At 42.4% G+C, this 144,179-nt stretch overlaps 3 protein-coding genes across 4 annotated transcripts; all 3 read right to left on the bottom strand.

Moving 5' to 3' along the window:
* Nucleotides 1–31,903: 31,903 nt before the first annotated feature.
* On the bottom strand, nt 31,904–42,676 carry STMN1 (stathmin 1). Of its 2 annotated transcripts, XM_072137101.1 has the most exons (5): nt 42,565–42,676; nt 41,891–41,933; nt 34,047–34,219; nt 32,361–32,552; nt 31,904–32,282 (listed from the first exon to the last, which is right to left on the bottom strand). In XM_072137101.1, the coding sequence occupies exons 2-5, from the start codon at nt 41,901–41,903 to the stop codon at nt 32,223–32,225; spliced, it is 438 nt and encodes a 145-aa protein (XP_071993202.1). In that variant the 5' UTR covers nt 41,904–41,933; nt 42,565–42,676; the 3' UTR covers nt 31,904–32,222. The 2 variants fall into 2 exon arrangements, with proteins under 2 accessions (XP_071993202.1, XP_071993201.1); XM_072137100.1 differs by lacking the exons at nt 41,891–41,933; nt 42,565–42,676 and having other exon boundaries at nt 34,047–34,253.
* Nucleotides 42,677–63,909: 21,233 nt separating this feature from the next.
* On the bottom strand, nt 63,910–117,772 carry LOC140118781 (platelet-activating factor acetylhydrolase 2, cytoplasmic-like). The gene is made up of 10 exons (XM_072137099.1): nt 117,591–117,772; nt 117,358–117,511; nt 111,893–111,989; nt 109,589–109,657; nt 106,272–106,398; nt 104,810–104,923; nt 77,904–77,995; nt 75,081–75,251; nt 67,305–67,453; nt 63,910–64,129 (listed from the first exon to the last, which is right to left on the bottom strand). The coding sequence occupies exons 1-10, from the start codon at nt 117,678–117,680 to the stop codon at nt 64,032–64,034; spliced, it is 1,161 nt and encodes a 386-aa protein (XP_071993200.1). The 5' UTR covers nt 117,681–117,772; the 3' UTR covers nt 63,910–64,031.
* Nucleotides 117,773–130,632: 12,860 nt separating this feature from the next.
* On the bottom strand, nt 130,633–142,397 carry LOC140118780 (uromodulin-like). The gene is made up of 9 exons (XM_072137098.1): nt 142,299–142,397; nt 140,784–140,879; nt 140,465–140,679; nt 140,054–140,211; nt 139,366–139,614; nt 136,364–136,523; nt 136,185–136,251; nt 133,933–133,965; nt 130,633–132,810 (listed from the first exon to the last, which is right to left on the bottom strand). Exons 1-9 carry the CDS (start codon nt 142,348–142,350, stop codon nt 132,740–132,742), a joined length of 1,101 nt encoding a protein of 366 aa, XP_071993199.1. The 5' UTR covers nt 142,351–142,397; the 3' UTR covers nt 130,633–132,739.
* Nucleotides 142,398–144,179: the final 1,782 nt, after the last annotated feature.

Raw genomic sequence — 144,179 nt, 5'->3', positions numbered from 1 at the left:
TGGTTACGCAGAAAACAAGCTGTCACAGAGCTCTTTACATGTAAAACTAAAAAAGTTATAGATTTTTGAAGGCACAGAGTGAAAAATGCAAATGAAAAAACAAAAAAGGAGCAGGTCGTTATGGGGTTAAAAGTTCTCAATATAACACCACCCCTCCCCATTTAAATGTTACACGACTCCCAGAGTTTAATGAAATTCCATATGTTACCCACTTTAGTTATATACAATACACCATATAAAGCCCCTTCCATTTTCTTATCCAACCTCCATATACAGCTCCTCCCCTCTATTCTATTAAAGGAAACCTACCGATGGAGGTTATAAGCTGCAAATGCCGTGCACCAGCTCAGGGTGAGCTGGTGCCGGCGCTTATCTTCAGTATGTTTTAACAGATATAAAGCATTTAAACGCTTTAGTAAACTTTATATACAAGTCCCTTCACTGCACGGTGCGCCGAGCGTGAATCACGGTGCGGTGAAGCTACTTGTATATAAAGATTACTAAAGCGTTTAAATGCTTTACATCTGTTGAAAAAACAGATTTGAGAGGTACATTAGGTAGTTTCTATATCCACCCACATATAAATATTAAATACCGCCCCCCCAGTTATAGTCTACCTATATCAACCCATGTATACATGTAATATACAGCCCCCCAGGTAAAGTCTACCTATATCCACCCACATATGCATATTATATGCAGCCCCCAGTTATAGTCTACCTATATCCATCCACATATATATATATATTAAAAACAACGCCCCCAGTTGTAGTCTACCTATATCCACCCACATATACATATTTTATACAGCCCCTAGTTATAGTCTACCTATATCCACCCACATATACATATTAAATACAGCCCCCCCAGTGATAGTCTACCTATATCCACCCATGAATACATATAATATGCAGCCCCCCCAGGTAAAGTCTACCTATATCCACCCACATATACATATTATATGCAGCCCCCAGGTAAAGTCTACCTATATCCACCCACATGTACATATTATATACAGCCCCCGTTATAGTTTACCTATATCCGACCACATATACATATTATATACAGCCCCCAGTTATAGTCTACCCATATCCGACCACTTATACATAATAAATACACCCCCCCCCAGTTATAGTCTACCTATATTCACCCATGTATACATATAATATAAAGCCCCCCAGGTAAAATCTACCTATATCCACCCACATATACATATTATACACAGCCCCCAGTTATAGTCTACCTATAGCCACCCACATATACATATTATATACAGCCCCCAGTTATAGTCTACCTATAGCCACCCACATATGCATATTATATGCAGCCCCCAGTTATAGTCTACCTATATCCACCCACATATACATATTTTATACAGCCCCTAGTTATAGTCTACCTATATCCACCCACATATACATATTAAATACAGCCCCCCCAGTTATAGTCTACCTATATCCACCCATGTATACATATAATATGCAGCCCCCCCAGGTAAAGTCTACCTATATCCACCCACATATACATATTATATGCAGCTCCCAGTTTCATTCTACCTATATCCACCCACATATACATATTATATACAGCCCCCGTTATAGACTACCTATATCCACCCACATTTACATATTATACGCAGCCCCCAGGTAAAGTCTACCTATATCCACCCATATGTACATATTATATACAGCCCCCATTATAGTCTACCTATAACCACCCACATATACATATTATATGCTGACCCCAGTTATAGTCTACCTATATCCACCCACATATACATATTATATGCAGCCCCCAGGTAAAGTCTACATATATCCACCCACATGTACATATTATAGACAGCCCCCGTTATAGTCTACCTATATCCACCAACATATACATATTATATGTAGCCCCCAGTTATAGTCTACCTATATCCATCCACATATACATATTAAATACACCCCCCAGTTGTAGTCTACCTATATCCACCCATGTATACATATAATATGCAGCCCCCCCAGGTAAAGTCTACCTATATCCACCCACATATACATATTATATACAGCCCCCGTTATAGACTACCTATATCCACCCACATATACATATTATACGCAGCCCCCAGGTAAAGTCTACCTGTATCCACCCATGTATATATATAATATACAGCCCCCAGGTAAAGTCTACTTACATCCACCCACATATACATATTATATACAGCCCCCGTTATAGACTACCTATATCCACCCACATATATATATTATACACAGCCCCCAGGTAAAGTCTACCTATATCCACCCATATGTACATATTATATACAGCCCCCAGTTATAGTCTACCTATAACCACCCACATATACATATTATATGCAGCCCCCAGGTAAAGTCTACATATATCCACCCACATGTACATATTATAGACAGTCCCCGTTATAGTCTACCTATATCCACCAACATATACATATTATATGCAGCCCCCAGTTATAGTCTACCTATATCCATCCACATATACATATTAAATACACCCCCCCCCAGTTGTAGTCTACCTATATCCACCCATGTATACATATAATATACAGCCCCCCAGGTAAAGTCTACCTACATCCACCCACATATACATATTATATACAGCCCCCGTTATAGTCTACCTATATCCACCCACATATACATATATGCAGCCCCCAGGTAAAGTCTACCTATATCCACCCACATATAGATATTATATACAGCCCCCGTTATAGTTTACCTATATCCTACCACATATACATATTTTATACAGCCCCCAGTTATAGTCTACCTATATCCACCCACATATGCATATTATATGCAGCCCCCAGTTATAGTCTACCTATATCCATCCACATATACATATTAAATACACCCCCCAGTTGTAGTCTACCTATATCCACCCACATATATATATTAAATACAGCCCTCCCAGTTATATTCTACCTATATCCACCCATGTATATATATAATATACAGCCCCCAGGTAAAGTCTACCTACATCCACCCACATATACATATTATATACAGCCCCCAGGTAAAGTCTACCTATATTCACCCACATATAGATATTATATACAGCCCCCGTTATAGTTTACCTATATCCTACCACATATAGATATTTTATACAGCCCCCAGTTATAGTCTACCTATATCCACTCACATATGCATATTATATGCAGCCCCCAGTTATAGTCTACCTATATCCACCCACATATACATATTAAATACAGCCCCCCAGTTATTGTCTACCTATATCCACCCATGTATACATATTATATGCAGCCCCCAGTTAAAGTCTACCTATATCCACCCACATGTACATATTATATACAGCCCCCGTTATAGTCTACCTATATCTGACCACATATACATATTAGATACAGCCCCCAGTTATAGTCTACCTATATCCATCCACTTATACATAATAAATACACTCCCCCAGTTATAGTCTACCTATATCCACCCACATGTACATATTATATACAGCCCCCGTTATAGTCTACCTATATCCACCCACATATACATATTGTATACAGCCCCCAGTTATAGTCTACCTATATCCACCCACATATACATATTGTATGCAGCCCCCAGTTATAGTCTACCTATATCCATCCACTTATACATAATAGATACACCCCCCAGTTATAGTCTACCTATTTCCACCCACATATGCATATTATATACAGGCCCAGGTTATAGTCTACCTATATCCATCCACATATACGTATTATATACAGCCCCCATTATAGTCTACCTATATCCACCCACATATACATATTATATGCAGCCCCCAGGTAAAGTCTACATATATCCACCCACATGTACATATTATAGACAGCCCCCGTTATAGTCTACCTATATCCACCAACATATACATATTATATGCAGCCCCCAGTTATAGTCTACCTATATACATCCACATATACATATTAAATACACCCCCCCAGTTGTAGTCTACCTATATCCACCCATGTATACATATAATATACAGCCCCCCAGGTAAAGTCTACCTACATCCACCCACATATACATATTATATACAGCCCCCGTTATAGTCTATCTATATCCACCCACATATACATATTATATGCAGCCCCCAGGTAAAGTCTACCTATATCCACCCACATATAGATATTATATACAGCCCCCGTTATAGTTTACCTATATCCTACCACATATACATATTTTATACAGCCCCCAGTTATAGTCTACCTATATGCAGCCACATATGCATATTATATGCAGACCCCAGTTATAGTCTACCTATAGCCACCCACATATGCATATTATATGCAGCCCCCAGTTATAGTCTACCTATATCCACCCACATATACATATTAAATACAGCCCCCCAGTTATTGTCTACCTATATCCACCCATGTATACATATAATATACAGCCCCCCAGGTAAAATCTACCTATAGCCACCCACATATACATATTATATACAGCCCCCGTTATAGTCTACCTATATCCACCCACATATACATATTATATACAGCCCCCAGTTATAGTCTACCTATATCCACCCACTTATACATATTAAATACACCCCCCAGTTATAGTCTACCTATATCCACCCACTTATACATATTAAATACCGCCCCCCAGTTATAGTCTACCTATATCCACCTATGTATACATATTATATGCAGCCCCCAGTTAAAGTCTACCTATATCCACCCACATGTACATATTATATACTGCCCCCGTTATAGTCTACCTATATCCGACCACATATACATATTAGATACAGCCCCCAGTTATAGTCTACCTATATCCATCCACTTATACATAATAAATACAACCCCCCAGTTATAGTCTACCTATATCCACCCACATATACATATTATATACAGCCCCCGTTATAATCTACCTATATCCACCCACATATACATATTGTATACAGCCCCCAGTTATAGTCGACCTATATCCACCCACATATACATATTGTATGCAGCCCCCAGTTATAGTCTACCCATATCCATCCACTTATACATAATAGATACACCCCCCAGTTATAGTCTACCTATTTCCACCCACATATACATATTAAATACACCCCCCCAGTTATAGTCTACCTATATTTACCCACATATACATATTATATGCAGCCCCCAAGTAAAGTCTACCTATATCCACCCATATATATACATATTATATGCAGTCCCCAGTTATAGTCTACTTATATCCACCCACATATACATATTAAATACAGCCCCCTGTTATAGTCTACCTATATCCACCCACATATACATATTATATAAAGCCCCCAGTTATAGTCTACCTATATCCATCCACTTATACATATTAAATACACCCCCAAGTTATAGTCTACCTATATCCATCCACATATAAATATTAAATACACCCACCCAGTTATAGTCTACCTATATCCACCCACATATACATATTAAATACAGCCCCCCTAGTTATAGTCTACCTATATCCACCCATGTATACATATAATATGCAGCCCCCCAAGTAAAGTCTACCTATATCCACCCACATATGCATATTATATGCAGCCCCCAGTTATAGGCTACCTATATCCACCCACATATACATATTATATACAGCCCCCAGTTATAATCTACCTATAACCACCCACATATACATAATAAATACACCCCCCAGTTATAGTCTACCTATTTCCACCCACATATGCATATTATATACAGTCCCAGGTTATAGTCTACCTATATCCATCTACATATACATATTAAATACATCCCCCAGTTATAGTCTACCTATATCCACCCACATATACATATTATATAAAGCCCCCAGTTATAGTCTACCTATATCCACCCACATATACATAATAAATACACCCCCCAGTTAGTCTACCTATATCCACCCACATATGCATATTATATACACCCACCCAGTTATAGTCTACCTATATCCACCCACAAATGCATATTATATAAAGCCCCCAGTTATAGTCTACCTATATCCACCCACATATACATAATAAATACATCCCCCCCAGTTATAGTCTACCTATATCCACCCACATATACATATTATATACAACCCCCGTTATAGTCTACCTATGTCCACCCACATATACATATTGTATACAGACCCCAGTTATAGTCTACCTATATCCATCCACTTATACATATTAAATACACCCCCAAGTTATAGTCTACCTATATCCATCCACATATAAATAATATAAATATTAAATACACCCACCCAGTTATAGTCTACCTATATCCACCCACATATACATATTAAATACAGCCCCCCCCAGTTATAGTCTACCTATATCCACCCATGTATACATATAATATGCAGCCCCCCAAGTAAAGTCTACCTATATCCACCCACATATACATATTAAATACACCCCCCAGTTAGTCTACCTATATCCACCCACATATGCATATTATATACACCCACCCAGTTATAGTCTACCTATATCCACCCACAAATGCATATTATATAAAGCCCCCAGTTATAGTCTACCTATATCCACCCACATATACATAATAAATACATCCCCCCCAGTTATAGTCTACCTATATCCGCCCACATATACATATTATATACAACCCCCGTTATAGTCTACCTATGTCCACCCACATATACGTATTGTATACAGCCCCCAGTTATAGTCTACCTTTATCCATCCACTTATACATATTAAATACACCCCCAAGTTATAGTCTACCTATATCCATCCACATATAAATAATATAAATATTAAATACACCCACCCAGTTATAGTCTACCTATATTCACCCACATATACATATTAAATACAGCCCCCCCAGTTATAGTCTACCTATATCCACCCATGTATACATATAATATGCAGCCCCCCAAGTAAAGTCTACCTATATCCACCCACATATACATATTATATACAGCCCCCAGTTATAGGCTACCTATATCCACCCACATATACATATTATATACAGCCCTCGTTATAGTCTACCTACAGTATGGTAATATTACCAACTCATCGTGCTGGGTAATATATGTGCAATATCGGTGGGACAACACACTGGCTGAGTCTATTTTCACCATTCGCAAACACTATCTACATTCTAGTGATTGACAATTCATGTGCATCTACATCCTGGTCTGGTACGCCCTGTTATTGATATCCTATTGATATCTTACTTATAAGGTTTTATTGTGCATGCACAGATTTTTATATGGTGTTTTTTATTATTGTTACCTTTGTATGTTTATGAAACTCTAGTTGCAATGCTACACATCAGGGCAATATTTATATAGATTGTTTTCATATGTAGTGCACCAATACATTTTATATATTTTAAGTAATAAATATATGTTGAGTAAAAAGAATTAAAGGGGTATTCTCATCTGGGCACTCACAATCAGTTTGATAAATCTGCCATATGTAAACATTTCTTCAATAAGATGTTATTAAAAAAAATGTTCCTGTGTGAAGATAATTTCTAATAAATGTAGCCATGTTGCCCCTTAGAAACGAGGTTGCTTCCTCGGATACGGCCACCTCAGATGGATTGAGTGCACAAAGAAACAAAAGGTTATTGTATATAAAATGTCCTGGAGTTACTACATGTCGCACAGCCACCCTGTGGTAATGATTGCTGAATCCTGGTGGTCTGGCAGGACTCTATAGCGCAAGTCTGGCCACCGCTGCCAGAGTGTGACGTGGTCGTATCCGAGGAAGCTATCTGGTTTCTAAGGGACAATATCACTACATTTATGAGAAATTATCTTCACACAGGAACATTTTTTTAATTAACATCCAATTAAAGAAATGTTTACATAAGGCAAATGAATTTAATTAAATGTAAATGCCCAAATGGTAATACCCCTTTAAGTAGAGCATGGGATTCTTTTTGATTAGTGGCATTTTCTATACACCAGGTGACACACGTTATAACCATAGCACACTTCCCTTTCAGGGGATTATCCAACAGGTTTAGTGCGGTCTAGAGTATATATTTGCAAAATGTGACTATTGGCGAAAAGGCTTCAATATGATGCATGGCTACCAGGGGCAAATGTGGCTATTAGCATCTGGCACTCAATGGGGCACATTTACTTTCCCGGTCCTGTCGTGATCCCCACTGTGCGTTATCCAACGATAATGCTTTCTGTCGCAATTCACAAAGATCGCGCGCAGGATATCCTGCACATGTCGCTTCCCCGCTCAGGTCAGCCGGAGTTCACCATCTTCCTCCCGGTGTATGTGAGACATAGGGGCAGATTTACTTACCCGGTCCATTCGCGATCCAGCGGCGCGGGATTCACTAAGGTAGTTCCTCCAATGTCCACCAGGTGGCGCTGCTGCGCTGAAGTTCCTCGAGGCCCGCCGAAATGCACTCAAGTTCACCGGCCTATACCTGGTGAAGGTAAGCGCGAGTCTCGCGACACTTTTTTTTTAAATGCGGAGGTTTTTCCGAATCCGTCTGGTTTTCGTTCTGCCACGCCCCCGATTTCCGTCGCATGCATGCCAGCGCCAATGCGCCACAATCAGAACGCGCGCAGTTCAGGGGAAATCGACGCAAATCGGAAATATTCGGGTAACACGTCGGAAAACCGCGAATCGGGCCCTTAGTAAATGACCCCCATAATGTACTTGTGACACAATTTTTAAGTTAAATCCTGCAGTTTGTCTGAATCCGTCAGATCGTCCAACACCACCTACCCCCACCCCCCGATTTGTGTTGCATGAGAGCCGACACGATTGCACCAAAATCCAATCGCGTGCGACACAATCGCCTGCTAAATATCTGTCCCAGCAGCGCGATCACAGGAAAATGTAACTACTGGGAACTGGCCCTCAATATGTTGCATGGCTACTAGGGGAAAATGTGACTATACTAGAATTTGGAACTCAATGGGGCACATTTACTTACCCGGCCCATTCGCGATCCAGCGGCGCGTTCTCTGCACAGGATTCGGGTCCGGCTGGGATTTAAGATGGTAGTTCCTCCGCCGTCCACCAGGTGGCGCTGCAGCGCCGAAAATAATCTTAACGCCCCGGAATGCACCATCCCATAGAAGGTGAAGGTGAGCGCTCCCCAAGCGACACATTTCCGGTTTTTAAATGCGGCGGTTTTTCCGAATACGTCGGGTTTTCGTTCGGCCACGCCCCCCCGATTTCTGTCGCGCGCATGCCGACCCGGTTCGCCACAATCCGATCGCGTGCGCCAAAAACCCGGGGCAATTCATGTACAAGCGGCGCAAATCGGAAATATTCGGGTAACACGTCGGGAAAACGCGAATTGGGCCCTTAGTAAATGACCCCCAATATGTTGAATTGCTACAGGGGGCAATGAGACTATTGGCGACTGGCACTTAATATGTTGCATGGCTACTAGGGGAAAATGTGACTATTGTGGACTCTGGAACTAAATGGGGCAGATTTACTTACCCGGTCCATTCGCGATCCAGCGACGCGTTCTCTGTGGTGGATTCGGGTCCGGACGGGATTCACTAAGGTAGTTCCTCCGGGCAACTAGCTCTATGTGCTGCTTAGCAATAGCCACTTGTTCAAAAACACCCTCCCCCTAATCATCAAGTATCATGCCTCCCTTGGCAATGAGGTATTTAGCCTCTGTGGCAACAAGCATTATAGCATCCACAGAGAAACTTTATTCTGCCCTAGTAAACTAGTTATTTCAACCCAATTGCACAAGGGGTCTCCCCCATCCCTTTAGGCAACAAGCATGCCTCTCCTTACTGCTCTTATGTTTTTCCAGCAATAAAAGTTATAAAAACATTTAAAAAATGTGGGTAACTTAAACAGTTAACATTTAATAGAGATGCTAGGAGTTTTAATTTAGCATAATACGGCCAGATAACCCCTTTAAATATTACTATGCCTCCAGGTTAGTGCCATTAGTAGTTTTACATAGGAAGAATGCCTTACCTCAATGGGCCCTAATTGAACAAAATGCCTGTCCACAAGTGCCTCTTGATGCTCTACCTTGGCTTGCGCTCCAAAGATAGACCAGTGATTTTGTGCCCACTCCTCTCTTCTCTGCTCTCTTTATGGGATAGAAGTAAAAATAACTACAACTTACAATCTCTGCATACCCCTGTGGCTCAACTTTTTAATAACCCCAAATTTTTCCCTGGACTTTAGCCTTGGGAATTTTGTTGGTGGATAGACAAAGGCTTTGGAGACTTCTGCGATCGGTTGGGTCTTAGATCATGTAAATTCTTCAAATCCACTTATGAATTGCCAGACAGTGAAGTGTTTAGGTTCCACCAGATACATCACTATATCAAGAGCCTTAAAACCTCTTATCAGGATATTACACTACATAAGCTCTTTGAGGGCTTTTGCTTATACTCAGTTGACACTACTCATGTTTTAGCTGCTATATTCTTCCATTAAGGATAACTCAGGAAAACTAGGCTACATGTTAGCTTGGGAGAGAGATCTGGAAACTTCTTTCTCAGTGAGAGAATGGCAAGACACAGCAAAAGTATCTATCAACATGGCTTTGGTGGAAGCCAATTATAATGTTCTATTACGGTGGTACATGGTTCCTGTACGGATAGCACAAGCTGTTCCTAGGTATTCCCAACTATGCTTTAGAGCAGTGGTGGCGAACCTATGGCACGGGTGCCAGAGGTGGCACTTGGAGCCATTTCTGTGGGCACTCAGACCATCACCCCAGGACAGAGTGCACCAAATAGGACCAAATTCACCCAGTCCCAGGCAACTTAAGAGATGCTTATTTTAAAGTAACACTTCATTGGCTGATGGAACTGTGGGAAAAGTGAGGAGGTGTTGACAAAACTGCAATATCATTGGAGGTCATCGTGCTGGACCAACCATTTTTACTCTACAGAGAGACCCTGGAGAGAAGCTACAACGAGAGTCTGAATTTGCCCTCCTTCTTTCAACTATATTGGTTGCCTCTGGGGGGCGATACAATTGAAAGATGTGGAAGAACAGGTAGCAATAAGTTACTGCTTAAAATGCCATGTTGGCACTTCACGGGAAAATAAGTGGATTTTGGTTTTAGTTTGGGCACTCTGTCTCCAAAAGGTTTGCCATCACTGCTTTAGAGGCTGTGGGGGTAGGGGCACCCGTCTTCATATTTGGTGGAATTGCTCCAAGAAATTGACAAGTTTATCATATACTTTTTTCAATCACCATGATAAATCTGCCCCTTTCAAAGCCAAGCTTTGTTGAATGTAAAGATCTCTTCTCCTCTGAGGAAATTTGTGTCCTTTTTCTTTCTTGCAGCCTAGATAGCCATTGCTACATCTTGGAAGAAATCCACTGTGCCATTAGACCTTATAAGCTCCAAGTATTGTTAGTGACAAGATGGCCCTGTTTAATGATACGTGGTAACCCTGGCGCATGTACCAATCTAGAGTCTAAAGTCCCTGGCTAGATTTCTCCCTTCCACTTTAGTGTCTTCTTCCTTCCACACTTTTCCTTGTTCCTACCCTCATTCTTCTCATTATTGTGCGTTATAATATCTAAGTTAAAACTACCGTAGTATGGATGGGTCATTCTCACTAATGACCCAAGTATTGGAGAAAAGGAAATGACATTGACTTGTGGATTGTTTTGATATGCTTTTGATCGATTTGTTACTTTTTTTCCCTGTAAAACTAACAAAATGTAATAAAAACATTGTGAAACAAGGAGAGCATCCTAGAGGAGATTCTACCGTCACCATAGACAGGGATTCTTCACTGTAATAGCAGTTAGATTATTGAACTCTCTGTCATAAGAAGTTACTTTGTACTTTTGTTCAAGAGAGGCCTGGATGCCTTTCTGGAGAATAAATATATCACAGGTTATGGGAAAAAAAATCTTCCCCATCCAGGGAAACGGATGCAATCAGTAACCAGACCCCAGTGTCTTGTATTGTTTAAATGCAAGATACCAGGGCCTGGATAACAATCGCATGTGTTTTCCAGAGAACACACATGCAATTTGGCTGAGGCCCTCTCCCCCCCCCCCCCTGTGCCTTAGCATTGTCTTATGACGCAGCACCAGCGGAACATGTGACAGTAACACAATGTAATTAAGCAAATCTCCACCCCTCAACTGATGTATTGCGTCTATGGGGTAAATTTGCAGCCGGATATAAACGTCCCTCATACGGTCATGTGTACGGGGTCTTAGACAGAGGAAACTTAGACTACACGTGGACTCCAAATATATCACTGTGGATTATGATATATCTGATACACTATGACATTGTACAGTGTAACTTTGCATCTCCTATTAGTTGGCTTAGTTCATACCAAAAATTGCTTTCTATGTGTAGTGTGTTTTCGCCATACCGTATTGCAATCTAGCTTATTTAGTCTTCACCTTAAGTCACACCCCTTTATAGGTACGCCACATCCCTTTACCTTACAAGTTTCCGAAACCCAGAGCACACAAACACAGACGGTCCTTGATCGTGGATCACATGGTTAAAAGGATTGTACCAAGATTGGTTGGTATTTCCTTTGTTATCACTGCTGGGAGTCTCTCCTATCAATCACGAGGCGTCTCGTTCATTGATTGTTGGATCATCATGTATCCTAATGCTCCATACAATATTAAGGGAGTATTGGAAATTGTGGAGCACAGCTTTTCTGGCTAACCCACTCACTGTCTATGATAGAACAGGAGCCAAGAGTTGTACTTTGCAATTATGATGCTCACATAATATTGAATGGAGTGACAGGATGCATGCTCCATCTGCTGCTCCTTAATTTAATGAACTCAAGACCACTATTCTTCTGATCAATGGGGGTCCGTTCTTATAATTGGTTGGAGTCCCAGGAGACAGACCCCCAACAAGCATATTGTTAAATTTCTTTTATCTATCAGCCTGGAGGGTAAGTTGTTTTGCAATGTCTTTTTAAAGTATTAGCCTGCATCTGCACTGAAATGTTTGCTTATTTTTTGCTTTTACATGACACAGAAGACCTAAATGTCAGTTCATGAATAGAGGAAATGGCCTGATCTCAAATCGGTGTTAACTATGAATGCGTAATTGAAATGTTGTGCTTGAAGTCCACCACTAGAGGGCAGTGAGGTTGTATTTGTTACTGCTTGCTTTTTCACAGCGTAAGCCCTCGCACACACAACAGTTTTTTATCATGTGCTCACTGCTGGTTTTCACAGCCCCCGACTAACAATTATACAGCAGGTCCTATTCCGACCCATGCTGCGGTATGGCTAATAATAATAACGGTAATAATAAATCTAGATATAGTTCCATCTTATTCTGCAGTGCTTAACAAATCATTGGGTACACATAAAAACAAAATAATATATTAGTGAATAATAACAATAGGAGATAAGGCCCTTCTAACAAGAGCGAACAATTTATGAGGTACAGGGGTGACGCCAGAAGTATAAAAAAAAAATATATAGCACCATCATATCCACAGCGCCTTACAGCGTAATCCATATTCCAGTATTGGGCTTGCTGTGGTATATTGTGCCTAGAGAAGTGTATCATATTTTTCAGACTATAAGATTGCAAAAACAAATATTGACGAAAATTAGCACCAAGTATGACCTACAAGAAGCTTAATAACACTTCCCTACGCTGTACTGAGGAGACCTGACCAGGTCTAAACAGTGCTGTCTACAGTTGGGAGTCTGTTCCTTCTGTAATAGATATACTGGTTTGCCTTTATCCGACATCATGTTATTAGACTTCTTGTAGGTCCTGCTTCGTGGTAAGGGGGCTACCTTTCAAGGTAGAAAAAGGAGGCATTGTTTTCCATTTAACAATATGGAAAACATATTTGTATACTTCACAGAATTCTCTATGGCTTTATGTCTCCACACACCTTTAAGGTGCCCTTAATTGGCAAACTCTCCATAAGGAGAAATCTACCCTTCTGACCCTCATAATTACAGCACAGCTTCATTTCTCCCTGTGGAGAGAGGAGGGGTGAGCAGCTTAAACACCTTGACTTGGCCAACCAAGTCTTCTCGGCCTTTTGGCTAAGATTAAGTGCAGTATCTTCATTGGTGCTGCCTTGGTCTTGGCTGAGAGGTGCCTCGGGCACTCCTTCACCTCGGCCTGAGGGGATCGGCTTTGGCTTCGGTCAGGTCTTAACCCCCTCTGCTGCTATTGGGGTTGAGGAAATAGTTCCCGGGCAACGAGAGGCAATCCACATACCTGCCAACAGAAGTTGGTGAGGGTTTCTGAGCCAATGATGGCGAACCTATGGCACGGGTGCCAGAGGCGGCACTCTGAGCCTTCTCTGTGGGAACCCAGGCTGTCACCCCAGAATAGAGCTCACCCTACAGGGCTCAAAGAATGCAGGCCCAACGATTCTTTCTGTACACAGGGACCCTGTAGGGAAGCTGCAGTAGTCAGAATTTGTTCTACTCCTTTCAACTGCGTTGGTGTCCTCAGCAATAATTTACTGCCTTAATTGCTGTGCTGGCACTTTGCCATAAAAAAGTGGCTTCTGGTTGAAGTTTGGGCACTCATGATCTAAAAGGTTTGCCATCACTGCCCTAGGCTCCTTGCATCACCCTCCATCTTCCTCCACTGGGTCTGAGTGTAATCCCCATCTCATGCGTATCATAACACATAAAACCGCCAAGCACCGCGCCCGACCTAGGTTTTACCTCTTCAGGCATGGTGCCTGACGCCATCTCCGGTGTTTAAATACAAGCATTAGCATTAAACACTGGAGATGGCGTCAGGCACCATGCCCCGGAAGAAGCCTGAAGAGGTGAAATCTAGGTCGGGCGTGATGTTTGGCTTTTCTATGTTTTATGATACGCTTGTTTTTAACCTTGCCTTTGTGAGTATATACAATAAAAGTACTTTTCCTTTACTCTGCCCATCTGCACTATCTATTCGTGACTTCCTGACACAGGGCTAGCAGTGTTTTACAGACACAGAGGTGACACAGGGATTACACTCGGACCCAGTGGAGGAAGACGGAGGGTGATGCAAGGAACCTAGGGGATCTTCTATTTCCAACCTGCGAGAAGGTGGTGAGATTGTACAACTTTTGATACCGCCACAGGGAGTAGAGCGCTGGCATATGTTTGACTTATGTATCTGACTTTGTTTGTTTACACCACATGAATGAAATGGCTGAAATAGTCCTGTATAACTTTTTAGCAATGAAGAGTTCCAAAAAACCTCAAAACAACTGAATCCATCCAGAGAAGTTTCAGGGTGTGCAGCCACACATTGAAAATACGTGGGTGCTGTCGTATTAGGGCATCCATCCCTAATTTTAATTTAGACCAAGTTGTAAGCCAAGCATTCTTTTGAAATGCAGACAATATTTTATTGTGCTAAATACGGCAAAATTATTTGTGACGTTTAATAAAATAATATAATATATAGTGGGTACTGCTTTTGCTGATTTATGTACACTCTGCACCCCATCTTGACAGAAGATGGGGTGCAGACTGTCCCAGTCTGTGATCCAGCTGGGACAGTCAAGAATGGTCATAGGGCTGTTATGAAGCCATTGCATTGTTATTTTAGCAGAGTGCTTAGGGTCATTGTCTTGTTGGAAGGTGAACCTTTGGCCCAGAACATTCTGGAAGAGGTTTTCATGCACACATTTATATTTTCTTCAATTGCAACCAGTCATCCTGTCCCTGCAGTAAAAAAAAAAAAAAGAAAAAAAAAAAAAACCATAGCATGATGCTGCCACCACCATGTTTCACTGTTGGGATTGTATTTGGCAGGTGATGAGCAAAGCCTGGTTTTCTTCACACATACCGCTTTGAATTATGATAGTATTATAGTTAACATAACCATCAATGTTATTTTTTTTTTAACTGCTTTATTGAATAGAATCATGAAATAAATGTACAGCTGCATTATACACAATTATTGGTACACAAAAAGAAAAGGATTGTGACAGTAATTGGAACACTTTCTTCCAGTAGTTGCTCAATCATTCTACCACCCGCCTACCCTACAGCATGTGTGTCTCCATAGCTGTGGTTTATTGTGTTACAGTAGTATCATATGTATACGCCATGTCATAATACAATGCAACCATATGAACATTGCAAAGCAAACAAAACATTACTTGCGGGTGATTCTGGTAACTCTGGATCTGTAGGTGCCGTTAAAGTACCCTTATCTTATGGCCGTTTAGTTAATAAGGTTTGAGCCCCTTGAGTGAGCTCTAGCCTGAGTGCCCCTGATCTATTCCCCAGGGTCCGGGGTGTAGCGGGCCCTCACCTTTCGCTTCATGCCCAAGTCAGCGATGGATAGACATTGTCAACCTGCAGATTGTTCTTCTGCAAGTATTGCCCTGAGTCTATGAGGAGAATAGTGTGTCTCACCCGAGTCACACCAAGTACCCCAGATTTGGGCGAATTTATCTGGACAATTCCTGTGTTTGTATAAAACTGCCTCATAGGGAAGCATTTGATTGATTTGTGCTTTCCACATTCGTGTTGTCGGCGTGTTGGGGTCATACCACCGGAGCGCTATGCATTTTCTTGCTATGAATAATGTTTCCCGTAGGAAAATGCGGTGATAATGTGTCCAGTCTTCTTCTGATAAGACCCCTAAGAGGCACACCTCAGGTACACATGGGACCGTCAGGGTAATAAGTCTAGTGAGAAAATCTGTAACATGTTTCCAAAATCTTGCTATTGGGGTACATTCCCATATCATATGCATGAAGTCGGCTTCCAAGGAGCCACATCTAGGACAGGCAGTGGAATGTACCCGGCCCATTTTCTGCATGCGGACCGGAGTGAGGTATGCCTGATGGAAAATATATAATTGTGTCATACGGTTATTTATGGACGGGGACACTTTGGTGTGAGAAGATAATAATTCGGAGTCAATCTCCTCCGAGGATGATTGCATGAGTTGTTTCCATCTGTGCAAAGTGCGTGGTGGGCAATGCTCCGCCTTTTGCGTAATCAGATGGGTGTATAGAGCCGACACCAAACCCCGTGGACCCTGAGTTCTATATATACCTATGAGTGGATATTTAGATATCTGTGGTGGACCGTGTGGAAATTGTGATTCTAGGGCGTGCCGGAGTTGAAGGTACCTGTAGAACCTTCTCTGGTCCAGTTCAAATTTTGTTTTCAAGTCTGAGAAAGAAGCCAGCACCCCATCAGTGTATAAGTCTGCTAAAGTTTGTATTCCTGCTTGTTTCCACCCCTCTGTGTCTTCCAGAGATGTTAAATGTGATAGCGCAGAGTTCCCCCATAAAACCATTTCGGCTATGGTGTCATTAAAGTGTGTAAGTTGCCTTGCCCTTTTCCAGACTTGTGTGGCTAGCCTGTGGATGGGTAGTAGGGAAGTTTGTAATCTGGGAGTACCCTCCAATATAGACCAGAAGGAAGTGAGCCCTAAATAATGACTTAAGTGGTGTTCTGAATTGGGCAACGAGCCTGGGATTACCCAATGATATAGATATTGCAGTTGACCTGCTAAATAATAAAGATAAAAGTCAGGGAGCGCCATACCGGCCATCTCTTTAGGCCTTTGCAGTGTTTGTAAACTGAGTTTTGATCTGGAGTTCCCCCATATGAATTTGGCGGTGTTGGAGTGTAGTTCAGAGAAAAACCTCTTTGGAACTGGCACCGCAGCGTGCTGTAGGATATACAAACATTTTGGTAATATGATCATTTTCACTAAGTTTATGCGGCCAGCTACTGAGAGGGGTAAGGACTTCCACGCATTGTACTTCATTCTAATGAATGCCAGTAAGGGGTCAGTAATATGCCGGAGGGTGTGTTGGTGAATTTTAGTAACTATTATTCCTAGATATTTAAACTGGTTAACTACTTTGAGTCCTGATAGGGTTTCAGGTCCTCTCCAGGGGGAGGCACCCAGGGGCATGTACACTGATTTGGACCAGTTTATCTGTAGGCCGGAGTAGGAGCCAAAGGTGTTAATGATGTCCATTGCTCTAGGGAGCGAGGCTGTTGGGTTAGAAAGGAAGAGAACCATATCATCAGCGTAAAGGCCGACTCTATCTTCCCTGCTGCCTATTGTAATCCCTGTGTATTCCGGGTCTCTTCTTACATTGATAGCTAAAGCCTCCATCGCAAGAGCGAAGAGTAGAGGGGATAATGGACAACCTTGGCGAGTCCCCCTATGCAGATAGAATTCTGGGGTGAGGGAGCCGTTCAGTAGTAGTTTACTCTTTGGCGTTTTATATAGGATGGAAATCCATTTGCGAAAATTTGGGCCAAAATTAAATCGATTTAGACACTCCATTAGGAATGGCCATTCTACAGAATCGAACGCTTTAGCTGTGTCTAATGATGCTAGTGCCCAGTCCTCTCCACATCTTTGCCCAATCTGAGCAATTACCTGCACCCTCCTTATATTGTCTGTAGTGGACCGTCCGGGCATGAAGCCAGACTGATCATGATGGATAAGTGATGATATGACCTTATTCAATCTGGTCGCCAGGACCCGGGTGAGAATCTTGTAATCTGTGTTGAGTAATGCTATTGGTCTATACGACCCGCATTCTAAAGGGTCTTTGTCTGGTTTCAGTAATACTACCACAGTGGCCTCCGAAAGGGAGTCTGGTAGTTTCCCTGCCCTAAAGGATTCAGTATACATTTCTAGCAGTTTAGGATACAACAGCTCTTTGTACTTGCTGTACACTTCTTTTGGTAGGCCATCGGGACCTGGGGATTTATTGTTGTTTAGGCCGTCTACTGCCTCCTCCAATTCCTCTAGTGTAATGGGGCCCTCGAGACTTTGAGCCTGTTCGCTGGTTAGTTTAGGGAAGAGGGTACCTTCCAGGTAACTTTCTATTTCTCCCGGGGTCCTGTTCAGGGAAGATGCATATAGGTCAGAATAGAATTGGGTAAATCTGGATGCTATGTCAGTCTGGTTCTGCAATACTATTCCTGCCTCTGACCTGATTTGTAGAATGGGAGGGGAAGACGAGTTCTGCTTAGCTACATGGGCCAGGAGTTTGGCTGACTGGTTCCCATATTCAAATGCAGTCTGCTTATAATAGAATAATTTGGTGTTGGCTCTACTTGTTAATGCATTTATGTACAGACGCCCAGTATGTAACCACAGATCCCTGTTCTCATCTGAGGGGTGTGCAATGTAATTCTGCTCCAGTGATAGGCATTCTGCAGCTAGATCTGATACTTTGCGGACAGCCTCCCTTTTTATGTATTTAATAGAGGATTGCAGGCATCCCCATAGAAACACCTTCAGAGCTTCCCATTGCATTTCCCCAGACCCAGCCCCCTGGTGAGCTTCCAGGAAAGACTGCAGCTGTGCCGGTGTATTGTCATGTGGCCCAATTAGCCCTAACCAGAAGGCATGTATCCGGAGTTTATGGGCCGCTGAATGGTTTGTGCCATGGATGACACATAGCATAGGGGAGTGATCTGATGTCCCCCTGGGCAAGTATCTAATATCCTTTATACGAGTGGACAGTGCTGCCGTCCCTACAATGTAGTCTATGCGTGATAGGGAGTTGTAGGTTGCGCTGTGACACGAATATACTAGGTCTGTTGGGTGTAAGTGTCTCCAAAGGTCAACCCATCCCATTTCTTTAAGGAAGGGGTCTAAGATATTTGATGCAGGTGGTGGTGGTTGATTCTGCTGTGTGCGGTGCTTGTCTTGAGAGGGATGTAGTAACATATTAAAGTCCCCCATGCAAATAGATGTTGCGTGGGGGTATGATGCAGCGAATAAGGCCGCTTTTTGTAGAATGCCTCTAGAGGCCGGAGGTGGGTTATATATGCACAGGACATTATAAGGTGCGCCTTCAATGCGCGCATGAACAAATATATATCGGCCCTCGTCGTCTGCCTGAGAGGATAGAGTTTCCCATCGGAGGGATCTGTGTATTAGAAGGGATACCCCTCTGGAAGCAGTCGTATAGCAGGAATGCTGTGCCCATTGTACCCATGGTTTATTTAGTATGTGAGTCCTATTCTTCTCCAGGTGGGTCTCCTGGAGACCTATTATGTGGGGGTTTTGGATCCTAATCTGGTCAAACACCATCAGTCTCTTTCTAGGCGTGCCTAAGCCCCGGACATTCCAAGAGCAAATTCTGAGTTCACTCATATTCCTATGTAATTTAGTGGTGGAACAGGATTGCCCAATAGATATGTATGTGAGGCACCCTGAGGTGATAAGTGAGCGGTCTGTTTAGAAGTCATCGTGTTGCGGCCCTGCAGATCCAATGAATACACCCTACCATTAAATTGAAACATTTAACCTACAACAGACAGTAACTTGTGGAAATAAAGAACAACTGTCTTAGCGCCGGCGGCTATAAAGCCGTGGTGCTGTGTGGTCTAACCAAGTGGCTAGTGCCTTGGGGATACCCTCACCAATGAGTGGAACTAGTTGGTGATGGGTATATGCCCCTCCGTCCCTCTACCTTGTAGTCCATAGTATTATGGGAGTCATCCCACCTCTGCATGTTAATTTTGAAACCGCTCTCTACAGCCTGTGAAACATTTACGAAACATATAACTGGAAGTGCACAAAGTGATGTGTAATAGTGCAGGCCTAAGACCAAACTATAGTTAGACCTGTCCTGTAGTCTGTAATTTCTTCACTTTGCCATTTAACGGGGTGGTGATCCTCTCTTCTGCCGAAGCCACTGCTCTGCCTCTCCCGGGGATGTGAAGAACACAGCTCGGTCTCCGTCCGCCACTCGCAGTCTTGCGGGGTAGATCATGGAGTAGGGAATATGTTTGTCTCGTAGTTTGCGCTTCACCTCCGCGAAGGTAGCTCTCCGCTTTTGTAATTCCATGGAGAAGTCTGGGAAGATGGAGACTTTGGTGTTGTCCACTCTAATTTCTTGAAGGCGCCGGGCTAACTGCAGGATCCTATCCCGGTCTCTGCTATTCAGGAATCGTGCCAGGAAGGGGCGAGGTGGAGATCCGGGTTTCGGGGGGCCCGCAGGCACCCGGTGTGCTCTTTCTACAGAGAATGTAGAGGAAAACTCTGCATCGGGGAACAAATTTTTCATCCATCTCTCCACGAACATCTCTGGAGAGCGACCCTCTGCTCTCTCCGGGAGCCCAATTACTCTTATGTTGTTACGCCTCAGTCTATTTTCTAGGTCGTCTGCCTTTTGTTTCATCAGGTCCGAGGCTGTAGTGAGACCTGTAATGGCGTTGGAGAAAGGTGCTGTGCGATCCTCCACCTGGGAGATCCGCTCTTCTGCATGCTGTACTCTCTCTCGTAGGCTTTGCATATCTTGCCTGAGCAGGCTGACATCCATCCGCACTTCGTCTAACTTTCCCGTAAGGGAACTCTTGCAGGCATCGATAGCAGAAAGGACCTGGTCAGTCACTTGTTTCAAAGTAATCTCCTCGGTCAATTCCTCTGTGTCAGAGGAGGCATTAGAATTTTTAGTTGTTCTCTTCAGGCCACCACGTGGGGGCAGGGGCGACTTTGGGGGTTCTGTCATTTCAGTCCTGGCAAATTCTTTCAGTCTCTCCGCTGCACTGGTTTTGGGAGGACTCATGATGGGTGTTGCCTGTCTTGGCCCCCGGAGCTTGCAATGGCCCCTATGTTTAATTGAAAAATAAAGCAAGGATCGGATTGCCCTTTATTGTGAAGAGCTTTGATATGACTTCAGAGGAAAGTGGTTAATTGGGGATCCAAAGGTTAAAACTTATTCTATGACAGAAGGCTGTTCTTGCAGGATATAGCAGAACACATCATTCAGGAGCCTTTAGAGTGTGAAAGGGTGCAATTCTGCAATGTGACCACTAGATGGCGGTGTAGGATAAGAAATAATCGTGCTCTGTAGCTCCCGGAGCTCCGCAAGAATGCCGACTCACACAGGAGGCTGCGAGGTGTGTGAGGATTATGGCACCGCTTCACCAACCGTTCCAGCACTTTAGGGGTTATGTTCTTCTGTCCCTGGGGTGCTGCCCTGCTCCCCTTCACTGTCCCCCGGCCCCCTGTTATATATTTCTCTGGATGGAGGTGCCGGCTTGCATGCGGGAGGTGCGGTTATCTATTCTCCCTGACTCCCACCTGTGAAGCACATGTAGCGGTGCAGGTGCTGTTAATCGCTCTGCTAACGGTTGTCCTCCTCACTCCTCTGCTGGACCCTGCAGGTGGATGTCGGGAGGCTTCGGTTGCGCTCCGTGCAGCTGCTATATTATGTGCAGTGTCTGCACCTGCTGCTCCTCACCTCGTGGCGCGGTACCCGGGTGTAAGTCTGATCCAGACTTTTTGGCTCCAAAAGGTGTCCCTGGTGCACAGGGGACCACCTCTCCCACCAGTTGTGGCTGGAAAGGTAGGATGACCAGGATGGGTTCAGGATGGTGAGGGATCGGTGTGGAGCTCACTTAGATGCGTCTGGCCATGTTGGCTGCTAGCCACGCCCCCCCACCATCAATGTTATTTAGGTGTAAAAATGCATCTAGACCCTTCTTGAAGCTCTCTGCTGTCCCTGCTGTGACCAGCGCCTGAGGCAGGCTATTCCACAGATTGACAGTTCTCATAGTAAAAAAGCCCTGTCGCCTCCGGTGATTAAACCTTGATTTCTCCAGACAGAGACAGTGCCCCCTCGTCTTTTGATTTAATCTGAAACAACTTACCACCATATTTTTTTTGTATGGAACATTCATATATTTATATACATTAATCATGTTCCCTCATAGTCGTCTCTTTTCCAGACTAAATAAGTCTAGTTGTTTTAATCTTTCCTCAAAATCTTCCCTCCATACCCCTTATCATTTTTGTGGCTCTACGTTTAACCCACTCCAGGGCATCCTTTTTATGGACCGGTGCCTAGAACTGGACAGCATATTCCAAGTGAGCCCGAACCAATGCCTTGTACATTGGTAATATTACATCCTTATCCCGAGAGTCCATAACACTTCTGAAACATGACAAGATCCTACTGGCTTTAGAGGCAGCTGATTGACATTGCATGCTGTTATTTAATTTATGATCTACTAGTACCCCCAGGTCCTTCTCAACAAGGGACTCTCCCAGATTTACTCCCCTAAGGATATATGTTGTGGATTATTAGCCCCCAGGTGTATAACCTTACATTTATCCACATTGAACTTCATTTGCCAAGTGGATGACCAAACACTCAGTTTAACACCAAAAAGTTCAATCTTCATCTCATCAGACTAATGAATCATATTTCTCATAGTCTGGGAGTCCTACATGTGTTTTCTTGTAAAATGTATACAGGCTTTTATACGTCTTGCTCTGTGGAGAGGCTTTAGTTGGCACACTCTGCCATAAGGAGACTTATAAGCCCCTTCTCCCATCTCCATACTGCATCTCTGGAGCTTAGCTACAATGATCTTGGGGTTCTCCTTTACCGCTCTCACCAAGACTCTATTCCCACGATTGCAAAGTTCGGCTGGACAGCAATGTCGAGGAACAGTTGTAGTCGTCCCAAACTTCTTTTACTTAAGGATTATGGAGGCCACTGTGCTCTTAAGAACCTTGAGTGCACGCCTTTGTTATAACGTTTGAACTGAGTTAATGGGCCAAATGCTCACGATGTCTTTTCACTTTCTCTCCTCGTGAGATGTAAGGGAAAAAAGAACCTTGAGTGCTGCAGAAATTTTGTAACCTGGGCTACATCTATGCCTTGCCACAATTCTGTTTTTGAGCTCCCTGGGCAGTTCTTTAGACCTCATGATTCTTATGTGCTCTGACATGCATGCAAAAAAAGCAGATGTGATAAGTGTTCAGTCCATATTGTATCTATACGCCATCCGTTATTTTCAAATATACAAAAAAAGCTGATGGATTTCTAATCTATTTCTTGCCCTGCCCCGTTGCTTGCCTAGCATCATTTGGAGAAAAAAAAACTGCATATGGATGTCATGCATGTGCCACATGCAAGACAAAATAACGCATGCTTCAATGTCTCTCACCATCTTAAAAAAAAAAAAATGGACATGTGAACAGACCCATAGGAAACAGTGGGTCCATTTGCCATCCGCAAAAAAGGATAGCACACAGACATCAAAAACAGCTGTTCACATAAGCCCTAATATTTAATATTAACATTACCAGGTACATCTTTACAGCACATCTACTGTCATATAGCAGTAAAGCTTCTCCTGGCAAATTACTGGCTGACTGTTACTGATCGCATTTGCATTGAAACACATGTGATCAGACTGAGCCCCTCCCCCAGACATTTGCTTTACATTTCTAAATGCAATGTAAATATACCCTAAACATTCAGATACTTTCAAGAAAAAAAAAAGGATCTGTATAGAGTAATATAGCAATACTTTTCTGGGTGTTGTACTCAAAATTCTGGTATTGGTGCAATTTAACAATGTGAGACACCAGGTACTGGTTAATGATGGCGTGCATTTCAATGGAACCACATGTAACTGGCAAATACCTACACCTGGGCATTTGTATTGCATTTAGAAAAGCAACAATAACACCAAGGGTGCATCCACACGTTGCAGTTAAAACTGCATCGCAATCAGTTTTGAGGTGGCTTTGTCAATTTCACAGGTGAAAGACATGAAGTGAAAGGGTGAATTAGATTTTGAAGGAGAAAGCTGTTCAACAAATTTCATTCACCTGTTGATTTGAGGTCTTTACAAAAAAAAAAAAAAAAACGGCTCCGTCTTTATAAAGTCCTAGTGTGTACACTGGTCTAGTATCATGGGCTCTCACTTCCAATCAAATCAAAGAGTCTTTAACCCCTTAAAGAGAACCCGTCATGCAAAATAACCCTCCTAAACGAAATATATTTTCATAAACTGCCATTAGAGAGCATTGCCTCTATCCCTTCATTGTTCCTCTACATGCCTGTAAACCTAAGCAATGAGGTCCTAAAGCTGTATGCAAATGACCTGTGAAATGTCCAATGAAGCATTAGCATATTCAAGCTGTCCACTCTATTCATGAGTGGGAGGCACAGCCACACCCCCAATGCATGACTGACAGCCTGTATAATAATGTGCTTCCTGGTGCTGGTGGCCACACCCCCTGCAGCCTGTGTGTGCATGTGTGTGTGTTTAGGAGAGATACAACAGCTCCAGGCAGCCATGTTACAGCAGAACATGTCAGATTCATGTGTAGCTGATGTCTGTGTCTCTCACCTGTATATTAGGAAGATGCAGCATGTCAGCAGATGCACACACACACTATCCATGCTTTACTATACATTACACACAGACATGAGCAGGGGGAGGAGAGGGGAGGGGTAACAGGAGTGACATCACTGCCTCTGACCATGTGACCAGCCTCATTTACATGATAAAAAAATAGATGATTTTACAATAAATAACGTATGAAATAACTAGATAAAGGCGGGGATGGGATCCTTGTGAGCTGCTCCAACAGGTAGTAGTGACAGGACTAGTGACACAGACCTGATGACAGGTGTACTTTAAGGATGCAGCCATTTTACAGCTTTTTTGTATTCTGACCTGCGTCTCTTTATATGGTTATAACTTTTGAACACTGTTACTTATCAAAGCGATTCTGAGATTGTTTTTTCCCCACATGTTGTACTTCATTTTAGTGGTAAATTTTGGCTGATAAGTTTTGCGTTTATTTACCAAAAAAAAAAAAAAAAAGGTGAATTTTTAGAAAAATTTGCCATTTTCGAAATTCAAAATCACTGCGTTTTCAGGCAGATCGATTTACCACCTAAATAACTTGCCGAATAACATTTCCCATTTGTCTACTTTACATTTTCATAATTTTTGAAATGTTTGCATAATTTATTTTGACGTCACGCGGCCTACAAATCAAATAGCGATTTTCCGTATTTTCAGAATTTACTATTTTGGGGATAAATACGGTTTGAAATTAAATTTTACATGTTTAGCATCAAAAACCCCCTATATAACCAACCCATTTTCAAATCTGCATCCCTCAAACTATCAGAAACAGCTTTTACAAAGATTGTTAACCCCTTGAGATCTTCATAGTAATTGAATCAAAATGGCGGTGAAATTTAGAATGGTCAAATTTTGTCGGTTATACGTTCATTTAGCCCTAAAATTTACACATTTCCAAAAGATAAAAAGAGAAAACTCACCATAAAATTTGTTCTACAATTTCTTCTGAGCGCAGAGACCCCCCACATGTGGACATTACTTGTGTTATGGGGGCACAGCGAGGCGCAGAAGGGAAGGAGCACCCTGCAGCTGCTGGGTTTTTAGTTTTCGTGAAGGCTATAAAATTTTCGCTTTTCCGTTATTTGGGCCATGTGACGGGATTTTTTTTGCGCGATGAGATGCTTTTTCCAGTGTTACCATTTTGGGGTTGGTATCACCTATTGTTGAAATTTTAGAAACTTTTTTTGAGGTCATGAGCATCAATTCTGTACTGGATTTTTTACTTTTTTTCCGTGTTCACCGTATAGCCTAATAATCATGTTATCTTTATTCTATGGGTCGATACGATTACGGGGATACCAGACATGAATATTTTTTCTTATGTTTTACTAAATTTGCCAAATAAAACCCTAATGTGGTGAAAAATCTATCATTTTTGCATCACCGTCTTCCAAGTGGCATAACATTGTTACGTTTTTGGCTACAGAGCTGGTTGATGGCTTGTTTTTTGCGGGACATGTTGTTCTTTGTAACAGTATCATTCTAGAGTACATATGTTTTGTTGATCACTTTTTATTGCATTTTTAGTGGGATATAATAGGTAAAAATCATAATTTTTGGCGGGTTTTTAAAGTTTTTTTTTTTACGGCGTTCATCATATGGGTTCAATAGTTATTTAGTCTTATTCTATGGATTGTTACAGACGTGGTGATACTATATATGTGGGGTTTGTGTTATGATTTAGACTTTTTTGAGCGTTATATGTCTCTTTATATGTTTTGGGGCTTATGGGCATTTTTAGTGATTTATTAAAGTTATTTTTTATTGAAAAACTTTTTTTTTTTTACTTTATCCACCATGGGATATGAACAAGCAATCATCTGATTGCTTGTTCATGATAATACTCTGCAATACTGATGTATTGCAGGGTATTAGCAGTGCCAGCCTATGCAGATGCATAGGCTGACACCTTGCCTTTAAGATGACGTCACAGACGCCATCTTAAAGGCACTGCCTTCAGGCTTCTCTGGGGTCCCGATCAGCCCCCCCCCCCCCCCCCAAAAAAAAACGGCGCGGGGGGGGCCAATCATGGGGTAAAGAGTGCCGGAAGGCAGGTTAAATGCCGCGGTCGCGTTGAACGCGGCATTTAACGGGTTAAACTCCCGCGATCGGAGCCCACTGCGACCACGGGTGTTAGCCGGGGATGTCAGCGGTAGATTACCGCTGAAATCCTGTGGCTCCCGATGCCGGTGTGGCTGCTGTGCAGCGCTGAACCGGCATAGTCTCTGCGCAGTAGCTGTACTGCGCTGAGCGCTATTCGCGGGACTCAGCGCAGTACAGCTATGGCGCAGAGCACTAAGGGGTTAAACAAATATCCAGACCATGAATATAATAAAACGTTTCGAAGTATCAAACATCCAATGACATGAACATATATACATCACCAAACTTCGGCGAGATATGCCAATTGTCCATAGTGAAAATGCACGCTAGGTAGTAATGGCTGTTCACTAACATTCCAGGTGTTAGCGTCTCAGTGAATAGCCATTACTACCTAGCGTGCATTTTCTCTATGGACAATTGGCATATCGCGCCGAAGTTTGGTGATGTATATATGTTTTCGTGTCATTGGATGTTTGATACATAAAAACGCTTGATTACCGTATTTTTAAGGCGCACAAAAAATCCTTTGATTTCTCAGAAATCAAAGGTGCGCCTTATGGGTACGGTCACACGTTGCAGTTAAAGGAAACCTACCATTTCAGACCGTCTGTGTAAGCTGTAAACACCGAGCACCAGCTCAGTGTGAGCTGGTGCCGGTGCTTAGTTTCGTTAGTGTTATAAACCGCGGTATCGCAGTTTTAACACTTTTTAAACTTTATAGCAGAAGCCGCAGCAGCGCACGCAGCGCCGAAGCAGTTTCTGCTATAAAGTTTAAAAAGTGTTAAAACCGCGATTTTAATACTAACGAAATTAGGCACCAGCTCACCCTGAGCTGGTGCTCGGTGTTTACAGCTTACACAGACGGTCTGAAATGGTAGGTTTCCTTTAAAACTGCATCGCAATCAGTTTTGAGGTGGTTTTAGGTGCAGTTTTGTCAATTTCACAGGTGAACTGAAAGGGTGAGTTTGATTTTGAGGGTGCGGTCAAACGCATTGGAATAGCTGAAGAGTGATTTGCCTAATTAAACACCTCTTAACACTTGTCGCGGTTAACGCATGTGTTTTGTAAACACGTTAACAATGAGTTAACAACTGCATGTGTTAATGGTTGCGTTTTGTAAACAGGTGCTAGCAGCTGTTTAATTAGGCAAATCACTCTCCAGCTATTGCAATGCGTTTTTAAACGCATGCGTTAGACGCGACATGTGACCGCACCCTGAAGGAGAAAGCTGTTCCACAAATGGCATTCACCTGTTGATTTGATGTCTTTCACTTGATACAATAAGTAATTCCACCTAAAACCAACCCAAAACTAATTGCGAAGCAGTTTTAACTGCAACGTGTGAAAGCACCCTATATAGCAGTGATGGCAAACCTTTTAGAGACCAAGTGCCCAAACTTCAACAAAGACCCACTTATTTATCGCAAAGTGCCAACACAGAAATGTAATTTGTGATTTATATTCCCTTCTTTGTCACAGTTTTCATTGATACCAGCACCCTGAGGCACCAATATAGCAGAAAATAGTCCCAGGTAGAGCTGTCACTTTAAAATAGCTATGTGCACAGCAAGTCCTCGGCTGTCTGGGACTGCAGGAAGATACCTGGAGTCATCTCTGGTGATGGCCTGAGTGCCCACAGAAAGGGCTCTGAGTGCCACCTCTGGCACCAGTGCCATAGGTTAGCCATCACTGCTATATAGGTACTGACTTAGACAACAGCTGCCTTGAACTGTGCACAGGTCTGCCACCTGCTGGTCGTTCATCCTTATAATCCGGTGCGCTTTGTATATGAACCTTAACGTTTTAGCAGGCATTTATTGATGGTGCAACTTATACTCCGAAAAAATACTGTATATTCATGGTCTGGATATTTGTTTAAAGAAGAATTGATGTCTTTCACTTGATAAAATAAGTAATCCCACCTAAAACCACCCCAAAACTAATTGCGATTCAGTTTTAACTGAAACGTGTGACTGCTCCCACACATGTGCTTCTGGTGCAGGTTTCAAAGCCAAAAGCAGGTGTGGATAATGGTCGAGTACATACCACTGAGAGGTGCTACTCACTCAACTTCTGGTTTCGACATCAAAAACTGCATCTGAAAAAATTGAACATTTTGAATGCACCCAAGGTTGGCCGCACCTGTAACCAGTTTGAATCCCAGTGGCCATGTGAGACATTTAATGGAGGCAGAAAGTTGACATCAATCATTCTGTGACTACCAAGACCCTTAATGGCATGTGATTACTGCAGCAAGTTAACACTTCCCACACAGAAAGAGCAGGGTAGCTTTTGTTCATGCTTTAACCCTTAACACGCTGCACCATAGCTCTACTGCTGCACGCAGAGGGCGTAATAAGAGGGCTCACCTCTTCATACAAAAGGTGGAGGTTGTTGCATATTGCAGCAAACCCCCACCGCTATTAAACGTGGTTGGTGCTTGCACTGATCGCCGCTTTTAACTCAGCCAATGCCACCATGTTGGATCTGATTGTCGCTCCCCTGAACGTCATCGGAGGATGGTGATCGGTTGCCATGAAAGCCTCGGGTCTTCGTCAGGCCCGAGGCTTTCGTGTAAAAAAGGACAAAAAAAAAAAAAAAAAAAAAAGTTAAATGAAAATGTTAAAGACCTAAAAGTTCAAATCACCCCCTTTCCCTAAAGCTGACAAAACTTAAATGTCAGGTAAATCGCCGCTTTCCAAAATGCCCGATCAAAATATAAATATATTGCCAGTGGTGACCCCCATAACAGAAAATGGTGCCCAAATGTCCAAAATGTGACTTACACCATTTTACTTTTCATTAAAGTGGAAAAAAAGTGACCAAAATGTCGCACAGTCCTCAAAATGGTAGCAATTAAAACCGCCTCATTTCGCTAAAAATTACAACACAGCTCCGTACACCATAGTATGAAAGTCGCATCAGAAGATGGCGAAAGTTCTTTTGTACACATTCATTTAATTTTTGGAAATGTATTTAACCCTTTCAGGAGTTGGCCCTTTGTTTTTTCACTCCCCATGATCAAAAATCCATAACTTTTTTTTATTTTTCCAGTGCTATGTGACAACTTGTTTTCTGCGTAACAAATTACACTTCATAGAGATGGTATTTATTCCATGCCGTGTACTGGGAAGCAGGAAAATAAAATTCCAAATGCAGTAAAATTGGTTAAAAAAAAAAAAAACACGCATTTGTGCCGTTTTCCTGTGGGCTTGGATCTTATGGATTTCACTGTGCGCCCCAAATGACATGTCTACTTTATTCTTTGGGTCGGTGCGATTACAGGGATAACAAATTTATATAGGTTTTATAATGTTTTCGTACATTTAAAAAATTAAAACCTGTACAAAATTTTTTTGGGGATTTTGCCATCTACTGGCGCCAACAACTTTTTATACTTTGGTGTACAGAGCTGTGGGTGGTGTCAAATTCCGCAAAAACGACGTTTACAGTATTATCAGTTTTAGGATTGTTCGACCTTGTGATCACTTTTTATAGTATTTTTTTTAATCATATTTTGATAGATCGGGCATTTTCGGACGCAGCGATACCTAATGTGTTTGATTTTTACTGTTTATTTATATCAGTTCTAGGGAAAGGGGGAGTGATTTGAGTTTAGGGTTTTTATTATAATTTTTTTTTACCATTTTTCAGACTCCCTAGGGTACTAACCATGTTGTCTGTAAAATCCCATCATATACTGCCATACTACAGTATGGCAGTATATGTGTATTTTACTACTCATACATTACAATGTGCTGATAGCACATTGTAATGCATGGGTTAACCCGAAGTAGCCTCGAGTCTTCGAGAGACCCGAGGCTACCATGGTGACGGATCAGCGCTCCCCGATGACGTCACAGGGAGCGGCGATCCTCGAAAAGATGGCGGCGCCCATGCGCCGCAATCCTTTTGAAGCCGCCGGCAGCGATCAGCGGGAAAACACTGCAATATGCAGCAAAGACTTACCAGCTATGGAGAGGGCTCCGCGCGTGAGCCCTCTCCATGCACCCGCGGCCGACCCGTGACGTTATGTGAAGAGTTAAACAAAACAATCTGTAGAAATTTGGCATCATGGCGATTGCACCGAACCAAACAAAGTAAAGATGTTATTTTTAGTGCAGGGTGAAATTTTTCCACATTTGGATTTTTTTTCCAGCTTCCCAATACACGGCATGGAATAAATAGTGATAAGTAAAATTTGTTATGCACAAATTAAGCCCTCACACAACTCTGTACATGTGAAAATGAAAAAGGAGAGCAAGAAATGAGCTAAAAATACCCTGCATGCTTAAGGGGTTAACCAGCCACAGATTTTCTAGTGTAATACAAACTAGAACCATTTCTGCACACATGTGAATGTGTAAACTGCTCAGATTCCTGGGCATTCACTTCCTATGGACATACTGGGTGAGCGGTGAACATCCGCCGATGTCAGACAGGCTACAAGCACAAAATGCACACATCCCAATTACACGCGCCCACTAGGTGTTGATATACAGACAACTACATCTGAGGCTCCATTCATATGTCCATATGGTGGCTGTGATCTGCAAAAGAAATGCCAGCTAGCTCACTGCCGACCCAGACATGCATTGTGCATGTCTGATGTGGGCAGCCTCTCAACCCTCCCCTCAGCTGGCAGCTCACAAGGATGTAGTGATGCATGCGAATTGGGAGTTGTAAACCAGCCTATGATGTGAAGATAGTGTCCTAAGTAATTATGCACACTGAAAGTTGATTAACCTGGAAGTTGAATTAGATTTTTCTAATATCATTTTTCCAACAAGTTATTTTATTAAGACAAACTATTACAAGTCATAGATACAGAGAACCATTGATATTTAAGTGCATTTATGTAACAGTCTGAACACTGGAACAATACTAGAAAACCCCACACCATTACTTTCCAGTACGATACAACAGGAACCAGTACAGCAAGACTGGATAAGGGAAAGGCTTCCTCAATGAAACAAATATGATGCATTATTTGTACATCATCACAGATTGCTAAACATATACAGGAGGGGGGAGGGACTTTGAAACACTGATGGGATAAGCTTTGAAATTGAGGCAGCCTTCACAGACAGAGCTCAGTTTTCAGCCTCTTCTTTGAGGTCTTTTCCCTTTCTGAGCTCTTCTCCTTTCTTCTCCTGGAAACAAAGACATTTTTGTTAACTAGTTGTGAGGTAATTGAGAGTCTGCAATTACAATAAGCCCAAATCACTTACCAATTTTTGCAATCGCTCCAGTTTTGCAGCCATCTGGGCCTCCCTATTCTCTTTAATGGCTTCCATTTTGGTTGTTAACTTTTCTTCTGCCATCTTGCTGAAATTATTGTTTTCTTCCTTTGCTTTCTGCAGAACTTCTTTCTCATGCTCCCTCTTCTCGGCAAGCTGTTTTAGGATTTCAGCCTCATGTAGCTTGGAGGGGAGGAGGGAAAAAAAAAAAAAAAAAGTTTATACAACATACTGATGAAGACTTAAGCTTTAAGTTGAGCACTCTTTAATATGAGTGCTCAAAAAAAAAAAAAAAAAAAAAAAGACACAAAACAGAGACCCCCCCTTCCTCCAAGAGTCGTGCAGCTCAAATGAACAATTACATTGTAAAATTATATAGTGGATGATATACATAAATAGAGACGGCATTTGTATGCAAGGATATACAGAGTACATGTGCCAATACATTTACCGATGACTCGTATGCATCATAATCACTAGGCATTTACAGTAAATATGATACAACATCACCTAGTACCCTCCGTGTAGGAAATCTATTCCTTCATATACATGCAGACATAAGGCCCGGCTAGTCCAGCCAGGGCCCCCTGATTCTCAAACCGTCTCCCTTTTTAGATATATCCCCTTTTCCAACCTTAATATCTTTTGTTAAAATACTGCTGTCTACTAGGAGGGCAGCCTGGATCCAGTGATAAGTCAGTTTTCTTGCCTGCTACAGCATCCGGGTTATTCCCAGATTCACTCCTCTCAACTGCCACATCCTCTACCAGGCAAAAAAAAAAACCATACAATAGTAGTAGCAGGGATTAGCACAGCATACACAGTCTTAACAAGTTGCAGCACCTTCCTTACACAAGGTTCCCAGACACTCCCACATGTGCAGCAGGTGCGCACCCTTGCAGTCACATCAAGGGCAACAGTCATCACTCCTTATGTCAACCCTATACAAACAGGCTGGGGTCCTAGAAGTTTGGTGTCAAAAAAATTGTGAAAGACTGCTTCTCACTAGAGACAACTCAGGTGTCCAAGGCCAGTACAGACGTCCACTGTTCGTCTGTCAACGGTCCCAGATTTGCTATTAGTGGGAACCTTTTATAGACAATTGCTTAGAGAATACCATAAATCAGCAATATAACCCCACTGCAGTCCCCCAGGGAGATAAGGGTATTAAGCACTTAACCATTTTGCAGTTTCCTAACAAGGTCCTTTTTGGGAAATTGACATGGGTCAAAATAAGTGGATACATATGTCTGAAAAAGACTTCATGCGTGAGGGCGTGTTCACACGTTGCGTTTCGGTCGCGTTTTCATTGAGTTTGAAAATGCATATACAACAGCTGATGAGAGGTGATTTGCCTAATTACAAGAGGCCTCATACGGGTAGTAAAAGGAGGGGGGGGGGTGGAATCCTCTGAAATAGTGATATTGCCCATTTATTACAGCAGTAAGTCATCACAAATGCTTCAGTATAAAAGCAATTCACAAACAGAATTGTGCTGGATTACAAATGGCTTTTGCAGAAGCGTCCTATAAAGAAAATCTGTATACCCAACCTTCCGCCATGGAGTTGTTACTGTTGCAGACAAACTCCATCAAGTTCAGATCAATAATCTTGAATAGTATAGCAGTGTAAAAATATTATTGAAAAATTTTCTGCAACAGGCACAAAGTGACTCACCTTGCGCCGCTCTTCTGCCGCTTCCAATTTCTTTTGAATTTCTTCCAATGAACATTCCTTTTTCTTTGGTGAAGCAACTGAAAGGTCTGGAGCTGCATCAGTGGATGGAGGGCTCAAGATCAGCTCAAATGCCTGGCCAGAGGCACGCTTCTCCAGCTCCTTAACCTTAATGTCTGTAGAAAAACATGCCATTTGTAAGACTACTTCATGCCACTAGCTGTACCTTTTTACACAAGCACATCTTGGGTGCTCAGAGAATTAGCTTAACTTTATAGAAGCTCTGCCTTTATGCATCGGAACATGAGACCTGATGTACATGGTACAGCAGGTGCGCCTGTGTAGGATAAGCGTAACCTATAGTGTCTACAGTATAGCTGCATCTTCTGCAACTGAAAATACTAGTTTGTTATTACATACAGCACACATACACTTCATGTAACCATTTCCCTTCTGGTTTCTACCAATTACATGCTCATCCATGCATCAATACAGATCTTGTATGTGCATAATGCAGTGCTCAGCAGATTTAGTTGCTTACCAATTGCTTCAGGTAAGCCATGGTTCATCCACAATGCCAACAGAAAGTGACCTAATAAACCTTAACACCTTCCTGGTCATGTTCCTTTCATGGTGCAGTGTGGTGGAATAAAAAAGAAAAGTGAACCATATGTAAATTGGTAGCAGAAAATTTGAGAGACTAGCACTGGTGCTATCATCCATCAGACTTCCTTGGAAAGGTTTGGAGCAAATATTGTGCTTAACAGTCCAACACCATGAAGAAAAACTATGTCATGTGTACAGGTACTTGCCGCACCATGACAAGCATTAATGTAGTGGTGATCACACATGCTCAGCAGCTGAGCCCATGTGATCACTTTGGACTCCTGCAGAAACAGCTGGGATCATGATCTCAGCTGGTTAACCCATTAGGCACTGCAACTGCTACTTTGCATGGCAATCCTTTGGTTCAATGAAGGACCCCAGGACTGCCTTCAGTAAGTGCCTGTTATATCATGCTTTCAGTATGATCCAACAGTGTGTTGCAGTCTATGCATCTGCAGGATTTTTTTTAACAGCCCTTTGTAACTTTAACCCCCATATAAAACCAAGAATGGAGGAAAAACCTCATTTTAACACTTGTTAAAGGCTTTTATATAATGTATTGCAAGTTTTTACTTTTTAAAATGTACTCAAAATGGTGCCGGCGTGAGTGAAAAAATATAAATATATATATTTTTTCACTCACGCCGGCAGCACCAGGAAGCACATCATTATACAGCCTCACACCATTATACAGGCTGTCAGTCAAGCACTGGAGGTGTGGCTGTGCCTCCCACTCATGAATAAGCTGGACAGCTGAATATGCTAATGAACTTCAAGAGTTAAAACCCCAGACCAAAGAAAGAGGTCAGCCTTTATAATGATGTAATGTCTCATCCATGTGCTTGCTGGTGGTCACACCCCCTGCAGCGTGTGCGTGTATAGGAGAGATGCAACAGCTCCAGGCAGCCATGTTATAGCAGAACATGTCAGGTATTAGGAGGATGCAGCATTACTATACATTACACTCAGACATGAGCAGGGGGAGGAGAGGGGTAACAGTGGTGACATCACTGCCTCTGACCAGCCCCATTTAAATAAGAAAAGATTTTGCAATGATTAACTGGTTCGCGACCGCCCACCGTGTATTCACGGCGGCGGTTGGGTCCCGCTGCATGGAGAGGGCTCACGGGCTAAGCCCTCACCATGGCCGGCAAGTCTTTGCTGCATAATGCAGCAGAGACTTACCGCTAACACCCGCCGATCGTGGGTGTTATAACAGCGATTGCTGCCAGCAGCCTCAAAAAGATAGCGGCGCCCATCTTGCCTAGGATCGTTGCTCCCAGTGACGTCAATCGGGGAGCGGCGATCCGTCTCCACGGTAGCCTCGGGTCATGAAGACCCGAAGCCATTTCGTTTTAACCCCTTCATTTCAATGTGCTGATAGTATGGCAGTATATCATAGGATTGATCAGACAACCTAGGGTTCAAGTACCCTAGGGAGTCTGAAAAATAGTATAAAGAAAAATGTAAAAAAAAAAAAAAAATTATAATAAAAAACCTAAAAATTCAAATCACCCCCCCCTTTCCCTAGACATAAATATAAATAAACAGTAAAAATCATAAACACATAAGGTATTGATGCGTTCGAAATGGCCCCAATAATGGAAAAGTGAAAATTTTATAGCCTACAGAAGGGCAGCTGCAGGGTGCTCCTTCCCTTCTGCGCCTCGCTGTGCGCCCATAAAACAAAAGTCACGGCCACATGTAGTGGGTCTCTGTACTCAAGAGAAATTATAGAACAAATTTTATGGTGGGTTCTTTTTATCTTTTGGAAATGTGTACATTTTAGGGCTAAACGAACGTATAAGGGCACTATTTGACCATTCTAAATTTCACCTCCATTTTGATTTAATTACTATGAAGATCAAGGGGTTAACAATCTTCGTAAAAAGCTGTTTCTGATAGCTTGAGGGGTGCAGATTTGAAAATGGGTAGATTATATAGGGGGTTTTGATGCCAAATATGTAAAATTTCATTCAAAACTGTATATATACCCAAAATAGTCAATTATGAAAATACGGAAAAGCAATATTCTATTTGTAAGCCGCGTGATGTCAAAATAAATTATCCAGACATTTCAGAAATTATGAAAAATGTAAAGTAGACAAATGGGAAAGGTTATTCAGCAACTTATTTAGGTGGTAAATCTACCTGAAAACACATTGATTTTGAATATGGAAAATTTTTCAAAATCATATTTTCTTTTGTAAATAAATGCAAAACTTAGCCAAAATTTACCACTAAAATGAAGTACACCATGTGGGGAAAAAGAATCTCAGAATCGTTTAAGTGTTCAAAAGTTATAACCATATAAAGCGACGCATGTCATAATCCAAAAAAATCTAACTGAGCCTTAAGCTGCAAAATGGCTGCGTCCTTAAGGGGGTTAATATTGGACAGCATGCAGAGCCTTCCATCCTGTAGCTCTGTCCAGACTGCAGCAGGCTTGCACTTGGATGAAGTGAAGCATGCTTGTGACATCACTCAAAGTCCTGGAGATTTCCTGCACCACTAGTTCTTAGTGATCTGGAGCATTAGGCTCCGCTCATCAACATGAGCCGGCTCTCCTGACTTTTGAATGGCTGCACAACATGTAGTAGGAACTTTTAACCCATTTTTATTGGGTTATGGGGGGGGGGGGGGGGGGGGAGCCGCTTGTGGGCAGGGCAGATGATCCATCGGCTCACTGAAGGAAGCAGACTCCCATTGTTCACATGAAAACGCCGGCTCCATCGCAAAAAGAACCGTGGCTAAGCACGAGTATAAACTACATCTTCTAAAAATCTCAAAAAAACCTAATGAATAACTAGACCAAAACTAACCATTAGATTAACTAGCCAATAAAAGAAAGCTACCAAAATCTAGCATGTTAAGTAAGGGTCCTAATCATAGGATCCAGGCACTGACTGTGGTAATCTTCTATTTGCCATCCATGGACTCCTCATAAATCCAACTTCTACAATTATGTTAATGATTTTAGGCCCTCTGATCTGGCTTTACATACTGTTATAATTGTGCAGTGAGCAGAAGTAATGAAGCAGAGGGGAGGGCGAGAGCTATACATTAGGATCACTGCTCCTCTACTTAAATGAGATTTTCCACCAGTAATTTTAAAGCCTTTTTCTCTTTAACAAGGGCATAGGAAACCAAGTTATTCCTGCCCTAGGGGGCACACACCACTATGTCAGTGCGCTTGGTTTACAATCCTTGATCCTGTTAGATGTCCTTTAAAGCACCAGAACTTAAAGGGTAGAACTTACCGGACCCCTCCACGGCTTACTGGCCATTACACACCCCCTAAAGTGCTTCTCCTCTGCTTTTGCTGCTGTAAATCTCATGGTGGCAGCAAGTATTCGCTTAGTGCTGCCACAATAATCCTGGATAGACAGCCAGAGGGTGTAGTACCAGTGAAGCCCGAGAGAATGTCTTTTGGGGGCAAAGCATTAGGCTTCATTGAAAGAATTAGCGTTAATGGATGCAAACAGGAAATTATACTAGCAGCTTTCCTTTAAATTTGAGGTTGCAGAGGGATGGCCAAATACATATAGGGGGACCTAATTGTTCGGAATAAGTGGAGAGAGCAGGGCAGTGTGCTCTCCAAGTTCCCCGGCTAGCAGCAGGAGTTGGCTTGCAAGGGGGAGTGAATATATTAAAGTCTGTGGAAGCCGAGAGGTGCTTGATTGCCCTCAACCTGAGCGCCTCAGGCACTTTTACAAACGTTATTATTTAAGCAATAAAGAAGCAAAATAACAAGTAAAACACGACACCACCCCCCCTCCCCCCGACGCAACAAGCAGCCTATTTAGGATACATTCACCAGTAATCAGGTGGTAGATGTCCTTTAATGTATTGCTCCTGCAGTAGTCGGACTACAGCTGAACCCTTTGTCACTAACCCTTATACAATTAATCTTTTGAATGGAGGTCAAACAACAATGTTGTTGGCCTGTCATCTCAGCAGGAAGACCTTACATTTTAAAAAAAAAAAAAAAGGAACCTGTCAGGGCAATTTGGGACAATAAACCATCCACAGGTCTTCATGGATACAAAGTGCATTATTCACATTTCATGGTTTTAGGAAGTTGTCTCCAAGTAGGCAGTAAATAAAACGAGGGCTCATAAAAACTCAACTGACCACAAGTTCATCTTCACTTTCCCAGAAGGAGGCAACTTCATGTTTGAGCTACATCTCCTTGCTCAAGGTGTACCCAAAGCTCTGTGGACATTTTTATTTGAGAAATGAAAGGTGCACGTGAACAGAAAACTTTACAGTAAACTTAAATATACGAGAGGGGGAAATAGTGAATTTTCTGTTTTTCTTTAACATAGAGTTGGATTCCCACCAGATAAAGGACAAGAGAATGAAGATGAACCTTTTTCATACCTAGCGCATTTATTACCTCTTCTGACTACCAGTTGAGTGGGGGGAGCGGCTAAGCACAAGACATCACAACTACACAGAAAATACAGTCTAAATCACAGGGACTATGTACAAGGGAAGCAGAGCAGTCCATTATAAATTTGGAAAAGCTACAGCACAACTATTTTTTTTGCATGCACTATGCCTGGGACCCTATGGATAGAAGACAGTTTTCTGCACAGAATGAAAGGCTCTTGAATGAATTAAAGCTGTCAATTTCTTGCCCCAAATACACCCCCCCTCCCTTCGAGTATAAATCTACATTAATCTGCTTAGCTTCTCCTACTCATTGTGCTGCATTCACTTCATAGTGCAGACTGTGCAATACCTGATGATGCAACTAGTTAGCAGTGGTAGAGACAAGTTGCAGCATATGGCTAGTAAAGAATAGCCCCATAGCCCTGTTATATTACAAGAAGCTAAATAGCTGGTCAACAACTGAGGGCCTACTCTGAAATAAATTCAAGTTTCCTCTTGGCCAACCTCTTAATGGGAAAATTCAGTCTGTCCACGTGCTTGTAGGATTTACAGGACCAAAACCTGAAGTCACTTCAATGATTATAGTTCAACCTGGTAAATCCCGCAAGTGTTCACGAGAATATTGGACCAAAACTGTCACCATTGTGTAGGAAATGTCACCATTGTGTAGGATTTTTTTATTTAATTGACAATGACTAAAACAGTATTTGAATAGTGGAAAAAATCTACAATACCATCATGAGGGATTAAAAAAACAAACAAAAACACTGGCTTACAACTCCTAATGTGACAAATTTAGTGTTTGAATGCTGTGGCAAAAAAAAAAAAAAAAGGCACCGGAAAGTAATTTTCAATATGAATTCTATTAAGCTAGGATGGAAAGGGGTGGGGTGGGGGGAGTAATTTATTCACGTCTGGGCTTGGGCGATTTATTCTAGAGTTTACCAAGTGAGAAGAGGAGGAACACAGTACAAAATGTTTAAGAAAAAGTGAATGAACTTAATTGCATATAAAAATATGTCCGTAAAAAGTGAGAAATGGCTACAGGAGAGAAACTTACAGAAGCCAGGAACCACGGTATGCAGACCAATCAATCATCAACAATAAAAGGGCATTTTAATGCCCATCATACACAATTACAACATCATATAAGCCCAACCGCTACACAGTCAAATCAACCCAGTTGCTGCAATCACGGCAGCATTAAACCAAATATTGGGAGCACAAAATGTTACTGTGGCCAGGGAGCCTGCAACCCCCAACGCGCATTTCAACTCACCGGTCTTTCTCAAGGGGTGAGAAAGACCGGCGGGTTAAACGCGCGTTGGGGGACTTCAAACACCAGGTAACTATGGTTTCAGGCTCCCGGCCCACAGTAGCACATTTTGTGCTCCCAATACATGCTTTAACTCTGCTGTGATTGCAGCAACTGGGTTGATTTTTACTGTGTACCGGTTGGGCTTACATGAGGTTGTAATATTGTGCATGATGGGCATTAAAACTCCCTTTTATTGTTGATGGTCTGCATACTGTGGTTCCTGGCTTCTGTACATTTCTGTCTCCTGTAGCCATTTTTCACTTTTTATGGACATTTTTATATGCAATTAAAGTATTTTTGCTGGATATTGATATAGGTTTCAATTAACCTTAGATATTCTGGTGTAGATATTTATTGTTTTGTTGTGTGGGTAGATTTATTCTAGTGGTTGATTAATGAAGCATACAAGTTTTATGGTCGAGACTTGTCTGTAAAGTCAAGAACTCAAAACTTTTAAAAGGGGTTATCCGAGGCTAGCTATAAATTAGGGACATGCTTTAATATACAAAATGTACTCCCTTCCTTGCGAAAGTGCCAGCAAGGCATTCCCATCCCTTAGTATTGTAGGCGCTGGGATATGATGACGAATGGGAGCGGCCCGCCCAGAGCTCCCCGAGTGCAGCTTCCATGCCCCTGTAAATAAACAGGGGCACAGATCAGACGTACCGCGGGACATCAGGACCAACGGAGGTTTTGAATACATGTTAATTTATTTATTTTTTTTAAAAAGCCTGCCTCAGCCCGTCACCAATTTATTGCTAGACTCAATAACCCCTTTAAAGGAAGCTTAACATCTACCTTCATGATTAATCAAGGACATTTACTCATAGTTCCAGAAGACCAAAGAGCACAGCAAGCAGAGGGGACTAGTTCCAGGCACCGTGAGTGGGTAATCTATTTGTCATCCATGGCCAGCTTCCTTCTAAAATAAACTTATGCTGAGCCTGAGGGGCTCTGGTGAGTGTTGAGAGCACCTCTTTGCAGCAGCTGTTACAATGGGCAGAGAATGTCTGGCCTCCTTTTGCCTGTGTAATCTAACAGCAGCAGGGGAGATCTGCACTGCCCATGGTACCAACCAGTCAAGACACCAAAGTCCTGCAGGCTCATTAGCACATTTTAAATGTTTAAAGAAGGAAGGCGGCTTTTGATAACACATAAGAAGATTACCACAGTCAGTGCCTGGATCTATGAGCAAGTTCCCCTCAGTTTATCATGGTGGATTGTGATTGTAGATTTTCTTTAATCAATCCCCTTGCCTACATCTGCTCTGGAACAGAGGTTATTTGTGCAAAACTTTGCGTCCAAAGTCCACAACTGGCAGTAGCAGTATAAAAATGTGAACATCACAAAACATTGCAAAAAAAAAAAAAAATTGATAAATGATATATGGGGCAGCTAAAGATTACTGTTCATCCTGCCAGGCAGGACACCCTACGAATCCTAGAAGCAGACACTGATAATCCCAAGAATGAATGAATCTCACAAAGTGTTTTATTGACATGTTATACAGACACGAGCGTCCTACCGGCGTCAGACATGACTGAAAGTGTCGATCAGCTGCGAAGAAACTGCAAAATACAAAGAGAAAAAAAGCGCGTTAATAGACAGTGTAATAACAGACGAGCAGCGCATAGGTGATAGGCGGGACACGGGGACCACGTGACCAGCGCGCCCACCTGCCATCCCCACGAGGGCACCACAACAACAGAAAGGGCGCGCGGCACACCACAACAGAGCCCGCGTGCCACACCCGCCGCACATACTGGGAGAGGAACGGCAACTGCAGCCGAGCACCAGCCACCAGCTCCGAGAGGCGGCGCCAGCTAGACGGCTGCCAATAGCCAGCGAGGCGGCGCCAGACATCACACCTGAGGATGAACAAAGCAGGGAGCGCGTCTATTATACAAGAAGCTGTGGAGCCCTCAGCATCCCCGCCTGATGTGCACCTGTGCGGCACAGCCCTCATTTAGTCACAAGACCCTGGACACAAACACTGCTCATACATCTGCGCTTCATTTTGTAGCTGTATAACACAGCGCAGACTCCCATATCCAGCCAAGATATAACAAAGTACATATAACGAGTAACACCCCAGACATAAGTGGCGGTACCCCGTCAGTAGGCGACCACCTCGCTATATTAGAGCCCCAGCACACCGCGATAAATAAGCCCCATCGTGCGCACAACCCCCGCTCTCACCTGTCTCTGCCGATGAATACCGCGCTCTCGCTCAGCAGCAACGAACAAAAGCGCCCATCGCGGCCACGTGACCCGCTGTGCGCGCCCCTCATTGGCTGAGAGAATCTGAACTAGACACTGTCTGTCACCCCGCCTTCGCCAAATGCAGGCGGCATAAAGTATAGGGGGCATTAGAAGAGCGAGAATATTCCCTCTAACTCCAGCTTCATGGTTTGGTCACGGTAGCACATCCCCTGCCCGCCAGACACAACCCGGGATGTACCATTATCCCACAGGTGTGTAGCTATGCCTGTCTGTAGTAACTTCTCAAAATTCAGGCATTTGTGGTACGATGTCTGTCCCCTGTTCTATTGGAAGATCATGGGGAAGGACTTCTCCTGACATATATAGGTCATGCTTGTGGAAAAGCAAGTGCACTCCAGGGCTGTCCTCACACATCACCTCTGTGACACCTTCACATTACCGGGGAGGGAATAGTCATGTAATTAGGGCTTGTTATTTCTTTGTTTATATAATGGAAAGTAGTGTTGTGACCAGCAGCAATTATCACAATCTCTCCAATGGCCGCTCAGATCTCTGACAGCTCTTTTAACCCCTTCAGGACGCATTTTGAAGGGCGCTGTCCCACGTTGTGTTTTGGCTGCGTTTGCAAACGCAGACAAATCCGCACCCACCGGGGCAGGCCGTGGCCTGATCGCATCAGCATTTCTATGGAAACGCCTGCGATCGGGAACGAGCCGCCGGTGTTATGCATTGAATTAAAGCAAAACACTGGCGGCTTGTTCCACGGCCCGCCCCAATGGGTGCGTTTTGTTTGCAAACGCAGCCAAAACGCAACGTGGGACAGCGCCCGAAAACTCAGCCGTTTTACCAATTATCTTAATTAAAACTGGTCAAAAACGGAAGCATTTTTTAACAGACTGCTTAAAAACGGCCCCAAAACGGGTTCAAAACGCCACATGTGCCGCTGGCCTAAAGCTGCAGTCACACATGGCGTTTTGAATCCGTTTTTGTCCCGTTTTTAAGCAGTCCGTTAAAAAAAAAATCAGTTTTTGTCCGGTTTTCCCAATTATCTTACTCAAACACATTTTTTCAAAAACACATGTTTTTTTTTAAACAGGCCCAAAAACAGGTTAGGTCGGTGCAACACGCACCGCTTTGTCTGCGTTTGAAAACGGGCCTCTGCCAGATCGCATCGGCGTCTCTATAGAAACGCCTGCGATTGGAAACGAGCCGCCAGTGTTTTGCATTAAATTAACGCAAAACACTGGTGCGATCGGGTTGAGGCCCGCCCCGGTGGGCACGACTTTGTTTGCGTTTGACCGCACCCTAAGGGCGCGTTCACACGTTGCGTTTTGGTCGCGTTTTCATTGCGTTTGAAGCGCATATACAACAGCTGATGAGAGGTGTTAAGGATATCACACTGGTCTTGGACGCCATCTTACATACTGTCAGACATTTTAAAGACTCAGCATTCATTTCATATAACTTTGTGTAGTAAAAAGTAAAGTTTGGGTGGGGTTCATCCATAAGCAAAGCACACAAAGACTTAGCGCTCACTAGCACCACCTAGAGGAAGGTATCCAGGGGAGCACCGGGGCATTTTATTTATGTGAAGACAGCCAATGGTTCTACATTCCGTTGTGTGCTTACATCCAATAGTGTTGAATTTCAAGGGTCAAACCACCCATATGTATTGCCCGCTTGTGTACTTGCACGCCTCTTTCAGAGTGTGTTTTATGACTTTCCCGATAAGAGTTTCAGTGCCAAAGAGAATAAAGCAGTCTTGAGCTAATCTTCAGAAAGGACAGTGTGTCTTTCCTAGTTTACTCCATTCCAAGCTGGAATAAAGACTCTATAATTTGAAAGTCACCTTACAATGATTAGAGGTTTGAGCCCCAGATAAAAATCTATAAGAGAGGTGATTTGCCTAATTACATTACCGTTTACGTTTGTAAACGCAATGTTAACGCATGTGTTAACAAAACACATGCGTTAATGGGTTGTTAATGCATGCGTTAACATCGCGTTTACGATGCGTTTTGTAAACGGAAATGTTAACAGTCATGTAATTAGGCAAATCACCCCTCCTCAGCTGTTGTATATGCGTATATGCGCCCTCACCCTGCTCTTACGGTCCAGATCGGAACCCCATGATGCAATTGCGGTGCCTGCTAGTTCCTGTCAGCAAATGCAATTGCATATGATAGTATTGTAAAAATAAAAAAAGTAAATAAAAATAAAATAAATAAAAATTAAAAATAAAATTCTCAAAAATGTCTCAAAAGCCCTTAACACATTTAAAATAATAAAAGAAGTGGAAAACAGTAAAAGAAAAACATATTAGGTATCATCGCGTTCCAAAATTCCCAATCTATAAAAATATAAAAACGGTTATTCCTGGCAGTGAACTCTTTAACGGAAAAATGTGCTCAAATGTCCGAATCGCCACTTTTTTGCTGTTTTGCAAAACACACAAAAAATTTAATAAAAACTGATCAAAAGTTTCATAGCACCCAAAATGGTAGCAATGAAAACGTCAGCTTTTCCCACACAAAAATGACACCTTAACCAACTCTGTACTCTTAAGTATGAAAAAATAATTGGAGTCCGAATATGGTAAAGATATATAGATATTTTTTAGTACAAAAGTTTTAGATTTTTTGTAAAATCATGTAACCTCAGCATGTGATCAAGGCTGAAGCCTTTGGAATGTGTCACATGTTTAAAAACGAATGCATTTTATACTGTTTACCTTGTGTTTGGCTGCTTGAAACTTATTTATCTTTATAGATAAACAGGTTTATAGCAGCCAAACACATGGTAAACGGTAAAAAACGGATGCATTTTAAATTGGACTGAAAACGTATGTTTAAAAACGGACAAAAAAAAGCCACAAGTGATACCCCCCTAAGGCCGGCGCCTCACATAGCGCTTTGTCTGCGCTTGCAAACGCAGACAAAGTCGCGCCCACCGGGCGGGCCTCTGCCTGATCGCAATTGCGTTTCTATGGAAACGCCTGTGATCGTGAACGAGCCGCCGGTGTTTTGCGTTAATTTAACGCGAAACACCGGCGGCTCGTTCCCGATTTAAAAATAATAGAAGTGTACTTACCTCGTGCGGCGCTGCTGATGTTTAGTGTCGTGATCCATCCGGATCTTTGTGCCTACGCCTTAGGCCGCGGTCACACGTACCGCTAGGCGTCCGTTCATAACGCGGCCCGAGGGCCGAGGACCACCTCCTGTGCGCTAACGTCGTGTTATGAACGGACGCCTAGCGTTACGTGTGACCGCGGCCTTAGAGAAAGCTCCCCTGCGATATTCCTGAGTATTCCCGCGTTCCTGTGTGTTCCTGCTCCTGAGTTCCCCATGTTCCATGTTCTTGTGTTCCTGCGTTCCAGTTCCCTTGCTCCTGTGTGTTCCTGTCCGTTCCTGTGTTCCCATTCCCATCTGCCTGGACCTCCCGTTGCTGACCTTGGATTGGACTTGACCGTGCTGCGTGCCCTGACCCTGTGCCTGAACCTGACAATGAGACTGTCTCCTGCTAAGGTACCTTGACCTTGGCTGCCACCGTGGGCTAGTCGCACCTGTGGAACGACCTGGTGGTACCCCGCCACAGCAAGCCCATCCCACTTTGCGGCGGGCTCTGGTAAAGACCGGTTCCGGTCCCAGGTGTCGGCTTGTACCACCTCCCGCGGTGGTCCAGAGGATCCACTGATCCCGAATCCTGACAGTGGTTATAGCTTTGGAACACTTGAGGGCGCGTTCACACGTTGCGTTTTGACCTGCGTTTTCATTGCGTTTGAAACGCATATACAACAGCTGAGGAGAGGTGATTTGCCTAATTTCATCACTGTTAACGCATGCGTTAACAAAACGCATCGTAAACGCGATGTTAACGCATGCGTTAACAAAGCGTTAACGCATGCGTTTTGTTAACGCATGCGTTAACATTGCGTTTACAAACGTAAACGGTAATGTAATTAGGCAAATTACCTCACATCAGCTGTTGTATATGCGTTCCAAACGCAATGAAAACGCAACCAAAACGCAACGTGTGAACGCGCCCTGAACATATGCAGGGGATTTTGAGATTGTCTTCTCATGACATATTGTGCTTCAAATTAGTTAAAAAATTTGGATGATAACTTTTATGTTTAGTTTTTAAAAAAACCAAATTTGGGAAAAATTTTAAAATTCTTTTTTTTCTGAAGTTCTAAATTCTCTAATTTTGAAGGAGATAGTCATAGCACAAAGCATAAATTCATAACTTACATTCCCCAAATGTCTGCATTATGTTGGCATGGTTTGTTAAGATTCCATGTATTTTTCTAGAATGTTATGAGGCTTAGAATTTTGGTGGCATGTTTCAATTTTTTTTGGAAAATCGCCAAACCATATATTGACTTCTCAGAGATGCAATCCTCTCAGCTTTCAATTGACTGTTGTCACAGGTGTCCCCGCGATCCTGGTCACAGATCGCAGGCACACCTGCGCTCCCCTCCTGAAATTAAAGGGCCAGCGTCCTTTCCATTGGCGCTTCCGGGTTTCTATATAATCCGGTGGTTTCCTTCACTCCCCGCTGGATCTTCAAGTCTACCAAATTGAAGTGAAAGCCTCCTGTGTGTTCCCGAGGTCCCGTTCCTGTGTGTTTCCCGAGGTCCCGTTCCTGTGTATATCCTGAGGTCCGTATCCTGTGGTCCGTGTCCGGTGGTCCGTATCCTGTGGTCTGTGTCTGGTGGCCCGCATTCTGAGGTCCGTATCCTGTGGTCCGTGTCCGGAGTTCCGCATCCTGAGGTCTTTATCCTGTGGTCCGTGTCCGGTGGTCCGCATTCTAAGGACCGTATCCGGTGGTCCGCATCCTGAGGTCCGTATCCTGTGGTCCGTGTCCGGTGGTCCGCATCCTGAGGTCCGTATCCTGTGATCCGTGTCTGGTAGTCTGCATCCTGAGGTCTGTATCCTGTGGTCCACATCCTGAGGTCCGTATCCTGTGGTCCGTGTCTGGAGTTCCGCATCCTGAGGTCTTTATCCTGTGGTCCGTGTCCAGTGGTCCGCATCCTGAGGTCTGTATCCTGTGGTCCATGTCCGGTGGTCCGCATCCTGTGGTCCGTGTCTGGTGGTCCGTATCCTGTGGTTCGTGTCCAGTGGGTTCCAGCCCAGTGGTGAACTCCTGCCTTCCTGCGCTTCTGCCGTGCCTTCCAAGGTCTCAGCCCAGTGGTGTCCTTACTCCGTACCAGCATTACCAGTCCTCCTCTGCGTTCCTGCTGTCATCTCAGGTTGTGACTGTTTCCGGTATTTATTACCTTGGCTGCCACCGCGGGTCCCATACCAACTCCCGCGACGGTCCAGAGGGTCCACAGACTCCTCCCAAAGAGGAGGTGCCATCTATAGCAGATTTGCATTGTCATGTTGTACAGGCTATAATTTTTTTTCTCTTTTTAATATGGATCTATAGGGGCTTATTTTTTTTGCCACATGAGATGCATTTTTCTGGTACATAATTTTGGGAGCACCCCTCTCCCTCCTGCACCCAGCCATATACCACACTGTGGTACGGCCCAGGTAAGCACACGGCCGTGTCCAAGGGACCTAAAAATTATTTCTCTTGTGCCCTACTTTTGGCTTTGACCCTTGGATCCATTTCTCACAAAAAGTATTGGCCTGCTTAATTCCAATATGCTGGGAGATTCCAACAGAAAGAGAAAAAAGTCACCTTACAATAGTTTTCCCATTTTATAGATGCAGGATTTTGTGTGAATGTGCAACACAACTTCAACCTGTTTTGCTGGATGCACTAGTACACAGATGGTGCCCGAGGCTTCTTGGCGAAATAGGATCAGTAACACCCTAGAAAGGCATCCAACATAACTCTGGAAATGAATCTTATAATGTAGAGACATATAGAATCAGGATATTAGAAAGTGACAGAGATAAATTTTTAGTCTCTGCCAGGGTAATGATTATATATGTCCCTATCTTTTTGTATCCAGATTTCTGTGCTCACTTAGGAAAAAGCTGTCTCCTGCAAGCGTCAGGACCCTGTCATGCTAAATCATCTAGAAATTCTCACTACCCCGAGGACCAGAATTTGCAGATAGAAAACTGGAACAGCTTTACTGCCCAGAAAAAAAATGTACTACATCTAAAAAGTAAAATGCTTTAAACATGCTGCCTATGTGTGTCAGGAAAGGCGCCCTAAAAGTATTTCTGAATTTCAAAGTTAGGTCATTAAAATCGGATCGGTGGGCCCAAGTGCAAATTTTGGGCCCATATACCTAAACCCTCACCACTCTGCTCCCCGTACAATTTATGCCTTACACACATCACATACATGTATTCTCTATGCATACAGTCACCGGGGAAAATTTATTGGAATTGTCTGGGGTAAAACTGTTCACCATTTAAAAATGCATGCATTTTCAGTCCATTTAAAAACGGTCCAAATACGGTTCAATAACGCAACGTGTGGCAGCACCCTTAACGGTTGCATTTTGTAAATGCAACAGTTAACAACAATGTAATTAGGCAAATCTTCTCTTCAGATGTTGTGTTGGATTTCAAAACGCATGCATTAATAACATGTGTGAATGATGCCTTAGGGTAGATATGTTTCCCCTATGTTTTTTGTCTTATGTGCTGCAGGTTCCAGGGATTTGTTGTAAATGTAGGAGAAAGGACATACTGGGGCTTATTTACTAAGGTTCCAAAGCTGCACATTTGTCGGATTTTCCGACGTTTTCGGGGATTGCAAGGCTGTGACAGGTATTTAACTGGGGATTGTGCCGCAAGCGATCGGATTTTGGCACAGCAGTGCCGGCTTTCATGCAACAGAAATCGGGGGCGTGCCGTCGGATGATCCGACTGATTCAGACTGAGAGCGAGATTTAACTTTCAAATTGTGTTCCAAGATCAAGCACTTACATGCACCATGAAGAAGGCGAACTCCGTCAGACCTGAGAGGGGAAGCAACACATGCAGGATACTGGGCGCACGATGTTAGTGAATCACGGCACAGTGCATTCTTGTCAGACAATGCACTTTAGGTAGACTCCTCCCGACGGGTAAGTAAATGTGCCAAAATGTTTCCAAAACAGATTTTTGTTGAAAAACCATAAAAGAGCCTAGAACAGGATTGCATAAGAGTAGGGGTGCTGTCACATGTGGCAGTAGCGTTGCGTTTACAACGCATATGCGTTTTCAGTGAAATGCATGTAATCAATAACCAGCACCCAAGGTACAGGGACGCCTATGCGGCGCAGGAGAAGGATGGCAGTCTTTCCTTAAGCTCTGCTCCCATTCCTGGTAGGAGATAGTAATTGCCAATGGAGTGTGTCTGTCTCCCATGCAGAAGCACTTGTTTTAAGCACCAGAGATGTCTAGGCTCCAGGGAAAACTGGCAAAAGAGCCGGGCCTAAAACCAGGAACTTGGTGCCAACCCCAGACCAGCCACCAGCCTTTCTAGACATGGACAACTAGCCTACATGGCCCTCTGCCCCCAAATCCACCCAGAGGGATATCTCTCTTCCATATGAGGTACACTTATAAAATCCAGGCTATGTTTGGGACTGAATGAGCAACAGCGGTCAGAAATATAACAGGGCAGCTGCAGGACATCAGTCAACAGAATGAAGGGCAGGCTGCCAACTTAGTGCAGATAACCACTGTTAAAGGCGGCCCCACGGCCTATGGGTAACACTAGAGTTGTCCTTGTTGAGATTTAGCTCCCGTGCTCTCTAGATTGTCTGTTATGGCTCCCTTTACCTCCCACACATTTTATATTTGGCGTAAGCTGTGCAAGTCCTTTTCTTGAGTGAATTCTCCTGATTTTACCACATAGGGAGTTTGAAATAGGAACATATCCACTATCTTTTTGGTGAGTTAGACACAACTTGGCCATTTTTGCACTGGGATATGATGTTTACTATGACCATTGCAAGGTATGACCTCCCGCAGACTGAAAGATTTGGCTATATTTTGTGGGCTCCCTTTTTATCCCCGTCCCTACTCCCTGAAATTTTGTACTCAGATCATATGCAAGAATGATTAAATCTCTAGGTGTGTGTTGTCCTCCATTTACTTTATATTAATTCAACCACCTAAGGGTCAGAAATTGCCCTTTGTGATCCGATTGGAGTCAGATTTAAATGTTAGCTCCTTAGCTCTGTTTATTGACTGATGATGGGACTGCCGTGTATGCTATTCTCCAACGCTGGTCAATTTACAATTTTCTGAACATCTCCCCATCTTCCTCCCTAGGTGGGAAAACCAGGGGCGAATTGTGCTATTACGGTATCACTCTCATGCATGACAAGAACTGTGAACTGAACTGTGCCTGTTTCTTTTTCTTTTTCCTTCTTATTTTCTTTTCTATATTGCATACATGTCTGTATTACTAAACAGACAATCACCAGGCTCTATGTTTTTAACATACATGCAAAACCTTTCACAGATATAACAAAAACATCTGAAATTAAGGGCCGAATTAAGGTAGATGGAGGCACCTGGGCGCAAAATCTGGTTTGGGGCCCCCACTAAATGTAGCCCAAACAGTGATATACATTACAATTCTAAATCATCATTAATATTCTACACTTTCACCTACATACATATCAACCTAGCTGCTGGTTTCCTGGCACAGTGATAGTGGTATTAGCCTAGCTGATGGAACAGTGGCAGTAGTCATGACTACTGTTGCCTTTTGTTATCTGCATCCGTGAAAAAAATCGGTCATGTTTCATCATTTTTTCCATGGACAACAGATCAGGGAAAATACTAGCCTATGTGAAAACACCCATAGAAATCAGTGGCTTTGTGAGGCATCCATGGAAATCACTGAACCACGGATGTGAAAACCAATGCCAATGTGAAAAAGCCCACAGCTATGGAGCCTGGAGCCTTTTTTTTTGGAGAAACAAGAGCATAAGAAACTAAATGAAGAGCAGATCCTGCCAGAGGGGGCACACGCGAGCATGTAAGTGTGTGTCAGGCTCCAGGTGTTGTGAACCAACTGGACTACCGCAGATGATGATGTAAGCCAACACCTGGGACCGGACTCTAAGTGGTACCCGGTTTTCACCAGAGCCCGCCGCAAAGTGGGTTGTATATCCTGCGGTGTGTTGCCGCCAGGTCGTTTCACAGGTGCGACTTTGTCTGCAGTGGCAGCCAAGGCGAGCTACACAGACATTAGGTAGAATCGTAGTCAGGGACGGGCAGGAGGTCAGGACGTGCAGCACAGGATCAGAGTCGGGGATGTAGCAACAGGTCAAAGCAGACAGCAGAGGAGCCTAGTCAGGAACGGAATAAAGGTCACAACGGGAAATCACTATAAACGCAAAGGACAGGGGAACAAGCTTTTTCTAAGGCTGTGAGGCACAAAGATCCGGCAGGGAACAGAGGAAGGGGCTGGGAATTTATTAGGAAAGGCAGCTGGCCAGCGCCAATTATCGGTGCACTGGCCCCTTAAATTTAACAGAGCCGGCGCGTGTGCGCCCTAGGAGGCGGGGACGTGCGCGATAAGCTGGGGAGACACCGCTGGAACCCGGCAAGATGAGTGTCATAGGTAAACGGGTGCACCTGCGACCCAAGACATGGGTCACGGGGGCACCCGTGACAGTGTGCTGGGTTTATAATCCCTAAACTAGGTGTAGATTTCCATTGAATTTGTGGATAGATGAAACGTGCTGAAAATTTAAACTTGGCTTATACTTGAGTCTATAAAAAAAAAAATCAATACTCACTTTTCTGACTCCCCCCGCAGATCTTCTTCTTTCATCCAGCAGCAGGCTGGCTATATACTGGGTTATAAGGGCTGGCTATATATTGGGGGCTGGCAGGCTATATACTAGGGGTCGGCAGGCTATATACTAAGGGTAGGCAGGCTATATCATTGAAAAATGAGGTACCTCGGCTTTATTCGGGTCGGTTTATACTCGAGTATATATATAGTTTTACATGTAAATAAACAATATTCCATAGGATTTAGTGATCTCGATAAAAACTGCTAATACTTTGTAGGTTGTTAAATAAAAAAAAAAACGACTTCCTGATTGTACAGATTGATAATCTATTCTACTAGAAGCAAGTCAGATATTGCACTGTTAACACTTGGCCTTGTACGCATTTTATGGAAGTACATACTGTGCTGCCTAAATAAATAATGCTTGTGCACACTAGCACCTTTTATACTTTCCGATGCCATATGTAACTACTGTCTTTCTGCTTCATTTTCAAAAACAAGGTTTTTAAGTGTTGCCTAGCCAGCTATCTTGCCCAGTGTAAGAGGCACCTTTATGAAGAATGGACACAGTTCCTATATAAAGGGTATATATGGAACATGGATACAATGGGGGTAGATTTCTCAATCTGTTTACAACTGTTAACATTTGCAACAAAAATTTGTCTTAAATCCCCTGCAAAACATATATCAAGAATTTAAGACAGTACTTAGACACTTTTACAATAAATCTCACAAGAGGTACTTATGTAAAGCCCCACATACCTTTATAGTAAAACAGGTATCATTAAGTATTGTGAGCAACAGCTTTTACTGAAACTTGCACACAGCCGAATGCCAACCCAAGTCTTCCATATTGATATATTTGAAGCACAAAGGAAGTGAAAAGAATGAAATAAAAGTCCCTGTAAAAGAATCATCGGTGCAGAGGTAGGACCCAAATATATTTCTAGAATTGTTATGCTAGTTCTGATCCTCCTGTTTGTGTGGGATACATCTAAACCCCCAATAAAATTCTAGAAATGTTACTATGGGAAAAGGATTAGGGCAATATATACAACATGCACTTCCAGTCATTCCTAAAGTATACTATGAATAACATGTTTTGCTTATAACACTGTTGATGCTTTGGAGACTCTCAGGCTCATTAAAATCCATTTCTCCCTCCCCCCATACTTTGTTTTGTTGGTTAGTTCTTTAGATAGCAAAAGATCCCTAGAGATCTTGAATAGATCCTTCTGTATAGAACAGGACTATTTCTAAGCTTGTATGCTTTTATCATGTACTATAAATGACATATCTCAAACAGGCTGTATAATAGTTTTCAAGCTTTTGAGATCTCCACACCTGCGCTTCTATATGTGCCCCCAGATCCCTGCCACTGACTGCACCTGTCCGGCGCGCACGACCCCACCTCCTCTGCATTTATAGTGATTTCTCGTTGTGATCTTGATTCCGTTACTGACTCCGATCCTGTGCTGCCGGTCCTGACCTTCCGCTACGTCCCTGACTATGATTCCGTGCTGCCTGTCTCGACCTCCTGCCGGCCCCCTACCATGAGTTTGCTTACGATTCTGTACTTCTCCTTGGCCACCGCGGACAAAGTCGTGCCTGTGGAATGACCTGGTGGTACCACGCAGCAGCAAGTCCGTTTTGCAGCAGGCTCTGGTATCGGCTTACGTCATCTTCCACGGTGGTCCAGAGGATTAACTACCACTGATCCTGACAGTCAGAGAGCGATCATAGGAGAGACAGTGATATAGCCCTTCCAAAGTGTTACTTCATCAGTTAATTTGGTACATTTATCAATTTATACAAGTTAATTCATTACTGTTTCTTTGGGATCAAGGGTTGGTTGAATGATATTGTGGTAGTATGGGTGGTAGGGTTAGTGTAGGTGTGTATTTCATTTTAGTAAAGGAAATTTACCATCAAAATCAAGCATGGATAAACCAGGGGCACTTAGTCATAGATACAGGCACTGTGACTATGGTAATCTTATTGTATATGTTATATTCCTTCTATAACCAATTTTTAAAATGATGCTAATGAACCCTCTGTTATGCAGATTCACAGGCTGTTGCATTGTGCAGGAGCACTTTCCCATCCCACTGTGATTTATAAGAAGAGGGGAGAAGTGCTGAAGGAGTAGTGTGGGAGAGTAGGACATAATTTTAAAAGTTAATTTTAGATGCTTAGATGTAAGTGTCCCTGGTTTATCATGTTTGATTTTGATGGTAGATTTCCTAGAAAAACCTAGCAGTATTTCCCGGTGTTACCCGGGATAGTAACTAACTGTTCTTTGCTATAACTAAATAAAATTGGTTACCGAAAAATATTTTGCATATAAAAATCACAAACCTCTGCTCATTTATGCAACTGTGTTCACACTACATCCTCCTCGTCTTGTAGACTGGTCTTCTCTCCTGACGGGGGCACTATAGCGATTGAGATTATTATAAGGTGGCCCTGATGTGTCATGATGTGTATTCCACTATGTGTTCACAGCTCCGCCATTCTTATCAGATTTGTTCAAGTATGTGTGGCCATCTCTGTGCCTGAAACCACCCTGTTGTTTTCCCACTATATAGTCACTTCTCATGTCTTCTTCTCATGTGGTAGAGCAAAGGATTATGGAAGAGTATTCAAGAAGTACTTTCAGATATAAAACTGCAGCTGGAATATCAGATTATGTACTCTGAATTGACATAATAGAAGACAGTTGATGGTAGCTCTGGATGTGACTGGAGTATCAAAATGATGTAATGGCAAAGATATGAGACCGCAACCCTAGATATGACTGGAGTGTCACAGATTATATAAATCAGATTGATACTCCAGTCACATCCAGAGCTACATTCATTTCTGATGATATAAAGGTAGATATATAATTTCTGATATTCCAGTCATGTCCAGAGCTGTAATGATCTAACAATAGATACATGATTACAGCTTGGGATTTGACTACATTATCAGAAATGATGTACCATCAGTTACATCACTCCAGTTACATCCAGAGCTGCAGGCATAAAGGAAATAACAATAGATAGATGATTGCAGCACTGGATTGGACTGCACTGGATTTAAGAATCAAATGATGATATAATGGCAATGATAAGTCTGCAGGTCTGGATGTAACTGGATCATCAATGCTTGTCCATAAATGTATACTGGCAGCATTAATTTTGCCTTCGTCTGCTCACTATACACTGGATGAAACACTGAAGCATCCTGCTTCCTGCTTGGGGGAGAAAGACACACTATGCAGGGGCCACAATAGCTTATATGGGACGTGCATCTGTATGGCATCTATCCCCGACATCCGCTGTATGCTCCTGGCTGTTACAGTGATGTAACTGTCCAAATATGGTGAGTAACATCACTTGGGAGACACCTGGAACATTGGCAGCAGCGAATCACTGCCTGCAACAGAAATAACTCCCCCCCCCTCTTTTAGGGGAAAGGAGCTGAGCCAGAGCACATATCCTACTATATGTGAATACAGTTAGATACATCCTAGCCCTTTGTTGTAAAGATATGTCTGGAATTATTCATATACATTAAGGTTAAAAACTAGATATGTACATACAGGATATATATGCATAGCTCCCAACCGTCTCGGAAGACAGGAGGCCACTATATAAGAGGAGATGGAGAAGGACAGGAGGCTACAATATGGGGGAAGATGTAGGAGGACCGGATGAGTATTCAAAAAATGTGAAAAAGGAGGGGGGGGGGGGGCTAACCTTAATGGGCGCTGGAAGGCCTTAAACGGTGGAGTGTCTACACCAGTGGAAGATTAACTGATTCTGCTCACACCAGTTTATCAGGCAATGGACATTTATTGAGCATAAAACTAAATAAAAATTATTAAAACAGTTAAAACATAAATATAATAATATAGATACTTATTGTCCAAAAAAGTGACGCATTTCGGGAGAGTTCCCTTCTTCTGACTAGAGCATGGACATATATTTATTGAGGATAAAACTAAATAAAAATTATTAAAACAGTTAAAACATAAATATAATAATATAGATACTTATTGTCCAAAAAAGTGACGCATATATGTCCATGCTCTAGTCAGAAGAAGGGAACTCTCCCGAAATGCGTCACTTTTTTGGACAATAAGTATCTATATTATTATATTTATGTTTTAACTGTTTTAATAATTTTTATTTAGTTTTATCCTCAATAAATGTCCATTGCCTGATAAACTGGTGTGTAGACACTCCACCGTTTAAGGCCTTCCAGTGCCCATTAAGGTTAGCACCCCCCCTCCTTTTTCTCTACATTTTTTGAATACTCATCCACTACCGGTCCATCTCTGATGATACCGGCTACTTTGGGAGCTTCGGAGCTGCAGGAACGCTTTGGACATTTGGACATACCACCAAGTGGTAAACAGGTGAGCAGTATTGCTTATGTTCTACAACACTACTGTGACGGTATTACACGGGGCGCCGTCCTCTTGATGTTCTCTTTTGTCTCTATGTGTGTAGGAGGACCGGAGGCCACTATATGAAGAGAGATGCTATAGGACAGTAGACTACTATATGAGGAGAGATGGAGGAGGACAGGAGGTCACTATATGAGGGGAAATCGAGGAGGACAGGAGGCCACAATTTGAGGACAAAAGGAAGACAGGTGGCCACAAAAGTAAAGGGAGGATAAAATTAAAGAGGGGTACTATCTGTTGCCGAGTTGCATTAGGGGGTATTATATGGGTCCTCAAGGGGAGGGGGGGTTGGTTACAGGATGGAGGCATTATACTATGTAAGGGCTATCAAGGTCGATATTATACTATGTTTGGGGGTGGGACAATAGGCGTGGTTTCTGAAAAATAAGGAGGGGCTTTTTGTCCCTTTGGGAGGTATGCATATATACATATAGCACACATCACACTATGCTGCATATTTGCAGCAGAAGGAAAATGCATCACTATAGACATTGGCACTGTGGGCCTAGACAAGCACAACTTCTGTGCACACACCCTCCTCCCCCTCTCTCTGTCCTATTTATCAGACAATTCCTGTGAAGTACCCTGGGGAGGGAGGCTTAGTGGAGAGGCTGTCTGCATAGTCAAGTACTGATGATAGAATCCTGTGTGCTCCAGTCTACAGTGATGCTCAAAGTCTGGTAACTGTACAAGCTAATGAAGAAAGTGCCAGCTATAGCATCTGATGTACCATCAGTCAATAAAAAAGCCCCTTAAATGCTGTTTAACATCAACAGTGTACAAGGAGCTTTGTTGTGGCTGTTCAAGCACTCTCTGTGACCCTGCAGAGGAAAGTATCATGCATACTACTATGCATGATACCTTTTTTAAGGAGTAAAATTGTCTGAACAGGTGATGACACATGTACAGGCGTTATTGCGCCCTCTGATAAGTATGTAAAAATACATATTTGCATTATTTTTTTTCTTTGTACGATTTACTAACTTAGTTTTGGTTAAGAAATACTGAGGGACTGGAGAAAGAAAGAGCTGCCAGGGCAGAGTTTATACAAAATATTATAATCTTGTAGTTCACAGAAGGTCAACCACATAGGTGAGACTGATCTCTTCACTAGAATGTTCTAAAATGGCATTGAAATTGTGAGGATGAGTAAAAATTTTATGTTCAAAAGTAGTATTGAAGTGCTAGTTTAACTAAAAGAGTGATGCCCTGCAAAGAAAAATCTTCTACCTTCAAACATAGGGGCTCATGTATCATAAGTCTGGCTTTTGTGAGCCAGAGCTATTTTTGTGTTTTTTCCTTTTGAGACATGTGGCGTTTGAGGAGTTAAAGGGGTATTCTCATCTGGGCACTTACATTCAGTTTCATTAATCTGCCATATATAAACATTTCTTCAATTGGATGTTATTAAAAAAAAATGTTCCTGTGTGAAGATAATTTCTCATAAATGTAACCATGTTGTCCCTTAGAAACGAGATAGCTTCCTCGGATACGGCCACCTCTGCTGGAGGGATTGCACAAAGAAACAAAAGGTTATTGTATATAAAATGTCCAGGAGTTACTACATGTCACACAGCCGTCCTGTGGTAATGATCGCTGAATCCTGGTGGTTTGGCAGGACTCTATAGCGCAAGTCTGGCCACTGCTGCCAGAGTGTGACGTGGTCGCATCCGAGGAAGCTATCTGGTTTCTAAGGGACAGAATAACTACAATTATGAGAAAATATCTTCACACAGGAACATTTTTTTTTATAACATCCAATTGAAGAAATGTTTACATATGGCAAATGAATTTAATTAAATGTAAATGCCCAGATGGGAAAACCCCTTTAAGGTCTTTAGTAAATTAGTGAAATCTCCAAAAGGTTGAAAACAGCTCTAAGCTAATTTCTCCTTGAAGGTGGTAGCCGTAGATTGTCATCAAAATGTACAACTTTTTTTAATGTTGTACCTTTTACTTCTGAATATGTGAAGCGGGTGATGAGCAGTGCTCATAGGAGGAGAGATAAAATTGCAGAATAAGATAAACTAACATGGACACTTTAGGTTGTAGCGCAGCCTCGACTTCAGGATCAGCTGTAGGGATACGCCGTCCAGCTTAGAGGTGTATCTTTTGAAACGGGTATGGAGGAGGAAAAACACTGGCGATTCAGAATGAAGTACATTGGGCTCTTTACATTGATAAAGTAGGTATTCTTTATTAGGTGTAGGCTTCTATAGCCAGTGTTTTTTCTCCTTTATACCTTTCACATCTGTATTCAGGATATAATTCAGGGAACACTGCAGGTTTCGGCGATCGGTTGCCATGACAGCCTCAGGTCTACGTCAGACCCGAGGCTGAATGTTTTCTGCAGATTCGTTACAATAAGCCAGTGGCTCATTGTAATGAATCATAAGCAAAAATGACATACATTGCAATACAGAAGTATTGCAGTATATGGTAGGAACATTCTGACCATCTAGGGTCAAAGTACCCTAGAAGGTCTAAGAAATTGTGAAAAAAAAAATTTAAAAAAAGTTTAAAAAATGTAAAAAAATGTATAAAATATAAAAAATTCGAATCACCCCCCTTTCCCTAGAAATGATATAAAATATAATAAACAGTAGAAATCACAAACACATTAAGTATCGCCGTGTCCCAAGTGCCCAATCTATCAAAATATATAAACAGTTATAACCGTCGGTGACCTCCGAGACGGGAAATGGCGCTCAAATGTCGGAAATGAAACTTTTACACCTTTTTACATGACATAAAAAATTTAGTGAAAAGTGATTAAAATGTCGCACAGACCTCAAAATAGTAGCAATGAAAACGCCAGCACATTTCACAAAAAATTACACCTCCCCCAGCTCCGTACACCAAAGTATAAAAAGTCATTAGCATCAGAAGATGGCAACAGTTTTTTTCCTTTTTCGTACACATTCATTTAATTTTTGAAAATGTATTAAACGCAATAAAACCTGTATAAATTTGGTATCACTTCAATCGTACCGAACCAAAGAATAAAGTAGAGGGGTTATTTGGAGCGCAGAGAGAAAGTCTTAAAAACGGATCCCACAAGAACGTGACGGACATGCATTTTTTTTCAATTTTTCCATGTTTTTGTTTCAATAAAATGTTCTATATGTTAATAAAAGTGTGTTTTTTTTCCCTTTGCGACACTCTTCATAGTTTGCGACAGTAGTGGTGCTGTCTAGTTGATGATGCGCATTACTAAGGGCTAGCCTTAGTGTTTGATTTTTTTTTTGGCAAATTCACACTGATACAAATACCATTACCCCAGGACTCACCACCAGGGGTGCTGAAAAGAGTCAGGTACAAACCAGTCTGTGACCGTCTATAGAAGGTCAGGTAGTGGGATGGCTGCAGCCTGTTATTGTTGCGCTGGAATAGCCCCCTAACAGTGGGATTTCCCCACTCAGTAATGTTCGGCTGCTGCTTTTTTGTATCTGTCTTATTTTGAAAACAGGGGGTGGACCCTACGCATTTTGTTTTTCATTTCCAAATCAGCCACTCTTATGGGGCTCTACCAGCGCAATAATCGCAGCCTGCAGCCACCCCACTACTTGACCATCTATAGACGGTCAGGTACTGGTTTGTAACCGGGTCTTCCCACCACCCATGGTGGTGGTGGGTACAGGGGTAATGGTATTGGCGTTAATGGCAAAAAAAAAAAAACAACACTAAGGCCAGCCCTTAGTAATGAGAACCGTCAACTAGACAGCACCACTACTATGGCCAGCTATGAAGAGTGTCGCAAAGAAAAAAAAACCCACACTTTTATTAACAAATAGAAAATTATATTGAAACAAAAACGCAAACAAACCGTCGTTGACCATTTTATTTGTTAAAGTGTAACCGTCATTTCAAAAAAGGTTTGATATGTTGTAGGGCAGGTAATTTTAAGCCCTTTTGCAATTGGATTAGTTACCCGAATAATATGCTCCTTCCTCTTGTACTCTGCAGCCTTTCCCCCTGTAGTTAGGCACATTCTGTCTTCACTGAGGAGCTGACTACGGAGCTAGAGACGCGCCCCCATTTCTCTCCCTGCAATCAACGGTTTACCTCATGGCTCAGTGCACCAGCAGTCATGTGCTGACAGGAGCCCCAACTAATGTAATAACCACACAACTACACTCATTTATCATTCCAGGCCGTGTACTGGGAAGCGGGAAAAAAATTCAGAATGCAGTGAAAATGATGAAAAAACGCATTTGCGCCGTTTTCTTGTGGGCTTGGATTTTACAGCTTTCACTGATTACCACAAATCACATGTCTATTTTATTCTTTGGTTCGGTACGATCACAAGGATACCAAATTTGTACAGATTTTATAATGTTTTCATACATTAAAAAAATTTAAAACCTTATGTACAAAAAAAAAATCTTCATTTTGCCATGTTCTGGCATAACTTTTTCATACTTCAGGTCACGGAGCTGTGGGTGGTGTCATTTTTTGTGACGTTTTTAATGCTATCATTTTTAGGACTGTAAGGGCTTTTGATCACTTTTTATCAATTTTTTTTATATTTTTCAAATTGGCAAAAAAGTGGCATTTTCGACTTTGGGTGCCAATTTCCGTTACGTGGTTAAACGCTAATAAATTTTGATAGATCGGACATTTTGGGACGCGATGATACCTAAAGTGTTTATGATTTTTACTCTTTATTTATATTTATATCAGTTCTAGGGAAATGGGGGTGATTTAAACTAACTTTTTTTTACTATTTTTTATTTTACCATTATTTTAGATCCTCCAGGGTAATTTAACCCTGCAGGGTCTGATTGCTAATTCTATATACTGCAATACTACTGTATTGCAGTACATAGCTATTTTACAATGATGTTTAATAGCCTGCCCTCTGCTGGCTATTAGAAATCATTACACATGGCAAGCATAAGAGTCTCAATGAGACTCTAGGCTGCCATAGCAACCGATCGCCATGTAACGGTAAGTTAGGTGCCGCGGTCGGGTTCGACCACGGCACTTAACAGGTTAACTGCCAGCACCGACCGCGGCAGTGACTGGCGGGTGTTGGCTGTTTTATACAGCCATTACCCACAGTGTATGGAGAAAGCTCAGCTCGTGAGCTCTCTCCATACACCCTTTGCCGCACAAGAACGATATAGTTCGTCCTCGGTTGTTAAAAAACAGCTGAAAATAAATCAGGCGAACACAAGGAAAAAAACAGCAAGCTAGATGCAGTGCAAAGGAGAAAACCAAGCTTGCGGCGGAAAAACATTTTTTCCGCCATTGTGTGATTTTTTGTGTTTTTTTCCTTGCAGTTTGCCAGTGTAGTGTGCAGGGGGCGTCAGATTCAGAATTTCTGCATGAATCTTTGAGCGGCTGGCCGGACATGTTGTTGTGACGTGCTTCTGTGTTTTTCATCATCTGTCTCTGTAATCTTCTTCCTGTCCTCTCACCTGTCCTCCATGAAATCTTCTTCCTGCACTCTCCGCTCATCTCCGAGTCCACAAGTATATAGTTGTTCCCCACCCTGTATGGTCTCCATACACCCCAAATGTATCTGTTCCTACAGACTCCCCCCCCCCCCTTCATCGTTCTGGTTAACCCCTTACCTGCCGCAAACATTACCTAGGCAACGAGCGTGTCCTCCCCCTAGAGAACGAGCATGTCCCCCTCCACCTTGGCAATGAGCATGTCCTCTCCCCTCGGCAACGAGTATGTTCTGCACCCCCTATTGCAATGAGCCATTATGTGTGTGTGTGTTTGTTTTTCTTTGTCTTCCAGGACCGTGCCTGCTGTGAACTACCTCGGATTGGAAGGATTATGTCAATGACCAGTATTTTTTTAACAAATAATATGGTCAACAAGGGTGTGTTTGTGTCAATAAAATTTTAAATTTTTAATAAAAGTGTGCACTAACACCAATACCATTACCCCGGCTGTTATTGTTGTGCTGGAATAGCCCCCTAACAGTGGGCTATCCCAGCTCAGTAATGGCAGGCTGCTGCTTTTTTTTATCTAACTCATTTGGAAAATAGGGGCGGAACTTGGCCAGCAATGAAAATAAAAACGTGTAGGGTCCATTCTATAAATAGGGGAGAAATCAAGCAGCTTTTTTTCCACCCGGAAATGGGGGAAAAAAACCCCGCAAAATTAATCAGGCAAACACAAGGAAAAACAACAGATGGGAAGATAGATGCAGCGCAAAGAAGAAAAACAAAGTTCGCTGCAGAAAAATTGCTCAATTTGAGCGTTTTTGCTCAATTTCAGTGTTTTTGCTCAATTTTAGGTTTTGAGGTATCTGCAAATTTCTTGTGCAAAAACATCATGAAAAGGCAGAAATTGAGCAGATGTTAAACATATGTGCGACTAGGGCAGCCTATTCCGACAAAGCTGATCCTGCCTAATGATAAATCTCCCTCATAGAGCTCTCCAATGGTGCGGACATATAACTGATCCGTGACATCTTTGGCATGATTTACATCTCGTTTTGTGCCATATGTTGTAAGGACATGTCAGGGGATTCTGACGTGTCCTTACAACGTATAGCACAGACTTATCCCACTGTATGCTTATACAGTGGGATACATGACCCAGAGACCCCTCCTCTCCCCTGCCAATACACAGGTTGTATCCCCAGTGAAGTCACTGTCCTTATATGAGCAGTGACATCACCAGGACCCCCTCCGGCTGAGAGAAGTATCCGCACCTCAGGTGTGCTCAGTCGCTCAGCAGGACATATCAGGATTAAAATACGTAGCTTGCTACATCTTTCGATCCTGCCTTTTTTGAGTGGAAGCACTGTGTACTGGTCAGATGGAGACAACTATGACTCTATCTGCCAGTATATGCTCAGCGTATATATCCGGAGCTTTCCAGGCGTGTACGCTAAGCATATACAAAAAAAAAACAGCCTTATAAGGGAAATGCTTGATACTAGACAATGTCTAGACCATACAGAGCATAATAAATGATACTGTTTTCTGAAGATATTTTCTTGGTCTGTACTCCTTCCTCTCTTTCAGTTGTTATATAACCCTTGTGCACAATTGATGATGTTCTATGTTTGGCGCATACACGTTACAGGCGGCAGAGCATGTAACTGTCACAGCAATGAATGCAGCGCGAGTGCTTTCAGCAGCCTCTGACACTGACCAAGGAACATTGTACACAATAACCCAGCCATATTTCCAACAACAGTGCTGCTTTCTTTATTAAAACACAAGGGCATTTGAATGGCACAACAAAGCCCCATTCTCTCAGTTTTTCTCCACTCTTAGACTTAGATGGGCATCTGCTTATGCCATACTCATAGTTTACTGTCATTTCTTATTGGAAATCCACAAATAACTTGAGCTTGAATCACTTCTTTCAAATCTTCCAACATAGGAACACATGAAGCGAGATCTGTCAAAAACACACATAAGTATCATTTTTAATGAAAGCATAACATAATGCAAGGGAGAAAACACAGTAATACCAAACAGCAAAAACTCCCCTAGAGGTTGTGTGAGGCTATTACACAGCTTCCATTTGACCACTATAGACAGCCCTAACAATTTTTTTATTTTAACATCATAGTTAAGCTGGATATCTGATGTGTTATTTGAACTTTCAGATTACATTAGTGGACTTGGAGTACCGTTCTCCAGTTCTCCATGCTGCTCCCTCTAATTCGCCAGTGTAATCTAGCAGGAGAAGGAACCTTCACTGCTCATTGTAACAGCCCTTGAAGCTACAATACTAAGGGGCTTTGGAAAGACCTCTGACTCATTAGGATAATTATAAAAGTTGATTTTAGACAGAAAGAGGCCAGGGATAACAAATATAAAGAGACTACCACAGTGTCTGGATCCATAGATTTCCTTGAAAAGGGTTGTCCTGTTTATGAATGTTATAATTTTTATGATAAAAAGTTATACAATTTTTCAATATATTTTCTTGATCAATTCATTTTGGCTTTCTAGATCTCTGCTTGATGTCTTTCTATAGGAAGCATCACTGCCTACTTCCAATGTATAGAAATATGTTCATGATCATGTGATGTCACACAGGTGCATGGCTGGTTATTATCATAGAGACTAATCGGAGCCATGTGTTCTAATAAGCCGTGGCCATCACCTTTGTGACCATGGAGGGAAAGATAAAAGCTTTATATAGAATGTCAGCAAGATGAACAATTTTCCAGTATACTTTCTGCATCAATTCATCATGATTTTTTACAACTTTTATTTATAAAAACAATAATATTTATTTGCTGAAATGGGAGCACCCCTTAAGGATCGGGCTCATTTCACATTAACCCCTTCACGACTATATATGTCCTATCTGCACATGCCTCGTGCAGAAAGAACGTTTATAAACGTGACAATTTCAAAAGGCCATATCACCTGAATCATGGCATTGTGTATGGATGCTTTACAGAACCAGAGATATCCACCCTTAAAGTTGTACTAAAAAAAATATATTTTTAGGTACAGCTTTCTATTCCCAATTGTAAATTTAAAATTGGATATCTCTGCATCCATGCACACTCCATATATAATATTATATCCATATATCATATCATGACAACAGAATTGTGTTTCTAGGAGCAAGGATTCAGGAGATATAGGCATTTGAAGTGTGCCCCTCCCAGCCTGTCAGCCGAAAGCAGAATGTAGAAGAAGCCGATGGAGGCCCTTTAATTTTTTTTTTTTTTAAATCTTCTCATTTTGATTAATGATTTTTCTAACATGGTACATAGAACCAACTAGTACAGTAAGACATTTGGCACTTATTTTTGCGAACAAAAGACAGTATGCCAGCACACACAGAACATAAAGCAAAACCCAACCCAAGGACCAGGCGCAGACAGCTAATGCAAAATAAGTATGTGTGTGGTTCAATATTGGTTTTATGTCCTTTCCCTTTTGTCCCCTTTTCTAGGTACAGAACTCGTTAGCCCTGGATATATCGACTTCTGAACCTGCCTCTGTTCTACTTCCGTTTGGGATTTATGCCAGCAGCTGTCTGGCAGGGAGGGGGTTGTTTATGCCTGAATTATTTTTGTTTTTTGCACCTAACGCACCTATGACCACTGTCGATCTGTTGCATCTCACCACAGGGCCCTAACGCCCAGTATGCCCTTTTCGTACTATGGCAAATGAAATGGCAAATAGGGAACTAATGATTGCCTCTTGGAATGTTAGAGGGATGAATGATGGGGTGAAACATAATTTTGATACAATGTGCCTACTGGTGATGCACCTGGATAGGGACCAGCTATACTGGCTCAAGAAAGCTTGGATGGGTTGGGCCTATCACTCGGGTTTTTCCTCTAATGCTAGGGCAGTATCTATTTTTGTGTGCAGGAGATACTGTGCTCGAGCACTATAACTGGAGCGATGTGGCCGGACGACAACCCCGATGCACATCACTCCATGAACTAGGATGCGTGGCCGAGTGATGACGTCATCCCTTTCGTGGCTGACCGCGGGTGGAAGAAAGAAGACGCGGGAGTCAGAAGGAGCCAGAGGTGAGTACAGGGTTTTTTAAAATCAAGCAGCATATGTAATATTTCATTGTGGGGCAGGTGGGGGGGGGGGGGCAGAATATGTGATTATTCATTGTGTGTGTGGGGGGGCAGAATATGTAATAATTCATTGTGGGGGGGGGAGAATATGTAATAATTCATTGGGGGGGCAGAATATATGATAATTCGTTCATTGTGGGGGGGGCAGGATATGTAATAATTAATTGTGGGGGCGCATAATATGTGATAATTCATTGTAGGGGGGGCAGAATATGTGATAATTCATTGTGGGGGGGCAGAATATGTGATTATTCATCGTGGGGGGGGGGCAGAATATATGATAATTCGTTGTGGGGGGGGGGCAGAATATGCAATAATTAATTGTGGGGGGGCATAATATGTGATAATTCATTGTGGGGGGCAGAATATGTGATAATTCATTGTGGGGGGGGCAGAATATGTGATAATTCATTGGGGGGAGAATATTTAATAATTCATTTTAGGGGGCAGAATATGTAATAATTCATTGAGGGGGACAGAATATTAAATAATTCATTGTAGGGGACAGAATACAAAATAATTCATTGTGGGGGGGCAGAATATGTAATAATTCATTGTTGAGGGGTACAGAATATGTAATAATTCATTGTGGGGGGAAACAGAATATGAAATAATTAATTATGGGGGGACAGAATATGTAATAATTCATTGTGGGGGGCACAGAATATGAAATAATTCATTGTGGGGGGGGGCAGAATATGTAATAATTCATTGTTGAGGGGTACAGAATATGTGATAATTAATTGTGGCGGGACATAATATTAAATAATTAATTGTGGGGGGCAGAATATGTAATAATCACTGAAATGTCGGTTAGCTGAAAGGGTTTTGAGGGGGGGGGGGGGGGGCATTAGGAATTTTGTCCCGGGGCCCATTGGACTCTAGTTACGCCACTGACTACGGTAGTTATCTTTGTCAGTATTCGAGAGAGAATGTAACAGTTTCAGTGCACAAAATCACATAAAACATATTCATATAGATCTAGCAAATAAAAGTAAGTGTTCTTACCCAGATGTTTGTGCAGAAAATCTAGTGAAAATGCAACGTGAATCTTCAAACATTGAAGTGGATCCATTGTTGCTTGTGGCCCCATAATCTTGTTTGCAAAGTATCCAGTCAGGAAGGCTAAATCAGTTTGGGTCTGATGGACACAACCCCTAATAAGACAACAAAATACTAAGTATGACCAATATGATACTTTCTTGAGAGAGATATCAATATCCATCTCTGCGGACTGATATCAGTATACCTTGCTTTAACTATCCTTAGTATATATTTTTTTTTAATCAGATATTTCTTTATTCTTTTTCAAATTTTTCATGAACATACAATACAAAGAAGAAACAAACCCCCCACCCCCATCTCAGCCAGGGCTACAGATAAATGTATAAGGCATACATGCAGGTTTTGCCATAACCAGAGTCGCCACGCAGGGCTACGGAGATTTAGTATAAGAATACAATAAACATGGCAATCTACAGCAAAGCAAATGTGGATCACATACTTAAGTCGGCACAATATCCTGTCTACTGACCCTTGTAATAACCCTTCTCTCAACAGCACCGCGGACACTACCCCCAGGGTATCCAACCATGGGGCCCAAAGTTTTTCAGATTTGTCTACAGTCTTCATTTTCTGATATATAGCCCTTTCATTAATTAGCATCCCCTCTACCTTTTGGAGAAACTACTTTTTTTGTGGGGGAGGTCGGTTGAATCCACCTTGCTGCAATTGATTTCTGAGCCATATACAGAAACCTCCCCACCACAATCTTGCCTAAATGTTCCAGAGTAATTTCCTTGTTGTAGCCTAACACTCATGTAAGTATATTCCTAGGGACTTATATCGAGTACGCCCTATCTATCAAGTCCAGCACAGCTGCCCAAAGTGCCGTTTCTTCAGAGCACTTTGGGCATGATGCATTTGAACGCACCCCAATGTCATACAAAAACTTTGGTGTTCTATACACCCTATGAACTATATATAGTTGTGAGAGTCTGTTCGCTTTCCCCAGTGAAGCTATTGGTATAGCCTCTAGAACATTATTCCATTGATCGCATGGGCAGGGCTATGAAAGCCATCTAGGAATTTGCACAAAAGGAGCTGGTATAGGATTGAGATGAGTCCTGAGGAATGACCCTCCTTGGCTATATTCTGAATTAGGAAGGCTCCTTGATACGACAGAGTTCTAACTTTTGTTTGGGCTTCGAAGGCATGCTTCAGTTGAAGATACCTGAAAAAATCATGACTATGGGCTGGAATAGATTCCTGTAGTTGCTGGAATGTCTTAATGTGAGAGTCGTTCACCAATTGTGAGAGCTTAGTCAACCCCATTCCTTCCCAAAAGAGAGTGTTTAGGGTCATTCTAAGAGGCTTAAATTTCCCAGCTTCCAACGCCTGTAATAGATTCTTAACATGTAGGTAGTGTTTCAGTATCAGGGAAGTCATATCGGCTGTCTCAGTTACTCCCCACCCCTTAAGATGCTGTGCCTGTGCCGCTAGATCAGGGGTCTCAAACTCGCGGCCCGCGGGACAATATTTTGCGGCCCCCACCTGGAAAAGCACCGCCCGCCGTGTATTCACGGCGGCGGTCGGGTCACGCTGCATGGAGAGGGCTCACGGGCTGAGCCCTCTCCATAGCCGGTAAGTCTTTGCTGCATATTGCAGCAAAGGCTTACCGGTAACACCCGCGATCGGTGCTAGCACCGATCGCGGGTGTTTGCACAGCGATAGCTGCCGGCAAAGCTGCCAGCAGCCTCAAAAAGATAGCGGCGCATGGGCGCCGCCATCTTACCTGGGATCGCCGCTCCCCGTGACGTCATCGGGGGGCGGCGATCCGTCTCCATAGCCTCGGGTCTTCCGAAGACCCGAGGCTATTTCGTTTTAACCCCTTCATTACAATGTGCTGATAGCACATTGTAATGAATGAGGAGGAAAATCCCCATATACTGCCATACTGCAGTATGGCAGTATATGATAGGATCGATCAGACAACCTAGGGTTAAAGTACCCTAGGGAGTCTGAAAAATAGTATAAATAAAAATACAAAAAAGTTTAAAAAAAAAAAATTATAATAAAAAAACCTAAAATTTCAAATCACCTCCCATTCCCTAGAACTGACATAAATATAAATAAACAGTAAAAATCATAAACACATTAGGTATCGACGCGTCCGAAAATGCCCGATCAAAATATGATAACGGTTTTTCACTGCTTTTAACCCCGTAACGGAAAATAGCGTCATTTTGAAAAATATAAAAAATCTATAAAAAGTGATCAGTACAAAAGGTCGTACAGTCCTAAAAATGATATCATTGAAAATATTATCAAATTTCGCAAAAAAATACACCACCCACAGCTCCGTACACTAAAGTATGAAAAAATTATTAGCGCCAGAATTTGGCAAAATCAAAAAAATAAGTTTTGTACAGGAGGGTTTAATTTTTGTAAAAAACATTATAAAACCTATACAAATTTGGTATCCCCTTAATCGCACCGACCCAAAGAATAAAGTAGACATGTCATTTGGGGCGCTTGGTGAAAGACGTAATATCCAAGCCCACAAGAAAATGGCGCAAATGCGTTTTTTCACCATTTTCATTGCATTTGGAATTTTTTTCCCGCTTCCAAGTACATGGCATGGAATATTAAATACCATCACTGTGAAGTGCAATTTGTTACGCAGAAAACAAGCCGTCAAACAGCTCTTTACGTGTAAAAATAAAAAAGTTATAGATTTTTGAAGGTGGGGAGTGAAAAATGGACATGAAAAAACAGGAAAGGGCCCGTAACCGGTTAATCCCCTTCCCTCAGGTACTTGAAGAAGATGAAGTCGCCGCTCTGAACGCCCTTGGTGCAGGTCAGAGCGGCGACTTCATCTTCTTCGATGGGAGGGACACGGGGAGGCAAGTACCGGGGGGGAGGGGGGGCGATGGAGTGTCCCTGACTGGGCTCAGTGCGGTAGGAGCTTGGGACCCCTCGGTGCACAGGACGCGTTCATAGAGAAAAAACATGTCTCCCAGCTCGGGGCTTTCCTTGCGCTGGGAGACGCCATGACATTTGAATCTGAATAATGATATTTTGTAAGTGCATTTTGTGTGGAAAACTTGATGCGGCCCAGCCTTACCCAGAATCTACCTCAAGCGGCCCCCAGGTAAATTGAGTTTGAGACCCCTGCGCTAGATAGTATATCCAGGGATTAGGTAATGCTAGCCCCCCCTCCAGTTTAGAGTCCAGCAGTTCTAGGGTGACCTTTATTCCATATTAGATCCCTGAACAGTGAATTTATCTTATGGAACCTAGAGAGAGGCAGCCACACTGGAGAGTTATGAAGAAGGTACAGGAGTTAAGGCATGACCACCATTTTAATAAGCTTTAAATGTCCAACGACAGATAACGGTAACCTGCGCCACGCTTTAATCTTTGTTTCAACAGAATCCAGTCATGGTGTGAGGTTGAGCTCCACAAAGTCTGAAGGACGATCCGACACTCTTATTCCTAAGCATTTAAAGGAAGCCTACCACTTTACAATCGTACTAATAAGCCTCCCAATTCCTTGCCCCAGTTCAGGGTGACCATGCGCGGAACCGTGCATGCGCCTGAATAGAAAGTGCCGGAGAGCTGGTTAAATGCGCCGAGCGCGTACCACCGCACGTCTAAGCTGTTTAGAATATAAAGATTAAAACCAAGTTAAAAAGCATTACAGCGCCTTATTGAAACAACAAAGATCTGCTCCGGCACCAGCTCACCTTGAGCTGGTGCGAGGAATTGGAGGCTTATAAGTACGATTGTAAAGTGGTAGGTTTCCTTTAAATGAGTTTACGACAGGGATACTGGAGGGCCCCCTGCATCAAGTCACCGTCCATCACATCTAGTGCCATTATAGCCGACTTATGCCAGTTTATCAAAAGGCCAGACATAGCCCCAAAGTGGTCTAGGAGACGCATGGCTGCCGATAGAGAAGCTCCAGTATCACCTAAAAATAGTAATGCGTCGTCGGCATAAACAGTAATTTTATTATGTATTTGGCCATACTGGAACCCCTTAATCTCCGATGAGTTGCATACTGCCGCAGCCAGAGGCTCAATAGCTATGGCAAATAGCCTTGTGCCACGGAATAATGAAAATGGTTCAGATAGTGCATCGTTCTCCCTAATTTGAGCCCTTGGAGCCGAGTACAGTACTTTAACCCATGAGATAAATTTGGGTCCAAACCCCATAGCCTCCATAGTATGCCACAGAAATACCCACTCTATACTATCGAACGCTTTAGCAGCATCTAGCGTTAAGATAGCTCTTCTGCCTACATTATCCAATGGGATTTGCAGACTAAGAAACAGTCTCCTGATATTGATAGAGGTAGATTTATGAGGCATAAATCAGAAAAAAGTTTGGTCCTCATTTATTATAGATGTAATAACCTTAATTAAATGATTGGCCATGGCCTTGGCAAGGAGCTTTACATCTGATGTTAGCAGCGAAATGGGTCTATAAGAATTTGGCAATAAAGGATACTTGCCCTCCTTCGGCAGCACCACTATAATAGCTTACTGCATGGATGGAGGGAGCTAGCCTTTTGCAAAAGCATCTTGGAACACTTCAAGAAGCTGAGGAAGAAGGACTTCCCCATACTGCTTGTACACCTCAGCTGGTAGGCCGTCTACCCCAGGGGCCTTATCATTCACCATTCCTCCAGCTGCACCTTCTAACTCCTCCAAGGTGAAGGGTTGCTCCAGCATTTTACCTGTCCTCTGCTGATAATTTGGGAAGAGCCAGCGTGCTAAGGAACTCTAGCATATTCTCCTCGACTGTCTCTTCCTTAGTATTTTATTTCAGTAGACTTAGAAGTAAAACTTATTTCATACAAACTTAAATTTGTATATTCCTATAAAAGCTAAAAATCTATTTAGTATATTTGTATATGTATTTGGTAGATTTTTATATAGTGAAAAAATTTTTTATCATCATTTTACTAGTATTGATATATAGTTAGCTGACTGTTTTTTTTTTTGGGGGGGGGGGGGGGGGGGCGTGAGGGTGGCATTGTTTCCATACCATAGTATTTTGTGTGTGAAAAAAAAACAAAAAAGAATTTATTTGTGCTTTTTTAAAAACAATCTGATTTAAAACAAAACCCTTTTCATTATTTATTGGGTTTTGATTTATATGTGATATGCTGTGAAGTTATGTTTATTAGAATTTTTGACAGATCATTTTTAAAATTAGGACATTGACCTTTTCAGGAACTAAAGCCTTTTTTCAATACTTTTTATGAAAACAGTGTATATTGCGTATTTCCCTATGGATACTTGATTGTTCAATATCTCTTGTGTTACCAGTTTTTTTAATGATTTTTGGGGGTGATGTGTTAGAATCCACTACTCTGATATCATAGTCCCAGAATTCATATTGAACTTCTTCTCCAGGTTAGTCATTTTTGTTACTGTAACTCGTTTTATGAGTGTATTTAAAGTACATGGATGTCCATCAGCATTTTCTGTCTACCCACTGAACTGGAGGAGTAGGTTATATAAGATAGGAAGACAAGGATCTGATGTTGCAGATGCTTTGGGGGAGAAGTAGACTAGGCCCAAATGCACAAACCTTCCTGGACAGTACCTAAAATATGGGCTGTCTGGTTGGCATGCATATGCATGTAAAAGACATATGCTAAAATTAATAAAAGAAATGTTTTGCCAACAAAGAACAGCATTAAATAGGGCAGGCACATGCTATTTAAACTCTGACCATCACGCACTGAAAATTTTACATTATTCTTAAAAAAGTATCCTTATAACTGCAGGTATTTATAAGACTATGGATAAAATGTGTTACCATTTCAATCACCAAAACCAAAATTTTGAGTTTGAAACAATATCTGGAGAAGTATAACAATGCTCGATCGATACAGATACGAAACACAATGCAAACGTCTGGGGCGGGGCTCAGCCCGATCCCATATGCGTTTCCATTGAACCAGTGTTTTGCGAGGAAAACTTTAGTTTTTTTAATCATAGTTTATTAGATGTATTGTAATGGTTGTCCATTAATGTTAATATAAAATGTATAATTCAGGGCTCATTCAGATGTGCATTTTTGATGTCAGTGTGCTATCCTTATTATGGCGGATGGCATACGGACCCATTGAGTTTTTTTCCCCTGGATGTGCAGACAGTGAGAAAACAAATTGCAGCATGCACTATTTTTTTACGTGTAGGCCATGGACCCCAATAGAAGTCAATAGATCTGCAAAAAACGGTCTTCCGTAGTACTTTTCAGTACTATTTTAATGTTTTTATCTAGGTGTGTGATTTGTTTATGCCATTTCTCTTCCTATTTGATACTTTGGCCTGTAGTGATGCATAACTATTTTTTGTACGTGTTAAAAGACTATTATCGATGACAACTGAACTTTAAATTTCCCAAACTGGCCTGTTCTTTATTGTTCTATTCCTAATATTTTATAGGTATGTAGCTTAAAACTGCACCTAGTCTCAAACTTCAAACTACTTAAAGTAAAGACCGTAAACATTGTATATAATGCATGCGCAAGGGGTTGAATACAAGTGACATATTTCTTACAATGTGAAAAAATGATCACAGAATAAACCCTGTGAAGTTGCCAAGAGCCTTGGCACATATTTTACTGAATTGTCAAATACGCTTTAAATTATTTATAGAAATGTGCATTCTGTAGCTTCTGATCTCAGAATAGATGTAATTGGGAAGGTATGGGTATAAAATATCCCTCCTGTTATGTAAACCAGAAAAAAAAGTAAAAGATGTGTCCATTGGTTTTAGATTTCTTAAAATTATTTTCTCATGGAGCCTTTCATACCATCTAATCAGGACCGCATAGGCCATGAGGCTAGATGAAAGAGTTTTTCAGCACAAAAAATCTGCTGAAAAACACAAACTCGAGTCACAAAAAAAAAAAAATCAAAACTAACCTTTCCGGCGGCCCCCGTAGGTGTTCTGTGCGATCCGTCCGTCAGTGGTGGCAGGTCCGTGCAACGTCACATGATCTGAAGTCAGTCGCAGCCGTTGCAATGGTATTGTGTGTTCCGGCAGCCGGCACACACTCCGATGTCAGCGATGGTGGCTGACGTCATAACTGTGTGCCGCATGGACCTGTCGCTGACTGACGGATCCCACTGAAGACCCGCGGGGGCCACCGGAAAGGTGAGTTTTGATTTATTTCATCTGGCTATCAACTGGCTGCACGACTGGGTGGGGAGCCGGCTGTACGATGAGACAAGGAGGCCGGCTGCATACTGGGGCAGGGGCTGCTGGCTATATACATTGGGGCAGGGGCTGCTGGCTATATACACTATGGCAAGGGCTGGCAAGCTATATATACTGGGGCAGGGGCTGGCAGGCTACATATACTGGGACAGGGGCTGGCAGGCTACATAGTACAGGGGGCTGGCTATATACTCCAGTTGGCTGGCAGGCTATATACTGGGGAGGCTGTGATCAATGCATTTCCCACCCTTGGCTAATACTCAAGTCAATAGGTTTGCCCAGTTTTTTGTGGTAAAATTAGGGGCCTCGGCTTATACTCGGGTCAGCTTATACTCAAGTATATATGGTACACAGAGCTCCAGGGCCAATATCTAACACTGCTTCTATGTATTATCAATAGGAATCATACTAGTACATACCTCCTTTGTACCAATCCTATAATAGTGTTTTTGAGAACTTTGAAAGTAACGCCTCTTCATTTATGTACAATAAGTTAATTTAAATAGTTAATTTAAATATATAAATAGTGTCTTCACTTACTTTACAGTCAGGTATTTCAGATCAGCTCCACCTGAATTCATTCTCTTTATTTTTTGTATACTTTCCCCTGTCTGAAAACTTGCAGTATTGATTAATAATATTGGTTTCTGTATGTATTGATAAGAAGTATCTTCAAGGGGAAACATCCAGGCATCCAAAACTACTGCACACCTACAAGTGAGGAAGAAGTAGCAGCAATGTTATAGCCTTAAGTAAATAGTTGGTCAGATAGTTTGAAGATATAAAGTAACTTCTGAAAGTATAAAGATATATGAATGCGCATATGAAAAGCGTTATAGAAGGGGGAGAGGTCTTAACGAACTATGGGACCAATGGAATTTATGAGGAGGGAGAGGAATATGGGTTAATGAAATAGAGGAATTTTTTTTTTTTGTTTTTTTTTTCCTTCCCCCGACTATCTCCAGCATGGGTTGTATGGGTGGGAGAGGGTGGTATGGTGGTATGGGATATTGGATATGTAAAAGGGGTGTTAAGATATATATGCGGTTAATTATGGTTATGATCTGATTTGATAATGGATTAGTATGTAAGGGGAAAGGGAAGGGTATGAGTCACAAATTGGCTGGATTATTTGTCTGTCTGATTCTGATGTTTATTAAAAAGCATTATGATGACCGTATAATTAATAAGAGTGGAGGGAGGGTGATACAATAATAATGCTGATTATATACTCTATTGCCTTTAAAGAAATGTCTGTAGAATATACTTTTGTATTATGAACTTGGAAAAATAAAGAGAAAATAAATGCAAAAACTTCTGAAAGTCTGAACACACAATGAAGTCAAATGTTGTTTTGTTTGGAGGGAAAATCTGCCTGGTTTACACAAGTCTTAGATAAAGGGGTTCTTCAGACTGGAATGATTAGTGGTCAGAGACTAGCAAAGTCACTGGAGCAAGGACAGTAATTCCTGGCTACAAATGTTTGTTGATGGCAACAACAGTCATGTGACCACGACTGGTTTCAACCCAGACAGATGTTTCAAACTGGGAAACAGCTTTAAGATAGTACCTTTAAGTATCGAATAGAATATTAAAAGAAGAACCTGCTCTTGGACAATATGTTAAGCAAGTTGCAAGGTATATTCCTTCAAATAGGTGGCAGAAAAAGTGTTGAGGCACTCAGTTTGGCACAACTATATTAAATATAAATACCGAAAACAGTATATAGGACCAAAACATACCACTCTCAGTACATAAATTCCATATTAATAAATTTACTCAAAACTTTATTTACACAATATGGCAATCAAATAAGCTTAAAAACATCATTAAAAACCACAGAAACAACACAAAATGGGTGGGGGTCAAATCATAGTATAGATATATCCCACAGTGGGGCATCAAGGTAAATATAAAAGCGGATTAGAGAAAATTCACAATCAATGTCTTTGTCCTTGTGTGGCCCAAAATGCCTTCCGACATGTCATGAAACCCCAGACCACCACCACAGCACCCTGACGTATGTTTCGCCGCCACTTCCGACGTACGTCGGGGTGCTATGGTGGTGGTCTGGGGATTAAATTTAAGCCATGTGACTGTTCAGAATTCAGTTCCAGGTATAATCTAGGGATCTTGCAAATGATAATTTTATTCTTAGGCCTGTGGTCAAAACAAGGGGGCATCCTCTACTCCTAGAGGAGAGGTGGTTCTACCATTGCCATGGATTCTTTACTGTAAGAGCAGTGAGATTGTGGAACTCTAGTGCAGGACATTGTGAGGACTGATGTTATTTGTAAATGTTGGAGAGGCCTGAATGCCTTTAGAAGAAAAATATCACATGTTATGGAAGCAAAAGATTTAGTTAATTTAATAGGTTGGACTTGATGGCATATGTGTCGTGTTCATGTTGAATTCCTATTTTTGTGGCGTTTACGTTTATGGGGCATTGCGTTTACATGGTGTTTGTCTTTACATTAACATGACGCTCACACAGTGTTTGTGTTTGCATTTACATGGCTTTTACATTGTGTTTATATTGCATATTGCTATTCATTTAAGATAATAAATTATGGATGACATTCTCATCTGTAATATGAGGGGCATCTGCAGTGACACCCCCTGCACCCTTTAAACTTACCTCTTCTCAGGCAAAATATGATTTTTTTCCTACTAATTTATACTTTGGTGGAGATTTTTTAACGGTAAATGAACGATAATTCACATAAATGAAGGAATTTTAGAAAGCACATTTCATACCCTACCTGACAGGGCTAGTAGGTTAATGGGTAAAAACTGGTGACGTGTTCCATATAAATACAGCTTCCAGCTGCTACAGGATAGAGAGTCACACTGCTTCTGGCAGTGATTGTGTGCTGGCTCCCCACCAATCAACTATTAATGGCCTCGGTATTGGACACCATTAGAACCTCTTGGCTAATCCATTCAAAAGTGGAATTTTCTTTAGTGGATGTGAAAACCATAATGCTCCTATCTTCCTCCTATCATTGTTACAAAGTGAAACAAGGTAGAAGAGTAGATGCTACATTGCAGACCTGAGCATGGCATTGGGGAAATCATGCAAGGTGAATGGAGGGGAGCACATTAGGGTAATGTCAGTACCACACAGAAGAGATCCTTCATGGCCTGTAGAAGGAGAAAGCAGTGCTTGAATGAGGCTGCGCCAATTCATGAAAGTTAATAAAGGTAGTATCATGCTGTACACTCAATTCTCTTATTTAGCCTACATTCCTATAAAACTGAAGCAAACAACTGTCCTGTATATTAGGCTTTCAAAAAAGTAAAAAATATTTACCCATGACAAAGGTGTCTATAGCCTTTGAATAATAAGCTCCGAGTACTTACTTGAAAATATTATCCTTTACCAAACTAAGCAAGGCCGTTGCTCCCCCAAATGAATGACCCATAACAGCTACTCTGTTGAAGTCTATTCTATCCTAAAAAGAAAAAAAAACAATTGAAAACAATTTATGAAACTAAAACACAACAAAGAAGACAGTGACTTTATATCTTGAGTGAACGCTAAAGAATTTACTCGCACAACTTTTGTAGAGGGGATATCTTCAAATGTATGGATGAACATTAACTGAGAGCAGGAGCTATCAAGTATTTTTCAGACAAGGTTCATGCAAATCACAATGTTTCAGCCGTCACAGCTGTTTCAGCCTTTGTTAAACACAAGTGGCCGAGTAGGACAAAGCGAATCAGGCAATAGTGGAAAAAACGCTATACCTAGGAATGTGGCCATACGTATCGGTGGCATGTAAATGGTTAACATCCACGATCGGTGCTATAATGTGAAATGTTTGCTGCAATATTCAGCAAACACCAAGTCTGTATGGAGACTCAGCTCATGAGCCCTCTCCATACAACGCAGAAGAAACGCATGCCGCACCAGATGAAAAATAAAACGTGGTTCTTTAATTTCAATTCTTCCAATAAAAACAGTGGTAGCATTGTACAAATCAAATAAAGCTGAAGTTTTGCATCCTGGTTGACACAAGACTAGTACCAATAAAAAATGTAAGGCAGTATAGCCTACGCGTTTCGGACGCGTTACACGTCCTTACTCATGGCTGGTTTTTGTAATACTGAAACATGGCCGACAAGGGGGGCACGGTTGTGGTAATGAGTCGCGATCTCTACCAGACACAAGTAGAGAATTTATTAGCCGATGAGAAAGCCTATCGCATTCTACAGGCAGACCCCACCAGGAAATTCTCCCAGGAAATGTTCCGTATTATAGACGATGGGGTAGCATTAGGGGTGTTAACAAATAAACAGGCAGAATACCTCAAGAACACACACCCCATTGTACCCATCATGCATGCATTGCCAAAAGTCCATAAGGGTATTGATCCCCCACCGATGAGACCCATAATTTCGGGAATAGGATCCCTCAATGAGCGACTATGCCAATGGCTAGACACATTTTTGCAACCACTGGTCAAACGGATACCGGGGTATTTACAGGACACGGGGGATGTACTGAGGGGCCTGCAGGGAGTCACGTGGCGTCCGGGCTATATTTGGGTCGGATGCGACGTGGTTTCCCTGTACACCTCCATACCCCATCAAGTGGCCATGCAAGCATTAGATTTACATCTTCATAAATACAGTAGTTATGAGGACAACTTACAACTCCTATTGAAAGATGTCACCTGGTACCTTATGACCCATAATTTTTTTACGTTTAATGACATTTTTTATTTACAAACACAAGGAGTCTCCATGGGGGCAAAATTCTCCCCCTCGCTGGCCAACTTGGTAATGGCCATGTGGGAGGAGGAATTCATTTACACAATACACAATCCCTTCAGTGATGTAATATGCTGGTACGGCAGATACATAGACGACCTGCTACTAGTGTGGAGCGGGGATGTGTCTGCCGTGCCAGCTTTCATTGAATATATTAACAACAATGAATACAATCTTAAATTCACATTCTCTACAGACAAGATGCACATAGAATTTTTGGATTTAAAGATAACAGTGGACGAGTCAGGGACAATTTCCACCTCCACCCATCGTAAGAAAACGGCGGGTAATACCATCTTACATGCCCATAGTGCACACCCAATACATGTGGTCAAGGGGGTCCCCATTGGGGAAATGACAAGGTCACGGAGAAACTGTAGTGACACACTAATCTATGAACAAGAGCTCCTTGACATTAGAGACAGACTTAGTCATAGAAAGTATCCCAAATGGATATTGGATAGGGCTGAGGCCAAGATTGCACGTAAAAATCGCACGGACATACTTAAACGCAGAGAAAAACAAAAGCGCCGAAATACAACATTTGATACACCGTGTCTTACCCTCCAATTTTCCAACCAATTCCAAGATATTAAAAATATTTTTCTGAAGTATTTACCCATTTTACAGAGTGATGAGAACTTAGAAAAAATTTTATCTAATGGGGTCAACATTATACCAAAAAAATCACCTACAATTGGTAATAAAATATCTCCCAGTTATTTTGGCACTAGGAACCGGCAACGATCATCATGGTTACATCACAAAGGGTTTTACAAATGTGGATCTTTCCCATGTAAAACCTGTAACTTTGCAAAAGTGACCAAGAAAATACGCAAGTATATGATATTACACAATATCTCAATTGTAACTCAGATTATGCTGTATATGCGATTGAATGTAGAATGTGCAACCAGATGTATGTAGGATGTACTACCAGGAGATTTAAATTAAGATTCCTTGAGCACTTGAGAGATATACGGAATTGGCACAAACTTACTGCCCCCCAACAAATGGACAAAAGAAAGTCTTTATCGGGGGCAGCAAGACATTTCATTGAACGTCATAGAGGGGAGGTATCAACCTTAGAAACGTTCATTATAGAACATAGGATATTAGTGGACCGCGAAGCTTATTGGACGCTGGTTCTAAATACCAGCTATCCGATGGGCATGAACTACAGGAGGGAACTCATGTATCACTATTGATGATCTTGCTTATTGCAGGATGCGGGTCCACTTAGGGGGATGATTCCCTTTACATACGGACATCTACACTACCTAATTATTGTATAAACTCATACTTACCTATTTTTGTGCTGTCCACATTCCGTTCTCCTATACTTTTCCCATGATGCAATGTCCGGAGCTCTCTCCGCCGCGACGATGCCATCGGTTGACATGGCAACGCTGCGGGAAACTTCCGGTTGGAGACGTACACTTCCGGGAGACCGTGGACACGGTCGGGGTATGTACTATACATTAACTCCGAGAAACAGGGATGCTCCGTTCATGTTTGTATCTTTATTCGTTGGAATAAGTTCACACGTAAGGTGTATTGGCAGTTTGCTTTAGGTTTTTTTATATAGTTTTAAGATTATGACTCCTCCTTTCCTCCCGCACACACGGAAATGGGTGTAGGCGCGGGTGGTTAGTGAGAGCATATATACCCATGTTTCAGTATTACAAAAACCAGCCATGAGTAAGGACGTGTAACGCGTCCGAAACGCGTAGGCTATACTGCCTTACATTTTTTATTGGTACTAGTCTTGTGTCAACCAGGATGCAAAACTTCAGCTTTATTTGATTTGTACAATGCTACCACTGTTTTTATTGGAAGAATTGAAATTAAAGAACCACGTTTTATTTTTCATCTGGTGCGGCATGCGTTTCTTCTGCTTTCTATCGTCCCATGCTCGTGGTCCCTGAGCAGCAGCCAGCACAGAGACTGACAAGTTGAGGTGAGCGGTCAACTTCCTTTTTCCTTGAACTCTCCATACAACCCTTGCTTTACACCAACGTACTTCTATGTCGGTTTGCGGCAAGGGGTTAAATACCCAAATCTCTAATTCTATAGCACAAGTCAGAGGAAATCTGAAAGATTGCATTTTCACAGTGGGAAAAATAGGTATTTGATACACTGCTGATTTTGCACATTATCACAAAACACTGGGAAAACCCAGACTCGAGTATAAGCCTAGGGTGGAGTATATAGCCAGCCAGTGCCTGCCCCCCAGTATATAGCAGCCAGCGCTTGCCCCATAGTATATAGCAGCCAGCACCTGCCCCGCAGTATATAGCAGACAGAGCCTGCCCTCCAGTATATAGCAGCCAGCACCTGCCCCCCAGTATATAGCAGCCTGCCCCTGCCCCCCAGTATATAGCAGCCAGCGTCTACCCCCAGTATATAGCAGCCAGCGTCTGCCTTCAATATATAGCAGCCAGCGCCTGCCCCCAAATACATAGCAACCAGTGCCTGCAACAGTATATAGCCGGCCCCCTGCCCCAGTATATAGCCAACTGCCCCCGAGCCCCGTTTTACAGCCAGCAGCCTCCTGCCCCATTTTACAGCCGGCCCAGTTTGCCCAATTCATAAAAAAATCTTTCCAGGGCCCCCCCAAGTCTTCTGTGCAATCCATCCAGTGTCACTAGGTCCGTGTGGTGCGCAGCTCTAACTTCAGCCGCTGCTGACGAGTATTTACAGTATATGAAACAATTTCGGACCTCACCTAACCCCTTTAAGAATCTATAGGATGTGATATAGAAAAAAAATACTGCACAACTGTCACGGTTACACCCGCGATCCTCGGTACGGATTGAGGGTGTACCCGTGCCTGCTGCCGCGGTCCCCGCTCCCCCAGCTCTCACTTACCTCTCCAGGCTCCGGCCTGCACTCTTGCTCCCAGCATGTAGGCCGCATGCTGCTTCCATGCAGTCGCGTGCTCCTGCCACTAGAGGGGGCGCGCCCAGACTTCTCCCAGCCTTAAAGGGCCAGCGTCCTCCTTATTGGCTCTTGCATTCCAGGCTCGGCTATTTAGCCTGGCGACTCCCAGCATCCCCTGCCGGATCTTCAGCTCATTCTACTGAGGAGAAAGCCTTCTTGAGCGTTCCCAGACGCCTCTGAGTTCCTGTGTTTCCCGAGCGTTTCCAGACGCCTCTGTGTATTTTGCGATTCCTGTATTCCTGGTTTCCTGTGTTTCCTTGTCCCGTGGTCCTGCCTGCCTTCCCGTGGTCCTGCCTGCCTGCCTTCCCGTGGTCCTGCCTGCCTGCCTTCCCGTGGTCCTGCCTGCCTTCCCGTGGTCCTGCCTGCCTTCCCGTGGTCCTGCCTGCCTTCCCGTGGTCCTGCCTGCCTTCCCGTGGTCCTGCCTGCCTTCCCGTGGTCCTGCCTGCCTGCCTTCCCGTGGTCCTGCCTGCCTTCCCGTGGTCCCCGTGTCCCTACCTTGGCTGCCACCGTGGGCCTAGTCGCACCCGTGGAGCGACCTGGTGACTCCCGCCGCAGCAAGACCATCCCGCTTTGCGGCGGGCTCTGGCGAAGACCGGGAGTTCACTTAGACTCCGCTCCCGGGTGCGGCTAAGGTTGTTATCTCCCGCGGTGGTCCAGGGAGTCCACTCTCTTAGTCCTAAGGGACTATTCCCCATAGACTGTGACAGTAAGATCCGGCCATGGACTCCGCCAAGGTCATGATCTCTGCCAAAGCCATGGACTGTGTCAAAGATCCATACCTACTTCTGGGTGACCTTCCCAGCACTATTGCCCAGCAGGCCCAAGAGATTTCTGCGCAAAAAGAACTCTTGGATAAACTCGCTGCCACCCTGCGGATTATTGCCTCCCAGCAGCAGGCTCCTGTGACTCCTCCTGTTGTTTCTGTCCCCCAGCCATGTTTTTCAGTAGCAAACTCTGGATCAGATTTTTTGATGCCAAACAAATTTGATGGCAACCCCAATTTTTGCAGGAGTTTTGTCGTCCAGTGCTCGTTGTACATCAAGCTGACGTCCTCCCAGTCCACCCCAGAACGCACTAAGTTGGCATGTGTTTTTTCTTTGCTCACTGGTGAGGCGCTGAACTGGGCTACTCCTCTATGGGATAGTGGTGACCCGGACATGGTTACCCATACCAAGTTCCTGTCAAAAATCAAGTCCAAGTTTGAACCACCTCAAGTTATACCACCTCATCTGTCCTGCGTGGTTCCGGTGGCTCCGCAGCTTCCCATAGCTGCTCCCGTAGCTCCGCAGCTTCCCAGAGCTGCTCCCGTGGCTCCGCAGCTTCCCATAGCTGCTCCCGTGGCTCCGCAGCTTCCCATAGCTGCTCCGGTGGCTCCGCAGCTTCCCATAGCTGCTCCGGTGGCTCCGCAGCTTCCCATAGCTGCTCCGGTGGCTCCGCAGCTTCCCATAGCTGCTCCCGTAGCTCCGCAGCTTCCCAGAGCTGCTCCCGTGGCTCCGCAGCTTCCCATAGCTGCTCCCGTGGCTCCGCAGCTTCCCATAGCTGCTCCGGTGGCTCCGCAGCTTCCCATAGCTGCTCCCGTGGCTCCGCAGCTTCCCAGAGCTGCTCCCGTGGCTCCGCAGCTCCCCGCAGCTGCTCCAGTGGCTCCGCAGCTCCCCGCAGCTGCTCCAGTGGCTCCGCAGCTCCCCGCAGCTGCTCCAGTGGCTCCGCAGCTCCCCGCAGCTGCTCCAGTGGCTCCGCAGCTCCCCGCAGCTGCTCCAGTGGCTCCGCAGCTCCCCGCAGCTGCTCCAGTGGCTCCGCAGCTCCCCGCAGCTGCTCCAGTGGCTCCGCAGCTCCCCGCAGCTGCTCCAGTGGCTCTCCAGCCTCCGCAGCTTGCCAATGCTGCTCCAGAGACTCTCCAGCCTCGGCAGCTTGCCAATGCTGCTCCTGAGACTCTCCAGCCTCCGCAGCTTGCCAATGCTGCTCCAGAGACTCTCCAGCCTCCGCAGCTTGCCAATGCTGCTCCAGAGACTCTCCAGCCTCCGCAGCTTGCCACGGCTGCTCCAGAGACTCTGCAGCTTGCCACGGCTGCTCCAGTGGCGCCCCAGTCTCCGCAGCTTGCCACGGCTGCTCCAGTGGCGCCCCAGACTCTGCAGCTTGCCACGGCTGCTCCAGTGGCGCCCCAGACTCTGCAGCTTGCCACGGCTGCTCCAGTGGCGCCCCAGACTCTGCAGCTTGCCACGGCTGCCCCAGAGACTCCGCAGCTTGCCACGGCTGCTCTGACCTCCCCTGAGGCTGCTCCGGTGTGCCTAGAGCCGGCCCAGCCTGCTTCCCAAGTCTTCCCGGAGCCTTCTCTCCTCCTAAGGTGTCTCATCACCAAGAAGAATTGGAGGAGGCGAAGAAAGAACAGCGGGCTGAAGAAGAAGAGAAGAGGGGCCCTAAGGGGGGGGGTACTGTCACGGTTACACCCGCGATCCTCGGTACGGATTGAGGGTGTACCCGTGCCTGCTGCCGCGGTCCCCGCTCCCCCAGCTCTCACTTACCTCTCCAGGCTCCGGCCTGCACTCTTGCTCCCAGCATGTAGGCCGCATGCTGCTTCCATGCAGTCGCGTGCTCCTGCCACTAGAGGGGGCGCGCCCAGACTTCTCCCAGCCTTAAAGGGCCAGCGTCCTCCTTATTGGCTCTTGCATTCCAGGCTCGGCTATTTAGCCTGGCGACTCCCAGCATCCCCTGCCGGATCTTCAGCTCATTCTACTGAGGAGAAAGCCTTCTTGAGCGTTCCCAGACGCCTCTGAGTTCCTGTGTTTCCCGAGCGTTTCCAGACGCCTCTGTGTATTTTGCGATTCCTGTATTCCTGGTTTCCTGTGTTTCCTTGTCCCGTGGTCCTGCCTGCCTGCCTTCCCGTGGTCCTGCCTGCCTGCCTTCCCGTGGTCCTGCCTGCCTGCCTTCCCGTGGTCCTGCCTGCCTTCCCGTGGTCCTGCCTGCCTTCCCGTGGTCCTGCCTGCCTGCCTTCCCGTGGTCCTGCCTGCCTTCCCGTGGTCCTGCCTGCCTTCCCGTGGTCCTGCCTGCCTGCCTTCCCGTGGTCCTGCCTGCCTTCCCGTGGTCCCCGTGTCCCTACCTTGGCTGCCACCGTGGGCCTAGTCGCACCCGTGGAGCGACCTGGTGACTCCCGCCGCAGCAAGACCATCCCGCTTTGCGGCGGGCTCTGGCGAAGACCGGGAGTTCACTTAGACTCCGCTCCCGGGTGCGGCTAAGGTTGTTATCTCCCGCGGTGGTCCAGGGAGTCCACTCTCTTAGTCCTAAGGGACTATTCCCCATAGACTGTGACAACAACCAATTTTTTCGCTTGTAGTTAGAACTACAACAAAGCACAAAGTATGTCATAAAAAGAATAAAGGTACAATATAGTTAGTGAGTGGGAGATGCAACATCAATGTATACAGGGTGACATCAATTCATCTCTAGTTTTGTCACAACTGCAATACGGCTATATATGTCCTACTTGCACATGCCCTGTGTAGAAAGGACATTTATAAAAAACAAAATTTTTATGTCATATTAAACAGAATAATCTCCTCTTTAATATAATATGGATGCCTAGCAGATCCGGGGAAATCCACTCTTAAAGTTATACCATAAAATTAGATTTTTGTGTACAGCTTTCTATTCATTTCTGGTTCTGTTAAGAATCCATGCACAATCCATATATCATATAAAAGGGGAGACTATCCTGTTTATATGACACAGAAATTGTGTCTCTAAGTGTAAGGGTTCAGGAGGTATAGACATTTGAGATGTGCCCCCATCCAGCCTGTCAGCTGAACTAAGAATATAGAGGAAGCTGCAAAAGACTTTTCACTTTGCAGAAGTACTTGCACCCTCGTCATCTGTAGTTGAACCTGGGAAAGGGAGATGGAATAATGCTGTACATATTTATAACACATTTTGGTAAAAGGTACTGCTTATTTTAAAAAAAATTAATTGGAAAAATGACTCAAAAGCTTATTTTTCACATTTGTAGTCAATTATTGGCAAATTTTATAAAGAAAAAAATGTTATTAATACAACCATCCTATCAAGTTAAAAAAGAGCTGTCATCAGAATTTTACCACCCTGACTAACAATGTTGTTTATAATGGGTTACATGTACTCTGGGTTACATGTACTCCCCATATCACCTAAAATTAGCTGCACTGTACCTTAATTACAGTTGTTTTTCTGATATGCAAATTAGCTTTCCTGGCTCATGTCTGCTGGCTCTGACTCCTCTCTCTAGATTGCAAGTGAACCACACCCCCTTATTTTGACTGACAGTTCTGCCTTGTGTTATATTCATGTCATGTGACATCATCTCAGTTCCTTAATATTAGCAAACTGTACCCGTATTGCACTGTATGTATGTGATCACATGAAATCACAGCAGCTTCCATAAAGGATGGAGAAGAGTAGAAGTCCATGGAGGCTGCTTTGATTTCATGTCATCAGAAACATACATGGAGTACATTTTGCAAGACACCCCCCCTCTGTTTCCTGGTAATATAAGATAAAATTGATTTATGGGGATGTGAAGGAAACAATTTTTAGCTTAAAAAAGGGTGTCAGTTAACAGGGCTCTATAGAAACATGCCACTAGCTGTATATGTGAAAGAGAGGTGACAGGTCGCTTTTAAAGTCTCACGACATTAAAAAAAAAATGTTATGATAAGTAAAACTTTTCCATAAATATCATCATTTAAACAAGCACATAGCCAAAAGTAAAAAATTGACCTGGACATTCATGCACCAATGACCATCCGCCACGAAGGGATTAAGCAGTACAGTCCTATACGACAGCTTAGAACTTGTTACCTTAATCATGGCTATAACTCCCAATGTAGGAGCCATACTGGTTGCTATGGGGCCCATGTTGTCAGGGGTGCCTTAAAGCCCAGACTAGTTGTCACACATAAATGCTGAGTGATGGATGCATGGCATTACTGATGCACAAACACAAGGGTTACAAGAAGACAGAAATGTGTACATGCAGCCATATAAGAAAGAAAGAGGAGCAGCACACATAAGGATATATCAAGTTCAAGCTTTCACAGGCAGGACTATCCAAAAACAATACTCTTTGCATTGAAGCTGAGCTACAAGAAAAGTTGTAATTATTACACCAATTCACGGCAAGTTTCACACTTTCCCTGAAAAAGTGTGAAAATTAATTAATAGAGAGGATAAAACATTGCACTCCATTTCTGGAGTGCAGAGTCAACGAGAAGTTTTTTGTTTACAAACATAGGTGAGGGGAATTACAGACTATAATGATCATGTTTATGAGGTGTGGGACCCCATTTGTGTCATGAAAAAGAAAAGTTCTTTCCTAATATGTCCCTGGTTTTTTTTTTATTAACATCTTTATTTATTAAATTTTCCTTTTTAAATGTACAAACTTCAACAAAGACATCAAGTACAAGCAGAAGTAAAAAATGTATAATGGAATATTTTAAGCTTCACCTAAAAAAAACATGGAGTGTATAGTTCTAAATTCCAATGTAAGATACATGATCATAAATCCGCAACACTCATATACATTCTTATTTCTTACAGTTGACTTTGTTATACATATTTCTGCTCTCTACTGATGTATTAATCAATATCTACAATGTTTCCCCCCCCCTTTAATTTTCCCAAGAAATTCCACCAAGTGACTCCTATCTACTTTTAGGTAGTGTCTTCTACTTACAGTTTTAACTCTGTGATATAATTGAATATATTGAAAATAATATTTCTCCTCTATATTATATAAATCTTTAATCATATTAAATGACATTAACCTTCCGTCAAAAAAAAATTGTGCGATTTGCTCAATACCCCTACTTTCCCAAAATCTCCGACCTTTAAATTGCTGCATCTCTTTTAGGTAATAATTATTCCATAATGGTGACTGTGTTATACTACAGTTCAACTCATATTGCTTCCTTACCCAATCCCATACTTTACTGAAACACCTACAAATTGGTATTCGTGCTAGTTCCGTGAATTTCAAAACCCCCGATTCCAAAAAAGCAAACCCGTTATTAAACTCCATGTTTACCCTTTGTGCAATAACTTTAATTGTTCTATCATCTTTCCCCCCTAACATATATTGGAGTATAGAAGCCACAAAGTAAAGAAAACAATTTGGCAATGCCCAGCCTTTCTTTCCTTTGGGTTTATAAAGATGTTCCAATTTAAGTCTAACCCTCTTCCTTCCCCAAATTAACTCATTCAAAAGTCTCTCATTAATTTTAAAAAATTTACCGCTAATCCATATGGGTGTAACTGTGATCACATGTAGCAGCTGGGGTAGCAAGATCATTTTAACCAATGCTAATCTATCTGACTGTGATAGGGGCAGTTTAACCCCTTAACGCCGAAGCCACTTTTCACCTTCCTGACACGGCCCATTTTTTCAAATCTGCCCTCTGACACTATAAATGGTTATAACTTTGGAACGCTTTAACATATCCAAGTGATTTTGAAATTGTTTTCTCGTGACACTTTGTACTTCATGTTAGTTAAAAAATTTTGGTGGTATGTTTTGCATTTATTTATGAGAAAATCAGATATTTGGTGAAAATTTTCTACTTTTTCCACACATGAGTCATAACACCAAAAAACGTAATAACTAACATTCACCGAATGTCTACTTTATACCTCCGTGGTTTTTTATGCATACTCTTATTTTTGTAAGATGTTATGGGGCTTTGAACGTCACGTGCAATTTTTCACATTTTCATAAAAAAAGCAAAATCCTACTATTGAGGGACCTGCTCAGGTTTCAAGTCACTTTGAGAGGCCTAAATAAAGTAAAACCCCATACATTACTCCATTATAGAAACTACACCCCTCAACGTACGTAAAACAACTTTTATGAAGTTTGTTAACCCTTTAATTGGTTTACAGGGGTTAAAACAAAATCGGATGCAATTTCGAAATTATATTTTATTTGGCTAAATTAATGTGTTTTTCATAAAATGTACAAATTCTCAGTGGATAAAATTCCAAAACGCTCCTCAAAATTTGATCCCCAATCTCTCCCGCGTATAACAATACCCCATATGTGGTGGTAACCTGCTGTATGGGCACACGCCAGGGCATCGAATGGAAGCTGCGCCATTCAGAGCAGATTATGCATTGTCACTTTTTATTGGCTATACAATCTTTATTTTTTTGGCAATATGGATATATATGGCCCTATTTTTTGCGACATGAGATGCACTTTACAAATACTTCATTTAAGTGGGTCTGAAGCTTTTCGATGAGATTTTATTAACTCTTTAATGTATGGAGGAAAAGAAAATTGTCAATTTGGGGTTTCTTTTTTTTTGTATATTTTGGGGGTCGTACACCATACACTAAAAATACTATAATATTTTCATTCTATAGATCACTACGATTACGGTGATACCTCATTTATATAGTTTTTCATTTATTTTTACAATTTTACTGGATAAAAACTAATATAGAGGAAATCTCATTTGTTTCTGCATCGCCATCTTTTCGGGAACCTAACCTTAATATTTTTTGACGGAGCTAGTTTAGGGCTTATTTTTTACGTGTTGAGTTGTTCTTTCAATTGGTACCATTTTGGGGCACATAATTTTTTTTGATCACTTTTTAGAACATTTTTGTGAAAGTAAGCGCCGCGCGGGGGGGGGGGGGGGGGGTTGTCCGAATCCAGTTAAATGCGACCGCGGCGTGTTAAGGGTTATATAGCCGACACCCGCAGCTTCTGGCCCCGGCTCCATTCAGGAGCCGGGGCCAGAAGTTTGACGTACTATTACTGCATATTGCGGGAACGCACCTCCCGCCATGCAGTAATAGTACGTCAAATGTCGGGAAGGGGTTAACCCATATGTGTATTTTTTCCGAATCTTTTGTATTAGTGGTATTAAATTATTTCCAATATATTCCTTCGGATTAGCAGAAACTTTAATACCTAGATATTCTATAGTATCTCCTTTAGACAAAACTGTCAAGTTCCCCCTATTTTCAATAGAAAATTCCTCTACCGGAAGCAGGCAGGATTTATTCCAATTAACTTCTAGCCCAGAAAATTTGCCAAATTCCGCTATAGTGTCCATAATAATCGGAATAGATTCTTCTGTTTGTTCTACAGTAAACAGTATATCGTCTGCGTACAATAACATTTTGTCCTCTGACCCGTTACAACTCCACCCTAGGATACCTGTGTCATTCCTGCACTTTATTGCTAGTGGTGTCCCTGTCTCGTCCCTCTTAAGATGTTGAACTCTTCCGTCAAGTCTTGACCCATTCTTATTTTGGCCTTTGGGTCCAAGTACAATAACCGAATATATTTCACAAACTGTAAACCAAACCCCTAACCCTTCAATACCTCCCAGAGGAAGATCCACTCCACCCTGTTGAAAGCCTTAGCTGCGTCAATCGACAGGATGGAGCGGGTCCCCCCTCTGGCCCAACTGTATACCTGCGAAAAGCCTCCTGATGTTGCTAGACATATATCTACCTTGGAGAAACCCAGACTGGTCTGGATGGATCAAACCCCCAATAACCGCTTTCAGTCTTATGGCAAGGGCTTTTGCGTATATTTTAATATCTGTGTTGATTAAAGATATCGGGCGGTATGATTCTATTTCTGTGTTCGCTTTATTTTTTTTGGGAATAAGTGTAATTATTGCCTCTTTCATTGAGGCCGATAGCCCTTCTTTTTCCAGTGAATACTTCAGCTAGGATCGGTATTAACACCTTTCCACATCTCCGATACAATTCAAACGGGATTCCATCCGATCCAGGGGTTGTGTTTCCCACTATGGTCCCGAGGGCCTCATCCAGTTCTTTCACGGTAATTAATTTGTCCAATTTTCCCTTTTGATCACACGTTAATTGCGGGAACTCAATCCCCTCAAGATATTCTGTGATCTTATCTACCCCTTGTGTTAAGTTTGAAGAATACAATTCAGAGAAAAAGTCTACAAACTCCCTCTGGATTATATTTTTGTCATTTGTCAAATGCCCCTTCCTGGTCCTGATTACATTTATGCCCCGATTGTGGTCTTGATTTTGTACCACCTTAGCTAACATCTTACCTGGTTTCTCCCCTTCATAGTATTTCCTATATCCTGCAAAAAAACTAGCGTGTTCTGCCTTCTCTATTAACTCATCTGACAATTTCTTATGGGCTGTATTCAGTTTCTCGAAATTCTCCACATTTGGTGTAGCTCCAAAATTTTCCCTACATTCCTAGATGTTCTCTTTTAGCTTTCGTTCTTGTATACGTTTAGATTCCCTCACCCAATGAATCTTATTGAATAAAAATCCCCGGATATGGGATTTTAATGCGTCCCAAACAATCCTTATATCCATACTTCTTTTATTCTCTTCCCAAAATACCTCTATCTCCTCCATCAAAACTTGATCCATATCCAATATTGTCAACCAATGGGCATTAATTCTGAAGGGTAGTGTTTTCCCCCCACTTACACGCTTACTTCTTACATCTAATACTATAAGATAATGATCCGATATAGTGTTAAACTCATATGTCATTTTCGCTACATGTTCTATACAGGCCCCATTACCTAAGGCGAGATCTATCCTGGACATGCCTTTGTGTGACTTACTAAAGCATGAGTATGCTATTTTTTTGGATATTTTTGTCTCCATATATCTAAGAATCCTACCTCATCAAAGATCTTTTTCAGGGGTGTCTCTCCTTTTAGGGTCCCTTTTTATTCTCTCCTTTTAGGGTCCCTTTTTCTTTTGGTGACACCACCCCTTGAGATTTCCTTTTATCTGATTTATCTGTTTTAGGCACCATTTCCCTTTCTTCCCTTTCCTCTTGTCTAGCGAGTTGCTTGTTATGAGTTTAAGTTCCTTCCCTCAGCGTAACTCAGGGGTAACCTGAGGGCTTATCCCCCGTAAACAGCACCCCACTTATAACAATTTAGCGTGCCATCATATTAGACAATAAAAGCAGGTCAATCCCACTCTCTGTTAGTTGTCCCTAGTTATACAGCAGAGGCTAAATCTTAGTCGTGCTACTGCCAACCCTTCCTCTCCCCTGCTATACCAACGGGTTATGGTATTCTCACGAATCCGTTGCAACAGAGATTCAGGCAAGAGGGGCTAAGAAGGCAGTGTCACTCTATTCCAACTTCCCGTCCTCCAGTTATAGTTATTTTAACACATTCAAAACAGTGCTTTATCCAATAATGCTCTTTTAAATGTAAATCAACTCTATCATTTTAAATAGAGCTTGCAGAACATACATAAATATACAAATACAGATTGTAGATCCAAAGACAACTAACAGGTCGACTGCTTTCAATAGCTATTCTTTTGTTCTTCACGGGATGCACCAATGTAATCTAGCCTTCTTTCAGGTATGCAGTCGGTTATATTTTAGCTTTAGATATTAGTAGGCAAGTGAAAGCAGGATTATAAGAGAGAGTCGGCCAGCTGTGGGTTAAATGTTTAAAGGAGACTATAGTGAGAGTTAGAATATAAGTAGATGTTATAGTCCAACAAGTCACAAGGATTCAGATATGCAGAGCTGGAGCTTCCCGTCCTCCAAATATGGTTTTTTTTAACACCTTTTTTAAAAAAGAAAAAAAAAAAAAAAAAAAAGACCTGCTCCAATAGCTTTAAATCTGGCTCCCAAATTCTAAATCCAATGACTGCCACAAGTCGACTATGTTTTAGTAGTTATTCTCTCTTATTTTCCAATAATCAGATCTTCTTTCATGCGTACAGTCAGTTATATATACGTCTTTAGGTGTTAGTAAGCGAGAAGCAGCGGCTTAGGTAAAAGTTAGAATATTAGCAGTTATCCGGATTCTTATTACTATCAGCAGCCGCAGAGAAGATACATATTCCTAAGATATTTATTCCTTACTTAAACTAGAAGTCCTCCTTAATACAAGGAAACACGATTTTAAACACAGACTTCATCCCCTTCTCGCATAGTCCACCATAGGTGAGTGTTAGTAGGCAAGTATAAGCAAGTTCCAGAGAGAAGGGTTAATAGCTACAGGTTAAACGTTTGGGAGAGGCACAAGCAGAACACAGTTAGAGCCCAACAACAGGATGGAATATCTCACCACCTTCAGCCTGCTGGCCATATATTCACATCTCAGGCGTACGCAGGCAATCGTTGCTTCCTGGCGTTCCTGTAGCTTTCCATCTACAGCCCATGGGCTTCTCTGGAGAGCCGGTGTTCAAAAGCCCACACCGAGGATACGCATACAAGGCTATTAGGCCTGGCCCCACACGCCACTGCACCTCAGCCAGGACCACGACTCGGGGACCAACGGGACCACCACCGTTCTCTGCCGCTTTACCCCTTCTCAGACCATCCAGACGTTCTGTGCAGCAGCCTTCTCCATGCTGAAAATACCGGGAGCAGGTGTCTTCTGCGCGAAGCAGCGCTTACCTGGACGACAGCTAGGGCAGCGTTCTCATGCCGGGGGTTCGGTTGCGTGCGGCGGCTGGTCACGCTGGGCTGCCGCGGGAGGGGGGGGAGCGGTGAGCGGTACGCTCACATCATACCGCTTCCGGCCGCCCGATCTATCCCATCAGAACTGCTCTATGGTTAACTATGAGGTGTGGGACCCCATTTGTGCCATGTTCTTTAGCATAATGTACACCACCACAGTACCCAAGCATATGATGTATATACAATCTTGTGGGAGACAAAGTAGTCATTCACTTACCCTAAATGATCAAATACCACATGCTGGGCAAACTTTTTCACCACAGTCTGAGTGTCATTTTTTCCTGCACTATCTTTATGCTCGCCCTTTCTGGTGCACAGATATTTTCTGTCCGGTGACGCTCGTTAGTTACCAAGGACCTTTTTACTTACCTTTTTTGGCGAGTCAGGTGCAAATGACTCCAATTTTCTGGCATAGATACATTGATACATCTCCCCCATTTTTCCTAAGTCAGTGAAACTGGAAAGTTTGGCTACAAGTTAACCCCTTAACAACTAGGCCCTTTTTCATTTACAATTTTCACTACCCACCTTCAAAAATCTACGAATTTTTTATTTTTCCATGTAAAGAGCTGTGTAAAGGCTTCTTTTCTGCATAACAAATTGCACTTCATAGTGACGGTATTTAATATTCCATGCTGTGTACTGGGAAGTGGGAAAAAATTCCAAATGCAGTGAAATTGGTGAAAAAAAAAATTTGCTTCATTTTCTTGTAGCATTTTCTTATAGGATTTTACTGATCACTGGCTTTTGATTGTTCAGATGGGCAGAGAAAAACCTCAACTCCATAATAGCAGTACATTTGAAAGGCAAAGACAATCAGCAGATTTTCTAAGCAGGAAAACTCTGAAGGAAGCAGAATGGGCACTGAGGAAAGATGTCTTTTTGTCTCTAACAGAGTTATGGGGAACTCCGTGATTGGAGTGATCAGTAGAGGAGTAGGGAAAAAATGCATTTGCGCTATTTTCTCATGGGTTTGGATTTTACGGATTTCACTGTATGCCCCAAATGACATGTCTCCTTTATTCTTTGGGTCACTACGATCAGATCACAGAGATACTAAATTTTATATAGATTTTATGTTTTCTTTATACATTTACAAAAATTAAAAAAAAATCTTTATTTTGGCATCTTTTGTTGCTAATAACTTTTTCCTACTTACGGAGCTGTGTATGTTGTCATTTTTTGGGAGTTGACATGACCTTTTCAATGCTACCCTTTTGAGGACTGTACAGCGATATTTGGGCAATATTTTCCGTTACGGGGTTAAACACCGGCAGGGGCGGACTGGGAATTTAAAATGCCCCTGGAAAAAAGTATAAAAGTGGCCCCATTTTATGGGCGGAGTCAAGAAAGTGGGTGTGGTCAGATAATGTGGGTGGGGTTATTACAGACAAATTGTTGGCAGATGGCCTACCCCATAGAATTAATGGCCCCAGCCTGCCCCAGAAATAGAATTAATGCCCCCTGCCTGCCCCAGACATAGAAATAATGCCCCCTGCCTGCCCCAGACATAGAATAACGCCCACTGCCTGCCCCAGACATAGAATAATGCTCCCAGCCCGCCCCAGACATATAATTAATGCCCCCTGCCAGCACCAGATATAGAATAATCCCCCCGCCCCAGACATATAATTAATGCCCCCTGCTACCACCAGATATACAATAATGCCCCCTGCCAGCCCCAGATAGATAGAACAATGCCCCCCGCCATATAATTAATGCCCCCCGCCCCAGACATAATTAATGCCCCTTGCCAGCCCCAGATATAGAATAATCCCCCCCGCCCCAGACATATAATTAATGCCCCCTGCCAGCCCCAGATATAGAATAATCCCCCCCGCCCCAGACATAGAATAATCCCCCCCTGCCCCAGACATATAATTAATGCCCCCTGCCAGCCCCAGATATAGAATAATCCCCCCCCCCGACCCAGGCATATAATTAATGCCCCTGCTAGCCCCAGATATACAATAATGCCCCCTGCCAGCCCCAGATAGATAGAACAATGCCCCCCCGCCCCAGACATAATTAATGCCCCCATTCTATTATTAAAAAAAACCAAAAAAACATAATACTCACCCCTTTGGCGCAGGTTTCTTCCCGTCTTCCCTCAGTCTTCGGTAGCTTGGTGTAGAGGCGCGGGATAGTGACGTCACTGCTCAGTGCCTCTTACACCAAGCCGCGGAGCTACATGGACGGAGGAGACCTGACAGCTAGTAAGTGTCAGCCTCCTCAACGCTACACAGGTCGCGCAATGACGTCAGTTGCGTGACCTGTGTAGCTGAATGTATGCACAGACGCAGAAGCAGTGGTGCTGCGCCGTGTCTCTGTACTGATTTTTTTAAAAGAATTTATTTTTGCAGTTTTTGAAATTTTTACAATTACAATAAACAAAACCAAAGAACACGATTGTCTGTTACATACTTTCTTCCCCGCAATGCAGAATTATTAAATAACATCCATGGTAACAATCAGGATCTTACTGTGTTTCAATATTAACTGAGGGATATCGCACAATAAATGATCGCAAATAACTATTGACACATAGACAATTAGTCACACAGGCACACACACCAGCATACTCAGTCTCCTTCATTATGGAGAGAAGTAGATACCAGAGGTGATTATAAGGCTGTATGGGGAGTCACGCAACATCTGGACCAGATGCGATCAAACTTTTGGGGACACTTGCTGTTGACATACAGGGACCGGTAGTGGGGAATGACACTGTTAATAAGTAGTATCCATCTTTTTAATGGTGGGGGATCCTGGTCCTTCCAGGTCATCATCACCACATTCCGGTCATAATATAAGACAAACTTAAAGAAAATTTTGTCATAGTGGCCATTGATAACTTCATATATGATGCCGAGGAGACACACAGAGGGAGACATTAAGCGTGGGAAATCAAAGTGTAGATTTAGGAATTCCAGCACTTCGGACCAGAAGGCATGAACCCTAGGGAAGGACCATACACAGTACAGGAAGGATCCGGCTTCAGTCTGACAGCGAAAGCAAAGATCATTAGGCATTACTCCCATGCGGAATAGTCTAGCAGGGGTGAAATATACTTGATGGAGGAATTTAGATTGGATCAGGAAGTCCCTCGCACTCACTACAGATGTGAAGTAGGACAGTTCGACTTCCCTCCGGTCATCATCCGACAGGTCAGGGATATCCTGTCTCCAGCATTCGAGGGCTCTATCAAATGGTCTGGACTTTTGCTCTTGTAGAAGAGCATAGCACTGAGTGAGTGGCTTAGGGAGGTCCGAGGTACTCATCAGAGTCTCTAGTTTGGAGAATTTCACTGTCAGGCTAAAGGAGCCGAATTGGGCTTTGAATGCATGTCGCAGTTGCATGTAGTGGAAGCTAGCCGTATCGGGTACAGTATGCCTCTCCCATATCTCGTTAAAGCTGAGTAATTCTGCATCCGGGGATAAGAGCAGGCCTACAAATTTCACCCCAGCCGCCCCCCACGTTGTCCAGCCTGGGAGGGAGAGGAAGTGGGAGAGCCATGGATTGAGCCACAATGGAGTCCTAGGCAAGAGAGGGGGAGAGATGCTCGCTTCTACTAGGGATTGCTCCCTACGCCAGCACACCGCTACCGTACATAGGGGAAGTGGGGTATCAGATGGGGACTTATATCTGTACAGCAGGTTTGTAAGGGCTTCATAGGAACCGAATTCCACATGTCTATGTCTATCCACCACTGGGCATATACTAGCTGGGAAGCCAGGTAATAAAGATACAGATCAGGGACCGCCAGTCCACCTCTAGACTTGGAAGCTTGAAGTAGCGCTAGACTGAAGCGCGGGGCACCACCCTGCCAGTAGAAGGACCTGAGAATGCTGTCTATGCGTTTAAACAGGCTCTTGGGGAGTAGTATAGGACAAGCATAAAAAAGGTATAGAAATTTAGGGAGGAAGATCATTTTGAATATGTTAATACGCCCGTACAGGGACAAGGGGAGAGTGGACCAGGCTTTAGGCGCGATTCCGTTGCAGTTATCAGGGGAGTAATGTTTAATTCCGTATATGTCTGAACCTTGTGTGACACCTGGACTCCTAGATATTTAAAAGTGGACACCACCTGGACCGGGACGGGGAGCGAGTATACCCCTACATCTGATAAGGGAAAAAGGGCTGATTTATCCCAGTTAACCCAGAGACCCGAGAACCCCCCATAGCGTTCTATCAGGGACAGAAGGGATTCCAGAGAGGGGCCCACATCCCCAAGGTATACCAGTGTATCATCAGCATACAGGGATACCTTTTCAATAATAGTACCTCTAGTAATGCCCTTAATGCTATCGGAGTGATGGATCGCCACAGCGAGGGGCTCAATGGCAAGTGCGAAGAGGAGGGGAGATAGTGCGCAACCCGGTCTAGTGCCCCTGGCCATTGGGAGAGTGGGTGAGATATTAAGATAGGTCCTTACCCTAGCCTTAGGGTCGTTATACAGTAATCTAACTAGTGCTGTGAAGCGAGGACCAATACCCAGCCTGGGCAAGAGGGTCCACAAATAGGACCACTCCACAGAATCAAATGCCTTGCAATTGTCTAAGGATAATATAAACCCAGGGTCTGATTACCTCTCCGCCTCTGCTATGTTTAGATGTAGTCTTTGTATGTTTATGTCAGTTACCCTCCCAGGCATAAAGCCCGTCTGGTCCGGGTGAACCAAGAATAATATTACTTTGTTAAGCCTTGTTGCCGGAATTTTTTGCAAGTATTTTAACATCTGAGTTTAGGAGGGAAATTGGATGGCATGATTCCGGAAGTAGCGGGTCCTTACCAGGCTTAGGAAGAACTACAATAAGGGCCTCTCGCATGGAGTCCGGGAGGGAAACATTGTCAATCGCAGCGGAGTACAGGCTAAGGAGATGGGGGACCAGAGTCTCACAGTTATCCCTATACCACTCACCTCCCAGCCCGTCAAGTCCAGGTGTCTTACCGGGGGTAAAGATTGGATGGCCAGTTCCACCTCCTCCGCCGAGAGCGGGGCATCAAGCTCTGTCGACTGCGCTGGTGTGAGCCTCCAGAGTGGGAGACTATCAAGGAATCTGGAAATCTCGACGGAAGAGGCGGACAGTCTGGAGCTGTAGAGAGAAGAGTAGAATTCGTGAAAAACCATGTTTATGGCCCGGGGTTCTGTGATCAAGGCTCCGTTACCGTCAAGGATAGAGGGAACGGAAGCACAAGGACAAGAGATACGCAAAAAGCTTCCCATTTTTATCTCCAAATTCAAAGATGGACGCTTCCCTGGCTAGCAGGCACTTTCTTGGGTGCTCCTTCACTACAGCTAGATGGTTCCTCTGCGCCTGAGCCCAAGCCCGGAGTAGGCTTCTCTAGATATTCGTTTTCTGCAGTCACTAGTGCAGCGGTCAGCCTTTCCTCTTGCGCATTCAGTGACTTTCTATGGCCAGCTACCCCAGACATAAATGCTCCCCGCACCGACGACTTGTATGAGTCCCAGACTAGAAGGGGATCAGGATGGGTTGAGTGTACGTCCCAGAACTCGCTGTGTGCTGCCCTAACAGTACTCTGGACCGCTGGGGATAGGAGCCAGGCCGGGTGCAGGCGCCATAAGTGGGAGTTGCTGGGGGATCCTACAAGGAAGCTGATGAGCAAGGCAGAGTGGTCTGATGCACTGCGCGGGCAATAGGATACTTGATCAAAGTGCGGTAACATATCTGGGGAGACAAAGGCCAAATCAATCCGAGAAAAGCTCTTGTGCACAGAGGAATAGAACGAGTATTCTCTCTCTTGAGGGTGCTTACCACGCCAAGCATCGGCGAGATCTAGAGAAGTGAGCCACTCATTCAGACGGACCGAGCTTGTGCGATTCAAGGAGGTATTAGGGACTGCATTAAAGTCTCCTATGCAAAGGACCGGACTGGGAGGCATGTCAGCCAGTTTACTGGAGATTAGGTGCAGCACAGTTGGGTCAAAGGGAGGGGGGACAAAGATTAACGCTATTGTGAAGGTAAATCCCTGTAGGGCACAATGTATTACTACATACCGGCCAAAGTGATCTGGCGCTACCTGTATGACTTCTATGGGAAGCGCTTTGGATATGAGTATGGATACCCCCTAGCGTAGACAGAGTAGGAGGAATGATATCCTCTAGCCACCCAAGAAATGTATGTACAGTATATGGCAGATAAATTAAATTGCATGTAATTGCCAGATATGAATTCCCCTTTAAAAATATTTATTATATTATTAATATTAAAACCATGGGTTATAAGTAAAACTATTTTTTTCTCACATTCAGGCTTCCAAGGGTTACTTTCCTATTTTGTAGCTTGAATCTCTTTGTATGTACTCACAAAAAACAACCACTAGGGGATACTCTGTGTATCACTTATCACTTAAAGGGGTTATCCGGGTTTAAAAAAATTTTTATGGCCGGGCTGGGGAGGGCTAGTTAAACATAATAAACATGTACTTACCTCCTCCGGCGCCGCCGATGTCCCGCGCCACGGTCTCTTCGATCCGTGCCCCTGTTTGTTTACAGGGGCACGGAAGCCGCGCACAGGGAGCTTCCGGAACGCGATGTGGACAGCTCCTCCCATCCGTCCCTATCTCTCAGCGTTGTAAGCGCTGGGAGATGGTGCGGCCGGAAGCTCCCTGTGCGCCCTTGTACTGAAACCGGCACACGGAGAAGACGGGCCGCGGCGCGGGACATCGGCAGCACCGGTGGAGGTAAGTACATGTTTATTATGTTTAAATAGCCCTCCCCAGCCCGGCCATAAGAAATTTTTTTAAACCCGGATAACCCCTTTAAGTACTGTTTTGCCTCTCTACCATCAGCTGATTGTGAGACTAGCCATTCCCTATCTTGTGTACCATGTAGTCAGCCCTAGACAAGGTGCATATGTGCCAATCTCTTTATAATAGGTGTTACAAAGCATTCCTGTCTCATTACACTCACATATCACAGCACCTAACATGTTTCCTCACCTATCAGTATATGCCAGCTCTAGACCCAGTAGTCATATATTCTGCAGGCACTGTTCAGCAAACAGCCTATAACCTGCAACCACAAGATTCCTCTGTTTTACAGATAGACACTAAACTAACTAGATCTTTAAATACTTCACGCTGACTCTTTCAATCTCTGCCTGTATCATGTCAGCGCTGTTATGGCTGTAGGCGACCCAGCTAGACACCATCTATTTGACTCTTAGTGATTGCCTACTGGGGGTGAGCATCCTTATGCCCCGACCTATCAGCATTCACAACGGCTTGACTGTGTTCATGGTGAATATCCGTCTTGCCTCTTTCTGTAATATCCTGGGATCCCTGTTACCTCCTCTGATGGTTGGGTTAATTAAAGGTGTACAGTATTCCCATTTCAGCAAAGAAATGCTATTGTTTGTATAATTAAAGTTTTATTATTAAAACTTTCCAATATACTTTCTGTATCAATTCCTAACAGTTTTCTAAATCTCTGCTTGCTGTCCTTCTATAGAAAGCATCATTGTTTATTTCCAGTGGACAGAAATCTGTCCATGGTCACACAGCTGCACGGCTCATTATATCACACAGCTCTGATTACTTCCTATGATACTAATGAGCCGTGCACCTTTGTGACCATGGTCAGATTTCTGTCCACTGGAAGTAAACATAGAAGCTTTGTATAGAAGGACAACAAGCAGAGATCTAGACTACTGTGGGGAATTGATACAGAAAGTATATTTGAAAAATGAATAACTTTTCATTATACAAACAATAACACTAATTTGCTGAAATGAGAATTCCCCTTTAACTCGATTCCCTGGAACCTTAGGATATCTGGGATCCCTCCATGGAGATCATTTACATGTCTTGCCACTGTGTTCCTTGACTCTCACTTCTCTGTAGGTTTTACCCATGTACTGGATTTGACATATCCTACACGTAATGAGATATAACACCCATCCAGGGCCGCATCTGCCATGAGGCAGGGTGAAGTCCTCTCCTCGGGTGGCAGATTGTGGACCCTTTAAGAGGAAGTATTTTGCCACCGGTAGTACGGACTCGCCAAACGCTGGGAAATACATACTACCTGAAAAATCAATTATGCCGCCGCCTTTATGTGGACAGAGTTCCGGGCAGTTCATCACCCGCGCATGCGCGTGATACGGTGGGTCTTTACAAGGTGGCTCTTTTTTCAGAAAAATAGTCGTAGAAAATATAGATAAAGTGGCCACAAGTTGTTTTATTTAGGATGGTCTTGTGTTAACCATACTGGTATACGTGTTTCTTTTGTTCTTAATTACATTGTATTTTAAAATTGTAACAGTGTTTTCAGGGTTAATTAATGACACGCTATTACTGGATGTACATATTTTACGTCATTGGGCGTTCAATACTTTAAGCCCGAAACCACACCAGAATTTTTGCAAATTCAGAAAATCCTCCGGCACGATGGTTCTAATGCAATATAAAGTCTTTATTGGAGCTAAAAACTAATATGCATATCAAAAAGGTACAGGACTGATGCGTTTTGAGCTAACCGCTCTTACTCATAGTCATTGTTTTTTTTATGGGCGCAGTGTGGAGTTGTGCTGCATGGAGCTGAAGTCATTTGACTTTGAATTCAGCAGAAGTAAGTCATGGCCGGGAGAAATCCTAAAGAAGCCGTCTTTTTGATGGAACAGATCATCACCTGTAAAGAACTAGATGTAACTAATGTCTGTGTCTAATGATTGACTACTTGTGAGAGGTAGCATCATCAGTCGCCGGGGGGTGGGGGGTTCGGGGACTTTTTCAATTTTTGCCTCAGGCAGCAAAAATGCTAGAATCGATTATGACCCCATCTGATCTACTGTTCATAAATCCTTTTGTCATGTGGCTTTTCCCAGTCACATTGCTTGACACTAATTTACTCCTTTCTCATGAACTACAAGCCATTCACATTTGTGTGTCCCATTCGGTATCACTGGTGTCCATGTAGGTATTTTACAAGGTGTTAAATGGCTGTGAACTAGTGGATCTTTTAAATTACGTCCCCTCTTCTGTATGTAATTGATGCATCATTGTCAATTTAATTTGAGGTCTGTATTAGTTTTCAAGATGCCAAAATATTTAGCAATAATTTCCTAAAAAAAAAAAAACCCTTCAGGCAAATTAAGCCCCAAAATTAAATATATTTTCGTAAACTGTCAGTAGAAAACATTACCTCTATCCCTTCATTGTCCCTAAATAAGGGGTGTGCATTCAAAAATTAGGGTTACTTTTCGGGGTTTCCTCTGTTTTGTACCAGTAGGGCTCCAAATGCATCCTTGGCTTCTAAAAGGCAAACATCCCTCTTCCCCTCCACTGTGCGCCCATACAACATTGTGTATGCACATGTGGGGTACCTCTACATGACAGAGAAATAGTTTTACAAATTTTTGCGGGTTATTACATCATGTCGAGGTAAATGTTACTTTTTGATCACTTTTTATCCTGTTATAAATGTATGTCTTAGTGTGGTAACTACCCGCACCTTATGACGTAAAGTTATGTCAGGATGTGGGAAGGGTTTAAAAAAACTGTTGAAATTGTTATGAAATGTAAACATTTTCCAAATATATCATCATTTAAAGAAGTGAGTAACAGAACTGCAAAAATTAACCTTGACATTCAGGCGCCAATGACCCTCAGTCACAAAGGGGTTAATATATTCACTTTAGTGCTTGAAATAACAAACAGTCTCTGTTTTATTCCCATGTACTGACTGCTCTAATTTCAAGCTCTGCTATCTCTTTCTGGGTAGGTTCCAGAGGAAACAAAGAGGTGCCGGTGCCATCTTGAAATATTGCATATTTTTCCTCCTGTAGGCATTTTTTCCCCTGGCAGGTGGCATAGTGAGAGCTTCTGGGCCCTTTGTAACAGTTAGCAGGGCAATAAAACACTCCAGAAGCAGCATTACATACACTCACATGTATGGGAAGTAATATGATTATATAGTGTATTTTTCTGATGTTCCTTGACAGCTCTCTCCATGCACCCAGCAAGCTAATGTACATTTCATTAGAGGATAAGAGAGGGCAAAGTATATGGGGTCAGAGAAGGAAGGAAAAGCTCAGAGAGACTGGGTAATTTTGTAGATAAGTAGAAGTACTCCACAGTTAACTCATCAAACACCTATGTTCTGGTGCATAGTAGGATAACGGATTACAGGCAGTCCCTAGGTTACGTATCAGATAGGTTATTTAGGTTTGTTCTTAAGTTGAATATGTAAGTAAATGGGAACTATATATTTTATAATTTTAACTCTGGGCAAAATTATCAATAAAGGTTCATTACAGACACTTTTCACCTGATCATTGCAGCCTAGGACTAATATAAAGCATCAGAGGTCACAGTAGGCAGAAAGGTCCACATGTAATTAGGGGTCGTCTGAAAGTCAAGTGTTCTTAAAGGGAACCTGTCATTTATTGGTCCAGTAAACCACTACCAGTATGTAGTCAAGCAGTCGACAGCTTCTAGATTATGTCTCTTTCATGGTCCAGCTTGATGGCATCATATAGAAAATCAACCTTACAGTGAAATGTAAGTTAGATGTATAAAGTTAAGGAGGCGGAGAGTTTAACACTGACGTCAAGCTCACCCTTCCTCTGAACACCTCCAGCCCTGTGATTGACATCATGCGCCAGGTTTCAGGAGATCTGATCAATGATGTCTCTGGACACAGGGCCATCAATTACAGTAAAGGGTGCATTCTAAGACAAGGAAACCTTGACTTCATTGTTAAACTCTCCGCCTTCTTGACTTCATAAGTCCATTTACATATCACTTCAAAGTTAATTTTCTACATGATGCCACCACACCAGGTCATGAAAGAAACACCATCTAGAAGCTGCTCAGCTGCTTGGCAACATAGTGCTAGTGGTTTGCTAGGCCAATTTCTGATGACAGGTTCCCTTTAAGTGTGCCTGTATTATAATAAAAATACACGAGAAGGAGATGATAACTACTGAGATAGATGTACATATAGAAGCTGATGCTAAATAATAAGCAGCTTTCCTTGAACTCACACTATTGACATTCTTCTTGCTAAAGCAGCTTTCCTTGAGAATTTGTATATTTTTGGTGATTACCTTTAAAGAATCTAGTCTGAAGTCAGAGTCCATGATGTTACAAACTTGTCGTCCATTATCTATGTCCTCCAAAATTCTCACAGCTCTGACACACTCACTTGCTCTTTGGTGAATCTAGAAATATTAATGATAGAAAGTGGGAAGTTCATTTATTTGGTATTGTGCACATTTTCATAGTTTTTTCTGTCCAGAATAGTCTTGATATCATAAATAACTGCTCACCTGACAGACATCACAAGTCAAATAATAGTTCCATTAGAATTCACTGGGATTTGTTCAATACCTTTAATCACTCCATACACGACATCTACTACCAGGATGAAGAATTGTACACCAAGCACATTGACATAGTTGTGTGTGTGTCCTCTGGCAGGATCTGCTGTTCTTTTAGCTTCTTATTCCCTGTTTCACTTTTTTCTGACATGTGCAACTGCCTCACATGTAGATTTGCACAATACATTAAAACTTTGATACTCGGAATCTTAGAACATTTCAATACCAGGGTCAGGTCATTTTCGGTACTGAGTGACTAGGTCTCTTTTGTTCTCGGGTATGCCTAGTACAGTTTATAGTAAATGTCAGGGTGAATGAAGACCTGAGCTTGCAGTTGGTTCCTGCACTGCTCTAGGGAGTAGATGTCCACTGTTGGGGATTCCCTAGGCTGAGCAAGACTCAACTCAAAGCTCAGGTCATCAGAGAAACTCCTGGACTGCCCCGGAACACAAGATCTATTACAAAATTATTTAGCATTCAATGAGGACATTCAAACTGCCCATCTTGGAGGCAGATGCATGGGAGGAAGGAATACTGTCAGGCACCCATAGACTGTCGTCTTTTCTCTAACTAGAAAGTTTATATAGTTATGCACCATTCCAAGCCTAATGTACTGGTGTACAGAGACATTACAGGGTATGGAATAAAACACTACCAAACATTTTTTTTGTCTATTTTGGAGTTATTCATGTTTTTCTTTTTTTCTCTACATGCCAAAACATTAGATAAATGAAAAAAATATTTATATGATACTTAATAAATAATACATTTGAGTTTGTTGTTACCAAAACAATCTGTACTATACATCAAAAAAATATATTTATGTTTGGCAAATTGTGTAAAAAGAAAACTTGTACAATTGCTTCTTTTAGTTTAACCAATTGTAAAGTCATATAAATAAAAGGCTAGCTTCTAAATACTAAAGATTTGTCTCAACGATATCAATAAGTATGAGTATTCGCATCAAAATCCAAATTATGGTGTCAAAACAACTCCACACTTCCTGATATGTGTCAGTAAACAATCTATGTTATTATAAGAAAAGTGACAGAATATAACAGGTCCAATTATGCTCCATTAACAGATATTCATAATGCAATGGGGCCTATTCTAAATTATACTATGTGGCCCTATGATTTGTGTTAACACCACATAGTTAGATATTTATAGAACCAGTTTTGTAAATTACCTGATAGTTGCGGAGATAAAACTCTTTCATTCCTGGTTGTACTCTTTTATATGGCACCCAGATCTCCTGCAGGGATGAGCTGGCATCTCCTTCTGAAAAATGGTACGCAGCACAGGCTGAACCATCCCTGTGACATGATAAGATTCACCATGAAGGAAAGTAAAAAATAATACCACTATTGCAACAGCAATCATTGGGATAATTGATCTGGATAATTACCACTCTCTTGGTTATCAAGCTCACTTTTCCACAAAAGACAACTCCCATATTGATTTACCATCAAAATCAAGAATGGTAAACCAGGGGCACTCATAGATCCAGACACTGTGACTGGCCTCTCTTCTCCTAAGATCAAAGTTTATAATTATGCTAATATGCCTGAAGGCCTCTGGTGGGTGTTACCAGAGAACATCAGTGCTGTATCTTCACAGGCTTTTACAATGAGCAGATTAGGTCTGCCTTCCCCCTGCACTTCCTGCTGCTGCTCGATTGCACAGGCAGGAATGAGATTTGTTTTGCTCATAGTAACAGCATGTGAATCTGCCGCATTGAGGGGGGCTGGTACCACCCCCAGAACCCTTCAGGCTCGTTAGCATAGTTTACAAATATAAGAAGATTACCACAGTCAAAGTGCCTGGACCTATGAGTAAGTGTCCCTGGTTTATCACGCTTGATTTTGATGGTAGATTTTCTTTGACATAGCCTGTAAATTCTACTTGACTCTAATTCAGAGGTGTGCTGAAGGCCACACTGTACCTCTCCCAAAAGCTACAATAACACTTAACCCCTTCATGACTAAGCTCGTTAACCCAGTAAGCTTGTTAACCTTTTAAGTATTTTACAGAAATTAAAACAAAATGAAAGTTTTATTTAGAATTCTCTAATTTCCTCATTAATTCACTTAACCCTAAAATTTACCCACTTAAAGGGGTTTTCCCACGAAGGCAAGTTAGTCCCTATCCATGGGATAGGGCCTAACTTGCTGATCAGTGGGGGTCTCAGTGCTGAGACCTGTGTAAGGTGTCAATTTTTGTGGGAAGCACTGACGTTTTCATTTATATTAATTTGGGACCTATACAACCTTTAGATCTTTTTTTATTCAAATATTTACTATTTTCCGTTACAGTGTTCAAGGCCGGGAATACTCTTTTTAAAATTTTGATAGAACAGGCATTTAGGGATGTGGCGATACCTAACATGTTTATGATTTTTACTGTTTATTTTTATTTGTGTTCTAAAAATAATTTAACATTTCATTTAATATTTCAGGCCTCCAGGGGTACGTTAACCCTGGGGGTCTTATTGCTCCTACAATATACAGGCTGTCCCCTACTTAAGGACACCCGACTTACTGACGACCCCTAGTTAAAGATGGACCCCTCTGCCCGCTGTGATCTTTGGTGAAGCTCTCTAAATGCTTTACTATAGTCCCAGGCTGCAACGATCAGCTGTTAAGTGTCTGTAATGAAGCGTTATTGATCATCCTTGGTCCCATTACAGCAAACAAATTTGAAGTTCCAATTGTCACTGGGGCAAAAAAAAATTTTTTTTGTCTGGAACTACATTTATAAAATATACTGTTCCGACTTAGATACAAATTCAACTTAAGAACAAACCTATGGAACCTATCTTGTACGTAACCCGGGGGCTGCCCATACTGCAATACTACTGTATTGCAGAATATTTTAACTTTAATGCTGATCTCATCAGTCGTGATACTCCTTCCCCTGTCAGCACACAAATCAACCGATATACTAAGAGCCTCTATGCAGAATAAATTATACATGTCTGGCATTCAATTCTGCTATAGCCTGGTTCAAACTATAGGATCCTGTCCCACCTACTCGCCCTTCATGTTCACTTGATGGGAGGATGACCAGGAATTGCAACTTATTCATGCCTTGTACACCAAAAGGCAGCTGTACAACCCCTAATGATTTTACCCTACTGAGAGGGCAATATAAAATAAAAATAATGTGGTTGCATAAGGGTAAATCCTCACAAAATCTGGTACAGTTGGCTGACTACAGCAACATTAAAGGAGATGAAGGAATTTTTGGAAAATACTGGTTGTGTACTCCATGTAAGAACATCTGTATTTACTGTGGGGTAAAGTGGCAACACAAAAAACTTTTCTTACAATGAAAAACATCCAAGCGTGTCAATGTTTTTTCTAAACCTACAATTCTGCCAAAAGCAGTAAAGATATAATTATGATCTGGGGTTGTTGGGCAGCAAGAACTAGGAATTTAATCAAGGAAGGTGGAGGCAATTATGAACAGTTCCAACAGGCCTCTGCTAAGAAAAAAACCTTAAGGGAACCTGTCATGGTGATTTGGGACACTTAACGACTCACAGGTCCTTATGGGCCAATGGTTTAGTGTCCCAAATCGCCCTGTATCGTTTTATAGCAAAAACACACCAAAAAAAAGTATACTTACCTTGTCTCTTCGGTGCCTGTGCATTCTGGCTACTGAAGCCGGCTTATTACTGTGTAAGCGCTGTAGGTATAGCGCAAGCACAGTGAAGAAGGGATACTGTCCCAGCTTCACTTCCCGCATCATGAGACGATGGCGCAGGATCTGAAGATGTGAGTCAGTTGTGAGTCATCGTACTCACATCTAGGCAAGTATAAAAGTATTTTTTGCTTCATTTTTTACTTTTTTTACACCTAAAAAAGGTTGATTTGGAACCCTAAACCATAGGTCTATACAGACTTGTAGTCTGTTTAGAGTCCCAAATAAACCTGATAGTTCCTCTTTAAGGCCCGCTTCAAATGAGCAAGATTATACAGTCAAACTTGTGTTTGCCTGCAGGGATGACCAGCCCAGTATGTCAGTACAGTTCTTGCCTCTCAATGTGTGGTCTAGTCATGTCAGACTAGATGTACCATGCTGATAAATTCCTACCCAAAATATTTCAACAGCACGCCACAGGAGCAACATAGACTCATTAGCATAATTGTATAATAGTTTTTTCAGCAAAACTTCTCAATTCAGGGATCATACAAGACATGATCCTGCATCAGTATAGCTACAGTATTCTCAAAGTATGTTTGCTTCATAAGGCATTTCCATCAATGCACTGATAAAGAAAACAAATAATATTGTTATTTTCGCTTACTGAATAAAAGCACTTCAATTTTATGGTTCCAAGAATTTTGCCTGTGGGGTACACAGGAGTAAAAGAGCATAGACAAGAGTTATCGAAACTCATGAAGTTGAAATCTGATTGGATGCTATGGGTAGCTCCTCCTTTTTTTGCTATGGTTTTAATAACTGAACTGTTTTATGTATTCCTAAGTTTTACCTACCCACCTGTGTTCAATGGCAGCAACCAGAAATCCACGTGAAGCCAGTTCCATACATAGAAAGGAGTATAGTGTTCTGGGGGAAAGAAAATACAAAGCATCCATGGGTGCATGTCAAACCAGATTAAAATGTGTGCAGTTCTGGCAGGAGCTTAGGGTTCACGGACTAAATCGCTCATTGGCATGTATACAGATGAGAGCTGCCTAGACTTGCACGCCTATCCATGTGTTAATAAGCTATTCAGGGATTTTTCAAAAAGTCCTCCAAAGGTGCTTGAAGGGGTTCCCCCATGATTGAAAAACATGGCTGCTTTCAAAGATTTTCAAACTTTTTGTAACAGCACAAGAAAGAAAATACAAGAAATGAATTTAACAGCTGCAATACCACACACTACCCATGGTAAGGTGTGGCACTGTTTTTGGAAGAAAACAGCCATGTTTTTCAACCTTGGGAGAACCCTTGTAAGTTGCCACATTGGACTAAAAAGGAGAAACAGGACCCATAAGCATAACGGGTTGTCCTGTGTGCTGGTCTAGGTCCCATGGCCCAAGGACAGTTCTTGTATCATATGGAAACATGATGAAAGGACTACCAGGGGGACAGATGTATTTGGACTTGATTTTTTCTCTTTGCACATTTTGCACCTCTGACAGGGTGTTGAGAAGTTCACTGGTGTGTACACTCATCGGCCACTTTATTAGGTACACCATGCTAGTAACGGGTTGGACTGCCTTTTGCCTTCAGAACTGCCTCAATTCTTCGTGGCATAGATTCAACAAGGTGCTGGAAGCATTCCTCAGAGATTTTGGTCCATATTGACATGATGGCATCACACAGTTGCCGCAGATTTGTCGGCTGCACATCCATGATGCGAATCTCCCGTTCCACCACATCCCAAAGATGCTCTATTGGATTGAGATCTGGTGACTGTGGAGGCCATTTGAGTACAGTGAACTCATTGTCATGTTCAAGAAACCAGTCTGAGATGATTCCAGCTTTATGACATGGTGCATTATCCTGCTGAAAGTAGCCATCAGATGTTGGGTACATTGTGGTCATAAAGGGATGGACATGGTCAGAAACAATACTCAGGTAGGCTATGACGTTGCAACGATGCTCAATTGGTACCAAGGGGCCCAAAGAGTGCCAAGAAAATATTCCCCACACCATGACACCACCACCACCAGCCTGAACCGTTGATACAAGGCAGGATGGATCCATGCTTTCATGTTGTTGACGCCAAATTCTGACCCTACCATCAGAGACTCATCAGACCAGGCAACGTTTTTCCAATCTTCTACTGTCCAATTTCGATGAGCTTGTGCAAATTGTAGCCTCAGTTTCCTGTTCTTAGCTGAAAGGAGTGGCACCCGGTGTGGTCTTCTGCTGCTGTAGCCCATCTGCCTCAAAGTTTGACGTACTGTGCATTCAGAGATGCTCTTTTGCCTACCTTGGTTGTAACGGGTGGCGATTTGAGTCACTGTTGCCTTTCTATCAGCTCGAACCAGTCTGCCCATTCTCCTCTGACTGCCGCTCACTGGATGTTTTTTCTTTTTCGGACCATTCTCTGTAAACCCTAGAGATGGTTGTGCGTGAAAATCCCAGTAGATCAGCAGTTTCTGAAATACTCAGACCAGCCCTTCTGGCACCAACAACCATGCCACGTTCAAAGGCACTCAAATCACCTTTTTTCCCCATACTGATGCTCTGTTTGAACTGCAGGAGATTGTCTTGACCATGTCTAAATGCCTAAATGCACTGAGTTGCCACCATGTGATTGGCTGATTAGAAATGAAGTGTTAATGAGCAGTTGGACAGGTGTACCTAATAAAGTGGCGGGTGAGTGTATATGTCTGTTGTATTGTTCGATTGATGGGATCTGACCACAATACGGGTCGATTTCCACGGCCAAATATTTTTCTGTGCAGCTGGCCTAAGTGTGTGTCTGTGTACATTGGCTCTTTCCCTACATCTGCGTAATGAAAAGATGGACAGTTAATTCTACTTTTTGGTGTAAACCATTGAAGTGGCACAGTCAATTTAAGTGCAGTTGCTGCTATTGGTTTTAGCTCAAAGATCATAGCCTAGATTGCAAAATAGTAATTCAGATATTACAGTAGAAAGTTGTATAACTTTCTAATGCAGCAGTTATGAAACTTTACTAACCTAAATGTAAAGACAACCAATACCTTGAATATTCGCAACAATTATTGGTCACTGTAGTTGGGCCAGATTGTGTCCTAATGCTAAAATCACAAGACCCTTTCACTTACCAAGTCTTTTAGTCATATTATTTGCAGTTTTTCTCACCTAAAACCCCCCAGCCCATGGGAGAAGATAACAAGTGGTCTCCTGTCTGTACCCGGCAACAAGCTTCCATTCCAAGTTACAGGAATTTTTGGGTTTCCTGGGTTTCAACAAAAATGAGGATGTTACTATTGTCAATGTTAGATATCATATTTCATTAGAGGCATTTTCTAGCTATCCACAGGCTAGGTTACCAATATCAGTTAGTCAGGGTCCAATTCAGAACTCCCACTGTCAGAATCTGGCACCATTATGAACCCAAAAATTGGAGCCAGAACCAGCCATGAGAAAAGCACCTCAGGACCTACATCGTTCCTCAGGACTTCTATTATTATAACTTTACATCCCACCCTGCGTAGTTCCGCCCCCCTCTTCCGAACGCATAGATAGGTGACAAGCTAGCGCTACCGGGGTTGTGCACACATTAAAATACTAGTCTCCCTGAGGTGCTCGGGAAATTTGCATAACATTTCCACAGATATAGAGTTATAATTAAAAGAAGGCCTAAGGAACAATTTAATAGGACACATCTACCATCTCTAAACTAATTGTAGATGTCCTATAATATTATCACTGTATTGTTACATTTACAAATATAAAATAAAGTGTATTCATGTATAGTGGGATTAGCAATACCTCTATATCAGACAGGATTTTGAGGGGAAATGTGAGACTGCACATTAGTGTCCCATTGCAGTGTTTGTGTTATGTGAGCAGAAAACTGGATAGAAGCTACAGTGCTGTGTGCGGTCACATATGCCCCTAACATTGCATTTACAAACACAATGCTAGCCTCCGGGGATGCGCCTTGGCCTGCTCACATATGTGTGGAACACATGCAAATGGTAACCAACATCCGTTGTCTTCCATTTAAGTAATACAAACATCAGGTGCTGGTTACTGATCGCTTGCGTTTCACTGAAAACACATGTGTGATCAGGCAAAGGCTTGCCCCTGTGGGCTACTGTTTTGCTTCTAAACGCAACGCTAGTGGCACAATTACTGAAGTGGTGCAAACTTACACTAATGGAAGCCAAGACATCAAGAGACGTTTTAACCCCTTAAGGGCATGGCCTAAAATTGTCTTCAGGACACAGCCCTTTTTTTGTTTTTTCCTGTTCAAATTCCAAAAGACATAGCTATTTTTTGTCTGACATGAGAATGTGATGGTTTGTTATTGTGGTAATTTTACGGCAAAAATATGATAACGATTCACATTTATGATTTCTTTCCTTCAACGGAACAGAATTGAACAGCTATTTTTCCACTTTCCATTTTTCACAGTTCACTATACAATATAAAAACCCTATACAATTATTATGTAAATTAGGGAGATTACCCCTTAACGCCGAGACGTTTTTTCGTTTTTGCATTTCCATATTTCATTTACCACCTTCAAAAATGTATAACTTTTTATTTTTCCATATAAAGCACTTTGTGCAATTGTTTTCTGCATAACAGATTGCACTTCATGGTGACAGTATTAAATATTCCATGCCGTGTACTAGGAAGTGAGAAAAAAATTCCAAATGCAGTGAAATTGGTGCATTGGTCAATTTTCTCCTTTATTATTTGGGTCGGTATGTTCACAGGGATACCAAATTTATATAGGTTTTATAATGTTTTCATACATTGACAAAAATTAAAACCTGTACAAAAAGAAAAATTCTTCATTTTGCCATTTTCTGGCACTAATAACTTTTTCATACTTTAGTGCAGTGATGCCGAACCTTTTATAGACAGAGTGCCCAAACTACAACCAAAAAACAATTATTTACCGTGAAGTGCCAGCATGGCATTTTAAGCAGTAACTTGTTCATCCACATCTTTCAATTTTATCGGCCCCCTGAGGCCACCAATACAGTTGACAGAAGAGGGCAAATTCAGACTATCATTGTAGCTTCTCTTCAGGGTCTCTCTGTACAGGAAGAATGGTGGGTCGAACAGGATGACCTCCAAAGATAATGCAGTTTTGTCAATACTTTCTTACCAAACAATAAAGTGTTTCGCACTGAGAGCAGCATCTCTTGGGTTGCCTGGGGCTGCAGGAAGATTCAGTGTTTGGTGAACTCTGTCCTTGGACAATGGCCTGAGTGCCCACAGAAAAGGCTCTGAGTGCCACCTCTGGCACCCGTGCCATAGGTTCGCCACCACTGCTTTAGTGTATGGAGCTGTGTGTGGTGTGATTTTTTGCAAGATGAGATGACGTTTTCAATGCTGTCATGTTAAGCACTGAACAGCCTTTTGATCACTTTTTATTACATTTTTTATATGTTGCAAAATGAAAAAAAGTGACATTTTCAACGTCAGGCGCTTTTTTTCTGTTAGAGGCTTAGACGCCAGGAACACCAATTATCAAAATTTGGACATTTTGGGATGCAGCGATACCTAACAGGTTTATGATTTTCCCATTTATTTATTTATCAGTTCTAGGGAAAGAGGGGTGATTTGAGTCTTTAGGTTTTTTACATTTTTTATTACTAGTTTTAGACCCTCTTAGGTACTTTGTCTGATCCTAACATATATCGTATATACTCGTGTATAAGCCGGCTTATACACGAGTCAGTAAAAATACAAAACTTAAATACTCACCCTCTGGCGGCCCGATGCTCAGCGCGGCTCCCCGATGTTGGCGCGGCTCCTCTTCTTTCTACGTTCTTCTATAACAGCCGGTATGGACGCAGGCATGTTATCTGCCTGCCCCGCATACTATGACGTCACCAGTGGGAAATAACATGGCCTCGTCTCTGCCGGCTGTTACAGAAGACCGAAGAGGAGCCGCGGGAAAGACACAAGAGGAGACGAGCCGACATCGGGGAGCCACGCTGAGCATTGGGGCTGCCAGAGGGTGAGTATATAAGTTTTTTTTTGTAAGTACTGGGTGGGCTGGCTGTATACTACATGGGGGCAGGCTGGCTGTATACTACATGGGGGCAGGCTGGCTGGCTGTATACTACATGGGGGCAGGCTGGCTGTATACTACATGGGGGCAGGCTGGCTGACTGTATACTACATGGGGGCAGGCTGGCTGTATACTACATGGGGGCAGGCTGGCTGTATACTACATGGGGGCAAGCTGGCTGGCTGTATACTACATGGGGCAAGCTGGCTGGCTGTATACTACATGGGGGCAGGCTGGCTGGCTGTATACTACATGGGGGCAGGATGGCTGTATACTGCAGGGGGCAGGCTGGCTATATACTGCAGGGGGCAGGCTGGCTATATACTGCAGGGGGCAGGCTGGCTGTATACTGCAGGGGGCAGGCTGGCTGTATACTGCAGGGGGCAGGCTGGCTGTATACTACCTGGAGCAGGCTGGCTGTAAACTACCTGGAGCAGGCTGGCTGTATACTACCTGGAGCAGGCTGGCTGTATACTACCTGGAGCAGGTTGGCTGTATACTACTGGGAGCTGGCTGGCTATATACTACTGGGGGGCTTGCTGGCTATATACTGGGGGGGGTCTGAGACCAATGCATTTCCCACCATCGGCTTATACTTGAGTCAATTGGTTTTCCCAGTTATGGTGGTAAAATAGGGGGCCTCGGCTTATACTTGACTATATACGGTACTACCCTACAGTATGGCCGTATATGGGCAAATCACGCATTGTAATAGATAGGCTAAAATCAGACAACCTTGGGTCTTTGTAGGATACAGATCGCGGCTCCTCTTTGATGTCACATTTTTTTTGCACTAGGGTGCTTACAGTGGGGATACCTTAATCCCTCATACAATACTTAATTGATATTGTTTGTGTAATGAAAAGTCACACAATTTTCCAATGTACCGTACTTTCTGCATCAATTCTTCACAGTTTTCTAGATCTCAGCTTGCTGTCCTGCTATAGAAAACTTCTATGTTTACTTCCAGTGAATAGAAATCTGTCCATGTGATGGACACGCAGGTGTACGAGCCATTATTATCACAGAGAGTAATCAGAGCCGTGTTATATAACAAGCCAGGCACCTGCTTGTCCATCACATCACCATGGACAGATTTCTAGCCACTGGTAGTAAACATAGAAGCTTTCTAAAGAATGACAGCAAGCAGAGATCTACAAAACCGTGAGGAATTGATACAGAAAGTATATTGCAATATTGTATAAACTTTTCATTACACAAACAATATCAATTATAATCTTAAAGTGGACAACCTCTTTAACGTTGGCCGGAGATGTGATAGAAGGAACCCTGTTCCCTGTACCTTGGTCATGTTTGGTTGCGGTAGTTAAGGGGTCTGACAAGAAGATATCTTGCTGTCAGGCAGACACAGCAGGGACCATGCTGTATGTAACAGCCGGTCTCCTGCTGCGGATCGCATTGGCATACTGGCAGTGCCAGCACGATCAGCATAACAAGATAGATTGTCCAAATGTGAGAAGTACCCCCTAATTATGACGATCTTTAATCATGTGTTGGAAGCAGTTAAAAGGTTTGTTAGACTTCCAATATTATTGTTTTATCTGGAACTTAATAAGGAAGGTGCTAGCATCAATTGCTGATTTTAGCCAGCTCAACATCACCGGCAGCATTTAAATCCAAAGCAGCGAGTGAGTGCCATCATTTTGGAGGTATTGTCGCCACCCGTGATGTCATTGGGAGCAATGATAAGACTCCAGGCACCGTCATTTCTAATTATCTATTACAATGTGCCAATGGCATATTGTAAAAGATCATCAGCAAATCCACCTGTTACTTACAACTGATGTAAGTAAAAAGTGATCAAAAGGTTGTACAGTCAGAAAAATGTTAGAAATTAAAACATTGTCACGCCGCACAAAAAAGGACAACTTACACAGCTCAGTATGCCAAAGTGTGAAAAAGTTATTAGCGTCAAAATGGCAAAACAAATCTTTTTTTTTCGTACAAAAGTATTTAAAAAAAAATCTATTACAATCTAATTAAAAAAGTATAAATTTGGTATCCCCTGATTAGACAGACCCAGGGAATAAAAGTTTATTATGATCTAATAAAGAGTGCACAGTTAAAGTTGTAAAAACAAAATCTACAAGAAACTGGGTTTTATCTTCAACCAATTTTTTAAATGTTTTTTTTTCCCAGTACATTGCATGGAATATTCAATACCGCCACTAGGATGTAGAATTTGTTACGCAGAATACAAACCCTCATAAAAACGTATGGATTTTTAAAGGAGGAGAGCAAAAAAATGGAAATGCAAAACCATCACGAAGGGGTTAAACATCTACTGAAAACAAGACTGGACAGCATGAAAGTGTACAGCATGGCAGTTACATGCCAGGCATTCAGCTAGGTTACTATTCTATGTCCTGATTATACCGGATGTTGTTCTTAGACTTGTTGATGTCTTAAAGGGGCTTATTCACCACACAATGGAAATGCATATAGCAATCCTATCACACATAACATGGCAGCTGGGGCATTCCTTGTACATTGGTGGGCACAGTATAAAGTGCAGGAATGGCACCCCTCTATATTAATGAGGTACCGAGTATAAATGACGCTCCATACTGGGCAGCTGTGCCCTCCCAGCCGCGGACACCTAGCAGACCCGCCAGATACTCGGGGCGCGGGCACCAGGGAGGATGCGCTGCCGGAGCCGCTGGCGATGTGCAGGGGTAGAAGAGGCGGAAGAAGCAGCCCTGCGGGGAGGAGAAGACAGGGGCCGTCACATAGAGCTCCAGGCAGCAGCAGCCTCCCGCGCCCTGTATTACCAGTCACCTCCTTGCCGCCTCCCACCAGGACGTCTGCGCAGCCCACCGGGTGCACCCCGGCTGCAGGCGGTATCCTCAGGGACACGGCGCTCCCCATGTCTGCTGTGTAATTACAACATGGGGCAAAGTCCACAGCACAAGAATGCAGGACCCATTGCTGTTGTGGAGAGGAGGGAAGGACTTCCTGGGTCAAGCAGAACTGACTTGTAGGGAGGGTGCCTATGCCCTAAGGGTGAAGACACACATGGCGTTTTTGGGCCGTTTTTACTAAGTGCGTTTTCAGATCGTTAAAAACGCATGCGTTAAAAAACGCATCCGTTTTTAAAACGCATGGGTTTTTGAAAACGCACGCGTTTTTGTCCGTTTTCCGAAATTGCGCAATGAAAATGGACAAAAACGCATGCGTTTTTAAAAAACCGGATGCGTTTTTTAACGATCTGAAAACGCACTTAGTAAAAACGGCCCAAAAACGCCATGTGTGTCTTCACCCTAAGGGTGTTGCGCGTTTCTTGCCCGTAATAGTGCCAGTCACAGGGTGCCTATTGCTGCTGCAGTCCGCTGTCCGAATGACGCATCCTCTGTAAAAGTTTTCAGGGGAAAAAAAAGTTTTGTCACATTTTGACGCCAATTTTTTAAGCATTTGGGGATAGCTAAAGCGTTTTTTTATCTGATTTGTATTTTTTTTTTAAAACCCCCTAGGGTACTTGAACCCTGGGGAGTGTGATTGCTGAGGGTGCAGTCACACCTTGCAGTTACAACAGTTTTTAGGTTCAGTTTTATTAATTTAAAGGACATCTATCACCACATTTAGGGGTGGTGGACTGTCCCCAAACTTGTGCTGTTACCTTAGGGGTGATGGGGACCTCCTGCTAGCATTCTCAGCTCCTGGCTCCATTGGAACATAATTTAAGCATGCCCCCTCACCGGCAGTCGCTGTGTGTTTTTCTTGCAGACTTCTCTACCGCCGGCTGCATAAGGAAGGAAGTTCCCGGACATGCGCAAAATTGGCAGGCAGCCGTGTGATGTCACCGGTTGTCTGCAGCATTTTCCGCCAAGGATGTACACTCACCGGCCACTTTATTAGGTACACCTGTCCAACTGCTCGTTAACACTTAATTGCTAATCAGCCAATCACATGGCGGCAACTCAGTGCATTTAGGCATGTAGACATGGTCAAGACAATCTCCTGCAGTTCAAACCGAGCATCAGTATGGGGAAGAAAGGTGATTTGAGTGCCTTTGAACGTGGCATGGTTGTTGGTGCCAGAAAGGCTGGTCTGAGTATTTCAGAAACTGCTGATCTACTGGGATTTTCACATACTACCATCTCTAGGGCGGAAATGCCTTGTTGATGCCAGAGGTCAGAGGAAAATGGGCAGACTGGTTCGAGCTGATAGAAAGGCAACAGTGACTCAAATCGCCACCCGTTACAACCAAGGTAGGTAGAAGAGCATCTCTGAACGCACAGTACGTCGAACTTTGAGGCAGATGGGCTACAGCAGCAGAAGACCGGGTGCCACTCCTTTCAGCTAAGAACAGGAAACTGAGGCTACAATTTGCACAAGCTCATTGAAATTGGACAGTAGAAGATTGGAAAAACGTTGCCTGGTCTGATGAGTCTCGATTTCTGCTGCGACATTCGGATGGTAGGGTCAGAATTTGGCGTCAACAACATGAAAGCATGGATCCATCCTGCCTTGTATCAACGGTTCAGGCTGGTGGTGGTGGTGTCATGGTGTGGGGAATATTTTCTTGGCACTCTTTGGGCCCCTTGGTACCAATTGAGCATCGTTGCAATGCCACAGCCTACCTGAGTATTGTTGCTGACCATGTCCATCCCTTTATGACCACAATGTACCCAACATCTGATGGCTACTTTCAGCAGGATAATGCGCCATGTCATAAAGCTGGAATCATCTCAGACTGGTTTCTTGAACATGACAATGAGTTCACTGTACTCAAATGGCCTCCACAGTCACCAGATCTCAATCCAATAGAGCATCTTTGGGATGTGGTGGAACGGGAGATTCGCATCATGGATGTGCAGCCAACAAATCTGCGGCAACTGTGTGATGCCATCATGCCAATATGGACCAAAATCTCTGAGGAATGCTTCCAGCACCTTGTTGAATCTATGCCATGAAGAATTGAGGCAGTTCTGAAGGCAAAAGGGGGTCCAACCCCTTACTAGCATGGTGTACCTAATAAAGTGGCCGGTGAGTGTATATAGATGAGGGGCTGTGTATAAATGATGTTCCGATGGATTTGCATAAAGTTTATAACTGCAGATTTCGGTATAGAAGATGGCTCCGAGCATGCCTGCAGGAGGTTCCCTATCACCCCTAAAGTAACGAGCATACGCATGGGGACGGTATACCTCCTCTAAGGCCGGCGGCACAAGTGGCATTTTGAACCCGTTTTTGGGCTGTTTTTAAGCAGTCCGTTAAAAAACGCATGCATTTTTGAAAAATGCATGCGGTTTTTGAAAATGCATGCGTTTTTGACCAGTTTTACCAATTATCTAAATTAAAACGGGTTAAAATCGCAGCATCTTAAAGGCACAGTGTCAGCCTATTCATGTGCATAGGCTGACACAGCTAATACCCTGCAATACATCAGATGATTGCTTGTTCATGGTGGAAATAATAAAAAAAAAAGGTTTTTAAATAAAAGTAAATTGATAAAAATGCCAATAAATATATAAAGAGACATATAACGCAAAAAAAAAAGTAAATGATAACACAAACCCCACATATATAGTATAGAAAGCTATATACGGTAGCATATATGTCACGGGTGCTCCCGCGATCCCTGTCTCGGATCGCGGGCGCATCCATGCACCCCCGTTTGCCCCCGCTGCAGGCCGGTCTCTGCACTCACCTCTCCCGGCTCCTGCTCTTCCCCAGACTGCCGTGCGTGCGCGTCCCAGCCTCCTAGGGCGCGCGCGCGGCTCCTGCCGAAAATTTAAAGGGCCAGTGCACCACTAATTGGTGCACTGGCTGAACCTCACCTTTAAGAATCCTGCCTCTTCCTGTGTCCCCTGCCGGATCTTTGTGCCTCATAGCCTTAGAGAAAGCTTCCAAGCGAGTATTCCTGTGTTCCTGTGTATTCCTGTGTGTTCGCGCTCCTGAGTCCTGTGTTGCCGTGTTACCTGAGTTCCTCCGTGTTGCTGTGTTCCGGGTGCCTGTGTTCCCGTTCCCACCTGCCTGGACCTCCTGTTGCTGACCCCGGACTTGGACCTGACGTTGCATCTCTGCCGCCTGCCCTGACCCTGTGCCTGGACCTGTCTACGAGATTGTCATCCGCTAAGGTACCTCGACCTCGGCTGCCACCGTGGGCTAGTCACACCTGGGAACGACCTAGTGGTATCCTGCCGCAGCAAGTCCAACCCGCTTTGCGGCGGGCTCTGGTGAATACCAGGTGCCGCTAGGCTCCGGTTCCGGGTGTTGGCTAGTTACATCTCCCGCGGTGGTCCAGAGGATCCACTGATCCTAACAATATATAGCACCCTAGGGAAAAAAAACACCAAAAATTATGCAATAAAAAAGCATGTACTCCAGAATGATACTGTTGCAAAGTACAACATGTCCTGCAAAAAACAAGCCATCAACCAGCTCCCTAGCCAAAAAAGTAACAATGTTATGCCACTTGGAAGACGACAATACAAAAATGATAAATTTTTCCCCACATTAGGGTTTTATTTGACAAATTTTGTAAAAAAAAAAAAAAAAATTAATATATGGTATCTCTGTAATCGTATCGACCTGTAAAATAAAGATAACATGATTATTAGGCTAAACAGTGAACACCAAAAAAAAAAGTAAAAAATCCAGTACAGAATGCTTTTCTACTCCTGCCTTCAAAAAAAAGTTCATAAATTTTTGAACAATAGGGGATACCAACCCCAAAATGGTAACACTGGAAAAAGCAACTCATCCCGCAAAAAAAAAAATGCCATCACATGGCCCCAATAACGCAAAAGCTTACATTTTACAGCCTTTAAAAGGGGTAATGAGGAAACTAAATTTGTGGCAGCTGCAGGGCGCTCCTTCCCTTCTGCGCCTCGGTGTGCCCCCATAAAACAAGTAACAGCCCTTCATACTGTGGCCATTCCCCTTTGTGTGTGTATCTAGACCTCCCCGTGATTTCTAATTCTTTCTTTACCATATCCCATATCCATTGCATTAATGCCAACATTGGGCCATTCCTCCCACTTATCAAACTTTCTATTATCCGTACTTCCAATAATCCCCAAACATTATAATTTAACGTATAGTTATACTCATCCTGTACCAATATAGTGAAAAAACCTTAGTTAACAGTCCATAATATCTTCTGAAGTCAGGTAGTGCCTGACTTAAGCAGTGAGCTTAGTGCGTGCCCTCTTTCCATTCCACACATATTATTATCTATCAACTTTGGCTTTTAAAATCAGGCATTTGGTTTTATTTTAGTTCAATGTAACTGAACAATTTTATATTTATTATATTAATTTTTTTTTTTTTTTTTCTTTTTTTTTTTTTCCTTTTTAAAATCTTTATTTGTGCATCAGCAAAAGTACATCTGATAAAAGTACATGGATGGAGAGCGATTAGTCATGATCTATACAATAGACAAAAAATGAGACAACTTATAAAACTCTTAAACCTGGTCACATGGGAGAAATGAGAGAAGTAACTCATATTAATCGTTATTTGTAAATATTTGCTTCTAAATACCAGGCTATTTGCTAATACATATAGTAAAGGTAGTATTCCTTAACTTAACTTATCAGGATAAATGGAACAATATGACCATAAAGTATTTTACATATCAAACATCGGTCATATTCCATATCTACCATTACGACTTCAGGATTACTACCTGTTCCGGAACCTAGATATTTCCATACACATTCCATATGTTTAGAATCTATCACATACATTTTATTACATTTTTGTCCCCAAAAACCCTCCCCCCCTCCCCATTCCCAATTCCCTCTGCCCGGGGGGTAAAAAAAAAAAAAAAAAAAAAAAAAACGATAAATAGGATAACTAAGTAAATAAATCTTCCCCTTACTCTCTCCAGATCTCTTCCCATTCCTTCAAACTATTGCGTTTGTCATAGTAAGGTTTTTCGAATGATTTAATTCTTTTATATAATGTCAGCCAATTTGTGAAGGTCAGTGCACATTGATCTTTCCATTTTCTAGCGATCAGGATCTTTGTTATCATAGATAATCTACAGATAATAGATTTTTGTATTCTAGACAGTGGTGGAGTGTTATCCAATGTGAGGTCATTAAGGATTAATACCTCAATAGAGCACGGAATTGCGAATCCCAACAGGTGTTCAATCTTATGGTGTACTTCCTGCCAGACCGTGTAGATGTGGGGACATGCCCAACACATGTGAACAAAGTCGGCTTGTGGGTTCTTACATCGTGGACATGTAATAATCTCCTTTGTATTCGTGTTCTTAAATGTGTTCAATAAGAGAGGGGTGTAGTACAATCTGTGTATAAAATTAAAGTGAATCATCCTGTGGTTCATATTCAAAGATGAGAAGGGGGTGTTTTGATACACTCCTTTCCATTGTTTTTGCGTGAGCTGAACACCATCTCTTTCCCATTGTGCATTATCTTTGAATACTAATTCTCTTGTGACGTCGTTTATTAAAAACTTATATATTTTAGAGACTGTGATTTTCCCTTTCCATCTAAAAAACATCTTATCAATTATTGTGTTTTTGTGAACTATAAAACATGTTTTATCCACTGTCTTTATATAAGCATCTCTCAATTGTGCATAGTAAAAAAGAAAATTCTTTCCTAATCCAAATAGTGTATCTATATTCCTAAACTCTAACAGTATCCCATTATCAAAAAGCTGGGAGATCTTAGTGATACCCATTCTAGTCCATGCGTTCACATCGGTCATTTTCCACACCTCTTTTAGGTTTTTATTATGCCACAACGGGGTAAACTCCAAGGCACCTTTCAAGGCTGCTATTTTTTTTATATATTTCCAACTTTGACTAATCAGTCTATAGATGGGGGGGGTTTTGCTGGCTCTATCCCCTAGTTGTCCTGTTTCGCAGAGCTCAAATAAGGACATATGGCCCCGCGATTTCTCTGATAGTATTGCAAATGCCTCCGAGCTTCGCCATTTTGACAAGAGACATACTTTGGCAGCGATAAAGTATAATCTAAAATTGGGAATCGTAAGTCCCCCGTCTCTATTAGTTTTATATAGATATTTAATTTTGATACGGGCGCGTTTTCTTCCCCAGATAAGTTCGTTACATAACCTTTCTATTAGTCTAAAGAGTTTTTCCTCAATCCACACTGGCGCCGCCGTAAGAAAGTATAATAATTGTGGCAACACCACCATCTTTAACAAGCCAATTCTGTCCGCTCGAGTGAGAGGAATTTTAACCCATATTGAAATTTTAGATCTTATCTTTGAAATCATAGGCAATAAATTAAGTTCTGTATATTTGTTAATATCCGCCGAGATCTGCACTCCCAAATATTCCATAGAGGATTGCGGTTCTATTACATGGAGACCCCAATAGTTAGAATTTTTTAGTTTTTCTAGTGGTAATAACGCTGTCTTCTGCCAATTTATTTGTAAGCCAGAGTGTCTTCCAAATTCTTGGATCAATCCCATAGCTATAGGAATAGAGGAATCAGAATTCCCTAGGCACAATAATATATCATCGGCAAAAAGCAGAATTTTATCACTTTTACCTTTACACCCAAAGCCCACTATCGTGTCATTAGTTCTGATTAGGGAAGCTAAGGGTTCTATAAAAATATTAAACAAAAACGGCGAAAGGGGGCAGCCCTGACGGGTTCCCCTATTAAGCTCAATTTTTTCTGAAACATGATCATTTGTCAGGATCCTAGCCACTGGTTCATGATATAGTAGTTTAACCCAGGATATATACTGTTCACCTAACCCCATTTTTTGCATGACCGTCCATAGGAAGGGCCACTCCACCCTGTCGAATGCTTTAGCTGCATCCAATGACAGGATGGAGCGCCCCCCTACCCCTGAGCCCAACTGGATATTCAAGAACAGCCTCTCTAGGTTGTCATTGATGACTCTCCCGGGGGTGAATCCTGACTGATCTGGATGGATAAGATCCTTAATCACCCTCCCCAATCTTATTGCCAACAACTTCGCAAAGATTTTTACATCCGTATTTAATAAGGATATCGGTCTATATGACTCCTTTTCTGTTTTCTCTTTACCTTTTTTAGGGATAAGAACGATCAAGGCCTCCATCATGGAGCTGGGAAGTTTCCCTAGGGAGATACTGGTATTTAATACTTCCAAAAGGAGCGGAAGCAGTATATCGCTATATCTTTTATATACTTCAAATGGTAAACCATCAATCCCTGGACTAGTATTGCCTAAGATGGATTTTACAGTAAGGGTGATCTCTTCAAGTGAGATGGGGCGATTTAGTATTTCCTTTTCTAGTATCGTGATTTGGGGTAAAGGTATTTTAGCTACATATTCCTCCAATTGTGTTTGTTCTATCTCAGATTCAGAGGAGTATAAGCTGGAAAAGAAGTCCACAAATACCTTACTGATAGACGCATTAGACTCTACCAGCTGGCCCTTCTCGTTTCGTAACTGATGGATGCGTTTACTTTCGCCTTGATTTTGTATCAGTTCGGCGAGTAGCTTTCCTGGTCTTCCTGCCTCAGTATAATATCTCTGTCCTTGGAAGAACACTCTCTGCTGTATCTTTTCCCCTATCTGTTTATCGTACTGAATTCTATTGTTCCTGAGAAACTCCATTCTATTTTCTGTGGGGGAGTTATTATATTCTTCCTGGGCTTTCTCCATTTTCTTTTTTAATGCATCCTCTTTCAAACGATAAGATCTTTTCTTACATGTAATTTTATATTGCCACCAGGCCCTCATGTGCATTTTCAAAGCATCCCACACCATACCGACACTTGTGGACCCACTATTGTCTTTCCAAAAATTTTGGATCTCCTCCCTAACCTCTTGATCGTTTGCTAAAAGAGTAAACCAGTGGGGATTGATCTTCGGGAGTCTCCCCCTATTTACTTTTACAATTTCAATTTGTAAAACTGTCATGGAGTGGTCCGAACGGCTGGCAAGTTCGTATTTCATTTTTTTTGTGTAGGGGAGGGCGCTATCCGATGCTAATATTAAGTCAATTCTGGACATTGCCCTGAGAGATTTTGAAAAGCAGGAGAATGCTCTTTTATCTCCATATTTAATGCGCCAAACATCTCTCAGATGCATTTCAGTACAAAATTTAGAGAGTGGGGATGTCGTCACGTCGCTAACTCTACCTTCGCTGACCCTGTCCACAGATGGATTCATGGCACAATTGAGGTCCCCAAAGATCCAGAGTGGGCACTCACCATTTACCTCCCTAAATGTTAGCAAAGCCTTGAGTACTTGAAGGGAAAATGGGGGGGGGGGGATATAAACAAAAGCCAGCATACACACCATTCCACTCAGCTTCCCATATAAAAAAATATATCTACCCTCGGGGTCAGTTTGGTTTGATATTATTTGATAGTCAACTGCTTTGTGAATAAATACACTAATCCCCCTTGAGTAAGTAGAGAATACCGCATGGAATTCCCTAGTTGCCCACTTCCTACTGACCTTTCTTATGGTTTCCCTATCTAAGTGAGTTTCTAATAAACATATTATTGCCGGTAAATGTCTTTGTACTATGTCAAATACTATTCTTCGCTTAATCGTATCCCCCAATCCCCGTACGTTCCATGTTACAACAGAGATCATTTATGATTATAATTCAGAAGAGGAGGGGGAAGGAAAAAAAAAAAAAAAAAAAAAAAAAAACCCCGGGCAGGCCACCGAGCCCCCTCCATATCCGCATTAGCCTGCATGTCTCTCTTCTCCGATTCTATTTTTGTTATTTTTTTATGATCTTTCTCAGATAATTCTTCAATTTTGCGTAATCTATCCCCCTGATCTTTGATACGCTCTCTGATTTTGTTTAGATCTTCCCGTATACATGAAATGTCATTCCTTGTAACCTCCAACTGAGCTTTCAACCCCTCCATAGCCGTATTGGTCTTGTTAACGGCGGCTAATATTTCATCCCAGATAGCTGGGGAGCTGTCACGTCTTTCTCCTTCCTCTACTTCGAGCGTAGGAAATCTCGATCCTACCTCTGGATCCTTGGGGTTTTTAGAGCTTTTCCCTGGTGGGGTTTTTAAGAATTTATCTAACTTGGATGTATTTTTCTCTCTAGGGGAGCTAGCTCCTCCAGATTTACGTGCACTCTTAGGCGGCATAGTGCCAAAGCAACTTAAGACCAGTTGGTCAAGTTAATCAGTTAGTTAGTCGATTAATGTGTAGGGGGGGGGGCAGGAGCTATAGAAAGGGGGCAAGAGCTATAGAGAGGAGCCCTCTATCCCTAAAACACTTCAGGAATTGATTTATACAGACGGACGGATAAGCAGAAACACACAATTATTAAGTCACTGAGTAGCCTTTTTGTTCAAAAGCACAGTCCAGAAATGTACGGCAAGACACACTTATTAAATCACGAAGTTGTCCTTTTTGTTCAAAACACAGTCCAGGAGTATACGACAAGCAGAAACAGTTATTGAATCACGGAGTAGCTTTTTTGTTCAAAAGCACCTTCCAGAAATGTACGGCAAGCACACTTATTAAGTCACGGAATAATCCTTTTTGTTCAAAGCACAATCCAGAAGTATACAACAAACAGAAACTTTTTACCGGTTCAGCAATAAATTTTTCTTGGAATAGCTCCTTTTAACGTTTCCTAGTTGTACAGTAACCTGGAGTAGCACGATTTAAAACATTCCATGTAGTTTCTACAACACTTCAATATGGTATTTTTCTGCGGAGATAATACCCTTAGGTGGACCAAAGAACCACGTCCAGAGAGACCACTGCAATAGCGGTATTCCACTTAACCTGCGGCCGATCTTGCCACCATTGGAAAGGAGCGTGTGGGGAGGTGGGGGGGCTCAACCAGGTATGGTTAAATCGTATAAGAGTCACTTCTTCCAAGGGCCAGAGGGCATGCAACAGAGGGATATAGCAGTCGGGGATCCCCCATGTAATTTTAACTCCAGAGATTACCACTTCGCCAATTTGTTTTTGTTTAGAGCAAAATCCCCAAACAATTTATGAGTAAAAAGTCGCTTGAGAGCAAACTAAAAAAAAAACGGCCACAACTATTGATCTTCAGGGCAATAAAGTATGGCTTAGTCTGCTTCTCTTAGGGTCCAACCATGTCACTGGCGAAAGTTGAAAAGAGGTGCCACAGAGGGCTATGGTCCCCCCCTCAAAAAAGGCAGTTTAGACTGGTCTTACCGGTAATCCAGCTTTATTCACCCCACTGGGTTCCAAGCTTTTCCGGCTTATCTGGACCAGGGTAGTGACAGGGTTTTCCTGTACTCTCCCATAGGGGAATTGTACTCACTGATCTTCGCCGTCTTCCCGGCAGAAAGTCCGGGGTCAGCTCCAAACTGGTCCTCCAACAACGGCAATCTCCTCCAACCGTGACCTCCGTGGCTATCCTCCCACCTCAGGCTTCACAACTGGGATACATCTCGGGGGGTTCTCCAAACTCTCCGCGGTCTGCTGAAAACCGACTAGGCTCCAGAGAGAGGTTATGGGAAGCGGATATCGGGCGTCCGTCAGGGCCCAGACCCTCCGATCCAGGGTCCAGCGGCTGAGCGTCCGCACATGGCACCGGCGTCAGCACGAGGGGAGGAGCGGGAACTCCGTGAACGCGGCGTGCTACGTCATGCCGCACATGCGCGATATTTATTATATTAATTAATTAATAGTTGGTTTCAAGAGAAAATCTTTGCTGCTTTGTAAATCCATTGAACTGTCCGGTGTAACGAAGAATTGCATTGCCTTTACTTATCGATCCACTAGATGGCACTTCTGTAACATAATTATGGTATTTGATATTATCCAGTATCCAGCTAGATCTGCAAGCAGAATTGTGCAAAAAGTATCACCAGGTTTGTGGAAAAATCCAATTTTTGGCAGTGGGAGATATTGTATGATACATCCCTTCATGAATGCTGTGGGGGAATATCTGGGAGTCTCTGCCAGGTCAGACGTGTCAGGTGGATGCTAAAGTAAATATGGCAGGCTGGGGCATTCAGTGTTGTACAATACAATACAGTACAATAGAATACAAGTGCATAGTGCTAAGGTCTAACATTGCATACAGTTAGAGCTAAGTTATATACAGACAATACTGTTAGATGTGATTACAGTCAAAAACAGTAGAAACAGACAATATCTATGACAAGATTTATGAACTATTTTACGTTTGATGCTTGCTTAGAGATGCTACTTACATATTTACCTAAATACAAAGACAAATTAATATACAAACTGCTACTATGCAATTCTAGTTAACGCTTGTACTTAAAGGGGTATTCCCACTTCAGCAAATTAATGTTATTGTTTGTATTATGAAAAATAATACAATTTTCCAATATAATTTCTATATGAATTCCTCACAGTTTTCTGTATCTCTGCTGGCTGTTCTCTTATAGAAAGCTTCTAGGTTTATTTCCAGTGGACAGAAATCTGACCATGGTCACACAAGTGCACGACTCGTTATAACACACAGCTGTAATTACTTTCTGTGTTATATAACGAGCCACGCACCTGTGTGACCATGGTCAGATTTCTGTCCACTGGAAATAAACAATGCAGTTTTCTATAGAAGGACAGCAAGCAGAGATTTAGAAAACCCTGAGGAATTGATTCAGAAAGTACATTGGAAATATGTATAACTTTTCACCATTCAAACAATATCAATTACTTGCTGAAATGGGAATACCCTTTCAGGCTCCAGAGATAGTGGACCCACTGGACCACCGCGGACGATGAGGTAAACTGTTTTTTTTTGTTGGTACCGGGACTTACCTCTCGATTGACTGTACCAGGTGCTGTGTGCTGCCAGGTTCCGGCGCTCTATCGCACCTCATTAGTTCTCTAATGTTGCCCAGTGTTGCCCATGTGGATGCTTGTTGTCCATTTTTTATGAGGTGGGAGGTCCCTCATGGTCGACTGTCTGGGTCAGTGTAACTTCCAGGCCAAAGAGCCGTGGCCTCCCTCGCCATATAGACCTGCAGTTTCCCTACCTGTGAGTCTTATGTTCAGGCAGTCTATGGAATCTGGGTAATGCCCTAAAAGCTCCACGTGGGAGGTGGCCATCATGCACCGAGCTGACAGCCCAAGTGACCAACGGAGACTGCGGGAGCAGCTCCACATAGGCAGCTCATGGCCCACCTCGCCTCTCCAGGGCTGTACAGGTGATGATTCAGCTGATATTCTGTGTCTTGAATGTTTGGGCTACTAGATGAGTAAAGAGGAGAGCTCACCCTTATGGGAAGTGGGGGAAGCTATTCTGGCCTCAGTGCTCTTAACTTATGTCAGAACCAGGAATCTATGTCAACTTCAGGAGAGGCTGAATATAATTTTATAAGAAGGGCGTATAGATATATGAGACTGAATATCGAGCTAAGAAGAATCCAGCAGCATGACATAGGTATCATTGGAATTGTTGTCAAATGCTCTCAGGGTACGCTTTAATCAAACAAAATGGGGCAGATTTATCAAGCTGTCTGAAAGTCAGAATATTTCTAGTTGCCCATGGCATCCAATCACAGCTCCCCTTTAAAATATTCATGAGCACTGGTAAAATGAAAGCTGAGCTGTGATTGGTTGCCATGGGCAACTAGAAATATTCTGACTTTCAGACAGCTTGATAAATCTGCCCCAATGAGTGAGAAACCCTCCTAACCAAGCTGGCTGTGGATCATTTCTGTGTTTCATCTTTAACCATGGTACTGAAACCTGGGAACCACAACCTCTATTGAAGTGGTCCATGGTAAGTGATAGCTGTGTAGGGGCTAGAGAACAACACTAAACTCTAGCACTCAAGCAATGCCCTGTCCTCAGATACATGCTGAGGACAGGGGAGAATATTTATGTTCATAGTCAGTAAACAGGCAGATGGTCAAGATTTACACAACAGTTTAATAAAACAAGGAATCACAATGAAGATCCATAGCCAGGATAAAAGATCAGAATATATTACAAAAAAAACTCTTGTAGGAATCTATATTGCTTCATGTGACTAACAAGTGTTTTGGATGTTCTGGAAACAGATTAAAAAATTTACAGCTTTGTTAAGGGTCCGTGAACCTCAGAGACTGGTGACAAAGAACCCACATAATATTTAGATTGGTTAAAAAACAACAAAAAAATAAAAATCCAATAAAATATACAAATATTCCATCAATTACACATTGTTATGTATATATAAATATTTAGTATATATAGGAAAACAGATTGTGATGGTTGTAGTTTTAATATAACTAGAATTGAGTGTAATCTTTTTTTCAAGTGATATTATATATGATAATATTGATATTATATATATAGTATGCATAAAATAGGAGTAGACATACTTGCACAATTGAGCACCTTAAAGACTACCACTTTCTGTCATATTCTATGGGCATTCTATGAAAAAGTGAATTTTTATAATAACATATATATCCCATTCATATGGGATCATTGGGGTATCACCCATCAGCTGTTTGCAGTGCTGCCGGCAGCATCTGCTACACATTGGATATAGTCCAATCAGACAGCCTTGTTAATTGTGTAATGGACATACAGGCTTACTCTTTTCACAGCTAATGGGTAGAGGTATTGGATACAGCAACCCTACACACTTGTATAATTGACCTATTGGGCAGATAAGCCATTAATATACTTTGCCTTGAAAACCCCTTTAAAAGGGTTTTATTTCATTAAATGGGTATTGCCACGAAGACAAGATTCTTAAATATACTCAGGATAACAAAATAAGACATTACTTACTAACAAATTTCCAGCAGATTCTTCTCATAAATAGATTCTCCTGTCTCACACTTTAGTGTCTCTGCACCACTCCTCCCTGCATTCCAAGAAGAGCTCACACACATACACAGACTCTTCACACTTCATGTCGGCAAGCAACAGTGTGAGGAGAGTAAATATACAAGCTACCAGCAAGATAAGATTTTTATATCAAGGGAAGGAGGCACAGCAGAGCTGACTGTGTGTGTGATATAGCTGAGTTAGCAGTGCTGACTCTGTTTGTTATAGCTCAGATGTAGCAGAGTTGGAGAGTTTCATTGTGTGTTATATGCATCTCATGGATCTCACCACCACCTAAAAAAAGTACCCCGATAATGTAACCAGCTTTTCAGCACACAGGGATCCCACACTCTGGAATATTACACTGACCATCACTGAGTTATTGGAGCTAAAACAGCAATAAAACTGAGTAAAATCTTAAAGTATGGAGGTAAAACATTTTATTATGTAAACATCATGAGGGGGTTAGAATTTGAGAACTTTCTTTAATGGGCAAACCCCTTTAAGCCCATTCTAAATGGCCCCCTACGGCATGCCAGACTAGATTTACCTTTGCCCATTGGCATTGGTAATGCTTTTTTGAGGTGTTGTGAGAACTATACTGTATGAGAAATGTGCTATTGTACAAGTGTTTTTTTTGTAGAAGTGTATTTTATAAGAGCAGATAAGAATTTTGAGTTCATATATAAATATTTGGTACCATAGATTCCAGCTATACTATCTATAATTTACTGATATACTATAGTACCTATACTACACTGTTTGCCTAAAGATTTCTCATTCAAAATTCTGGCACCAATATAAAGGTTCTGTCTAAGAGGCCTTCCACTGGCTCAATATTGCAGATGCATACACTGAAGTAGAAAGGCTAGTGTCTTACTTTTAGTCCTGCTATTACTACATTTCATCAGAAATCAATGCTCTAATGATAATGTACATTTCCATTGTGATGTTGAGGAAGTTATAAATTTAATTTGGGTTTATTAAATACAAACTTTGTTAGTAATGCATATTAGCTCTATTGCTTCTTGTTTGAATTATAGTCCGCTACAACTAATAACACGATGGATAACATTTTTATTGGATTGCAGAAAAAGGCAATTTTATGGAGCTGACACAGTATGCTTAGCTGAAATCCCTTATTTTGATGATTAGTAGTTGGTTCCAGGACAAGGCTGAGGTACTTGTATTCCATTGTGATCACAATTTTATCTTCATATGATTTCTGTTTTAAGGTGTATCCAAAGACACAAAAGACTGCCAAACAGCAAAGTAACAGAGAAACCTGAAAATAAAGTCTTGTTAATGAAAGCTGTTTTGTCAATTATACTCCACCAGTGTACCTTTATATTAGTCCCTTACAAATACATTTTACTATGTATTAAGTAGAAACTGTAAATAACAGGTTTCAGCATTCACTAGTCAAACCTCTGAGATTTTCCATTTATTCTGAGAATAATGATCATGAGTTCAATCATTGTAAGGCTTTGGCCACAAATATTCCGCAGTATATATACGGAGGTATGAAGCTTCATTATGGCGCTTCATTATGAGGAGTGGAGGGGTGAGCTGCGCTGCCGTATGCTCGCCCTGGCTATTCCCAGACGAGCATACGTAGTGTGAAAGGAGCCTTAATTGTGTGAAAGAGTCGCTGTTTCACACAAGCCTCTACGCTTAACACATGACTACCCAAACAGTGATTTAAGGTCCAAATAGCATCACCTCATGAAGTGGACAGAGATTTGGGGTCAGAAGTTAGTACTTTTGGGAGAAAACAGAATCAACAGAGGGTCATTTGGGAGGATTGAAAAATCCTCAAGTGAAGTTAACATGAACTGTGAGTAAAGTGAAGTATTAGTCTTGATTTCTGATGATTTTATAGAAATTACTACTAAGTGGGTGATGTTACTTGTTTTGTCATTAGGCTTTGCTCATGCTGTACTTTCAAACTAAAATATGCATGCAATCATATACAATATATTATGTCAATTTACAGAATGGGGGTCATTTACTAAGGGCCCGATTAGCGGTTTCCCGACGTGTTACCCGAATATTTGCGCCGATTTTCCCTGTATTGCCACAGGATTTTGGTACACGCGATCGGATTTTGGCGCATCGCGATGGAAATCGGGGGGCGTGGTCGAATGAAAACCCGACGGATTCGGAAAAACCGCCGCATTTAAAAAAAAAAAATGTGTCACGAAAATTGCACTTACCTTCACCAGGTATAGGCCGGTAAATTTCAGGGCATTCCAGCGGACCTCGGGGAACTTCAGCGCAGCAGCGCTACCTGGTGGACGGCGGAGGAACTACCTTAGTGAATCCCGGCCGGACCCGACTCCACCGCAGAGAATGCGCCGCTGGATCGCGAATGGGCCAGGAAAGTAAATCTGCCCCTAAATCTTACCTGTTCGACTGCTGCTTGAATATTCTGTATTATCTAGAGATAAAGTTGAAAAAAACACATCAAAAAGACCATCAAGTCTAACCTATACAGGCGGTCCCCTACTTAAGAACACCCGACTTACATACGACCCCTTGTTACAAACGGACCTCTGGATATTGGTAATTTATTGTGCTTTAGTCCTAGGCTACAATGATCACCTGTAACAGTTATTAAAGGTGTATGTAATGAAGCTTTAGTGTTAATCCTGGTTCTTATGACAACCCAACATTTTTAAAATCCGATTGTTACAGAGACCAAAAAAGTTCTGGCTGGGATTACAATGATAAAATATATAGTTCCGACTTACATACAAATTCAACTTAAGAACAAACCTGCAGACCCTATCTTGTATGTAACCCGGGGACTGCCTGTAATCCTATTTTGTTAATCTAGAGAAGGCAAAAAACCTCCTATGAGGCTAATCCCAGTTTGTCAATAATAGGGAAAAATTCATTTTCCGACCCCAAATATGGCAATAAGAATATCTCCGTGGATCAAACATTTGTTTCCATAACCTATGATATTGTTGCATCCGGGCCTCTCTCAAATATTTTCAAAGTATCAGACATAACAAGATCTTTTTTTTGGCCATGGTAGAAAAGCCTCTCATCTCGGTTTAGAGGTTTCCCCTTGTTTTGGTCACAGGTCTAGGTATAAAAAGAGCTCTGTACATTCAGATATTTGTGTATTGTGTATGCTCAATATTCAGCAGTTTTTTTCCTAAACCGAATAATCCCAAATTTAGTAAAAAGGGTTGTTTGGTAATGTTATATACAGTGTCCCTAATTAATTTGCATATATGCAGGATTTTATATATATATATATATATATATATATATATATATATATATATATATATGTTGATTAATTGGGGAAACAGTATATATTCTAAAGTTTTAATGACATCAAATTTATAAAAACTTTTGTGGCACTGTATCTGTGAATGTACTGAACGTTGTACTTGTGATGTATTTTTATATGGAACCAGATTGGGATTCTGTAAAGAGCCCTGTTCTGGTGCTGTATTGGTGTATACTGAGCTTGGTAATGGTACTGTATTTCTTTGTCCCCAGTACAAGGCTTCTGTTATTAAAAACATTGATTCTGTTACAATTATGTTGATTTTCAATAGAATATATTCAATTATAATTGATTCTTAGTATAAGTTGGAGCAGGTGAAGGGGACAGTTGCCCCCACCTGCTCCAAATGGCTTATTCCATAACCTTACATTAAACTTCATTAACCATTTATCAGTCTAGGTCAGCTTCCAAAAAAAAAAAAACACTTGTAATATTCTTTGTTGTGATAATTACTTTACACATCTAAGTTTGATCTGCAAATATCAAAATTTTAAAGTTAAACTCTTATTAATAGAAATAGAAAAAAAATGGGCATAATACAGATCCATGTGGCACCCCACTGGTAACTTTAACACAATGTAATAATTGCAATTGAGCCTCTTTCACTTCTATAGAACTGAACTGCAATAAGAAATTTGGCCAGGTGGATACAGGTCACAGGGGCTCTTGCGACCCATGTTTTGGGTTGCAGGTGCATCCGTGCAGCTTCATGTCCCCCAGCTCGGCTGTGGCAGGCGGACTTACCTGACCACGTTCTAGTGTTGTCTCCTGTGGTCCAGTACACACGTCCCCACCTCCTAAGGCACGGAGGCTTCCTGCGACTTAAAGGGCCAGCATGCCGCTAGTTGGTGCTGGTCCTTCCTTTTTCTATAAATAGCCGGCCTCTTCTTGCCTTTGTGCTCTATGCCGCGTTTCCATTCTGCCTGTGTGATTCTCATTGTGACCTATTGCTACGTCCCTGACTCTGATCCAGTGATGCCTGTCCTGACCTCCTGCCTGTCCACAACCACATATCTGCTCTACGATTCAGTTCTTCGCCTTGGCCATCACTGCGAGGAAAGTTGCATCTGTGGAGCGACCTGTTGGTATTCCGCTGCAGCAGGACCAGCCCGCTTTGCCACAGGCTCTGTTTAAATCCAGGTGCCACTTAGATTCCGCTTCAAGGTGTCAGCTTACGCCATCGTTCGCGGTGGTACTGAAGATCCACTACCGCTGAATCCTGACTATATGCTAGTAGCTGGAAGAAAAGTTCCACAGTCTTTCTCCTTTTTAATCACATTGTCTACTTGATTGTTAATGTTATTTCCCTCTTAAATGTACATTAATACAAGTGTATAAAATAATTCACTTACCTAGGAATGTGAAAGGACCCAGAGTAAATTGTGTACTGTCCAGTGATGCATCTCGAGATGATGAACACTGCAAGAATGAAGTAACACAAATGTAAAGAATGTAGTAAGAAATTGAAAGGAAGGTTGTTATGTGACAAGGAAGATCATTGGATTTACATCAAGGTCCAACGATCACTTACCTTGGAACAGCTGCCAGATGCATTGTTACATAGACGAGCATCACAAAATATGTAGACACTATCAAAGCCTTGGAATGCAAAGGATGTAATACTGAATCTGACTTCTTTGGATACTCCATTCTCAACCACTTGGATATATGGTCCATTACTAGTTGAACAACTGTTCCAAAAATTCAGAAGACATAAAACATGAACAATCAAGGTATTCCAACTAAATTTAAAAAACATCTACCATCAGATTGACCATCCCCATGGGTTCCTTATGTACTGCCTTATGTGGGCCCCCCAGTGCTGGTGCCAGCCCTGCCCTCACTTGCTGAATTGCTTCTGTACAAAGAGCAGTGTGACATATCTGGGACCAGGCACTACTCGCCTGTAATATTGACTCTTTATATAATTGTACAATTTATCTGGTTCATACAATATTACAGGCGGATGACTTGCAGATGTACTGAGTTTTCCACATAGAGAATGTTATATGTAACCGTGTAGCTTAATCTTTATCCATTGCGCATGTGCTAATTATCCGTATGCTGTTACACCTGGTCATGTTCCCTTTATAGTATGGCTTTTGGTGGTTACACGTAGATCATGACTAAGGACTGAATAATTTAGTCCGAAACGCGTAGATCGTGTACTGGTGGTCACACAAGTTATGGCTGTATGTTTTTAGCATGGAAAAGTAAAATGCTGTGATTTTAGAAGACATTGCGAGTGCTGGAATACTTCCTCATCTTTAAACTTTGAAAACCATTGAATTTGAGCTAGCGTGACATTTACATGGCCGTACAATGACATTTTGTTAACATTTTGGGGCAGATTTACTCGGTCCATTCGCGATCCAGCGGCACGTTCTCTGCGCTGGATTGGGGTCCGGCCGGGATTTATTAAGGTAGTTCCTCTGCCGTCCACCAGGTGTCGCTGCTGTGCTGAAGAGCATCGGAAGGCACTGGAATACACCGAGCTGGGCCGAGTGAAGGTAAGTGCAATTTTCGCGACACATCTTTTAAAAAAAAATGCGGCGGTTTTTCCAAATCCGTCGGGTTTTCGTTTTGCCACGCCCCCCGATTTCCGTTGCCTGCATGCCGGCGCCGATGCGCCCCAATCCGATCGTGTGCGCCAAAATCCCGGGGCAATTCAGGGGAAAGCGGTGTAAATCGGAAATATTCAGGTAACACGTCGGGAAACCGCAAATCGGGCCCTTAGTAAATGACCCCCTTTGTTTGTGCTTTCATCGCATTTACATCCACATCACATTTGCATCTCAAATTACGTAACATTGTGCTTATATAAATGTGGTGTAAATGCAATGTTAACTATTAGTAAACACAATGGGGGCAATTATCATTGATTTTCCAACAGATTTTTTTTTTTCCTTGTTGCACCTTTTTTTTTGGGGGGGGGGAGGCACACAATTAGGGCGCAGCTTTTACAATTTGACCCCTTTCCTGTGCTTCTACACTTTTTTTTGGTGCACGCTGAACCTTCATGGATGTGCTGTTAGTTCAGACCATTTTTGGTCATTCGCCAATTCATGAATTGTTTACGCTAAAATATAATATCCCAGTGTAAACTACTGTGCGATTCTTACACCAAAAACACGTACCCTGCACGACAATTGATAAAGGCACCCCCCCCCCCCCAACGTGTGAACAAAGCATCTAGATAAGCATAGAGAGATCACAATGTGTACTTCACAGTAGCTTCTCTGACATTGCCTCCCGCTGATTGGGCAGTATCAGAGAACATTTTTAAAATACATGCCTCCCCCTAAAAGAACACCAGATTATAATGGTTTGATATAAGGGCTGATGGAGGCTTTAGTTTTTCTAACAGTGGAGGTTACAGAATAAAATCTGTGTAGTAGCCAATACAGAATGGCATATTAGTTTACACATGGGTGAGGTGGTGAAAGGACCTCTTTAATGATCGACCTGGCATAAGAAAATAAAGTGGTACGAAAAAGTACTTGCCTATTTTTGTTTATTTTTGCTAAATTATAACATTAAAATAATAAATGAATAATAATAAGTTGTTATATCTATATATATATATATATATATATATATATATGTGTGAAACATTATGGAGGGGCGATGTATCATACGTTGGTGCATCATGTGCGTATGATCCAAACCCTCTCCCAGCTTTTCGACCCTCTTCCCCCGAATCTATCAGAAAGCTCTGGGACATTTGCCTAGGGCTTTGTGCTCCACTGTCAGTCCCATTCTGACACTGCTTGGTGTGTAACCACTGCTCTCTACTTTGCGGTTCTGTTCATCAAGTGAAGCTCAGACTATCAATGGCTAGGGTGGGTTACCACTTGCTGATTGACCATTTTCTCTCTTAAAAATAAACACCAAGAACATGTTGCAGAGAGCAGTGGGCACCAAAGCAGCATCATATACAGGACTGGCAAATCAAGGATGGTGAGTTTCTTTTCTTATGCCATTCTGATTGAGAACTGTGGAAAAATGACTAGTTAGCTTTATCTCATCAAAGTGTGACTATTTGAAAAATCGGGAAGTCAGGTTCTTATTATTTTTATGAATTGTCATCGCATATATAAACCAGACCCATTTCTTCCACTGGACTAGATGAGTGACTACCCAGGCGCCCACCCATTGAAGCAAACGGGGGCCACCAGCTTTCATACACTGCCCCCACATAAAAAATAGACTCAGTACTCACCTTCTCAGTGTGCTTGGCTACCTATATACTGGGAGGCAGTGACCTGGGCAACCTATATACTGGGGCCAGTGTGCTGGCCTACTTGTAGACTGAGGTCAGTGTGCTTGGCCACCTACATGCTTGGGGGCTGTGATCTGGATACCTATATATTGGGGTGAGTGTCTTAACTAACTTAGTGGGATAGTGCTGCATACACTATAATCCATATACAAATGCATTTAATAACCTTGGTGAGGGGAGGACATTTTTTTTAGATTCGCCCTGTACAACAAAGTACCTTGAAACTGCCCTGATATAAACCAATTACTTACCCGCCTTGAATCAGTGTTACTTTAATCGAACCAGTGCCATCAACAGTAGGTGTAGCAAAGCATTGATCTACTCGCAGAACAAAAGCAGGATCAAAAAACTGTGTGCTCATCCCAAAATAAAGAGTTGATCCTATTGGTAGGTCTTGCTGCTGTGTCTGTTGCATGGGCTGAGTGTATGTCGGGCTCGTATAGGCTGCAAGTGTAGTGCCAGTATCGCCCGCAATGCCACCTGAGTTCAGATTCTGTGTGCTGTTAGAGAAAGTGTATGTATAAATACATAAGCATATAAACATAAAGCTGCTTCACTCAATGCATTTTCCTATTAGACTCTATGGGAGAGATGTTTTAATGTGTCGGTTATTAGACCAGTGCAGAGTAGAACTAGACAGATTAATCATTGTGTCTGATGCTGGATGAATAACCTGGTATAGTCGTATATTTCACCTCCTATTAGTTGCAGCACAGACTTAATTTTACAGGCTTGCAGATTTGCGTTGAAGTCACAACCCTTCTCCATAGGCCATGACGTTTTCATTTGAGTCAGAAAACCACCTGAAAATTGTCTAAGAATAGTAAAATATGTGGCGCTAGGTATTTCAGGTGCAAATTACTTCAGAATTCTGGCGTGGACAGATTGATAAATCTCCCCCTGTAACTTCTTTATATTTATTCATGTAGATATACATACGTCATAACTGGTTTGATCACTGTATATAATGAAGTCTGCATGGTTATATTGTAGGAGCAGGAGAACTGGATGCTTATGTTCCCTGCAGCTACTATTCCATTGGTGTTCTTTCCAGGAATGTTGATGATATTTGCAAATGTTACATGGGTTGAGTTTGTCTGCAAGCACAGGAAAACAAAGAAAAACATCAAACAAAGGGTGTTAAAAAAATATCAAATTATGCAAATGAGTCTGAGGGGCTACCCTAGCGCCTCTGTGGTGTCCTCAGCACTTGTACAATGAGCAGGAAGACATGTGGAAGGAGGCCACGATAACAAACATAGGAAGATTACCACAGTCATGGTGCCTGGATATTATAGAACATGCTCCATATGAGCCATAAAGACTTATGATTAATATTTCTAAACTTACCGTCATTGTATTTCCACAGATTCCGTTTGTGGTTTGTACAATCAATGAATACACGCGCTGCCCCCCTAATATGTCCAGTTGAGCTCCAGTGCAGTTGTACTGGGACAGAGTTGAGGCAGATGGATTATAATTTAGAAACTCCAACAAGTTTTTTCCCACTGACATTGTCATGTTAGAACCTTTACAGGTTACTGTAGAACTTGTATTATACAGAGCTAAAAAGATAAAATGTGACATGAGGGTAAACTCACTACTATGTAGTGTAAGCCTTAATTTTGGACTTTTACACTTACAGTAGATATCTAATATTTTAACTTACTGAGTCCCGAGCTTGCATAGTATGTTTTATTAGCTTCACAAACTGAGGAGTTGTTACACACCTCATCTGCAAGACAGTCTGGGATGCATGTACCCTCTGTAGAAAGGAAAATGGAAAAGATTTACAATTGAAAAGTAAATACACAATTGTTTCTCACATGCATAAACTGAAATACATTTTGACATGTATCAGTTAATTGCCATGGGAAATTGGAAATTCAGAATTATCCTACGTACAAAAGCGACAGCCATATAATACATCTAAACAATGGTGACCATACTGTTTGTTAAAGCTACCCATACAATTGTTATGAATATGCCAGAACCCACAAAAACAATGTCTGTACATTATACAGTAAATCAGTTGCAACAGGTTAGGAATCAATTTTTTTCTAATTACGTCACATTCTGCATGAGTAAAAAATCTGTGTGTATCACATCTTGATGGAACACAATAAAGCAGCCCATCTACAATTTTCTGGAGGTACATCGTAGCATTGAGGCACAGGCACTCAGGAGGACATGTATCTTTATCTCTGCTAAATTGTCTCATTTTTGCGACTTTTCACTTTGACTTGCTGTTGTTTTTCAAGTACACCTTGTTCGGCACCTTGTGCAGTGCCTTATGTATCTTTATTTTCCAGATGTTCCATGCGACTTTTCACTTATGTATCACTTTTTTTTGCTTATTTTTGTGACTTTTTAGGTGCAAATCTGCACCTGGTCCAGGGCATGTAAATTGGAATTATTTCACATGCTTTAGATGTTTAAAATTTTCCACATTAACCTGTTTTTTTTTTAAATTCATACATTTTTTCATTTACATTTGTTTTAAATTTATTGCTTACTTCTAAGTGTGAGGTCACAAGTTTTGGTTGCGTTTTACAACGGCCGAGGAAAGGTGATTTGCCTACTTTCATTACTGTTAACATGTAAGTCCTCATCTCCCTGGGGTGGGACTAGAGTGCTTAAAAATGCAGGACACGGCCTCAAATCTACAGTATTGTCCACTCCTACATCAAACTCTGTCACACGGCTTGTGTTCATCTGGATTTGAGAGATTTGTAACAAAAAGTCTCAAAAAGAAGCCAAATTTTGATCCTGCCAGGACTGAAATAACCAAACATAAATCACATGAAAAAAGACATGATCATACATAAGGCACAAAAAAGAGCTGCCAAATGTCTCAATTAGACCCCAAAGACAAAAAAAAACTATGACACCTGTCCCCCTTAGTGTCATGATCACTGAATACCTCAAAAAATGCATAAAAGTATTATAGAAGTGCTGCTGTACCTAAAAATAACCACAAAACATGTATATATTCCTGATGAATGGGTCTCTGTGCCTCAAAAGCATAAGAAACATAGTAAATATTAAATATATTAATGTAAAATTTTTTGTGAAAGACTAAAATAAATAATGATGCTGGCAAAAGTTATTTCAAATTCTGCTTTTTGACTTAGCTTAACTAATGGCTGAAAAAAATCTTCACCTTAGATACTGTGCTACATACCTGCAGTCCATAGCATAGCCAGCAGCACCATAGAGCCTAGAAGAGAGAACATTCTGAGGTGTTTCCTTTAACCTTTAGCAGAACAAATGCAAGTGCGTCTTTTATACTAGAATGACTTGAACAACAGGGCAGGGTGGGACTTTAAGGATCACAGGTTTTTGACGTGAATCACTAAAGATTTAGCAGGTAACAATCCAACTTTTTTTTTAACCTTGTGCCCTATTTATGTATAGAACTGTCAACTAGCCGATGAAAGGTATAGCTATATAGCAAAATAAACACGTATTATATGCAGGGATGGATTTACCCTGAAAACAAGCCATCAATTGCTCGGGCTCCAGATATCAGGGGACCCCCACACTATGGTGGCATGCAATCACATGATGCCAAAGCAGGCTAGATCTATGGCATAGCAGACAGCAAAATACGCCATTCTGAGTGGAGTTGTTAATTGGGAAGCAGACAGGCTGAACTTTGGATATAATTTGTGTAATGAAAAGTTACATAATTTTCCAATATACTTTTTGCATCAATTCCTCATAGTTTTCTCAATTTCTGCTTGATGTTTTCTCGATTTCTGCTTGATGTCATTCTACAGAAAGCTTCCAGTGGATATAATGGGGCACATTTACTAAGGGTCCAAGGACCGCGATTCTGGCGGGTTTTCCCGAATATTTCCATTTTGCGCCATTTTGCACAGAATCGCCCGTGTTTTTGGCGCACTTGATCGGATTGTGGCACTTCGGCGCCGCCTTTCACACGACAGAAATCGGGAGGCGTGGCCGCCGGACAACCCAGACGGATTCGGAAGAAACGCAGAATTTAAAAAACAAAATGTGTCACAAGATCACACACTCACATGCACCAGGAAGAAGAAGGTGAACTCCGGCGGACCTCAGTGCGGAAGCGACTCCTGCAGGCAATTGGACACACGACCTTAGTGAATCGCACCGGACCCAAATCCTCGTCGGACAACGCACCGCAGGATCGTGACAGGACCGGGTAAGTAAATGTGCCCCAATCTGTCCATGATGATGTGATGGACACGTAGGTGCACAGGCCATTAGTATCACCCGGCTCCAATTACTCTCTGTGATACTACTGGCTAGTGCACCTGCGTGTCCATCACATGACCATAGACAGATTTCTATTCACCAGAAGTAAATCAGAAGTCTATGGTAGGATAGCAAGCGGAGATCCAGAGAAAGGTCAGGAATTGATTCAAAAAGTATATTGGAAAATTGTATAACTTTTCATTACACAAACATTATGAAATATTTGCTGAAAGTGGACAACCCCGTTAATTTGCTCCTGATTATATTAAAGGAACTATGCCTACCTAGTTGTAGTTGACTACATGCTGGTTACATGTTGTAGCTGACTACTGTTGATTATCAATAAAACCAAAAAAAGCTTTTCAAATTTTGCAAATTAGGGCTTCTAGTTATGCATGCCTTCTGCGTGCTGTATATACTTCCCACTTGCTCCCGTACCTCAGTTCCAGAGAGCCAGAAGCATATACAGCACTCAGGAGGCTTGCATATTTATAAGCTGTTTAACATGCATAGGAGGTTTTATCAATAATCAAAAAAAAAATCCTTTATTACCATGTAGTCAGCTACAACAAGGTATGCTAAGTTTAAATTGTCAATTTCAAAGTGGTACATTACCTTTAAGCCACCTGTTATGCTATATTTAAGGCAGACTTAGTCAAATATGCCCTTGTAGAGGTTTGACTTTATAAAAGCATGTAGATTAAACTTTTTTCTAAACACGTAGGCTTGGCCGGTGGCGTAACTAGCAATGGGTGGGCCCAATAACAAACTTTTGGATAGATTCCCCCTCCCCCCGACCACAGCACCTCCTTCCATCCCCTGCCCA

This window comes from Engystomops pustulosus, chromosome 2, assembly GCF_040894005.1.
Source record: "Engystomops pustulosus chromosome 2, aEngPut4.maternal, whole genome shotgun sequence".
In the NCBI taxonomy this organism is placed as follows: Eukaryota; Metazoa; Chordata; class Amphibia; order Anura; family Leptodactylidae; genus Engystomops; species Engystomops pustulosus.
The sequence above is the reverse complement of the archived record's forward strand: the minus strand, read 5'-3'. Positions and strand labels throughout refer to the sequence as shown.

What these genes read in the sequence shown, in the direction of transcription:
- LOC140118781 (XM_072137099.1), bottom strand. Translation starts at nt 117,680, where the DNA reads ATGGGGAGCGCCGTGTCCCTGAGGATACCGCCTGCAGCCGGGGTGCAC. An exon ending in CATGGGCTGGGGGGTTTTAG is followed by an intron (nt 109,658 to 111,892) that starts GTGAGAAAAACT and finishes TCTTTCCCCCAG; the next exon opens with AACACTATACTCCTTTCTAT. An exon ending in GTAAAGGATAATATTTTCAA is followed by an intron (nt 75,252 to 77,903) that starts GTAAGTACTCGG and finishes CCTCACTTGTAG; the next exon opens with GTGTGCAGTAGTTTTGGATG.
- STMN1 (XM_072137100.1), bottom strand. Translation starts at nt 34,238, where the DNA reads ATGGCATGTTTTTCTACAGACATTAAGGTTAAGGAGCTGGAGAAGCGT. An exon ending in CGGCAGAAGAGCGGCGCAAG is followed by an intron (nt 32,553 to 34,046) that starts GTGAGTCACTTT and finishes CTCCCCTCCAAG; the next exon opens with CTACATGAGGCTGAAATCCT. An exon ending in TGGAGCGATTGCAAAAATTG is followed by an intron (nt 32,283 to 32,360) that starts GTAAGTGATTTG and finishes CTTTGTTTCCAG; the next exon opens with GAGAAGAAAGGAGAAGAGCT.
- LOC140118780 (XM_072137098.1), bottom strand. Translation starts at nt 142,350, where the DNA reads ATGTTCTCTCTTCTAGGCTCTATGGTGCTGCTGGCTATGCTATGGACT. An exon ending in CTATGCAAGCTCGGGACTCA is followed by an intron (nt 140,680 to 140,783) that starts GTAAGTTAAAAT and finishes TTATCTTTTTAG; the next exon opens with CTCTGTATAATACAAGTTCT. An exon ending in CATCTGGCAGCTGTTCCAAG is followed by an intron (nt 136,252 to 136,363) that starts GTAAGTGATCGT and finishes TCATTCTTGCAG; the next exon opens with TGTTCATCATCTCGAGATGC.